Source organism: Salmo salar, chromosome ssa03 (assembly GCF_905237065.1).
Source record: "Salmo salar chromosome ssa03, Ssal_v3.1, whole genome shotgun sequence".
NCBI lineage: Eukaryota > Metazoa > Chordata > Actinopteri > Salmoniformes > Salmonidae > Salmo > Salmo salar.
The window spans coordinates 50,217,261-50,361,439 of NC_059444.1; the positions used below are offsets into that span (position 1 = coordinate 50,217,261).

The 144,179-nt window shown below is 43.1% G+C and overlaps 1 protein-coding gene across 1 annotated transcript; it reads right to left on the bottom strand.

The window, feature by feature from the left end:
* Nucleotides 1-30,940: 30,940 nt before the first annotated feature.
* On the bottom strand, nucleotides 30,941-114,876 carry LOC106600690 (centrosome-associated protein CEP250). The gene is made up of 21 exons (XM_045716044.1): nucleotides 114,584-114,876; nucleotides 113,199-113,286; nucleotides 111,371-111,800; nucleotides 100,301-100,442; nucleotides 99,122-99,269; nucleotides 95,883-96,002; nucleotides 95,578-95,634; nucleotides 95,423-95,491; nucleotides 91,116-91,205; nucleotides 89,135-89,244; nucleotides 82,765-83,542; nucleotides 82,295-82,402; nucleotides 79,045-82,170; nucleotides 77,164-77,311; nucleotides 76,834-76,927; nucleotides 75,647-75,953; nucleotides 55,623-55,724; nucleotides 55,310-55,396; nucleotides 33,610-33,781; nucleotides 33,382-33,467; nucleotides 30,941-31,655 (listed from the first exon to the last, which is right to left on the bottom strand). Exons 1-21 carry the CDS (start codon nucleotides 114,598-114,600, stop codon nucleotides 31,596-31,598), a joined length of 6,339 nt encoding a protein of 2,112 aa, XP_045572000.1. The 5' UTR covers nucleotides 114,601-114,876; the 3' UTR covers nucleotides 30,941-31,595.
* Nucleotides 114,877-144,179: the final 29,303 nt, after the last annotated feature.

Sequence of the window (144,179 nt, forward strand, 5' to 3'; positions counted from 1 at the left end):
GGGCCCTACATTGGTAAGAGCTCAGCCCCCTCCTGTATTCCCTGTTCACCCATGACTGCGTGGCCACGCACACCTCCAACTCAATCACCAAGTTAGCAGACGAAATAACAGTGTTAGGCCTGATTAACAACAATGGCAAGAAAGCCTACATGGAGGAGGTGAGGGCCCTGGCCGAGTGGTGGCAGGAAAGTAATCTCTCCCTCAACGTCAACAAAATGAAGGAGCTAATCGTGGACTTCAGAAGATCGTAGAGAGAGCATGTCCCAATCCACATCGACGGGACAGAGTTCCTCTACGTACACATCACTGACAATCTGAAATTGTCCACCCACACAGACAGTGCGGTGAAGAAGGCGCAACTGCCTCTTCAACTTTAGGAGGCTGAAGAAATTTGGCTTGGCCCCTAAGAGCCTCACAAACCTTCACATATGCACCATTCAGAGCATCCTTTCAGGTTGTATCACCACCTGGTACGGAAACTGGCTCTCCAGAGGGTGATGTGGTCTGCCCAACACATCACCAGGGGCACACTGCCTGCCCTCCACGACAGCACCTGGTTTCACAGGAAGGCCAAGAAGATCATGAAAGACCTCAGCCACCCCGCTATCATCCAAAAGGTCAGTACAGGTGCATCAAAGCTGGGACCAAAAGACTGAAAACAGCTTCTATATCAAGGCCATTAGACGGTTAAAAGCCATCATTAGCCAGCTACCCCCCAGTTACTCAAACCTGCATCTTAGAGGCTGCTGCCCTATGTACATCGACATGGAACACTGGTCACTTTAATAATGGAACACTGGCCACTTCATGTTTACATTATATATACAGTAACAGTCAAAGGTTTTGGACACACCTACTCATTCAAGGGTTTTTCTTTATGTTTAATATTTTCTACATTGTAGAATAATAGTGAAGACATCAAAACTATGAAATAACACACATGGAATCATGTAGTAACCAAAAAAGTGTTAAACAAATCAATATATTTTATATTTTGGATTCTTGAAAGTAGCCACCCTTTGCCTTGATGACAGCTTTACACATGCTTGGCATGCTTGGCATACACAGCTTCCAGGTTTGGAGCGGGTAGTCGCACTTCGCTTCGCTCCACAGGTAATATTACATTTCATTACAACGGTTTGATTTGTTTGATCTGAGCAATTTTTCTTAGCTAGCTACATAGCCGTCTTTGTATCAAAGATAATTGTGTCGTTTAGAGTAATTATCGAGGTTAGCTAGCCAGCCAGCTGTTTTCGTCCTCCTAACTTAGTCAACACTGCTAGCTAGCCAACTAGCCAACTTCTACTGACTAGCAGCACTGTAGAAACTATTACATTACAACGGAATGACTTGATTAGTGTAGTGTTAGCTAGCTACATAGTTGTCTTTGCTGTCTTTGTATCTAAGATAATTGTGTAGTTTAGAGTAATTATCGAGGTTAGCTAGCCAGCCGCGCCGCGATGCCGTTGTCCAGACTCCAGACTTAGTCAACACACCTAGTCATCATCAAACCCACTGCTAGCTAGCCAACCTTTACTGACTAGCAGCACTGTAGAAACTAATACATTACAACGGAACGATTTGACTACTGCAGTGTTAGCTAGCTACATAGTTGTCTTTGTCATAGTTTGATAATCGTGTAGTTTAGAGTAATTATCGAGGTTAGCTAGCCAGCTATTTTCGTCCCCCGCGACGCCATTTTTCCAAACCTAGCCAACTATTACCGACGAGCAGCATTGTAGAAACTAAATACATTACAAAGGAACGTCTTGATTAGTGCTATGTTAGCTAGCTACATAGTTGCTTTTGTATCATGATAAGGTGTAGTACTGAAACTATCGAGGTTACCTAGCCAGCTACACGTTCAAACAAAGTCAACAACGCAGCCACTGCTAGCTAGCCTACTTCACCAGCCAGCTGTACTGTATCATCTTCGTCATTTTAGTCAATAAGATTTTTGCAACGTAAGCTTAACTTTCTGAACATTCGAGACGTGTAATCCACTTGTCATTCCAATCTCCTTTGCATTAGCGTAGCCTCTTCTGTAGCCTGTCAACTATGTGTCTGTCTATCCCTGTTCTATCCCCTCTGCACAGGCCACACAAACGCTTCACACCGCGTGGCCGCTGTCACTCTAACCTGGTGGTCCCAGCGCGCACGACCCACGTGGAGTTCCAGGTCTCTGGCAGCCTCTGGAACTGCCGGTCTGCGGCCAACAAGGCAGAGTTCATCTCAGCCTATGCTACCCTCCAGTCCCTCGACTTCTTGGCACTGACGGAAACATGGATTACCACAGATAACACTGCTACTCCTACTGCTCTCTCCTCGTCTGCCCACGTGTTCTCGCATACCCCGAGAGCAACTGGCCAGCGGGGTGGTGGCACTGGAATCCTCATCTCTCCCAAGTGGACATTCTCCCTTTCTCCCCTGACCCATCTGTCTATCTCCTCATTTGAATTCCATGCTGTCACAGTTACCAGCCCTTTCAAGCTTAACATCCTTATCATTTATCGCCCTCCAGGTTCCCTTGGAGAGTTCATCAATGAGCTTGACGTCTTGATAAGTTCCTTTCCTGAGGATGGCTCACCTCTCACAGTTCTGGGTGACTTTAACCTCCCCACGTCTACCTTTGACTCATTCCTCTCTGCCTCCTTCTTTCCGCTCCTCTCCTCTTTTGACCTCACCCTCTCACCTTCCCCCCCTACTCACAAGGCAGGCAATACGCTTGACCTCATCTTTACTAGATGCTGTTCGTCCATTAATCTCATTGCAACTCCCCTCCAAGTCTCCGACCACTACCTTGTATCCTTTTCCCTCTCGCTCTCATCCAACACTTCTCACTCTGCCCCTACTCGGATGGTTATTGCGCCGTCCCAACCTTCGCTCTCTCTCTCCCACTACTCTCTCCTCTTCCATCCTATCATCTCTTCCCTCTGCTCAAACCTTCTCCAACCTATCCCCTGATTCTGCCTCCTCAACCCTCCTCTCCTCCCTTTCTGCATCCTTTGATTCTCTATGTCCCCTATCCTCCAGGCCGGCTCAGTCCTCCCCTCCTGCTCTGTGGCTCGACGACTCATTGCGAGCTCACAGAACAGGGCTCCGGGCAGCCGAGCGGAAATGGAGGAAAACTCGCCTCCCTGCGGACCTGGCATCCTTTCACTCCCTCCTCTCTACATTTTACTCTTCTGTCTCTGCTGCTAAAGCCACTTTCTACCACTCTAAATTCCAAGCATCTGCCTCTAACCCTAGGAAGCTCTTTGCCACCTTCTCCTCCCTCCTGAATCCTCCTCCCCCTCCCCCCTCCTCCCTCTTTGCGGATGACTTCGTCAACAATTTTGAAAAGAAGGTCGACGACATCCGATCCTCGTTTGCTAAGTCAAACGACACCGCTGGTCCTGCTCACACTGCCCTACCCTGTGCTTTGACCTCTTTCTCCCCTCTCTCTCCAGATGAAATCTCGCGTCTTGTGACGGCCGGCCGCCCAACAACCTGCCCGCTTGACCCTATCCCCTCCTCTCTTCTCCAGACCATTTCCGGAGACCTTCTCCCTTACCTCACCTCGCTCATCAACTCATCCTTGACCGCTGGCTACGTCCCTTCCGTCTTCAAGAGAGCGAGAGTTGCACCCCTTCTGAAAAAACCTACACTCGATCCCTCCGAAGTCAACAACTACAGACCAGTATCCCTTCTTTATTTTCTCTCCAAAACTCTTGAACGTGCCGTCCTTGGCCAGCTCTCCTGCTATCTCTCTCAGAATGACCTTCTTGATCCAAATCAGTCAGGTTTCAAGACTGGTCATTCAACTGAGACTGCTCTTCTCTGTGTCACGGAGGCTCTCCGCACTGCTAAAGCTAACTCTCTCTCCTCTGCTCTCATCCTCCTAGACCTATCTGCTGCCTTTGATACTGTGAACCATCAGATCCTCCTCTCCACCCTCTCTGAGTTGGGCATCTCCGGCGCGGCCCACGCTTGGATTGCGTCCTACCTGACAGGTCGCTCCTACCAGATGGCGTGGCGAGAATCTGTCTCCGCACCACGTGCTTTCACCACTAGTGTCCCCCAGGGCTCTGTTCTAGGACCTCTCCTATTCTCGCTATACACTAAGTCACTTGGCTCTGTCATATCCTCACATGGTCTCTCCTATCATTGCTATGCAGACGACACACAATTAATCTTCTCCTTTCCCCCTTCTGATAACCAGGTGGCGAATCACATCTCTGCATGTCTGGCAGACATATCAGTGTGGATGACGGATCACCACCTCAGGCTGAACCTCGGCAAGACGGAGCTGCTCTTCCTCCCGGGGAAGGACTGCCCGTTCCATGATCTCGCCATCACGGTTGACAACTCCATTGTGTCCTCCTCCCAGAGTGCTAAGAACCTTGGCGTGACCCTGGACAACACCCTGTCGTTCTCCACTAACATCAAGGCGGTGACCCGATCCTGTAGGTTCATGCTCTACAACATTCGCAGAGTACGACCCTGCCTCACACAGGAAGCGGCGCAGGTCCTAATCCAGGCACTTGTCATCTCCCATCTGGATTACTGCAACTCGCTGTTGGCTGGGCTCCCTGCCTGTGCCATTAAACCCTACAACTCATCCAGAACGCCGCAGCCCATCTGGTGTTCAACCTTCCCAAGTTCTCTCACGTCACCCCGCTCCTCCGCTCTCTCCACTGGCTTCCAGTTGAAGCTCGTATCCGCTACAAGACCATGGTGCTTGCCTACGGAGCTGTGAGGGGAATGGCACCTCCGTACCTTCAGGCTCTGATCAGGCCCTACACCCAAACAAGGGCACTGCGTTCATCCACCTCTGGCCTGCTCGCCTCCCTACCTCGGAGGAAGCACAGTTCCCGCTCAGCCCAGTCAAAACTGTTCGCTGCTCTGGCACCCCAATGGTGGAACAAGCTCCCTCACGACACCAGGACAGCGGAGTCAATCACCACCTTCCGGAGACACCTGAAACCCCACCTCTTTAAGGAATACCTAGGATAGGATAAAGTAATCCTTCTAACCCCCCCCCTTAAAAGATTTAGATGCACTATTGTAAAGTGGTTGTTCCACTGGATATCATAAGGTGAATGCACCAATTTGTAAGTCGCTCTGGATAAGAGCGTCTGCTAAATGACTTAGTAAATGTAATTCTCTCAACCAGCTTCACCTGGAATGCTTTTCCAAAAGTCTTTAAGGAGCCTCCCACATATGCTGAGCACTTGTTGGCTGCTTTTCCTTCCCTCTGCAGTCCAACTCATCCCTTACCATCTCAATTGGGTGGAGGTCGGATGAATGTGTCATGCCCTGATCTGTTTCACCTGTCTTGTCTACTCCACCCACCTCCAGGTGTCTCCTGTTTTCCCCATTAGTCTCCGGTGTATTTATCCCTGTGTTTCCTGTCTCTCTGTGCCAGTTCATCTTGTTTTGCCAAGTCAACCAGCGTTTCTCCTAGCTCCTATTCTTCCCAGTCTGTTTTTTACTAGCCCTCCTGGTTTTGACCCTTGCCTGTCCTGACGCCGAATCTGCCTGCCTGACCACTCTGCCTGTTCTGACCTTGAGCCTGCCTATCCCCTTGTACTGCTTGGACTCGGACGTGTTCACTGAACCCCTGCCTGTCCTGACCTCGAGCCTGCCTATCCCTTGGTACTGTTTGGACTCTGACCTGGTTTATGAACTCTCGCCTGTCCCCAACCTGCCTTTTGCCTACCGCTTTTGTAATAAATATCGGAGCTCAACCATCTGCCTCCTGTGTCTGCATTTGGGTCTCGCCTTGTGCCCTTATAGATTGTGGAGTCCCTGTCATCTGATGCAGCACTCCATCACTCTCCTTCTTGGTCAAATAGTCCTTACACAGCCTGGAGGTGTGTTGGGTCATTGTCCTGTTGAAAAACAAATGATAGTCCCACTAAGCACAAACCAGATAGGATGGAGTATCACTGCAGAATGTTGTGGTAGCCATGCCTGTTAAGTTGATGTTGAGATGTGTCTGTTAGTTGAACTCTGTGAAGCATTTATTTGGGCTGCAATCTGAGCTGCAGCTAACTCTAATGAACTTGTCCTCTGCAGCAGAGGTAACTCTGGGTCTTTCTTTCCTGTGGCGGTCCTCATGATCGCCAGTTTCATCATAGTGCTTGATGGTTTTTGCGACTGCACTTTACATTTTCCGGATTGATTGACCTGCATGTCTTAAAGTAATGATGGACTGTCATTCCTCTTTATTTGAGCTGTTCTTACTATAATTTGGACTTGGTCTTTCACCAAATAGGGCTATCTTCTGTATATCACCCCTACCTCGTCACAACACAACTGATTGGCTCAAATGCATTCAAAAGGAAGAAGTTCCACAAATTATCTTTTAAGAAGGCACACCTGTTCATTGAAATGCATTCCAGGTGACTACTTGAAGCTGGTTGAGAGAATGCCAAGAGTGTGCAAAGCTGTCATCAAGGCAAAGGGTGGCTCCTTTGAAGAATCTCAAATATAAATATATTTTGATTTGTTTAACACTTTTTTGGTTACTACATGATTACATATGTTAATTCATAGTTTTGATGTCTTCACTAAAATTCTACAATGTAGAAAATATTAAACATAAAGAAAAACCCTTGAATGAGTTGGTGTGTCCAAACTTTTGACTGGTACTGTATATTTATTTACGTATTTATTTACTTATTCTCCAGACTCCGACATTGCTCATCGTAATATTGCTATATTTCTTAATTCTATTATTTTACTTTTAGATTTGTTAGTATTGTTGTGTGTTGTTAGATATTACTGCACTGTTAGAGCTAGGAACACGAGAATTTCGCTATACCCGCAATAACATCTGCTAAATATGTGTATGTGACCAATAAAATTAGATTTGGATTTATATAGCTCCTGTGAGTTTGTTGTGTGGGTCTTTTGACTCACCTTATTGTTATCCAGAAGGGCTACTGTACTTTGGCTAAACGTTGTTAATATACTAGCTGAGGAACATGAGCATGTTAGAGTGATCGCTAATAAACCAGAGTCCTTTATAAAGAACAAAGTCTCATTCTTCCAACACAACACAGAAGTCCTGGGTTCGAGCCTCGTTGTGAGATGAAGTGGTACTCACTAAGCAAGCAGCGTCACGTCCTTTACACTAGCATTGGTAATCCAAAAGTAGTGATGCCCTCTGACTTTACACACTACTATACACTATGGAAATTCTCTATTAAATTTGCTTTTAGTCCAGGTATAGGCTTAATCTGTGTCTGGGAAATCGTCCCTGTATGTGCTGTCACGATATAGCTAAGCTACTGCTCTCAGCTATTTTAAAGTGGTCCCACCTGAGTCTGTAGCTGACCCGAATTCTGCCTCTCCTCCTGGCCCACTTCCGCTACCCCCCTACTCCCACCCTCTCTGACTCCCACAGCTTGACATTTAAAACACAGAACTCCACAGGTAGGCATTGGAATGTCACGTCCCCTACTCCCCTCTCTGTCTATCTATCCCTCTCTCTCTATCCCTTTCTCAATTTCAATTTAATTTTAAGGGCAGGGTCGTTGACGTGGTAAATATTACCTCCTATTATCAAGGCATTATTATCCTTCCCACTCTCTTTCTCCTCCTCCTTCTCTCTCCTCAGCTTCCATTTCATTTAGTGAGACTTGGATCAAAGAGAGGGAGAGAAGAGCCTTACCTTTCAGGTGGAGGGGGAGAAGGAAGAGGGGTGACAGTAGGAGGTAATTGGTCGTCAGAATCCCACAGGGCTCAATTCAATCACCAGTCACACAATAGTTTCCCTTCTGCCTGGAAGGAAGTATTCCTGAACATGCACACATACTTTCCCCCCCCTCTGGCTCTTGCTCTCTCTCATACACACGCACACACGCACACGCACACACACACACACACACACACACACACACACACACACACACAGACTGGGAGCATGTGAGAAACTGCTGGGGACACTCAGAGCCCATTATCTACGTAATGATGTCTTATTCATGCTGCAGGAATAGAAGTGTAATTATACTGATCTCTCTCCCTGCGTGCATTTCTTTCTCTCTCTTTCAGTCTACTCTACAGAGTGCTGTTGAGGCTACAGTAGACCTTCACTGCAAAACAGTGTGTTTTAATAAATTATTTGGTGACGTGAATATATATTTAGTATAGTTATGTCTACAAATGATAACTTTTTTTTATATTTCACTATTTAAGTTTTTCTGAAATTCACTGAGACTTATCCTCCCCTTCCTCCTCTGAGGAGCCTCCACTGTCACAGAGCTAATGAGCATAGCCAATTTAGTAATACTTTAGAAATTAATTTATGAATGATGAGCATGCACACACATACAACTCTACCGAACAGTGTCACACTACTCTGGTACTGTGGTACTTTGGTCCTGGATCTTGGACCCACCACTTGGGAAGAGACTAGGATTAGTTTGCGTTCTACACATTTAGCACTGATCAGGGTACCAAACGCCCCAGGATCCCGATCGTATAAGGATAGACTCCATTTACACTTGGTATTAAAGACCTGTATCCAGTTAAGAGAACCAGATAACAAAAGCGCATGTGATCTGATTGTGATCATATCTGTCTGACCACATCCGGAGGTGGACAGATTCACATTGTATCTGGATCTCTACTGTATCAGGCTAATGAAAGTGCATACAGAGCTTTCGAAAGGAAAGCACATATTGCACAGCGAAAGGAAATCAGGACACATTCAGGACACGTGAAGGCCTTAATTCCACTTTCCCTCTCTTGGCCATGCGTGGGTCAACCCAGCCAGCCAACAGGTAAACAGAGCTACCATGACACCAGTACCACTGCATTAGTAAAAGTGCTTATAAATGAAATGCCTTATTCATGGGTATACTGAATGTATTCAATATTCATGATAAGCTTACTATTTCAGACACAGGTTAAGCCTAGTCCTGGACTGAAAAACACATTCAATTGAGATTCTCCATTGAGTTTGCTTTTTAATCCAGGACCAGGTTTGATCTGTGCGCAGGAAACCAACCCTGCATGTATTTACACATGTGAGTAAAGCATTTCCATGTTATGCACAACTGCACTTTGATTCAAGTGAGTAGTAAGTCAACTCAGGATCTCTCTATATGGATCATTAAATCAGGCAAGAGGGAATGAAAGGGGTGTGTTTAGAGATTCATGACTTTAATTCTAGGAGACTGGCATGGCTATGCAGGCAATAGATTGAAGAGCTGTCTAGGTTCTCTCTGACCAGTGTGCCCTTTTGCGGTATATTTGCATTATTATGTCTCCGTTCCTATAATAGTTAAAGCATGAGTCAATGGCTGCATCCAAAATGGGTCGTTATTCCCTATCTAGTACACTACTTTTGACCTGGGCCCAAGGGCGAGTGCTGTTATAGAGTGTTATACAGGCCAACTTCAGGGAACTTGTAAACAATTTACAAAGTTCGATTTTTGGTGGCCCATTAAGTGTATAGAGACATAAAAAAATGGGGGGGAAATTACAATGTTACTTGTGCAGGTCTTAGTCTAGCTGCCTGAATATGTAACGGTTGTCGTCGGGAATAGAGGACCAAATCGCAGCAGGAATGTGGATGCTCATCTTGTATTTATTTTTAAATAAAGATAACACCAAAATAACGTACTCACGAACAACAAAACAGTCTTGTCCCGCTCACACAGGCAAAACAAGAAACAATCTCCCACAACACTACACCAAACAATTACCCATATATAGGACTCTCAATCAGAGGCAACGAGAAAGCACCTGCCTCCAATTGAGAGTCCAACCCCCATTAACCTACACATAGAAATACCACAAACCAGAAAGAACATAGAAATACAAAACATAGAACATAGACCAAAACCCGGAAATAATAAATCAAACACCCTACTACATAAATCACCACCCCGAACCACATAAACAAAATACCCTCTGCCACGTCCTGACCAAACTACAATAACAAATAACCCTTATACTGGTCATGACGTGACAGAATATAAATATTTATCTCTCTCCCCTTCAGTATTTCAACTTTCTCTCTCACATTTATTGATGAAATCACAGGAATAACTTTGACCTCTTTCTTCTTTTCAAGATCAAACAAATGAGGCTCAGAAGGTTGATTGATCTGTGTTTAAATTGGAAAATTAAAATTGACCTCTCAACATTATTGTTCTTTAAAAGGTTTTTCCAACAGTATGATAGCACTAATATCGGCATGACTGTCTGCGGGTCAGATATAGAATATTTCCCAGACTTCTGACCGGACCCTGTACAAACACTTGAGAGACTGTCCCGTCAGAATCCATACAGTTACTTAAAGAATATTAAAATAACTCAAACTTGTTCCGGTAGCTCTGTCTCCAAAGTCCCCACACCATTGTGCCTGCACAATATTGTCCAGTTTTGCAAAATCTGAAATCTGTCAACCCTAGTAGGATACTTTATAAGTGACATAATTTGTTATGGGCCAGTGTGCTGACTGTCTGATGGGCAGCTAAGGTGGTGTCTGCAACTTTCTGTCCAGCAGCTCCCTGGCAGTCCAGCCACAGATGAATAACCCCAGCCAGACAGAGGAACTGTGCCCTCAGTCAGGGTGTCAAGTTACGTACCCGATATACATCCTATCTGTGTGTGTGTGGATTAGAGGATTGCATTTTTAGAATACAGATGTAGGATGCTAATTTGATCACTTTTGTTGCTGAAAATTCAAACTTGTAGTGTATTCATGGTTTAAAAAAGGTTTCTAAAGTTTGTAATTTCCACTTTAAAATGCCACTTCATTTGTCCTAACGACAAATGCATCAACCACTACACAATTCATATTTCCTGTTTCTGCAAGTTTTTTTTCCTGCTGTAGCAAATTGGCTCAAATTAAGATCCTACATCTGTATACAGGTAAGTGTATCTGCTAATCTTTGGATCCCAGAACCAAATTTACAATGCACTAGACTAGGTACAGTGGTTCTTCCTTTAAAACTTGTGGCGTACTGCAGCACAGCTTGCGGGGTGCCACAGAATTCTATGGCACGTGTCAGCCATTGTTGCCAGAATGATGCAATTTACCACAATCTGCCACCATCTACCACAGTCGCGGCATAAGCTAAAAACGTTTAAAGGGAAGAACCACTGTAGTTAATTCTAATTACAGGCAGTCTTCAGGCATTTCAACAGAATCAACACCTTGAGAACAATGTTCCCTCAAATTTTTTCGGCACTGAGCAAATTTCAGGTCTGTTGAGCATAAACTTGAATGTTTGTGAAATGATGTGCAACTTCCAGCATGCGTTTACTGTGAACACCGAGGCTGTACCCGCTTTAAGTTACAGTTTAACAGTGGCCATGTAGGCTACTGTGGCTATTTGATCATAATGTATGCCTACCAGGATGGACAACCATCAAAAACAATGGACAAAATGCATCCCATAATATCTTAACATGGAAATAGCTGTTCTATCATTCCACCTACAGCAGCAGCCAATGTGTGGTGTTCAATGTAGGCCATCATTGCATGAGACTTTTGAAAAAACACACAGGGCTTGACATTAACCTGTTTATCCACTTGTCCTTCAGACAAGGAGGTGACTGAACATGTTGTTGTGTTGTTTGACAGAAGAAACCACTACAAAATAAAATGCATTATTATTCCCATACCATTATTACAGAGAATCAGTGTCACGTCCTGACCTTAGAAAGTTGTTATTTTCTATGGTAGAGTAGGTCAGGGCGTGACAGGGGGGTTGTCTAGTTTAGTTTTTCTATGTTGTCAGGTTCTAGTTTTGTATTTCTATGTTGGATTTTGTTTGGGATGATCTCCAATTAGAGGCAGCTGGTCCTCGTTGTCTCTAAATCAGAGATCATACTTAAGTAGGGGTTTTTCCACCTGGGTTTTGTGGGAGATTGTTTTTGAGTATGTGTATGTTAACTCTGTGTCACAGTTTGTCGTTTTTGGTCATTCAGTTTATTTATATGCATTGCATCGTTTCACAGTGTAATTAAATGTGGAACGACACACACGCTGCACTTTGGTCTGCTCCTTCCTACGACAATCAGACAAATTATGCTACCCTCTGCCTATTAGCTACTTAATTTATTCAAGCCTGTCTCAAAATACAATGTTGCCCCTTTAAGACGAAAACAAGCTCTTTATCTGACTTGCTTTTCAAAGATATCTAGAAATGTAAATGTTTTGTGCTCTTATAGGAAGAAATCATTCCCCTATTGCTGACTACAAAGTATCTATAACTGGGCTAATAACTCACTAACTAGCAACAACAAAAATCCACACATTGCTGCATGCAGCTCTTGCTTTGATCTCAAAACAAGGCATCTACTCACAACCACAGCTGTAAACACAGTCCAGTTCAAAGTAAATGGCACAGATCCATATATGACAATGGTCTTTGCGTTTAGGCCTACTGCACCTCTGATTGTGTCACGCCCTGACCATAGAAAGCCCTTGTTTCTCTATGGTGTAGTAGGTCAGGGCGTGACAAGGGGGTGTTCTAGTTTAAAATATCTTTGTTGGTGTTTTGGTTTGGTTCCCAATTAGAAGCAGCTGGTAATCGTTGCCTCTAATTGGGGATCATATTTAAGTAGCTATTTATCCCACATGTGTTTGTGGGATATTGTTTTGTGTTTGTGCACCACGTAGTCACGTTGTTCGTTTATTGATTTATTTTTTTGCTTAAAGTTTCACTTTGTAATAAATATGTGGAACTCAACATCCACTGCGACTTGGTCCCGTTCTTATGACAACCGTGACAGATTGGTTATGCCACACCGGTCTGTGTAGAGCACAGGCTGAGTCATCCATATTAGAATCATACTCTGAGTTATGCCTACAACATCTCTTGCATAGTTTGTTTTGTTTTTCGTTGATTCGATCATAACTGCCACAGTAAAGGGAAATGTTGATAGTGTTTTAACTAACACGGAAAACTCTAGAAAGTTGAGTGAAGTTCAATCTTGTGCTTCTCTCTGTGTGCTTATATTTCTTCTGCGCTCAGCACAGCAGTCCCGGGGAGCTTGATTCAGAAAAACACCGGTTCCAACTCGCCTACAAAGTATCTAATAAGTTACCTGTAAACTTGGTCCAAACATTTCAAACAATGTTCCTAATCCAAATTTATGTATCCTAAAACGTAAATAATCGATCAAATTTAAGACGGGAAATACTGTGCTCAACACCGGACGAAAACAAAGTGAAGCAGGTTGCGTGCATCAAAACATTAGAGTGCACCTGGAGTGACACATGGAAATAACAGGGCTACTTCTTTATTTCTCAAAGGAAAAACATCAACCAATTTCTAAACACTGTTGACATCTAGTGGAAGCCATAGGAACTGCAAGCATATTTCTATTAAAAAGGGATTGCCATAGAAACCTAATGGAAAACAGATTGAGCTCAATTCTTTTTCCCTGGATGGATTGTGCTCGGGGTTTTGCCTGCCAAATCAGTTCTGTTATACTCACAGACATTATTCAAACAGTTTTAGAAACTTCAGAGTGTTTTCTATCAAAATCTACTAATAATATGCATATCCTAGCTTCTGGGCCCGAGTAGCAGGCAGTTTACGTTGGGCACGCTTTTCATCCGGATGTGAAAATACTGCCCCCTAGCACAAAGAGGTTTTAATGCAGACAGAAAAGAGCTCCAACTTCTTAATCATAGCCTCAATTTTGTCTCGCACATTGAATGAAGTTGCGGAGAGTCCCTGTAATCCTAGATTCAGATCATTCAGGCGAGAAAAAACGTCACCCAGATAGGCCAGTCGTGCGAGAAACTCGTCTTCATGCAAATGGTCATGCAACTCGTCATCATGCAAGCAGTAATTGTTTCAAAACATCTCCTGCCATGTCACTGATGCAGACAATAGGTTTCAGACCTTGCCTCCCTCATGTGTCCCTCAGTCTTCTCCTCTTGGCCCTTCGGCACTGAGTAATATGGCGCCTCTTGGTCAACAACAACAAGGCGTGGCTTCTTCTCTTGGCCTTTTGGCCCCAATTTCTCCACAGGATGAAGCCAACCCTCTCCGCCCGCGTGGCGCGGAATACCTTGTCAAACTCGTCAAGAATTTCCCCACCTTTGACCCCGTTCCAGGTCAGCCAAACGATACTGAGACGTTCCTAGCTGACATAGAGGACGCGTTGGATGGCTACCCGAACGCTACGGGTTCTGACAGGGTTTACCTGTTGAAGCGAACGTCGAATAGACACGTGACGAGGTTCATTCGCCTACAACAGCAACACGTGCTAAATGACTACGCTAAACTTGCCACAGCTTTGATATTAGAATTCAGTGGTTCTGCGACTCGCAAACACGATAGCTCACTGGCTAACACCGTCAAACAAGCTCGGAACGAACACCCACAAGCTTACTATCATAGGCTTCGTTCAGCTTACTTTGGCCTACTCACAGAAACAGGAATGGAAGAGCTGTTACCATTCAAACAAATGTTTCTGTCGAACATGTATCCCACCTTCATTACCTACTTGGGCCCTGCCGCCCACGTTGGCTTGCCTATCTTACAACTCAGAGAGCTTGCAAGCACAGCTTTTGAGGCATCAAAAGTTCACAACGCTAAGAGCCCTGACCACTCGGTTTTGAAGTTTAACCAGGAGCACTCACTCCAGTTAGAGGGTGCATTATCAGGTATTGGAGCGTCGAGAGATGACGCACAACAACAGTTTCTACCACGAAACCATGATTCCAATAACCTCCGCGGTCGAAATAACTGTAAAGTACGTAGCCATCAACATGACTACCGCTACAATCGACCCGTTCGCTACGTTCCTGCACCCAACCCACAAACAGTGTCAGAGCACAAGGGTAACAAAGGGTTGAAGGACGATCAAAACGTAGACCAATGTTCTCCAGAAGTCCCACTACGGGAAGAACTTAAGCGAGAACAATTTGAGAAAAGGTCACAAGGACTAGACGGGGAATTACCGGACACCAGGTCCGCAGGAATTAACACCCATAGCATGGACGTTAAAGTTCAAATTTCTCCCGCTCTCATTCAAGACCCTATCCAGGGCCGGCTTGATCAAGAAACAAGCCCCCGGGCTCTGTCTATAGACTCTGATACAAAAGTTGCGAAGATAAAGGTCAAACGCTTTGTTAAAGCCAAGCCCACTCAAAATCGTAAAAGTCAATCTGCTTCCACCTTGAACAGAAATGGCACATCACGTCGTTGCGAACGACCACTCCACTTTGTGGGGAATATGTCCACTAACCACGAATCTAAACGGCCATACCTGGAAACAGTCCTGGAGGACTGCTTAACTTGTCATGCGGATTCGGGTGCGACAATATCACTCATCTCTCAAACATTGTTTGATGATCTCAAAAGGGCTTTGAAGCCAACTAAACGTTGGTTAAAAGTGGAACGATGCGTCACTAAACTTCGAGGGGTCACTCAGACTACCTCGCCTCTCACATTGAGAGTCATGCTGAAACTACACTTCTAGGACGTATCGCTCGTTCACCCTGTGTATGTTACCAGCCTCGAAACTGTAACCCTGCTACTTGGAGCAGACTTGATGGATCGGTTACTCCCATTGATGGATTGGAAAACCAACCAGGTATGGTCACAGGCCACAGTGCCTTCTCCACTGACCACACCGTCTCCCCCTAACGCTAGCTGCAACGCAGTCATTCACGAGGGGTATCTGTCGAAAGCACCCCTTGGGAAAAAGATGTTTAGAAACCTCTTGGTACAGAATCCGATCCACGGAGATAGTACGATATCTCGACACATTCCATCAGCCAACCTGATTGACCATTCTTTTCATGATTTCGAGCCAGCTGTCTCTGTGAATAAGCAACTTCCCTCCTCCTTGCAGTCGTGCAATACGATAGTTGAGATGAACTTCTCTTGCCCTTTGGACACTTCCGCAAGCACTGCGGCCATCACAGCAAGAAAAACATTGAGGCGCAGAGTATACTCTGTTTCCGATAATACACCTTCCGCTTGGTTGGGGACTGTCACCCCTTACAATGACACTAATGGCGTCAGTCCAGCAACTGACCCGATGACTCCCACTGGTGAAACACTTTGCGATATCACAGACCGATATCCTCGTCTCAGTTCGCAGGTAATGAAGAGGTTGCCACACGTGGACGCGGTGGTGACTGACATGCCTCGACAGCCACTGAGCGTTTTGAAGCACAAACACCAGGAGATTTGGTTGAAAGGTTACAGCCACTCTCATAAAACGCGGCCGCTGACAACTCGTACATAGGGTCCGACCTTTTCATTTGCGCATCGGACACCAACACCACCCGCTGGTGGGGGGGTCCCGAGGCACAAAGGGGGGGAATAGTAGCCCAGACCCATGATGAGCCTCATCGAGGCCGGTGGGGGGGTCAAGACTACGGACAACACCGTACGAGGCCGCCAGAGCATAAATCAAATCTAGTTGTAAACTCTCCTATGAGAACAGTGAGGAGCAGACAGGCCCCTAGATGGGGATTATCTTAGAAGACATCTAAGATAGTACTGAGGTGTACCACACTGGTCGTAAAGGAAGTCCAGTGGACTTGTCCACCTCCAAAACAAATGGCATCAATAATCATTCTTTGCCATGTGTAGGTTCAACTACAATACAACTAGTAAAATGCTCCAATCATGTGTTCCGGTAGATAATATTTCAGAATAAATCGGTAGGATAACTGGTCCCCTTGAGTACCAGTACCAATACTAGCAACAGTCAGTCCAGCTACAATCAGTAAGAAGGTTAGAGACTTAACCAATCAAATTACCATTGACAACAGCGACATAGGAGTCACTCAGAGTGCAACACGTGGAGGGGAATCTCCAGTGCACTCTTCCAATGGTTAACACACATGTCACTAATAAATAGGACCCTCCATTCAGGAGGAAAATTATTAGAAGTCATGAACCATGATCACACCACGTATGACTGGTCCAATACTTAAAGAGTACTTCCGTCGTGAGGTTAGCTCCTCCGTGGATAACATAGCTATGAAATAGACTTCATACCTATCGCCACTACAGTAGTGGAAGACACAGTGACTTGTAGAAAAACTACTACAGACTCCCTTGACACCAATTTTGACTGACCTCCAGGCATTGACCTGAAAATTACCTGACTACGTCAGACTCATTCTGAACAAGTTGTAATCTGCCCGGATACTTGGTTTTCTTCCCTTGACATGTGCGCTTGTGTAAGCATAAACGCACATGCACAACGGAACATCCAATTAGGATTTATGCTAGGACCACTTAAGGGCCCAAGCAATATACCAGCCTTAGTAAAGTTGAACATTTACTTCTAGGCCTTTGACTCTACAGCACTCACCAGTTTTCTTCCCAGAAGTCCATAGGTCATCCCTGTAGACTGCCCAAAACTAGTGCATTACAGCTGTAGACTTATCATATAGTTAAACTTAGGATAGCCCCTAAGCAACACACCAAGTAGGAAAAACCCTAGATATGGCATTAGAGACAATGCCATGATAATCATTTTGCCAGAACATTGGACGTATATAGAATACAGTCCAATTAGATTATTTTTTTTGTGTGAGAACTATATTTTGTATATTTTTTTGTTTTGTTTATGCTTTCATTCCTTTTCGGTTCAGTTCCTTTGACACTTAGGAAGTGATAGAGTCATAAACAAAGTCCCCATACAACCATCACTTAGTGCCACAACGCCGCTCATTGGGGAATGAATGTAATTATATATATTTCATGACTGTGTGTGCGTTGTTAACATCTGCCTAAGTTACTGCCCAGATCTTCCAGTCTGGACGACGGGTCCGGAACGGCGACCCCAAATCCGGACACCCACAGCCTATCCTTGTGGCGGCATGCCCGCTGTCAGAGAGCCCACCAAGGTAAACCACCAGAGGGGGGGACCGCAACGGCGATCACCAACCAGGACATCCCCTGGCCCTTCCTGGGGTACTTTGCAGCTTCCAGGGAACCTACCAAGGTACACCACTAGAGGAGACCGCAACGGCGATCACCAACCGGACATCAACTGCCCATCCTTGTGGTGGACTGCTCCGCTTCCAGAGAGCCTATAACAGTTCAACCACCAGAGGGGACTGCAACGATGATCTACCAATGGGACATCACGTGGTCATGATTTTATGTTGATTTGTAACTTGCAGGATAAACAAGATCCAAACCACCAGGGGGGGTATGTCATGACGTTGGCCTCTTTGAGTACAGGGAGGACAGTTGACCCCCTCCCCCCCTCCCCCCTTTGCACCATCCCCCAACCTACCTTCCCCCACCCAGTCCTTGTGTGAAGGAGTGGTAAAATTCCAGGAGAGTCTCTTGCCACATGGCCCATAGAGAGACACAGGAAATTCTTCCAACTCACAGAATTGGGGAGCCAAGCGACATTTGTGTTCTGGAGAAGGTATGGAAGACTGGTGAAGAATCCAGCTACGAACTGGTCCGCTTGGTACAATTTTGTGATACTCAGAAGAGACAATATAGCCATATTACCATAAAACGGTTTATATAATAGCCTCAGAGATGAGACTTGCACCACATGGTTGTATAGAATGTATTAATAATGATAAAGCTATTTGTAATACATTGAGATGCTATGTACTGATGTTAATGTGATATAATTATATTTCTGTACCAAGCTTAACTCAGTCATCGGCACGCCCCCAGGGACACAGACAGGACCAGGCGTCATTTGACAAGCCTGTCCTATGGTCACTATAAAACTATACCCTGATTTACATTTCTCCAGACCAGGCCTCCACTCAATTGATGAGTTGGCCAATAGGTTTGACCATCCAACCCATCTACTGAAAGTGAACCATACCACGTGGTTAACTTTTAGACTATTGATACCGACAGAATAAGAACAAGTCTTTGATATTAATTATTAGTCTGCAGCTAAGTAAATTATAGCATTGAACGCGAAGACCAACGAAACATCCATTCTATGACGACATTAATGAATGTCGCTTTGAAAGATCCATTCTAACCGAGAGAGAGAGAGAGACAAAACTCTCCACAGAACGACGCTCCAACAAGGATCCCGACGACACACTGAGCGTAAATATATATTGATTGCAATTGTTCCCGAATGAGTGAGCGTTCAATTGTCAATTGTTAATATTAATGAACTCTGTGTAACTCCTCAGCTGACCGTTTATGACCCATTGTCTAACAGACCAGCCATGCCTGTTTAGACCACTAGGGCACATTACTCTACCAATTCTTTGTGATGATAATTACTGTTTGTATACTTTGTGAATTACTTAGTTTAGTAAATAAATGATTTTAGGACAATTGATGTATGGATGACTCTTAGTAAAGACTGGGTTCATGCAGATACAACAATTTACGACGTTTGGAATGAGACTGGACGCGAGGTAAAATACACCATTTAAACCAGAAGATAATCGGCCTATACTATACTATAATAGAATATAATATATAATGTTATAATATAGGAAAGTTATATTAGGAAAATTATAACTTTGTAATCTGAATACTTTCCTTGGTGCCCCGATCTCCTAGTTAATTACAATTAAACGATTAATCAGTTTAATCGCGTGATAATAATTACAGGGAGTTAATTGATAAAACATGTCTTCAGTTTAATGGTACCCCAAAGACACCACACTGTCCTAGCCACTCAGTAGCTCACCATATAAGATGCTTCTAGCTCCTTCTTATTAATGGTACAGTTGAAGTCGGAAGTTTACATACACCTTAGCCAAATACATTTAAACTCAGTTTTTCACAATTCCTGATACTTTATCCTAGTAACAATTCCCTGTCTTAGGTCAGTTAGGATCACCACTTTATTTTAAGAATGTGAAATGTCAGACAAATAGTAGAGTGATTTATTTCAGCTTATATTTCTTTCATCACATTCCCAGTGGGTCAGAAGTTTACATACACTCAATTAGTATTTGGTAGCATTGCCTTTAAATTGTTTAACTTGGGTCAAACATTTTGGGTAGCCTTCCACAAGCTTCCCACAATAAGTTGGGTGAATTGTGGTCCATTGCTCCTGACAAAGCTGGTGTAATTGAGTCAGGTTTGTAGGCCTCCTTGTTCGCAGACGCTTTTTCAGTTCTGCCCACAAATTTTCTATGGGATTGAGGTCAGGGCTTTGTGCTGGCCACTTCAATAACTTGACTTTGTTGTCCTTATGCCATTTTGCCACAAATTTGGAAATATGCACAGGATCATTGTCCATTTGGAAGACCCATTTGCGACCAAGCTTTAACTTTCTGACTGATGTCTTGAGATGTTGCTTCAATATATCCACATAATCGTTCTTCCTCATGAAGCCATCTATTGTGTGAAGTGCACCAGTCCTTCCTGCAGCAAAGCACCCCACAACATGATGCTGCCACCCCCGTGCTTCACTGTTGGGATGGTGTTCTTCGGCTTGCAAGCCTCCCCCTTTTTCCTCCAAACATAATGATGGTCATTATGGCCAAACAGTTCTATTTTTGTTTCATCAGACCAGAGGACATTTCTCCAAAAAGTACGATCTTTGTCACCATGTGCAGTTGCAAACCGTAGTTGTCACATTCTGACCATAGAAAGCTTTTATTTTCTATGGTAGAGTAGGTCAGGGTGTGACAGGGGGTTTTGTCTAGTTTATTTATTTCTATGTTGGTTCTAGTTTCTTTTTTCTATGTTGGGTTTTGTCTAGTTTCTGTATTTCTATGTGGGGTTCTAGTTTTTGTATTTCTATGTTGTTGTTTTTTGAGATGATCTCCAATTAGAGGCAGCTGGTCATCGTTGTCTCTAATTGTGGATCATATTTAAGTTGTTGGTTTTCCCACTAGGCTTTGTGGGAGATTATTTTGAGTAAGTGTATGTTGCACCTCTTCATCAAGGTTTGTTATTTTGTTCATTAGTTTAATTATATATTTTGCATAGTTTAACAGTTATAATAAAATGTGGAACGATACACACGCTGCGCTTTGGTCCCATTCTTCAGACAGCCGTGACAGTAGTCTGGCTTTTTTTATGGCGGTTTTGGAGCAGTGGCTTCTTCCTTGCTGAGCGGCCTATTAGGTTATGTCGATGTTGGACTCGTTTTACTGTGGATATAGATACTTTTGTACCTGTTTCGTCCAGCATTTTCACAAGGTCCTTTGCTGTTGTTCTGGGATTTTTGCACCAAAGTACATTCCTCTCTAGGACACAGAACGCATCTCTTCTTGAGCGGTATGACGGCTGCATGATCCCATGGTGTTTATACTTGCGTACTATTGTTTGTACAGATAAACGTGGTACCTTAAGGCATTTGGAAATTGCTCCCGAGGATGAACCAGACTTGTGGAGGTCTACAATTTTTTTCCTGAGGTCTTAGCTGATTTTTTTTTTGATTTTCCCATGATGTCAAGCAAAGTGGCATTGAGTTTGAAGGTAGGCCTTGAAATGCATCCACAGGTACAACTACAATTGACTCAAATGATGTCAATTAGCCTATCAGAAGCTTCTAAAGCCATGACATAATTTTCTGGAATTTTCCAAGCTGTTTTTAAAGGCACAGTCAACTTAGTGTATGTAAACTTCTGACCCACTGGAATTGTGATACAGTGAATTATAAGTGAAATAATCAGTCTGTAAACAATTGTTGGAAAAATTACTTGTGGCATGCACAAAGTAGATGTCCTAACCGACTTGTCAAAACTATAGTTTGTTAACAAGAATTGTGTGGAGTGGTTGAAAAACTAGTGTTAATGACACCAACCTAAGTGTATGTAAACTTCCGACTTCAACTGTATCTGTTGCTTCTATACGTCTTACTACTCAAAAGTCGCCTTTATTGCCACTCAAAAAACTCCTGTGGCTTATTTTCGAATTGTCACGCTTTGTTTCTAAATGTTTGCGCAAGAGTGAAGCTTTCCCGCGAGAGAGTAACTGTTAATGTGATTGAATGTTAATTATTTGACTATGCTACCTGTATTTGACATTGTGTTGTTATTTTGCTGAACACTACATGGTTTATTTTTGGCAGTGAAACAAGATTATTTTGAATTTTTTTTATTTAAATGTGAAACACATTTTTGTCGTACCACCAGTACCCCAGTTTGGGAATACCTGCTCTACAGGAATGATGGAGTCCATCCAAATCATCTTGCTCCTGGACTCTGTCCACACGTTTCAAGGCTGCGTTGAGACAATGACTTATCAATGACCCAAGCTCAGTTAATACCTACCATTGTGTCGCTGACTTGTCATAATGCAGCTTCAAATGTATATTATCCCAGGGGCATTGGCAGACACAATGTAAGTAACTTAATTTATGTCCCCATAACTGCCCTGAATACCTCTGTTGATCCTACAGTTATTGTATGCAGTAATCATGTGCCTATGAACCAGAGATACACTTTTAGCACTGAGTTAGTGTGCCCTAGTAGGAAGTCCACTGTGTGTAGCTCTCCCTGCACTATCATTTCCAATATAAATAACATGAGCAAGTCTACTTCTGATAAGCTTCCCAGTAAAGCATTACAAACAATCAAGCGTTCCAGAAAAGTGCAAAAAACAGCCCATATTAACATATGTTGCCTAAGAAATGGAGTCAATAACTTGCTAGTCAAAATATGAATGTCATTTGTTACTATCTCTAAACCTCACTTAGATAATACCTTTGATGATACAGTGTCCCAGACTCTGATGTTGGTGAGGACACAAATGTACCACACCTGAGGTTATGTCTACCATAAAGACAGAAATACCAATGGGGGCGGTGTTGCAGTCTATATTCAGAAACACATTCCTGTAAAGCTTAGAGAGGATTTCACGTTAAATACTGTCGACGTAATATGGCTACAGGTTAATCTGTATCACATAAAGCCCATTCTTGTGGGATGCTGCTATAGACCACCAAGTGCTGACTGTCAGTATCTGGATAATATGTGTGAAATACTTGATAATGTCTGTGATATCAACAGAGAGGTATATTTTTGGGGTGATTTCAATATTGACTGGCTTTCATCAAGCTGCCCACTCAAGAAAAAGCTTTCAACTGTAACCAGTGCCTGCAACCTGTGTCATGACTGTCCTGTGAGGATCCAAATAGGTCAGATCAGCTTTGCAATAAATAACTTCAACCAGACCCACTCTCACCCGCGGGGGGGGACTGGTGGGGGTTAACACCTCACACCCTGTTGTAAATCAAGGACAGAACATTCCGCATCTCCCTCTCCAATGTTCACAAGAGGAATGTGCCTTCGTATTAAGAAGATTTTTCCTGATGAAATTCTAACACGTTCAAAAGCAACTATTGGAACAAAATGTCCAACATAGAATGTGGGGAATGGGCAGAGGTGACCTAAAAGAACATGATGTCATTAAAAATGTTATAAAGGAAATACTGTAACTTGGAAAGTATACATACTACATGTGCGAAGTTTCCATCCTCTACGTTGTGCATGCAATATGAAAAATTATGAAAGTGTTTTCATAATTGCACCTTTTGAACAAACTGTATAAAATGATAGGTTAAGAATTAACATATCAGAGAGACAGCTCACGTTTAAAGTCATTTAGCAGACGCTCTTATCCAGAGCAACTTACAGTAGTGAATGCATACATTTCATGCATTTTTTTTTGTTGTACTGGCCCCCCGTGGGAATCGAACCCACAACCCTGGCGTTGCACACACCATGCTGGCGTTGCAAACACCATGCTCTACCAACTGAGCCACAGGGAAGATAGAATCTCAACAACAGGTAGGGAAGATAGTCACCTCCTGGACAATCACTGGTACGGCTGATTAGCTGTCCTAAGTAAAGTATCTAGAAAAGTGAATTGAAGTGGAACCATTCTACTACTCTTTTCAAACCATTGTATTCCGTTACTCTCATCACCCCACTGGGAACCATCAACATGACTGGCTAATCTATCTTCAAAGAAGCTTCAGGAGCGAATGGAAGTAGAATAAAATGTAGTTCTGTTCAGGACTACACAACATGTCACCAGATACCGGAGGACTGCAGAGGAGAACAACAGTAGAAGACAGGAAAGGCCCAACCCCTTTCCAAGGCAGCAAGGTTCCGAAAGAGATACACGGCGAACCAAGGCATTTTCATGTAAATATATTCATGATTTCTTACTACAAGCGAACGGCGGTTTGTGTGCAAAGTATAAGTGAGAGTAGTTTCTAAATTTACCAACGTTAAGTGTCTCTGTCCCTCTCTCTATCTTGACCTCTCCTATCCTGTATTACCATTTAGTTAGCTTGTAAATAAATAAACCAATTTGTGTAGAACTGAATCATAAGTAAGGCTCGGGTTTTGCAGATGCAAGGTTATGACTGTTGAGAATGATGATATGATACGAGGTTATGATTAATAAATTGACTGTTTATGGATGTGATAGGTAAAGACCTTTAGAGTTTAATTCTGGAGATGGTAATGCTTTAACCTGTTGGGGCTAGGGGGCAGTATTTGCAAGGCCGGATAAAAAATGTACCCGATTTAAACTGGTTACTACTCTTGCCCAGAAACGAGAATATGCATATAATTAGTAGATTTGGATAGAGAACACTCTAAAGTTTCTAAAAATTTTGAATGGTGTCTGTGAGTATAACAGAACTCATATGGCAGGCCAAAACCTGAGAAGATTCCATACAGGAAGTGCCCTGTCTGACAATTTGTTCTCCTTCTGTGGCATCTCTATCGAAAATACAGCATCTCTGCTGTAACGTGACATTTTCTAAGGCTTCCATTGGCTCTCAGAAGGCACCAGAAAGTGGAATGGGGTGTCTGCAGTCTCTGGGCTAAGTACAGCAGCTCTGTTTGTTACTGGTCAGGCTGAGGACAGTGACACTGGAGATGCGCGTTCATGAGAATTCTCCATGTTTTTCTTTCGGCCTTTGAATGAATACAACGTCGCCCGGTTGGAATATTATCGCTATTTTACGAGAAAAATAGCATAAAAATGGATTTTAAACAGCGTTTGACATGCTTCGAAGTACGGTAACGGAATATTTTGAAATTTTTTGTCACGAAATGCGCTCGCGCGTCACCCTTTGCACGAACAAAATGGTGGTATTTGGATATAACTATGGATTATTTGGAACCAAAACAACATTTGTTGTTGAAGTAGAAGTCCTGGGATTGCATTCTGACGAAGAACAGCAAAGGTAATCCAATTTTTCTTATAGTAAATCTGAGTTTGGTGAGGGCCAAACTTGGTGGGTGTCAAATTAGCTAGCCGTGATGGCCAGGCTATGTACTCAGAATAATGCAAATTGTGCTTTCGCCGAAAAGCTATTTTAAAATCTGACACCGCGATTGCATAAAGGAGTTCTGTATCTATAATTCTTAAAATAATTGTTATGTATTTTGTGAACGTTAATCGTGAGTAATTTAGTAAATTCACCGGAAGTTTGCGGTGGGTATGCTAGTTCTGAACATCACATGCTAATGTACAAAGCTGGTTTTTGATATAAATATGAACTTGATTGAACAAAACATGCATGTATTGTATAACATAATGTCCTAGGAGTGTCATCTGATGAAGATCATCAAAGGTTAGTGCTGCATTTAGCTGTGGTTTTGGTTTTTGTGACATATATGCTTGCTTTGAAAATGGCTGTGTGATTATTTTTGGCAGGGTACTCTCCTGACATAATCTAATGTTTTGCTTTCGCTGTAAAGCCTTTTTGAAATCGGACAATGTGGTTAGATTAACGAGAGTCTTGTCTTTAAAATGGTGTAAAATAGTAATATGTTTGAGAAATTGAAGTTATGGCATTTATGAGGTATTTGTATTTCGCACCACGCGATTCCACTGGCTGTTGATCCTTAATATATATATATATATATATTAAGGATCCGCCACTTTTTCCAATTTTCGCCTGAAATGACATACCCAAATTTAACTGCCTGTAGCTCAGGCCCTGAAGCAAGGATATGCATATTCTTGGTACCATTTGAAAGGAAACACTTTGAAGTTTGTGGAAATGTGAAAGGAATGTTTGCAGACGACACTACAGTGGTAGGCTTGATTACCAACAACGACGAGACGGCCTACAGGGAGGAGGTGAGGGCCCTCGGAGTGTGGTGTCAGGAAAATAACCTCGCACTCAATGTCAACAAAACAAAAGAGATGATCGTGGACTTCAGGAAACAGCAGAGGGGGCAGCCCCCTATCTACATTGACGGGACAGTAGTGGAGAGGGTGGAGAGTTTTAAGTTCCTCGGCGTACACATCACGGACAAACTAAAATGGTCCACCCACACAGACAGCGTGGTGAAGAAGGCGCAGCAGAGCCTCTTCAGCCTCAGGAGGCTGAAGAAATTCGGCTTGTCACCAAAAACACTCACAAACTTTTACAGATGCACAATCGAGAGCATCCTGTCGAGCTGTATCACCGCCTGGTACGGCAGCTGGTCCACACATAACCGTAAGGCTCTCCAGAGGGTAGTGAGGTCTGCACAACACATCACCAGGTGCAAACTACCTGCCCTCCAGGACACCTACACCCCCCGATGTCACAGGAAGGCCAAAAAGATCATCAAGGACAGCAACCACCCGAGCTACTGCCTGTTCACCCCGCTAACATCCAGAAGGCGAGGTCAGTACAGGTGCATCATAGCTGGAACCGAGAGACTGAAAAACAGCTTCTATCTCAAGGCCATCAAACTGTTAAACAGCCATCACTAACATTGTGTGGCTGCTGCCAACATACTGACTCAACTCAAGCCACTTTAATAATGGGAAAATTGATGTAATCAATGTATCACTTGCCACTTTATATTATTTATATTAGATAATGTTTACATAACCTACATTATTCATCTCATATGTATATACTGTACGCCATACCATCTACTGCATCTTGCCATCTTGATGTAATTAGATGTATCACTAGCCACTTTAAAAAATGCCACTTTATACAATGTTTTCATAACCTATATTACTCATCTCATATGTATATACTGTACTCTATACCATCTACTGCATCTTGCTATCCTGATGTAATGTATCACTAGCTACCTTAAACAATGCTGCTTTATATGTTTTCATACCCTACAATACTCATCTCATATGTTTATACTGTACTCCATACCATCTATTACATCTTGCCTATGCCGTTCGGCCATCACTCATTTATATATTTTTATGTACATATTCGTATTCATTCCTTTACACTTGTGTGTACAAGGTAGTTGTTGTGGAATTGGTAGATTACTTGTTAGATATTACTGCATGGTCGGAACTAGAAGCACAAGCATTTCACTACACTTGCATTAACACCTGCTAACCATGTGTATGTGACAACATCTTTATTTTATTTTATTTGACAAGTATTTAAGCTTTTTGCCAATATCAGATATGTCTATGTCCTGGGAAATGTTCTTGTTACTGAGGCTAATGCGATTAACATTAGGTTGTATGTTAGCTCAACCGTCCCGTGGAAGGGACATGGATCCCAAAGAAGTTGAAAGTAAAGTCACGATCAGTCAACCTACCAGGGCGGTTACAGCACAGGAATGATATCCTCAACATGTATTGATCAAATCTTTACTAATGCTGCAGAAATTTGCTTTAAAGCAGTATCCAAATCCATAGGATGTAGTGATCACAATATAGTAGCCATATCTAGGAAAACCAAAGTTTCAAAAGCTGGTCCTAATATAATGTATGAGGTCACACAGTAAGTTTTGTAGTGATTGTTATGTTAATGATTTAAAGAGTATTTACTGGCCTGTAAGGAGGAGCAACCAGACACTGCCCTTCACACATTTATGAAATTGCTTATTCCCGTTACTAATAAGCATGCACCCACTAAGAAAATGACTGTAAAAACGGTTAAATCCCCTTGGGTTGATGAGGAATTGAAAAATGTTATGGTTGAAAGGAATGAGGCAAAAGGTATGGTAAGTAAGTCTGGCAGCACAACCGATTGGCAAACGTGCTGCAAATTGAGAAATCATGTGACTAAATTAAATAAAAAGAAGAAGAAACTATACAATGAAACAAAGATTCTTTATAAAATGTATGACAGTAAAATGACATTTTGGGCAATTTTGGGCCAATTTTGGGAAATTTTGTGCAAAAAGGAAAACTCAGCTCCATCATTCATTGAATTAGATGGCTCATTCATAACAAAACCCACTGATATTGCCAACTACTTTAATGATTTTTTGCATTGCTAATCTTGCCAAATTTAGGAATGACATGCCAGCAACAAACGCTGACACTACACATCCAAGTACATCTGACCAAATTAAGAAAGACAAGCATTTTCATTTTGAATTCTGTAAGGTGAGTGTGGAAGAGGTGAAAAAATGATTGTTGTCTATCAACAATGACAAGCCACCGGGGTCTGACAACTTGGATGGGAAATTACTGAGGATAATAGCAGACGATATTGCCACTCCTATTTGTCATATCTTCAACTTAAGCCTACTAGAAAGTACTTGCCCTCAGGGCTGGAGGGAATCAAAAGTCATTCCGCTACCTAGGAATAGTAAAGACCTCTTTACTGGCTCAAATAGCAGACCAATCAGGCTGTTACCAACCCTTAGTAAACTTTTGAGAAAAATGGTTTGACCAGATATAATGCTATTTTACAGTAAACAAATTGACAACAGACTTTCAGCATGCTTATAGGGAAGGACATTCAACAAGCGCAGCACTTACACAAATGACTGATGATTAGCTGAGAGAAATTGATGGTACAAAGTTTGGGGGGGCTGTTTTGTAAGACTTCAGTGCGGCTTTTGACATTATCGATCATAGTCTGCTGCTCGAAAAAAACATGTGTTATAGCTTTACACCCCATGCTGTATTGTAGATAAAGAGTTACTTTTCTAACACAACACAGAGGGTGTTCTTTAATGGAAGCCTCTCCAACATAATCCAGGTAGAATCAGGAATTCCACAGGACAGCTGTCTAGGCCCCTTTCTTTTTTTCAATCTTTACTAACGACATGCCACTGGCATGAGTTAAGCCAGTGTGTCTATGTATGCGGATGAGTCAACACTATACACGTCAGCTACTACAGCGACTGAAATGACTGCAACACTTAACGAAGAGCTGCAGTTAGTTTCAGAATGGGTGGCAAGGAATAAGTTAGCCCGAAATATTTCAAAACTAAAAGCACTGTATTTGGGACAAATCATTCTCTAAACCCTAAACCTTAACTAAATCTTGTAATGAATAATGTGAAAATTGAGCAATTTCAGGTGACTAAACTGCTTAGAGTACTCCTGGATTGTAAACTGTCGTTGTCAAAACATATTGATACAACAGTAGCTAAGATAGGGAATAATCTGTCCATAATAAAGCCCTGCTCCGCCTTCTTAACAACACTATCAACAAGGAAGGTCCTACAGGCCCTAGTTTTGTCGCACCTGGACTACTGTTCAGTTGTGTGGTCAGGTGCCACAAAGAGGGACTTAGGAAAATTACAATTGGCTCAGAACAGGTCAGCACGGCTGGCCCTTAAAAGTACACGGGGAGCTAACATTAATGATAAGCATGTCAATCTCACATGGCTCAAAGTTGAGGAGAAATTGACTTCATCACTACTTGTTTTTGTAAGAAGTGTTGACAAGCTCAGACAACCATGCATACCCCACAAGAAATGCCACCATAGTCTCTTCACAATCCCCAAATACAGAATAGACTATGGGAGTCACACAGTACTACATGTAATTCTATTCCACATCAAGTAACTGATGCAAGCAGTAGAATCAGATTTTTTTAAATGATCAAATACACCTTATGAAACAGAGGAGACTGTGAAGAGACACACACAAAGGTACAGATACACGCATACGCACACAAGCGCTAGCACACACATTATACATTTTGCATTGTGGATATGTAGCAGCGTAATACAGTTTTATGATGTCCTGTTTTATCTCTTGCTCCAGACTGCCTTTGCACCCCATGTATGGAATAACAAGTTCCTTGCAACTAGTTACATTGGTGACTCTCGGGCAGTTCAAAATATGGATTGAGGACATCTTTGTTGAGGAATGTGATTGTTTTTCTTAAGTGTGTGTTTTTGTATTCTCTTGTATTTTATCAAATGTGTGAAATTGTAAAATGCAGGGCTGCTTTATGAAAGACACCGGTCCTTTGTGTCAGTGGGACTCCCTGTTGAAATAAAAGTAACATCAAATATATTCCAGTAAAAAAAATCACAGTATTTTTAATAAAGTTGTTAGCGGCACATTATTGTGGTCTCAAATCAGTGAGCATAAAGTACATTCTTCAAGAATATGAGCACTCTGGAATTATTTACACAATGAAAGTCCTAATTGCTGCAGTTATTAAAACCATAAGTGCTGTGAATGACACACTTCTTCACCGGGACCAATTTCCTCTTCTCTCTGCATACATCTGAGAATCAGGATGAACCAACATCACCCATGGTGAGTAAAAAAATGTGCCAAATTCATATGATGGGACAGTTACGTTTCAATTTCCATAGCGTCGCTGTAAAGTTTAAAAAAGGACATTTCACATCCACTCTGCCAGCTAGATGCTGGAGTAGAAACAGTGGGGTAGTGGTAAAAAAAAAATTGCTGATCCCAGGTTGCAGTGAAAAAAGCTATGCTATATGTTCAATACATTTTTCTGTAAAAGGTGGATAAACGCTCACTTAAAATGAAGGTGAGTAAATTACGTTTAGGCTACCCTCCACAACACTGTAGAATAGATTATTAATAATGTATGCCTACACAATCTTCCGATGGAAAGATCATACCACTAAACGACACCACCGTTGCATGTTTTCAGTTAGTTTACAGAACTATAGTTTAATAGTGGATCCAAAATCAGTTGTGGGGAAGGGATGCGAGGCCTCATTTTCCCATCGTATTGAGAAAAACAAACACCATAAGGAGAGTGAGTGAGAGAATGCCAATGAATGCTCTGATTGCTGTGAGAGGGAAACCTTGTGGTCAGGTGTTACCATGGCCACTGGGAGAAAGAGGATGGAAACAGAAAAATGGTTTCGACATTACATTTATTTAGACACACTTTGACATTCAAATAAAAAACATTTTATGAATAATATGGAACACTAAAATTCAGGACACAAGTGTATTAAAATACATTGAAAAAATCATAGCCATGCATTTTTACATGACCAGTATTTAGATTTGAGTGTGTTCTTACATAGGGAATTTTGTTTTGCCCTAATTAAACAGTTCACATCACTGTCCGGCTGTGGTGAAGTGGACTAGGAGGAGAGAAACACATTGTGCATTGAGCCCTGTAAGAGCTTTTTATTAGTTAGCACACCTGTGCAATATTTTGGTCTGTGTAATAATACATATATAAATAAATAGTTAATCACAATACTTGCAACCTCACCAAATCAATGCCCTAAAAATCTCCCAATGGTACACTCTACAGATCACAGGCAAGCCAAGCACTCCAGTAGTCTGGGTACCAGTCTCTTTAGCTAATCCACTACCTGTAATCCATGTCATTTACCAAAGATGAAGATTGGCAATGACAAGGAGTGGCAAGGAGTGGAATGTTAGCTAAAGTGACTTGTACTCAGACTAGCACTGTTGCACACAATTGGCAAACACCACACAAACACATACACACACACACACACACACACTGAAGAATGAGCAAAAAAATGTTGATCAGATCTTTTTCTAGTCCATGGGCTCAAACAGCTTCATTCTCTCTTGGACAGAAAGACCCTCTTTCAGACTCTGACAGACAAAGAGACGACACAGATGGATAAAAAGGGAAGAAATTAGGCACAAGATCAGTGTTTTGTTTTAAGTTATTGCAGAGTATTATCAAATTGGGATTGAGTGAAAGTTACAGTGGCTTGTGAAAGTATTCACTCCCTTGGAATTTTTCCTATTTTGTTGCCTTACAACCTGGAATTAAAATGCATTTTTGAGGGGTTTGTATCATTTGATTTACACAACATGCCTACCACTTTGAAGATGGAAAATATTTTGTATAGTGAAACAAACAAGAAATAAGGAAAAAAATGAAAACTTGAGCGTGCATAACTATTCATCCCCTCAAAGTCAATACTTTGTAGAGCCACCTTTTGCAGCATTTACAGCTGCAAGTCTCTTAGGGTATGTCTCTATAATCTAGCCACTGGGATTCTTTAAGGCAAAACTGCTCCAGCTCCTTCAAGTTGGATGGGTTCCACTGGTACACAGCAATCTTTAAGTCATACAACAGATTCTCAATTGGATTGAGGTCTGGGCTTTGACTAGGCCAATCCAACACATTTAAATGTTTCCCCTTAAACCACTCGAGTGTTGCTTTACCAGTATGCTTAGGGTCATTGTCCTGCTGGAAGGTGAACCTCTGTCCCAGTCTCAAATCACTGGAAGACTGAAACAGGTTTCCGTCAAGAATTTCCCTGTATTTAGCGCCATCCATCATTCCTTCAATTCTGACCAGTTTCCCAGTCCCTGCTGATGAAAAACATTCCCACAGCATGATGCTGCCACCACCATGCTTCACTGTGGGGATGGTGTTCTCGGGGTGATGAGAGGTGTTGGGCTTGCGCCAGACATAGCATTTTTCTTGATGGCCAAAAAGCAAAATTTTAGTCTCATCTGACCAGAGTACCTTCTTCCATATGTTTGGGGAGTCTCCCACATGCCTTTTGGCAAACACCAAACGTGTTTGCTTATTTTTTTCGTTAATAAATGGCTTTTGTCTGGCCACTCTTCCGTAAAGCCCAGCTCTGTAGAATGTATGGCTTAAAGTGGTCCTATGGACAGATACTTTGCAGCTCCTTCAGGGTTATCTTTGGTCTCTTTGTTGCCTCTCTGATTAGTGCCCTCCTTGCCTAGTCCGTGAGTTTTGGTGGGCGGCCCTTTCTTGGCAGATTTGTTGTGGTGGCATATTCTTTCCATTTTTGAATAATGGATTTAATGGTGCGCTGTGGGATGTTAAAAGTTACAGATACTATTTTAGAACCCAACTCTGATCTGTACTTCTCCAGAACTTTGTCCCTGACCTGTTTGGAGAGCTCCTTGGTCTTCATGGTGCCGCTTGCTTGGTGGTGCCCCTTGCTTAGTGGTGTTGCAGACTCTGGGGCTTTTCAGAACAGGTGTATGTATACTGAGATCATGTGACACTTAGATTGCACACAGGTGGACTTTATTTAACTACTTATGTGACTTCTGAAGGTAATTGTTTGCACCAGATCTTATTTAGGAGCTTCATAGCAAACGGGGTGAATACATATGCACGCACCACTTTTCAGTTTTTTATTTTTGAGAATTCTTTTAAACAAGTTTTTTTTTCATTTCACCAATTTGGACTATTTTCAGTATGTCCATTACATGAAATCCAAATTAAATCCATTTAAATTACAGGTTGTAATGCAACAAAATAGTAAACATGCCAAGGGGGATGAATACTTTTGCAAGGCACTTTACCTCACCCCTAACCGCTCACCTTTGACCTGACTCCTCTGATTTGCCTGGTGAGTGTCGACCTCTCCTTCTTCAGGAAATCAGGGTTGCTTGTCAACTTCACTATGTCTACAGTGTATGCATAGAGAGAAGTCCTGAGTCACTATACATGCCAGTAGGATTATGCATAAGTATGCATGCAGGTGTGCACATGTGAGTGTGAAGAGGTTGCACTGTGTGGGTTGGGGGTGTTTGTGTGTGCATGTCTTACCGTATGCCTGAGCAGCATTGGAGCCGTCGCCGCCCCTGCCCTCATCCCTGGGAGACCCTGTTGCAGTCTGGAGTTCCTCTCGCAGTTTGGGAATGTCACATTGGACCTTGGACTGGCTGAAGCTCAGCTCAGCATACAGGGCTTTGAGCTTGTCTTTGGCGTACGCCTTATCCTGCATATACATATTGGGAAGATTGAAGTTTTGACAGATTTCCTTTGACGGTCTATTGACAAAAAAATCTGGTGAATTCGAGTGGATACACATGGTTTCAGAACCCCTATGGAACGGGGAGCCAATAATTTATTTTTGACTACTTGAATCTAGAGATGTGCACTGTTATTTGAATATACAAATAGAGTGAATATAAATTTTTGCGCAAAATAAAATTATAGGCCTATTTTAACACTGAAAAGTATTTTTTCTGAATTACATTAAAATATCTATGTGACATTGTTACATACAAGTACATACTATGACATTTGAAATTATTAATTTAATAAAACATTTACTTTTCAATGTAGTTTTGTAGTTTTTGTGACATGCACTGTGCCCCATAACAAAGACTGGGAGCCTTCATGTGTGTAGCGACAAAGAGGCTCAATGTGTAACAAGTGTAGAGAGAGTTCACTAATGCGATGCAAGGTGGAATGAAATCATGGAATTAAAAGCTAAAAGAAATGAGAAGGAGTAGGCTACAACGAGCAACCAACAGGGGAGTTGGGACCACATTTTGCCTATCTAGCTATAGCTGACTAGCTAGGCTATTCCATTCAAGACAGGCACTGTTACAGTGCCTTCGGAAAGCATTCAGACCCCTTGACTTTTTCCACAATTTGTTATGTTACAGACTTATTCTAAAATTGATTAAATCGTTTTTTTCTCTCATCAATCTACACACAATACCGCATAAAAACAAAGCAAAAACAGGTTTTTTGAAATTTCTGCATATTTATAAAAAATCTCAAATATTACATTTACATAAGTATTCAGAACCTTTACCCCACACTTTGTTGAAGCACCTATCGTAGCCTCGAGTCTTCTTGGGTATCACGCTACAAGCTTGGCACACCAGTATTTGGGGAGTTTGTCCCATTCTTCTCTGCAGATCTTCTCAAGCTCTGTCAGGTTATATGGGGAGCGTCGCTCCACAGTTATTTTCAGATGTTCGATCGGGTTCAAGTCCGGGTTCTGGCTGTGCCCCTCAAGGACATTCAGGAACTTGTCCTGAAGCCACTCCTGCGTTGTCTTGACTGTGTGCTTAGGGTCGTTATCCTGTTGGAAGGTGAACCTTCGCCCAGTCTGAAGGTCCTGAGCGCTCTGGAGTAGGTTTTCATCAAGGATCTCTCTGTACTTTGCTCCGTTCATCTTTCACTCAACCCTGACTAGTCTCCCAGTCCCTGCCGCAGAAAAACATCCCCAGAGCATGATGCTGCCACCACCATGCTTCACCGTAGGGATGGTGCAAGGTTTCCTCCAGACATGATGTTTGGCATTCAGGCCAAAGAGTCCAATATTGGTTACATTAGACCAGAGAATCTTGTTTCTCATGGTCTGAGAGTTCTTTAGGTGCCTTTTGGCAAACTCCAAGCCGGCTGTCATGTGCCTTTTAATGAGGAGTGGCTTCCATCTGGCCACTCTACCATAAAGGCCTGATTGGTGGAGTTCTGCAGAGATGGTTGTCCTTCTGGAAGGTTCTCTCATCTCCACAGAGGAATTCTGGAGCTCTGTCAGAGTGACGATCGGGTTCTTGGTCACCAGCCTGACCAAGGCCCTTCTCCTCCGATTGCTCAGTTTGGCTGGGCTGCCAGCTCTAGGAAGAGTCTTGGTGGTTCCAAACTTTTTCCATTTAAGAATGATAGAGGCCACTGTGTTCTTGGGGCCCTTCAATGCTGCAGAAATGTTTTGGTTCCCTTTCCCAGATATGTCCCTAGACACAATCCCATCTCGGTGCTCTACGGACAATTCCTTCGACCTCATGCCTTGATTTTTGCTCTGACTTGCACTGTCAACTGTGGGATCTTATACAGACAGGTGTTTGCCTTTCCAAATAATGTCCAATCAATTGAATTTACCACAGGTGGACTCCAATAAAGTTGTAGAAACATCTTAAAACCTCTATGGGCAAGGCGGGACGAATTCGTCCCACCTACGTAACAGCCACCTGAATTCAGTGGCGCGATTTTTGAATCGTTTGAAATACTATTACTTCAATTTCTCAAACATATGACTATTTTACAGCTATTTAAAGACAAGACTCTCCTTAATCTAACCACACTGTCCCATTTCAAAAAGGCTTTACAACGAAAGCAAAACATTAGATTATGTCAGGAGAGTGCCCAGCCAGAAATAATCAGACACCCATTTTTCAAGCTAGCATATAATGTCACAAAAACCCAAACCACAGCTAAATGCAGCACTAACCTTTTATGATCTTCATCAGATGACACACCTAGGACATTATGTTATACAATACATGCATGTCTGTTCAATCAAGTTCATATTTATATCAAAAAACAGCTTTTTACATTAGCATGTGACGTTCAGAAAAAGCATACCCCCCGCAAACTTCCGGGGAATTTACTAACAGTTTGCTAAATTACTCACGATAAACGTTCACAAAAAGCATAACAATTATTTTAAGAATTAAAGATACATTACTCCTCTATGCACTCGATATGTCCGATTTTAAAATAGCTTTTCGGATGAAGCACATTTAGCAATATTCTAAGTACATAGCCCAGCCATCACGGCTAGCTATTTAGACACCCGGCAAGATTAGCCTTCACCAAAATCCTATTTCCTATAAGAAAAATGTTCTTACCTTTCCTGTTCTTCGTCAGAATGCACTCCCAGGACTTCTACTTCAATAACAAATGTAGGTTTGGTCCCAAATAATCCATCGTTATATCCAAATATCCTCTGTTTTGTTCGTGCGTTCTAGACACTATACGAATGGTAAATAACGGTCGTGCGCATGGCGCATGGCGTGACAAAAAATGTCTAAATATTCCATTACCGTACTTCGAAGCATGTCAACCGCTGTTTAAAACCAATTTTTATGCCATTTATCTCGTAGAAAAGCGATAATATTCCGACCGGGAATCTGCAATAAGCTAAACAGCCGAATGAAATTTCTCCACGGGGCGAATCGTGCACGCGCCTCATTCAATGGTCCTCTGATCGGCCACTTGGATAAGGCGATAATCTGTTTCAGCCAGAGGCTGCCTCGTCATCGTTCAGGTTTTTCCCGGGTTCTGAGAGCCTATTGGAGCCCTGGGAATTGTCACGTTACAGCTAAGATCCTTACTCTTCAATAAACAGATGCAAGACGCACGACTCCTTGTCAGACAGGCCACTTCCTGCATGAAACCTTGTCAGGTTTTTGCCTGCCATAGGAGTTCTGTTATACTCACAGACACCATTCAAACAGTTTTAGAAACTTTAGGGTGTTTTCTATCCAAACCTGAACAATAATATGCATATTCTAGCTTCTGAGTTGGTGTAGGAGGCAGTTAAAAATGGGCACATATTTTTTCCAAAATTCTCAATACTGCCCCCTAGCCCAAACAGGTTAAGGATGATCAATGGAAACAGGATGCACCTGAGCTCAATTTCAAGTCTCATAGCAAAGTGTCTAAATACTTATGTAAATAAGGTATTTCTGTTATTTGTTTTTTATAAATTTTCAAAATGTTTCACTAATCTTTTTTCACTTTGTCATTATGAGGTATTGTGTGTAGATTAATGAGAATTTGTATTTATTTAATACATTTTAGAATAAGGCTGTAAGGGGTCCGAATGCACTGTATTTGGAATGATAAATAACATTGTGGCTGCTACAAGGTAGGCAGTCTTGGGTGTAGCCAAGTAGTGTCTCGCTCTCACCTGCACAGCTAGAGCAATAGAGCGCCAGCCCCTCCCTCGCACAGCAGTGCTCAGGTTAGAAACGTATGTGATATAGTACATGTCATATTTTTGCGGCCAGCAAATCTTTTTGTCATATTGAGTGGGTCTGAGCGATTTGTCGTTAGCGTGCAGTTTAGGCCCAGTCAATTTGAGTATGTGGTAGACTGAACCGAAAAATGTGAATTTGATTGATCCCTGTCGAGGGAGGAGCAGATTTTTTTGTATACAACTGTAAAACATTCTTATAATAACTATAAAAGTTGTTGACACTTTCAATTCTTGCACATTTTATCATAAAAAGTAGATTTCAACACTATCTGCTCAGGCAAATTTGACGAACTTCTAAAGTTGGAATCAATCAGAACTCCCGTACATACCCATCGTGATGAAGGCAGCAATGGCCTGTTTCTATCTACAATGTAAACACAGTCTCTTGTGAAAACGCGAGCGGCTGTCTGATGTAGGAATGAACGACTCCAGGATTTTTGGAGTCGCCTCCAACTCCTGTGTCTGGAGTCGTAGTCGACTTTTGCTCGACTCCCAAAACACAATGAAACTGAGTCCTACTAACAAATGTTGCGTTTTAGAGGACTGGCATGAGCATGATACTCATCAACAGCTTATAAAAGGCTTATCTTGATCTTGTTTGAATATATACAGGTATGGAAGGTGATGTGTAAGAACAAGAATATTTCAGTGGTATTTCTACTATGCCCAGCCTTGACAGATCCCTTGGGATGATGCAATGCACTCTACGCTAATAACCAGATGACCATTGTGCGCATGTTGATTTTGTTTGATTCTGCCAGTGGTTTGCGGTTATCAAGAATGATGCTTGACCAAAAATTAACTGTGATTTTCAGGCTGAACTGATGGAGAATCCATTTTTACAACAGCTGAGAAGTGATGCGATACCATCGATTTTTTTCTCACAACAAAAAAGAAGATTAGAGGTAATCTAATGTTAGCTAGCTTGCTACTGTAGCCTAGCTGGACTATCTGGGTAAGTTAGCTAGCTAGCATTACAGTCCTGTATTGAACTCTGAAATCTTTGACGGATGTCAAAAACGTAAGCTAGCTAATGTTAACAAATAAGAGCATCTCAATTTGGTAGCATCTATTCCACTCTTGTCTGGAAAACACTCCGTTTCAAAAATTGAATTGTATGTATAAATCGTACATGGTTGGTTAGTTGGTTCTCAGGCAGTCTCAGCTCGATAGCAGTCTTGCTGCCATTGTAGTGATGCTAGCTAACTAACAGCAAGCTGACTATTGAAACGTCCATGGTAAGTACGCTTAGCTAAATTGTGTATTGTTGTGTATTTTGTTGTAAGTGGTACATAATCTGATTTCACCAACATGCGCTTCCAACCCCTAGCTCTGCACAAGGTGAAGGAAAGTTGACCTAAATATTTATAAGCTGATGGCTAAGATTGCTCATTTTACAGTAAGCATGGTTTAAACATGAATTGGGTAGTGTTTGTATGGTTTGTGTTTGTGTTTGTGTTATGGGGTTACAAGTGGTTAGAGGTAGCCTGAGGACCACACCCAGCTAGCAATGAGGAATCGGCCCAGAAGAGGCCCTCTTCTGGGGGGCCGAAACTGATTGAATCGGCCCGGAATCGGGTGTCGGCCCGGAATCAAAATGAATGACTGACCAGAATCGGCCCAAGTACATCAGGCCATTTCCGTCTACAGGAATTCAGCCAACTTTGCCGGCATCTTACCAGAATCCCCCCAGAAGCAGCCCGATACAAATTTAAATAAATGTATACAAAATTACCCGATTTAGTCATTTTAAATATTACTATTATACATTTTATATATACAAATTATACCCATCCACAAAAAAAAAACATTTTGTGTTGGAGGAAACACCATACACCTGGTGACCGTGCATGCGCCTGGCCCGCCACGGGAGTTGCTACAGCGTGATGGGACAAGGACATCCTGGCCGGCCAAACCCTCCCCTAAATCGGACGCGCTGGGACAATTGTGCGTTGCCTCGTGGGTCTCCCAGTCGCGGCCGGCACAGCTCTCGAACCTGCATCTGTAGCAATGCAGTTTGCACTGCGATGCAGTGTCTTAGACCGCTGCGCCACCCAGGAGGCTCCATCCACAAAGTTTTTAATGCTTATCAATTGCCTTGCACAAAGTATCAAAATACTAAAATACTACACAGGACTCTTAAAGATTTTTATTTAAATGTTAATTGTATTTTATCATCACAGAAACAATGAGAAAATATGGAACAATAAATAATGAAATGTTAATTATATAAAGCAGCCCGTGTAATCATCTGCCATAGAGTAGCCCCAATCGGCCCAAGCCCCAAGTAATACATTTGGGCCAGATAACTCACACCGGAATCGGCCCAAGCCCCAAGTAATATATACACTTGGGCCAGATAACTCTCACCGAAATTGTCCCGAGCCCCAAGTAATACATTTGGGCCAGATAACTCTCAGCGGAATCAGCCCGAGCCCCAAGTAATATATACATTTGGGACAGATAACTCTCACCGGAATCGGCCCAAGCCCCAAGTAATACATTTCGGCAAGATAACTCACACCGGAATCGGCCCGAACTCCATCCCCACATCCTAGCCATAGGTAATACTGCCGAAGGCGGCCGAGAATCGGACCACATGACGTTGGCCGAGTCTGACTCTCAGCCGAGTGTCATTTTGGGTGCACAAGCATGAGGGAGTGGACACACCTTGCAGTTATGGAGCGTAACAAGATTGTGAGACAGAAACCCACAAGGGACACTGAAAGGTACAGTAAGGGAAAAAAGTATTTGATCCCCTGCTGATTTTGTACGTTTGCCCACTGACAAAGAAAGGATCAGTCTATAATTTTAATGGTAGGTTTATTTGAACAGTGAGAGACAGAATAACAACAAAAATATCCAGAAAAACACATGTCAAAAATGTTATAAATTGATTTGCATTTTAATGAGGGAAATAAGTATTTGACCCCCTCTCAATCAGAAAGATTTCTGGCTCCCAGGTGTCTTTTATACAGGTAACGAGCTGAGATTAGGAGCACACTCTTAAAGGGAGTGCTCCTAATCTCAGTTTGTTACCTGTATAAAAGACACCTGTCCACAGAAGCAATCAATCAGATTCCAAACTCTCCACCATGGCCAAGACCAAAGAGCTCTCCTAGGATGTCAGGGACAAGATTGTAGACCTACAATGGGCTACAAGACCATCGCCAAGCAGCTTGGTGAGAAGGTGACAACATTTGGTGTGATTATTCGCAAATGGAAGAAAAACACAAAATAACTGTCTCTATCTCCCTCGGCCTGGGGCTCCATGCAAGATCTCACCTTGTGGAGTTGCAATGATCATGAGAACGGTGAGGAATCAGCCCAGAACTACACGGGAGGATCTTGTCAATGATCTCAAGGCAGCTGGGACCATAGTCACCAAGAAAACAATTGGTAACACACTACGCCGTGAAGGACTGAAATCCTGCAGCACCCGCAAGGTCCCCCTGCTCAAGAAAGCACATATACATGACCGTCTGAAGTTTTCCAATGAACATCTGAATGATTCAGAGTACAACTGGGTGAAAGTGTTGGGGTCAGATGAGACCAAAATGGAGCTCTTTGGCATTAACTCAACTCGCCGTGTTTGGAGGAGGAGGAATGCTGCCTATGACCCCAAGAACACCATACGCACCGTCAAACATGGAGGTGGAAACATTATGCTTTGGGGGTGTTTTTCTGCTAAGGGGACAGGACAACTTCACCGCATCAAAGGGACGATGGACGGGGCCATGTACCGTCAAATCTTGGGTGAGAACCTCCTTCCCTCAGCCAGGGCATTGAAAATGAGTCATGGATGGGTATTCCAGCATGACAGTGACCCAAAACACACGGCCAAGGCAACAAAGGAGTGGCTCAAGAAGAAGTACATTAAGGTCCTGGAGTGGCCTAGCCAGTCTCCAGACCTTAATCCCATAGAAAATCTGTGGAGGGAGCTGAAGGTTCGAGTTGCCAAACGTCAGCCTCAAAACCTTAATGACTTGGTGAAGATCTGCAAAGAGGAGTGGGACAAAATCCCTCCTGAGATGTGTGCAAACCTGGTGGCCAGCTACAAGAAACGTCTGACCTCTGTGATTGCCAACAAGAGTTTTGCCACCAAGTACTAAGTCATGTTTTGCAGAGGGATCAAATACTTATTTCCCTCATTAAAATGCAAATCAATTTATAACATTTATGACATGCGTCTTTCTGGATTTTTTTGTTGTTATTCTGTCTCTCACTGTTCAAATAAACCTACCATTAAAATTATAGACTGATCATTTCTTTGTCAGTGGGCAAACGTACAAAATCAGCAGGGGATCAAATACTTTTTCCCCTCACTGTATAACATCAAGACTACAACAGTAATGACACAACCACCTCATTCTTTTCTCTGCAGATTCTCAATACACAATACAAAATTCCCCTGCAAAGGACTACTATTGGAGGTTTACAGATAGTACTTTGAGATGAGATAGGGAGTTTTGATTCTGCAGGGTTGTGCTTAGACAGTAAATGTATTGTTGCTTTCTGAGAGCGATTGAGGTGCCATGCCTCCTCAATCTCCCATACAAACCAACTCATACGGTGTAAGAACTGCCTTCCAAAGACTTTTCACACCTTCTTTAGCCCCCCAGCCCATTCACTTTGTTGACTGATCTTTCGTCTCAAAAGCAGCTCTCAATGTCCCCTCATTGTCCCTAAAGAATACTCTAGAAGGTCCCATTCGGTTGATACATTTACCAACAAAGGTGTGTTGCCATCTGTCCCTTCCACAAAAAGTGTAAAATGCTTACACCACAACCATGTCTTCCAATAGACATGCAGTACCAGCAAATCTTCTGCAGGAGGACCAAAAATGTGGCGGTTAAGAAGCAATTGTTTCCAGGAAACAGGATACCCCATTATAGTCAATGGGAGAATGGAGATCTTCGTGGTCAATATTTTTTGTAACACAATCAGGTATGAATATTTGCTTCTATTTAACCAATTACTTTAAAATCCCACACTGAAAAAGTTATGAGGATAATTTTTTTGCTACCAGCAGCTAGTTTTGACTTCACAATCCTGTGTAGAGAAGAAGAGCTAGAACTTATATGGTCATTGCATTCCGTGGGAAAGATGTTTCAGTCTCCTCCTTGCTGATAGTTTTTATATCAGATCTATTTTTATGATCGCACCACTTCGGGTATGGGATACAGTTTTGATAGAAAGGGCAAACATGGCTTGTTCAGGATTTAACTGCACTAATTTCTATTCCAAGGAGGACCATTTGTTTGGTAAATCTGGTAAGATTTAGTCCCGTGTGGCTCAGTTGGTAAAGCATGGTGTTTGCAATGCCAGGGTTGTGGGTTTGATTCCCACGGGGGACCAGTATGGAGAAAAAATGTATGAAATGTATGCTTTCACTACAGTAAATCACTCTGGATAAGAGCATCTGCTAAATGACTAAAATGTACATTTTCACTTTCATATTTTCATGTCAACTAGGGCTAGGCTTAGGATAGTAGAGGGATAGCTAACAGATAGCCTAGCTCCTAATGCTAGCTTTAGCATGAATGTTCCAATTTTATGCTAAATAATGAACGACATGAGAAGCATTGTAGAGAGCATTTGCTTGTTTGCTAGTGGCAAGTATGTTCATGAGTCATGAATACAGGTTTGTGACAGAGGTCTCATTTAAAAAAAATGTTTAACCATTATTTAACTAGGCAAGTCATTAGCTAGATAACGTTAGCTAGCTAGCTGGCTGATGTCTTGAGATATTGCTTCAACATATCAACATAATTTTCCTGCCTCATGATGCCATCTATTTTGTGAAGTGCACCAGTCCCTCCTGTATCAAAGCACCCCCACAACATGATGCTGCCACCCCCGTGCTTCACGGTTGGGATGGTGTTCGTCGGCTTGCAAGCCTCCCCCTATTTCCTCCAAACATAACGATGGTCATTATGGCCAAACAGTTCTATTTTTGTTTCATCAGACCAGAGGACATTTCTCAAAAAGTACAATCTTTGTCCCCATGTGCAGTTGCAAACCGAAGTCTGGCTTTTTTATGGCGGTTTTGGAGCAGTGTCTTCTTCCTTGCTGAGCAGCCTTTCAGGTTATGTCGATATAGGACTTGTTTTACTGTGGATATAGATATTTTTGTACCCGTTTCCTCCAGCGTCTTCAAAAGGTCCTTTGGTGTTGTTCTGGGATTGATTTGCACTTTTTGCACCAAAGTACGTTCATCTCTAGGAGACAGAACGAGTCTCCTTCCTGAGCGGTATGACGGCTGTGTGTTCCCATGGGGATTATACTTGCGTACTATTGTTTGTACAGATGAACGTGGTACCTTCAGGCATTTGGAAATTGCTCCCAAGGATGAACCAGACTTGGGGAGGTCTACAATTCCTTTCTGAGGTCTTGGCTGATTTCATTTGATTTTCCCATGATGCCAAGCAAGAGGCACTGAGTTTAAAGGTAGGCCTTGAAATACATCCACAAGTACACCTCCAATTGACTCAAATGATGTCAATTAGCCTATCAGAAGCTTCTAAAGCCATGACATCATTTTCTGGACTTTACCAAGCTGTTTAAAGGCAGAGTCAACTTAGTCTATGTAAACTTCTGACCCACTGGAATTGTGATACAGTGAATTATAAGTGAAATAATCTGTCTGTAAACAATTGTTGGACAAATTACTTGTGTCATGTACAAAGTAGATGTCCTAACCGACTTGCCAAAACTATAGTTTGTTAACAATAAATTTGTGGAGTGGTTGAAAAACGAGTTTTAATGACTCCAACCTAAGTGTATGTAAACTTCCGACTTCAACTGTAGATATGTTTAACGTGACTATGCATATATGATAAACAGAGAGTAGCAGCAGTGTAAAAGATGTAAAACATGTTGGTATTACAGACTCAATCAGGGACATGTTGAAAATGTCAGTGAAGACACCTGCCAGTTGGTCAGCACATGCCTGGAGCACACGTCCTGGTAATCTGTCTGGCCCCGCAGCCTTGTGAATGTTGACCTGTTTAAAGGTATTACTCACGTCGGCTATGGAGAGCGTGATCACACAGTCGTCCGGAATAGTTGATGCTCTCATGCATGCCTCAGTGTTGCTTGCCTTGTAGCGAGCATAGAAGTGATTTAGCTCATCTGGTAGGCTCATGTCACTGGGCAGCTCGCGGCTGTGCTTCCCTTTGTAGTCTGTAAAAGTTTGCAAGCCCTGCCACATAAGACGAGCATCGGAGCCGGTGTAGTATGATTCAATCTTAGCCCTGTATTGACGCTTTGCCTGTTTGATGGTTCGTCGGAGGGCATAGCAGGATTTCTTATAAGCTTCCGGATTAGAGTCCTGCACCATGAAAGTGGCAGCTCTACCCTTTAGCTCAGTGCGAATGTTGCCTGTAATCCATGGCTTCTGGTTGGGGTATGTACGTACAGTCACTGTGGGGACGACGTCCTCAATGAGCTTATTGATAAAGCCAGTGACTGATGTGACGTACTCCTCAATGCCATCGGAAGAATCCCGGAATGTTCCAGCCAAAACAATGCAGGAGTGGCTTCGGCACAAGTCTCTGAATGTCTTTGAGTGGCTACCCAGAGCACGGACTTGAACCCGATCGAACATCTATGGAGAGACCTGAAAATAGCTGTGCAGCAACGCTCCCCATCCAACTTGACAGAGCTTGACAGGATCTGCCGAGAGGAATGGGAGAAACTCCCCAACATTTTTTACAGTACCAGTCAAAAGTTTGTGATGCATGGAGGAGGAGATGTGATGGTGTGGGGGTGCTTTGCTGGATTCAAGGTTTATTTTGAATTCTAGGTACACCATAGCATTCTGCAGCGATACGCCATCCCATCTATCATTTGATTTTCAACAGGACAATGACCCAACACACCTACTCACTGCTAGTCACTGCGGTGGTAACGATCCACTCCAGTAACTCACGCAGCTGAACAATTTGTTTGTTTGTTAAACTCTGTCTGTAAACACGCTGGATGATTCAGAATCCATTGAAGAGCTTGAACGATTCATTGACGAGAGATACTTACGAACTCTTAGAAACATGTCGCTAGATTCGGAGGACTCAAGCATTGTTAAGGACAACCAACCCAATCAACAAAACAAACCAAAATCAGGTTGGACAATTGGTATCAATGATGGAACCAAACCATCCCCTAGTAAGAGGGCGCGTGTGGCGAGTGGGGAGAGGTTTACAGATATGGATGTTGACTTGTTAAAATCCATCAATGAAAGGCTTGCCAAACTTGATATCTTGGATATATTACGAGAGGACATCAATGCATTATGTGCTAGTCTAGAATTTAGCCAACGTCAGATTGATGATCTAAGGAAAGAGAACACGGAGCTGAAAGGTACTGTAGACTGTATTCATAGCAAGGTGGAGGTGGTACAAAGGGAGAACAAACAACTTAAAGAAACCTTGCTTGATGTACAGTGTCGATCAATGCGGGACAATCTCATATTTTCAGGGATACCGGAGAATGACAACAGCAGAGGCTGTGAGGACACAGTCCGAGATTTTATGTCAACTCAACTAAAACTGCCCACTGATGTTGTGCGTGATGTCACTTTCTCCAGAGTCCATAGAATAGATAAGGCCTCTGGAAATAGGCCACGGGCTATTATTGCATGTTTTGACAAAATTAAGCAAAAGGAAATGACGAAGAACATGGGCAGAGAACTCAGAAACACAGATTTTGGAATGAATAATCACTTCCCCACCGAGATCAATGAAAGGAGAAAAAAACTATATCCCATCATGAAGGAAAAACGTTGTCTGAATCAACGAGTCTCCATGGTGATGGATAAACTTTATATCAACGGGCAATTGTATCGGGACTCTAGAGTAACTCCCTGGCTATTTTAATTTAATGTTCAAATTTGAGTTTGTATGTTGTAGTGTATCATGACAACTTCAACTATAACGAATACATGCTCTATTGATCTTCACTTGACAAGGAAAGGGTTCCATATAGCTCAGGGTAATGTATGTAGCCTTCCTAACAAAATACATTAGGTTTTTAACTTGGTCAAGATAAATAATATTCATATTTTGGCCTTGACCGAAACGCATTTAGATGCATCTGTAAATGATGGGCAAATTAACATTCATGGATATAGTCTACTTAGAAGGGACAGGAATAGGAATGGTGGGGGTGTAGCACTGTATATTCAGAATCAGATTCCTTTTAAGAGGAGGGATGACCTTAATGTATGTCAAGTAGAGGCACTATGGGCTCAAGTACATCTGCCTCACCAGGCAGCCATATTGGTAGGATGTGTGTATAGACCTCCTAGCTCTAAGGTGTCCTATTTGGATGACTTATGTACTGGGTTTGACAAGGCCACAGATAGCAACAGAGATGTATTTATCTTGGGTGATTTTAATATAAATTGGAAGGATCACAATAATTTGAATAGAACAAAATTGATGAGATATGCGGAGAACTGTGGTTTGAAACAAATGGTTAATGATACTACTAGATCATCAATTAAGTTGGGTCATCGTTCAGACACATCCATTGATCTGATTTTCTGTAATATACCATCGCAATGCTTAAAAGCCAGATCAATGCCAGTGGGCTGGACAGACCATAATATTGTGACCATAACCATGAACACCAAGGTTCCAAAGAAACCCCCTAGGATTGTGGTCAAGAGAAATTGTAAAACATTTAATTATGAGCTATTTCTAAATGATTTGGCTGCTGTACCCTGGGAGCTGATTTATCTAGAGGATGATTTAAATCACGCTACTGAATGTTTTATTGATTTGCTCACTGAGGTTATGGACCATCATGCCCCTATAAGAAAGAGTACAGTTGGTGCTCGTCCATCTCCATGGATTGATGATGAACTGGGTGAGGCTTTTTCTCAAAGAAATATGTTAAAAGTCTTAGCAGCCAAATCAAAATCAGAAATTGATGAACAGAATTATAGAACATTGCGTAATTATGCAGTTAAATTGAATCGAAGGAAAAATAAGTTATTTTTCAACAATGCTTTTAATGATTGTAAAAATGATTCTAAAAAGGTATGGAATACAGTTAAGGGTTTACTTGGTACATCTATCTCATCATGCCCATCTAGTGTGGAGGTTGACGGGAGAATAATAACAAAACCAGTTGATATTGCCAATCATTTTGCAGATTTTTTCACAAAGAAAATTAATTTACTGAGCAACAATGTAAACATACATTCTTCCAAACAAGCTATTGTCCAATGGATTGATGATCACATTATGAGCAACAAGATCTGCTCTTTTAGTCTGCAAACGGTGTCAGTGGAGGAGGTGTTAAACCTTTTGAAGTCATTACCGGATGGGAAATCTACAGGTTATGATCTTATGGACAATTTTTTGCTTCGCTGTGCTGCTCCCCAGATTGCAGTTCCACTGAGATACATATTTAATTGGTCACTGGAAAAGGGGATGTTTGCAAATGTATGGAAGCATGCTAAACTTTGTCCTATTCCAAAAGACTGCAAAGAACCCGCTACTCCTGCCAATAGTCGACCAATTAGTCTACTCCCTACACTCAGTAAGATATTGGAGGGTATTGTGAGTAGACAAATATGGGAGTACATGGAAAATAATGATTTGATTACAGCCAATCAGCATGCTTATCGCAAAAATCATTCCACTACCACTGCATTGGTTGACATGACTGACCAGTGGCTCAATGCTATGGATAATGGCAAGTTTGTGGGGGTACTATTTTTAGATTTCAGTGCAGCATTTGATTTAGTGGATCATGAGATAATTTTGACAAAATTAATGCATTATGGTTTTAAGGAGGTAGCATTGAATTGGGTACAGTCATATCTAACTGACAGGAAACAGTCCACCTATATCAATGGTTCATTTTCTTCCCCTCATGCTTTAAACTGTGGAATACCGCAGGGCAGCTGCCTTGGGCCACTTCTTTATTTAATATATACCAACGACCTGTCCTATGCCCTAGCTGAAACTCAAGCTACTATATTTGCAGATGATACTACAATTTATGCAGCAGGACAATCGGTTCAACAGGTACAGCAAGCTTTACAAGGAGATTTGGAGAATATTAGGGAGTGAGTTTGCCAGAATAAACTTGTTTTAAACACCAAGAAAACCAAAGTTATGTTGGTCTGTTCCACTAGGAAAAGGCCAACACAGCATGGGATACAATTAAGTATGGGAGGAGTACAAATTGAAGAAGTGGCAGAAACCAAACTATTAGGAGTGCAGCTAGACAACTGTTTATCATGGTCGTCTCAAATAACTAATCTATGTAAAAAAAAAAAAATTATTAAAACAGCATGCATAATCAGAAGGATAGCTAAATATTTACCAGGAAAAATCTTAAGCAAATAACACAAGCTTTAATTGAGAGTCAAGTGAACTACTGTTCTGTGGTCTGGGGAAATGCATCATCAAGTGAAGTTAGGAGGCTGCAGATTGCACAGAACAAAGCAGCAAGGATTGTTTTACGGTGGAGATATGGTTTTTCTGTTGCAGTCATACGCAATGTTCTTGGTTGGTCATCAATCGACAAGATAATTGAAAAAAACATGCTTATTTTATTTCATAATATACATCATTTAAAACGGCCAAGTTCTATTCACAACGGTAATCAGTTGGTAAGAGACAGACATTCCGTAAATACTAGGAATAGATTGTCCACCATCTATGCGTTACCCAGACAGAAAAGAGAAATGGGCAAAAGAACATTTCGATTTAGAGCAATAAAGAAATGGAATAAATTAACTGAGCAAATCAGAAACCTTTCAATATATACATTTAAATATTATTTTAAAACAATTTAAATATAATACACAGAAATGTTATGGAATTACAGTAGATGAAGAATTCATATTTTTTAGATTGATTACTTATTGGTTTATTACGTTAGTATATTATGTATGTTTGTAATAGTGTGTTATATGTGAAATTGTGTTCGTATATAAATTGTATTTTAATATTTAAGGACTCTTGGAAGATTAGTCCAAATGGGGACTAAAAGAGATCCAAATAAAATCAAAAAACCTCCAGGCTGTGTAAGGGCTATTTGACCAAGGAGAGTGATGGAATGCTGCATCAGATGACCTGGCCTACACAATCACCTGACCTCAACCCAATTAAGATGGTTTGGGATGAGTTGTATCACAGAGTGAAGGAAAAGAGGAATGGGGGATACCTAGTCAGTTGTACAACTGAATGCATTCAACTGAAATGTGTTATTTCATAGTTTTGATGTCTTCACTATTATTCTACAAAGAAAAACCCTTGAATACATTTCATTTCATGCATTTTTTTGTACTGGCCCCCCGTGGGAATCAAACCCACAACCCTGGCATTGCACACACCATGCTGGCATTGCAAACACCATGCTCTACCAACTGAGCCACAGGGAAGGCCATTACTGTGTAAAGGGTCTGAATACTTATGTAAATGTCATATTTGAGTTTTTTTTTTAAATATACATTTGCAAAAATTTGTAAAAGCATTATTTTTGCTTTGTCATTATGGGGTATTGTGTGTAGATTGATGAGAATGATTATGTTTTTATCCGTTTTAGAATAAGGCTGTAACGTAAAAAATGTGGAAAAGGTCAAGAGATCTGAATACTTTCCGAATTCACACTTGATCTCACATGCCCAAATAGAAGAGGAGAGGTAGGCTACTGAAGATGAAGCAGCGAATTCTGAGTGTGTGTGAATAGTGCGACAAATATGTTTTTAATCGGTAGGCCTAGGCATACAAAGCAGAAAGATGACAATTTTCAATTAATCTGCAAGACAACATAAACATTTTAATTACAAAATCATCAGATTCAAAAATCATGTTAACAAAATTATTGCACACCGAGTGACTCTATGCAACTTATTATGTGACTTGTTAAGCACATTTCTACTCCTGAACTTATTTAGGCTTGCCATAACAAAAGTTTGGAATACTTATTGACTCAAGACATTTCAGCTTTTCATTTTTTATTAGTTGGTAAAAATGTCTAATGACATAATTCCACTTTGACATTATAGGGGTATTGTGTATAAGCCAGTGACACAAATCGCAATTTAATCCATTTTAAATTAAGGCTGTAACACAACAAACTTAGGAAAAAGTCAAGGGGTGTAAATACTTTCTGAAGGCACTATACATTTCGAACAAAGAACACCATCACAAATAGTGTGTCCCCATTTATTGAGTACGGAGACAAATAGCAAAGGTGTCTGGGGCTGTATTTGAAGTATCTAAATATAGTGTAACCTACCAATCAATGTATATTAAGTGCCGTGAAGGGCACAATCTTACAATGTTGCAGTCCAGAAATGAAAGCTTTATCATATATGCCAAAAGCCTGGGCCTCTGATGGAGACTGTAGAACTGTCATCAACGCATGCTTCACTATTCCCCCTTTTCTCTAGGATCATTTGTGTGCCCAGGCCCCATAGGCATATCGAAAGGATCCCACCCTGGTCACCAATGTAGCTGACCGATGTAGAGAGAAGTGCCTTAACAGAATGCAATTTAAAGCTTGTGTGGTCCAAAGACGGGAACTCTAACACCTATGGCAAAAGCCTGGGCTCCTGACGGAGACAATATAATTCTCCCCGCTGCATGTTACAATAGTAGCAATAGTCACCTGTTAAACTGATTCTACATTGAATTTAGTCTTTAAAATGAGTTGGTGTTCTTCAACCCAAAAGGCACTCGACTGTGTAAAACAAAATCCACAAAGGAAATACAACAGGCAAATGCATATGTGGTCCCAATGTCTAATTAGTGACGGCAGGGCTATTTCAAACTGCAGCAGGATGGTTCTCCTCACAGGTGAGTAAATCAGCCCAGGCTTGGTGAATAGCACTTGGTTGATCTCTGGGAGCAGGACACTGGAGAGCTGAATAGAGACAAAAGTGAGAGACAAGAATGAATCAAATAATTCATCACAGCTAAGGAATGTAGTTTATGATTTTAAAGGTTTTTGTAGTCTTGAATTATTACTTGGAATAAACTAGGGCTGACCCCATTTGGTCGACTGGCCAATTGTTTGGTCGATAGGCTGTTGATCGACCAAGATTATTTTAGTCGAGCAGCTGCAAATAGATTTTTCTTTTTAATGGCACACGCCTTTCTGATTCAGTCTGTCTCAGTGGACTAATCCATTGCGGAAGCCGCAGGGATGTCACGGTCCAAGAAGAAGGGGAGTGTGGATAAAATGCACAAGGCATGTCTCTCTCCAGAATGCGCTCTCGCCCGCCATTTTGAACGCATTCATTGTTTCATAACTTCATTGTGTGAATTGTTTGACATTTGATTGTTAGATTCTATCAATTCCCCATTACATACACTGAGTATATAAAACATTTAGAACACCTGCTCTTTCAAAGACATAGACTGTCCAGGTGAATCCAAATGAAAGCTATGATCACTTGTTAAATCCACTTCAATCAGTGTAGATGAAGGGGAGGAGACAGGCTTCGGGATCGGTGTCCCTTCCACGGGACGGTTGAGCTAACGTAGGCTAATGCGATTAGCATGAGGTTGTAAGTAATAATTCAATTTCCCATAGACATATCTGATATTGGCAGAAAGCTTAAATTCGTGTTAATCTAACTGCACTGTCCAATTTATAGTATCTATTACAGTGAAAGAATACCATGCCATTGTTTGAGGAGAGTGCACAGTTTTGAACATGAAAAGTTATTAATAAACAAATTAGGCACATTTGGGCAGTCTTGATACAACAGTTTGAACAGAAATGCAATGGTTCATTGGATCAGTCTAAAACTTTGCAAATACACTGCTGCCATCTAGTGGCCAAAATCTAATTTGCAGCTGGGCTGGAATAATACATTATGGCCTTTCTCTGGCATTTCGAAGATGATGGTACAAAAACATACAAAAGAACGGTTGTTTTTTTCTTTGTATTATCTTTTACCAGATCTATTGTATTATATTCTCCTACATTCCTTTCACATTTCCACAAACTTCAAAGTGTTTCCTTTCAAATGGTACCAAGAATATGCATATACTTGCTTCAGGGCCTGAGTTACAGGCAGTTAGATTTGGGTATGTTATTTTATGTGAAAATTGAGAAAAAGGGGTGGATCCTTTTAAAGAAGGATTTTTAAGCCTTGAGACAATTGAGGCATGGATTGTGTATGTGTGCCATTCAGAGGGTGAATGGGCAAGAAAAAAGATTTAAGTGCATTTCAAAGGGGTATGGTAGTAGGTGCCAGGCGTACCGGTTTGTGTCAAGAATTGCAACGCTGCTGGGTTTTTCACAATCAACAGTTTCCTGTGTGTATCAAGAATGGTCCAACACTCAAAGGACATCCAGCCAACTTTACAATTGTGGGAAGTATTGGAGTGGGCCAGCATCCCAGTGGGATGCTTTCGACACCTTGCTCCGACAAATTGAGGCTGTTCTGAGGGCAAAGCGGTATATACTGTGTATATGGAAAAATACAAGGTTTAACATTTCGACCAATCGATTGGTCGAAAGAACAGACTACTCTCAGTCGACCAAGATACTTTTTTGTCGGGGACAGCCCTAGAATAAACTGATAGCTAAAACGCTCCTTGTCACAGAATAACATGCTAGCTAGTGATAAAGCTATCTGCTCCTGCTAGCTAGCAACATATCTACTTGTTGTAACTGGCTAACTAGCAAGCTAGCTACATTACCAAGGTTGCTGCATTCTAAGTTGGGACTCTTTTTACAGCTTGCATTGATGATATCACATTTCTATAACTAGTTAGATTACAGATAAATAAAAAAGACTTTACCTGATAGCAGCTTGTCGGACAGAACTCACCAGCTGTCTACTACCTTAGATGCGGATAATGTGATTGGCAGACATGATCAGCAGAGTTAGTACCATGGATAAGACACAAGTTTTGATTGGTTTACAGATTAGTACCCGGTGGTGCCAGCTAGCAAACATAAAAGTATTTAGAAGAATACTTGATTTTTTTGACACTGCCAACAAACGGAAATGTGTTCAGAAGAATATAAATATATAATATATAAAAATCAGCTCCTCTCTGGACAAGATCGATCATCTCAAAAACCAAAGCAGATAGCTTTCTACGGTCCACCACCTAGAGTGGCTCTAGTCAATTTGAGTGGCTCCGTGCGCTAACTGATTGTGCCACAGACAAATCGTTAGTGTGCGGCTCAGGCCCAGTCAATGCGACAACAAGAGACTTCTCTTTGTTGACCAATAAGTAGGCTGAACCATTAGAATGCAATTTTGTGTGGGCCCAATTGAAAATTTCCAAGGGAAAACTATTGTGAAACACTATCATTTCACTACTACTTTAGATATATTGAAGACATTTTCTGAAATTACAATGCAAAACTATTACACGTTGCTCCTATTTCAAATATCTGGATGTCCGACAAAGATGTATGATACTATATGAACAGGGAAAATATTTCAAATCCCATCCCTCCTTGAAACACATATACATTGGCCGTATCTGAATACCCATACTAGCCTACTACATACTTAAACTGCATACTAATTTCAGCGTTTGATCTAGAATAATTCACTCAGCTTTTCCGACTCAGCTGTTTGACAACACCTGCTAATCAGATAAATTGATGGTCTGTACCAAAATGAACGAATGGTGGGAATCAACGCAATCACGCATTAGATTATGCATTCGGGGGACTATTTTCGAAATTTCACATACTATAAAACTACTATTTAGTACGCTCTTATGGGTATTCGGACATGGTCATTGTTTATTTTCCATTGAAAAAAATGTATAAAGCATCTGCTAGAGGGCATTGATGTAGAGGGCAGATCATTGGGGGGTGGTCAGCATTTACCTCTCCTCTCCTATTTGGGCGTGTGAGATCAAGTGCCCAGGCCTAGTATATGTGCATTCTCAATGAAATTGAGTAGGCTGCCTATGGAAGTTATCTTTCAAAGGAAACCACATATGATTTGACTGTAGTTTACTACAGTGTCTGTAAATTTATGTTGTTAATGGAAAGAAGTGGAGGGCGCTCAACCAACATGAGTCGAGGTACAATCAAAAGATTGGATCATTGAAAAGGTGCAACACACGCATATGCTACCATGGTTTATAGCCTTTTCATTTTCAATAAATATTGATTACCCATTTATTTGTGTCTGCCTGCAAATTGTCATCCTAAAAGTTAGGTAATATCCTATATGCAAAACATAGCTCAAGAGAAAGTGCTAGTTCAGTAGCCATACAAGCGAGATCAGGTGCGCGTGAGGTCTCAATTAAGTAGAATAGGCTATAGAGAAGCACGGGGCAGTTATCTTTACAAGGACATGTACTTCATAAATATGATTACGCTATAATTTACTACATCGCTTAGAAATAAATATTGAACACCCATATTTGTATCCAGGGCTGGCTCTAGCCTTTAGGGAGCCCTAAGCGAGATTTAGTTGAGGGGCCCCCCACCTCATGGCAAAACATTTTAGTGCCCCCCTCTTGGCACATATGCTAAAATAACATTGTGGGACTGCGGGTGGATTCAGGACCAGTTCTTCTGGTAGCGGGTGGAAGTCAGACAGAAAGCCAGGGTGTGTGGGCAGTGCAGTATGAAAAGCTGCAAGAGCGGGATAAATAAATCAGTCCTGCACAGACTTCTATATTGATGCACTGCAGCACAAGTGTTATACAATGAGGAAAGTGATGAAGTGTCTGTGGTAAATGGTTTTCTCTGAGTGTTTTCTAAATGCTAGGAGGTGCATGCATGTACCCTGTGAACAGCTTTCAGTTCCTCCTTCAGAGAGTTGGTCTCCTGTTTGAGGCACTGCAGCTCTGTGTCCCTGACCCGTAGGATCACCTGCAGCACAACACAACAAATTGAGGTTAAAAAAAGACATGAGTGTTAAGATAATTTGTCAATGGAGGTTTAATAATAATAATAATAATGAAATGTACCCTTTGGAGTGCCGTCCATATCATTTTTTATGGATACAATTTAGGAGGATCCAGCACGTATCTACTTTTGAATAATCATATTTTGACTGAGCGAATGTGTAGTATGAATTCTGCTGTAATGTGAGTACCTCCAGTTCGTAGAGGTCTTTTCCCTGTAAGGCAGTGGCCGGTTCCTCGCTGAGAAGGGAGTGCTTGCAAGAGATCTCCTCGGTCAGCCTCTGAGTCAGCTCCTGAGGAGAGGTGGATGAGTGTCAGACACCAACATCAAAGAAGCTTCCCTTTTGCCAACCATCCATGTTGAGTCTATGAAAACTTTGGTGTCCTACTACATGAAAACAAACATTTTTTTATTTTCAATCATTTCCCTCGAGATCATTTAATTTAAAAAAATGTATTAGCCTTTATTTAAACAGAGGAAACAAGCTGAGACAGAGTATATTTTACAGTTGTGCCCTGTGATACAACAATAAAAACAACACAGCAATTAATACGAATTTAAAACCAAACAAAATTATAACATATAAAAAGTACAAGATGGAGGTTAAAAAGATTAAAATAAATAAACTTCTATAAGAAAAACACACATTGCAAAAAGCGATCACAATTTATAATGAAATGTTAATGTAATGTGCATTTAAACTGTTTTACAAGCGCCAAAACATCTAACTGGAGTTCTCTCTGCAATCCATTCAATGAGTGTGGAGCATGATATTCAAATGCCGTTTTGCTTAACTCAGAGTGAATACTGTATCTTTCAGATTTTGTGCACTTTATTTAATATTTTAGACAAATGTAATTTCAATTTAGCGACATCTCCTCCCAGGGTTTGCTGTGTGTCAATCACTGAGGTAAATAATTAACAGGAGACAGCATTAGAAGATGGCTAATCTCGTTACCAGACACTTTCTGACAAATCTGCAGAAGTTCTGGTGGACCATTATATTAAACATGGCCTGAAAGTTAAACTAAATAATTAGGATTTCCATCATCCTAATCGAGGTGTAGATTACATCTGACATTCCAGTGTTCAAACTTGTAAACAAGGCTCCATGGGATTTCTCTTAATGCGACTCCATGCAGCGAATGGCAATGTCTGCTGTGTCTGTGGGTATAATGCGAGTAGCCACTTGTGGATTTGACAGCTCTAACACAGTTCCACCACTGACATGGCCAAAACGGATGTCGGTTAGAGCGTATCTGATTGAATAGAGTCCTTAAAGGGGAACAACGGCAAATTTCGGGAAATTTCTAAAAGTACCTAAACCTCTCTGACTCAATGTTGGACTGTCTGTCACAGTGCACACCTCTCTCACACAGGGAGAGCGAGGTAGAGCTAGGTCACAGGGTTATGCGCCCCTCCCCCTCACTGCAGCGCTACTATGCGCTAGATATAACTTTGGGGAATAACACGGGTCACGGGTTCACAATTGTACCTTTTCTAAAGTCTCTGCCAAGCAGGGAAAAAAAACTGCCTGTGGGCTTACAGCACATGCAACAATACACACACAAGGGAACTCCTCATAAACACTACACCTGTCTGTAACCAGCAGTTTTCAAAATGCAGACATCACCCCTTTTACTATATTGTCAGAAGCATCAGGATAACATGTCTACAGGGGGAACAGCAACAAGTTTCTTCCCTGCCCACTAATTTTGGTAATGCATGAAATAGCCTAGTATATCATATTCTGGCCCAAAATGATCAGACTACACCAAGTTTAACCAACAAAACCAAAAGAGATACAGTAAGTATAATATTTCATCAAGTCAACCTAAAATATCATTGTTATTGAGTCCGTTATACAATTGCCATTATCTAATGCAACATTACTAATGTAAAGAAAACAGAGAGCATGTAAAAAAATAAATGTATATATATATATACAAAAAATAAAGGGAACACTTAAACAACACAATGTAACTCCAAGTCAATCACACTTCTGTGAAATCAAACTGTCCACTTAGGAAGCAACACTGATTGACAATACATCTCACATGCTGTTGTGCAAATGGAATAGACAACAGGTGGAAATTATAGGCAATAAGCAAGACACCCACAATAAAGGAGTGGTTCAGCAGGTTGTACCACAGACCACTTCTCAGTTCCTATGCTTCCTGGCTGATGTTTTGGTCACTTTTGAATGCTGGCGGTGCTTTCACTCTAGTGGTAGCATGAGACGGAGTCTACAACCCACACAAGTGGCTCAGGTAGTGCAGCTCATCCAGGATGGCACATCAATGCGAGCTGTGGCAAGAAGGTTTGCTGTGTCTGTCAGCGTAGTGTCCAGAGCATGGAGGCGCTACCAGGAGACAGGCCAGTACATCAGGAGAAGTGGAGGAGGCCGTAGGAGGGCAACAACCCAGCAGCAGGACCGCTACCTCTGCCTTTGTGCAAGGAGGAGCAGGAGGAGCACTGCCAGAGCCCTGCAAAATGACCTCCAGCAGGCCACAAATGTGCATGTGTCTGCTCAAACGGTCAGAAACAGACTCCATGAGGGTGGTATGAGGGCCCGACGTCCACAGGTGGGGGTTGTGCTTACAGCCCAACACCGTGCAGGACGTTTGGCATTTGCCAGAGAACACCAAGATTGGCAAATTCGCCACTGGCGCCCTGTGCTCTTCACAGATGAAAGCAGGTTCACACTGAGCACGTGACAGATGTGACAGAGTCTGGAGACGCCGTGGAGAACGTTCTGCTGCCTGCAACATCCTCCAGCATGACCGGTTTGGCGGTGGGTCAGTCATGGTGTGGGGTGGCATTTCTTTGGGGGGCCGCACAGCCCTCCATGTGCTCGCCAGAGGTAGCCTGACTGCCATTAGGTACCGAGATGAGATCCTCAGACCCCTTGTGAGACCATATGCTGGTGCGGTTGTCCCTGGGTTCCTCCTAATGCAAGACAATGCTAGACCTCATGTGGCTGGAGTGTGTCAGCAGTTCCTGCAAGAGGAAGGCATTGATGCTATGGACTGGCCCGCCCGTTCCCCAGACCTGAATCCAATTGAGCACATCTGGGACATCATGTCTCGCTCCATCCACCAACGCCACGTTGCACCACAGACTGTCCGGGAGTTGGCAGATGCTTTAGTCCAGGTCTGGGAGGAGATCCCTCAGGAGACCATCCGCCACCTCATCAGGAGCATGCCCAGGCGTTGTAGGGAGGTCATACAGGCACGTGGAGGCCACACACACTACTGAGCCTCATTTTGACTTGTTTTAAGGACATTACATCAAAGTTGGATCAGCCTGTAGTGTGGTTTTCCACTTTAATTTTGAGTGTGACTCCAAATCCAGACCTCCATGGGTTGATAAATTGGATTTCCATTGATTATTTTTGTGTGATTTTGTTGTCAGCACATTCAACTATGTAAAGAAAAAAGTATTTCATAAGATTATTTCTTTCATTCAGATCTAGGATGTGTTGTTTAAGTTGTTTATTTTTTTGAGCAGTGTATATAACAGGACGTGTACTCAAAGCATGCGCTGACCAACAGTCAAGTGTCTTCATGGACATTTTCAACCTCTCCCTGACTGAGTCTGTAATACCTACATGTTTCAAGCAGACCACCATAGACCCTGTGCCCAAGGAAGTGAAGGTAACCTGCCTAAATGATCACCGCCCCGTGGCACTCACGTCGGTAGCCATGAAGTGGTTTGAAAGGCTGGTCATGGCTCACATCAACAGCATCCTCCCGGTTACCCATGACCCACTCCAATTCGCATACAGCCCCAACAGATCCACAGATGACGCAATCTCAATCGCACTCCACACTGCCCTTTCCCACCTGGACAAAAGGAACACCTATGTCAGAATGCTATTCATTGACAGCTCAGTGTTCAACACCATAGTGCCCTCAAAGCTCATCACTAAGCTAAGGACCCTGGGACTAAACACCTCCCTCTCTAACTGGATCCTGGATTTCCTGACAGGCCGCCCCCCAGGTGGTAAGGGTAGGTAACAACACATCCACAACATTGATCCACAACACGGGGGCCCCTCAGGGGTGCGTGCTCTGTCCCCTCCTGTACTCCCTGTTCACTCATGACTTTACGGCCAGGCATGACTCCAACACCATCATTAAGTTTGCCGATGACACAACAGTGGTAGGCCTGATCAACAACAAGACTGACCTTCTCCCTATAGGCTGAAACCTGGCCGTGTGGTGCCAGGACAACAACCTCTCTCTCAGCATGATCAAGACAAAGGAGATGATTGTGAACTACTGGAAAAGGAGGACCGAGCACGCCCCCATTCTCATCGACGGGCTGTAGAGGAGCACGTTGAGAGCTTCAAGTTCCTTGGTGTCCGACAAACTAACATGGTCCAAGCACACCAAGACAGTCGTGAGGATGGCACGACAAAATCTATTCCCCCTCAGGAGACTGAAAATATTTGGCATGGGTCCTCAGATCCTCAAAAGGTTCTACAGATGCACCATCGACAGCATCCTGACTAGTTGCATCACTGTCTGGTATGGCTACTGCTCGGCCTCCGACCGTAAGACACTACAGAGTGTAGTGCGTACGGCCCAGTACATCAGTGGGACCAAGCTTCCTGCCATCCAGGACCTCTATACCAGGCGGTGTCAGAGGAAGGCCCTAAAAATTGTCAAAGGCTCCAGCCACCCTAGTCATAGACTGTTCTCTCTGCTACCGCATGACAAGTGGTACCGGAGCGCCAAGTCTAGGTCCAAGAGGCTTCTAAACAGATTCTACCCCAAGCCATAAGACTCCTGAACATCTAATCAAATGGCTACCCAGACTATTTGCATTGTCCCCCCCCTCTTTTACACTGCTGCTACAGTACTCTCTGTTATTATCTATGCATAGCCACTTTAATAACTCTATCTACATGTTAATATTACCTCAATTATCTCGTCTAACCGGTGAGCCCGCACATTGACTCTGTACCGGTACCCCCTGTATAAAGCCTCGCAATTGTTATTTTACTGCTGCTCGTTAATTATTTGTTACTTTTATTTCCTATTCTTATTTTTTAAACTGCATTGTTGGTTAGGGCTTGTAAGTAAGCATTTCACTGTAAAGTGAAATTATAATACCTGTTATATTCAGCGCATGTGACAAATACATTTTTATTTGATGTGATTTCATGCATGTCCATTGAATCAGAACGACAGCTGGCTAGCTAGCTAGCTAGCTTCATGTATATCAGATATTATCTTGCAAAGCAGTTAATTTAGCAAGCCAATCAAAAAATTGTGCATTGAAATACACCAAGGTCTCACCTCACCATATCTCTGCAGCAGCTTGCTCTCATGTCATCTTGACACAACACAGACAGATGTACACATACAATCTTGCATATTTCCATAACCCTATAACTAGCTACAGTAAATATAACACAAGGTTAATAGCTTGGCTAGCTAGCTAGCTAAATACACTACATGAACAAAGGGATGTGTACACCTTCTCATTGAACATCTCATTCCATATTCATGGGCATTAATATGGAGTTGGTCCCCCCTTTGCTGCTAAAACAGCCTCCACTCTTCTGGGAAGGCTTTCCACTAGATGCTGCAACATTGCTGCTGGGACTTGCTTCCATTCAGCCACAAGAGCATTAGTGAGGTTTTGCACTGATGTTGGGAGTTTAGGCCTGACTCGCAGTTAGCTTTCCAATTCATCCCAAAGGTGTTCGATGGGGTTGGGGTCAGGGCTATGTGCAGGCCAGTCAAGTTCTTCCACACCGATCTCGACAAATTATTTCTGTATGGACCTCGCTTTGTGCATGAGGGCATTGTCATGCTGAAACAGGAAAGGGCCTTCCCCAATCTGTTGCCACAAAGTTGGAAGCACAGAATCGTCTACAATGTAATTGTATGCTGTAATACTAATTCGCTAGCTAGCTAATGAACCGATTTTAGCTGTCTGGCGGCTAACATGTTCTTGATGTGTTCAATAACTTTAGCTAAATAGTAATTACATATTAATACCTAACATCAAATTTTGATAACATGCACCAAGTGTAGAACAACTTTGCGACAGACGAGTAGGTAGCTAGTTTCCTGTGTCACATGATTTGGGTGGACTGACTAATCGGATTGCAGAAGTGCTGACAAAAGTGGGCATGCTAGGATCTATTGTCCATCCGATCAGAGACACTGTGCTCCCAACCTCTATCTCCTAAATAGCGTCGCTGGTGGGTTTTCTTTCAAATCTTTGAACATATTGCGCAATATATGTTGTTTTTAGCAGGCGCGACTCATCAGACTATAACAACAATGTAGCCAACTTTCACCAACCTTTTAGATAAGAAAATATCTGCTTACCATTCTGTCATGTCAACCATTCATCCAAATAAAATCATTCCATGTGTCCTCCTTTTGTCTTTATATGTGTCTTCACACATAGCTTATTCCATGATATGGGGGTAATCCCGGCCCGGTTCCCTAATGGGAATTGAAATTTGTGCCCCTTCAGTTTTAGTTTTATGTCCCTATATAAAAATTGCAAAAAAGTTCAAATGATTGAGTGACAGGTTAGTGCAAAATATGTTTATCTGCTGCGCTGTGTCAGCACAATGGACAGAGCATGCAGCGATGTGTTTAAGGGGGCTATGGAAGCCACTGAGGCGGTTATATATGACTCCTTTGGGTTGCCATAAAAAGCTAAAAAGAATAGGCTAAGTGAACAACGTGATACGCCTCCACCTGTAATATTTGCCACTGCCACGATGGATATCAGAAATTGTCTTCGCCAAAGTATCCAAACAAAGCCAAAGTAACGGGAGACAACTGGCTACTGTGTCAGTGGTTGTTAAATGTTATGACAGCATTGTGACGTTCCTCTCTGACATCTAATGCATGCAATCGTGCAAAACAGAAGTAAGACTCAAGGCTACAGGGGTACTGAAGGCGGTGACTGACCCCGGCTTTAAGTTTACAGTCACCATAGTGCACAGAATCCTCAGTCTTCTCGATTCTGTAAACAAATTACTCCAGGCAAAAACAGATCTTTACACTGGAGTCAAAGTGGTCCACAGCGTCACGACTTCGGCCGAAGTCGGTCCCACTCCTTGTTCGGGCGGCATTTGGCGGTCGACATCACCGGCCTTCTAGCCATCGCCGATCCACTTTTCATTTTCCATTTGTTTTGTCCTTGTCTTACACTCCTGGTTTCATTCCCCCAATTACTTGTTCATTATTTAACCCTCTGTTCCCCCATGTTTGTTTGTGACTGATTGTTTGTTTGTAATACGGTCCGTTATTGTGGGCTCGCATATTTGCATTGTATTTGTGAATATTTGAGTAAATTTCCGTTTATTACTCACATCTGCTGTCTTGCGCCTGACTCCTCTACACCAGCTACACACAGGCAATATTACACAGTGCGTTGAGAAGCTGAGGTGTGACAACGAGTTCAAAGTAATTTGGCCAATGTTTAATGCAAGTGAACCACCACCAGCTCCAAACAAATGATGACATCATGTCAGTACAAATCTCTAGCAATACGTGGTGGACAGTACAGTAGGCCAGCAAGACAGAGGAGAAGAGACTGAGTGTAAAAGACTATTCTTGGATGCTGTCATTGGTGAAAAGTCAGAACAATTCCGCTAACGCAAACAGCCAACTGGTGGAGACCCTGTGTGCCCTTGATCCAGAGACCCATGACTTTCTAGATGTGAAAATTGTGAAACATTTGGTGGTGGTGGGTTCTAAGAATATGAAATGTTACTTATTCATGTCACTGATGGAGGGCTAAGGTTGACGGTCTACACCAGTAGTTAAGGGTTATAGGAGGAAGGTATATAGTGGGTGCAACTAAGCTTGGAATGTGTTGAGTGCAGGGAACCTATTACATGTGGCAGGCATTGATAAGGGGAGACGGGTGGATATCTTATAAACTAACAAATGTCACTGAGGGAGAGAGGGTAATGTATAACGCTTACATTATGTCAGGATATGTTATTGTTAGCCATCAGGGATCCTCTGGGAGGAGAAGAGACAGTCTGGTATCAATAACCATGACAGACTTGAGTTGGGGAGGAGTGAGCACCTTGGGGTAGAAGTCAGGTCAGATGTGAGGAAGTGAGGAAGAACATATATCCTAAGGTTTTGTCTAGCAACAGGGATGCATTGGCTGTTCAGTTGTGGAGGAGGAGACTCAGCCTAGGAGAAAGGGTTAAATATCAGTGCTTCTGTGAAATGTTTTTTTGTCTGAATTACAGCTGTAACGACCCTTTGGGAAGAATTAAACTTGGTTAAGCTTCTCTAGTGTCCGTGAGTTATTCAATCAGAAAAATAAGAACCTAACAGTGGAAACTGAGTTTAGTTTTTTGCCCACTGAAATCGCCCACTCTGGGTCAAATGAGGACAAGTGGACCCCACTTGATATCCTGAAACGATTCTCTGGGCCGACCGTGCTTAAAGCACTCAAAGATTGACCTTTGGGGAGTCCACAACTACATGCGAGAACTCATTTTACACTTTGACAAACGTGTTCAGTCAGAACAGAAGAAGCATGCTATACCCAAGGAAAGCTAATCTAATCAAACTGGCATTTGAGGGGGATCTTACAAGAATATTTCGGGGAGAATGGAATAATCAATGTTTCATGAGCTGAAATAAAAGATCCTAGAATGTTGTGCACAAATTTTGTTTACATCCCTGTTAGTATTTCTCATTTACCAAGATAATCCATCCACCTGACAGAATGATCATTACGCAGGTGAACCTTATGCTGGGGACAATAAAAGGCCAATCTAAAATGTGCAGTTATGTCACACAACACAAGGCTCAAATTTTGAGGGAGCATGCAACTGGAATGCTGACTGCAGGAATGTCCACCAGAGCTGTTGCCAGAGAATTTAATGTTAATTTATCAACCATAAGCCGCCGCCAATGTCATTTTAGTGAATTTGGCAGTACGTCCAACCGGCCTCACAACCACAGACCACGTGTAACCATGCCAGCCCGGGACCTCCACTTCCGGCTTCTTCACCTGTGGGATCGTCTGAGACCAGCCACCCAGACATGAAGCCCCTTTGTGGGAAAAACGTATTTTGATTGGCTAGGCCTGGCTCTCCAGTGAGTTGGCCCTCAAGTGGGTGGACCTATGCCCTCCCAGGCCCACCCATGGCTGCGCACCTGCCCAGTCATGTGAAATCCATAGATTAGGGCCTAATTTATTTATTTCAATTGACTGATTTCCTTATATGAACTGTAACTCAATAAAATCATTAATTGTTGCATGTTACGTTTATATTTTTGTTCAGTATAGAACCATGGAGAGTTACCGCAAGTCACAAAGAAAACAGGAGCTGCCTCCACTATTCCAGCACCATTTCAACTTCAACATTTCAACATAATCAAATCACCTATGCTTAGTCTAATACAGTGACAACTAAAAGATACCAAAAACGATTTAGTCCAATCAAGTTAAGCTAAATATGTGGCTGTCCATTGTACTGATTTCTGTGTGTGTGTGTGTGTGTGTGTGTGTGTGTGTGTGTGTGTGTGTGTGTGTGTGTGTGTGTGTGTGTGTGTGTGTGTGTGTGTGTGTGTGTGTGTGTGTGTGTGTGTGTGTGTGTGTGTGTGTGTACTTGCAAGTAGAAAAATACATGTTGACTTACCCTACTTGTAGAAAAACACCAATGCAATCCTCCTCTTTCATGTTGCCTATATGGTCCATAACTCTGTCAAATAGTACACGCTTTTAGTTTTTGTTGTCCTAGGCTACCTGGCTAAAATGCTTGCTTGCTAGCCTAACTTCCTTTCATGGGCAACGATGAGCCAGGCCACCTAGTTAACATTAGCATACTACAAATAGCTACATTTTGAACTTCCATCCTCTCAGGCCAGGGGCACAATGTATGAATTTATAGTTGGATCAGAATCTCTGTAATAATCATTGGTTAGTACGGAGAATTAAGTAAAACCACAAGTTCAAATCCCTATCTCCATCCATGGCTAATATAGGAAAGAGGCAATTTTAGGTAGATAGCTAGCCACAGGACAAGGACACAACGAGATGTAACAATTCATGTTTTTTTTCGGACAATGACGTTTGGCTTCTGATGTGATTGGTCTGAAGCCAAATCCAAACTGGCTTTCGTTGACACCTTTTTGTGGTGCGCCAGGACGATTCACGACTGACCTCACTCAGTTTAGCAAGAATGCTGATTGGCTATTATTTAAACAAATAGAGATACATTCAGCCTTTGAGAATCGAAGGAAATGTATGAATCACAGAGACGAAAGATACGCTATTTGATATGGTTTTTTTCTTCATTTTTTCTTGGTCAATTTTTTGGGAATACAACATGAATACCCGCCACTGGCATCAAGGAGGCTGAAACTCTTCTGAAAAGGTGGAGAAACAGTCTAGCTGGTTGGTTGGCAAAATAGCCAGTGGTGCCATTTCAGCAAAAACCTAGGGTATGGAATGGCAAAATGACTTCCTTAGCCACCAGCCTAGATTTCCAACGGCCTTGCTTTAGTGTGTAGGGCGCTGTCCATGTTTCTGGAGATTTTGCGCCAACCTGTCACTTCTTGATCAAAAGCACTCAATGGTCTCAATGGTCTCACTCAATGACACCCCTGGGTAAAGCTAGTTTCATCATAGAAATAGATGCATTCTATTATGGTTTTCTTGGTAGCCTATTGGTTTCCGTGGTTGTAAATGGAACTGTACGTATTGGAAACGTATTTATGGCAGGCTGGTATTGCTAAATTGATTATGTGGGTCAAATTTGATCCACAGAAGTGGATTGTGCCATATCACAATGTGTTGCTGTACTCGTGAGCGCCATTATTTTCCAGGTTTGAAGCGGGCCTATATGCCTATTTATTACTACTACTTTCAGCATTTAGTTTTCATTATTTTGTTAAGACAGGTGTGTGTATGGCTGCATTCACAAAGGCTGTTTGTTATAGGTGAATTCACCTATCTTCTTTACCAAAATGGCCTTGCTTTACTGTGTAGGGCGCTGTTTATTGTGCTGATACAGTGCAGCGGATATAGGCTACAGATTTCGCCCAACCTGTCCCTTCAAAAGCACTCAATCAATGGTCTCTGAGTCTCTGCATTGGAACTTTATGCTTATTGTGGTATAGCATGATAGTATAGCGTGAAATAAGCAGAATTCAATACACAGTGCCTTTGGAAAGTATTCAGATCCCTTGACTTTTTCCACATTTTGGTAGGTTACAGCCTTATTCTAAAATTGAACTAAATATGACATTTACATAAGTATTCAGAACATTTACTCAGTACTTTGTTGAACCACCTTTGGCAGCGATTACAGCCTTGAGTCTTCTTGGGTATGACGCTAAAAGCTTGGCACACCTGTATTTGGGGAGTTTCTTCCATTCTACTCCGCAGATCTTCTCAAGCTCTGTTAGTATGGATGGGGAGCGTTGCTGTACAGCTATTTTCAGGTCTCCTCAGAGATGTTTGATCTGGTTCAAGTCTGGGCTCTGGTTGGGCCACTCAAGGACATTCATAAACTTGTCCCGAAGCCACTCCTGCGTTGTCTTGGCTGTGTGCTTAGGGTCGCTGTCATGTTGGAAGGTAAACCTTTGCCCAGGCTGAGGTCCTGATCGCTCTGGAGCAGGTTTTCATAAAGGATCACTCTGTACTTTGCTCCGTTTATCTTTTCCTGACTAGTCTCCCAGCCCCTGCAGCTGAAAAACATCCCCACAGCATGATACTGCTGCCGCCACCATTCTCATCTGTAGGGATGGTGCCAGGTTTCCTCCAGATGTGAGACTTGGCATTCAGGCCAAAGAGTTCAAACTTGGTTTCATCAGACCAGAGAATCTTGTTTCTCATGGTCTGAGCGTCTTTAGGTGCCTTTTGGCAAACTCCAAGTGGGCTTTCATGTGCCTTTTACTGAGGATTGGCTTCCTTCTGGCTACTCTACCATAAAGGTCTGATTGGTGTAGTGCTGCAGAGTTGGTTGTCCTTCTGGAAGGAAGGTTCTTCCATCTCCACAGAGGAACTCTAGAGCTTGGTCATAGTGGCCATTGGGTTCTTGGTCACCTCCCTGACCAAGGCCCTTCTTCCCCGACTACTCAGTTTGGCTGGGCAGCCAGCGCTAGGAAGAGTCTTGGTGGTACCAAAGTTCTTCCATTTAATAATTATGTAGGCCACTGTGTTATTGGGGACCTTCAATGCTGCAGAAATGTTTTGGTTACCATTCCCCAGATCTGTGCCTCAACACAATCCTGTCTCGGAGCTTTACAGACAATTTCTTAGACCTCATGGCTTGGTTTTTGCTCTGACATGCACTGTCAACTGTGGGACCTTTTATAGACAGGTCGTATTGCCTTTCCAAATCATGTCCAATCAATTGAATTTACAACAGGTGGACTCCAATCTAGTTGTAGAAACAGCTCAAGGATGATCAATGGAAAAAGGATGCACCTGAGCTCAATTTCGAGTTTCATAGCAAAGTGTCTGAAAACTTATGGAAATAAGGTATTTCTGTTTTTTATTTCTAATACATTTGCAAAAAATTCTAAAAACCTGTTTTCGGTTTGTTATTATGGGGTATTGTGAGTAGATTGCTGAGTTTAAAAAAAAATACATTTTACAATAAAGCTGTAACAAAATGTTGAACAAGTCAAGGGGTCTGAATACTTTCCGAAGTCACTGTACAGTGGGGGAAAAAAGTATTTGATCCCCTGCTGATTTTGTACGTTTGCCCACTTACAAAGAAATGATCAGTCTATAAATTTAATGGTAGGTTTATTTGAACAGTGAGAGACAAAATAACAACAAACAAATCCAGAAAAACGCATGTCAAAAATGTTAGAAAATGATTTGCATTTTAATAAGGGAAATAAGTATTTGACCCCTCTGCAAAACATGACTTAGTACTTGGTGGCAAAACCCTTGTTGGCAATCACAGAGGTCAGACGTTTCTTGTAGTTAGCCACCAGGTTTGCACACATTTCAGGAGGGATTTTGTCCCACTCCTCTTTGCAGATATTCTCCAAGTCATTAAGGTTTCGAGGCTGACGTTTGGCAACTCGAACCTTCAGCTCCCTCCACAGATTTTCTATGGGATTAAGGTCTGGAGACTGGCTAGGCCACTCCAGGACCTTAATGTGCTTCTTCTTGAGCCACTCCTTTGTTGCCTTGGCCGTGTGTTTTGGGTCATTGTCATGCTGGAATACCCATCCACGACCCATTTTCAATGAGCCTGGCTGAGGGAAGGATGTTCTCACCCAGGATTTGACGGTACATGGCCCCGTCCATCGTCCCTTTGATGCAGTGAAGTTGTCCTGTCCCCTTAGCAGAAAAACACCCCCAAAGCATAATGTTTCCACCTCCATGTTTGACGGTGGAGATGGTGTTCTTGGGGTCATAGGCAGCATTCCTCCTCCTCCAAACACGGCGAGTTGAGTTGATGCGAAAGAGCTCAATTTTGGTCTCATCTGACCACAACACTTTCACCAGTTGTCCTCTGAATCATTCAGATGTTCATTGGCAAACTTCAGACGGGCATGTATATGTATTCTTGAGTGGGGGGACCTTGCGGGCGCTGCAGGATTTCAGTGTGTTACCAATTGTTTTCTTGGTGACTATGGTCCCAGCTGCCTTGAGATCATTGACAAGATCCTCCCATGTAGTTCTGGGCTGATTCCTCACCATTCTCATGATCATTGCAACCCCACGAGTTGAGATCTTGCATGGAGCCCCAGGATTAGGGATATTGCCAGTTATTTTGTGTTTCTTCCATTTGCGAATAATCACACCAAATGTTGTCACCTTCTCACCAAGCTGCTTGGCGATGGTCTTGTAGCCCATTCCAGCCTTGTGTAGGTCTACAATCTTGTCCCTGACATCCTTGGAGAGCTCTTTGGTCTTGGCCATGGTGGAGAGTTTGGAATCTGATTGATTGATTGCTTCTGTGGACAGATGTCTTTTTTACAGTTAACAAGCTGCGGTTAGGAGCACTCCCTTTAACAGTGTGCTCCTAATCTCAGCTCGTTACCTGTATAAAAGACACCTGGGAGCCAGAAATCTTTCTGATTGAGAGGGGGTCAAATACTTATTTCCCTCATTAAAATGCAAATGAATTTATAACATTTTAGACATGCGTTTTTCTGGATTTTATTGTTGTTATTCTGTCTCTCACTGTTCAAATAAACCTACCATTAAAATTATAGACTGATCCTTTCTTTATCAGTGGGCAAACATACAAAATCAGCAGGGGATCAAATACTTTTTTCCCCCACTGTATATGCCATATCTCACAATCGATTGGGGTTACCCGAAAAAAAAACATGTTCACTGTGATAGTATGTGTATTTTTTCATAAATCTGTGTTATTCCACAAAGTTATATCTAGAGCATAGTAGCGCTGCAGTGAGGCGGAGGGGCGCAGCTGGGATGTTGCTCTACTTAGCTCTCATAGAGTGAGAGAGCTGTGCACCGTGACAGCCAGTCCAACACTGAGTCAGAGGTTTAGGTACTTTGACAAATCTCAGAAATGGGCTGTTCCCCTTTAATCTACCAATGAATCATCTCCCGCAGCACCTTCCCCCACTTGTCTTGTGCACCTCTGTTGTATCGGTCTGACGTTTTGGCAATAAGGAGATTGTGTTTGTAAGTCTTATTGGGATAGTTTTCCCCGCAAGTGCGACACACATCGACAATTGATTTGAAGGTTGTAGTCTTTCTTCTTCTCGGTGAAGCCATTAGCTAGCTATATATGGCCAGCTAACTGTGTCCTTTGCTAGTTAGCTAGCTGGAAGGTAGGGCAGATATATTTTTTTCTATTTGAGGCCAGTGGGAATTGGTGAATCCGAAACCACTCAATCGCCCCTACCAACTCACTCAGAGGGTCTTCCGTTGTCACGTATTGCTGACCAAACTCAAAGGGTGTCATAGTCCGTGTATGTAGGTGGCAGGGAAGTCAGGCGCAGGAGAAAACAGAGTGGTTTAAAAAATGGAATATTTATTCCCAAAACCAACGTAGAAAAGAATCCGGGTAAAACAATAACCCGTCGCACACCGATATAGAAACAACACGTACATCACAAACAAACAATCACCGACAGAGAAATGAGGGGAATCAGAGGGTTAAATACACAACATATAATTACTGGGATATGAAACAGGTGTGTAAAGAGACCAGACAAAACCAATGGAAAATGAAAAACTGATCAATGGTGGCTAGAAGGCCGGTGACGTCGACCGCCGAACACCACCCAAACAAGGAGGGGCATTAACTTCAGTAGAAGTCGTGACAGTACCCCCCCCCGACGCGCGGCTCCAGCAGTTCGTCGACACCGGCCTCGGGGACGACCCGGAGGGCGAGGCGCCGGGCGATCCGGATGGAGACGATGGAACTCGCTCAGCATGGAAGGATCTAACACGTCCTCCACCAGAACCCAGCATCTCTCCTCCGGACCGTACCCCTCCCAGTCCACGAGGTACTGAAGACCCCTCGCCCGACGTCTCGAATCCAGGATGGATCGAACGGAGTACGCCGGGGCCCCCTCAATGTCCAGAGGGGGCGGAGGAACCTCCCGCACCTCGGCCTCCTGGAGCGGGCCAGCCACCACCGGCCTGAGGAGAGACACATGGAACGAGGGGTTAATGCGGTAATTGGGGGGAAGCTTTAACCTATAACATACCTCGTTCAATCTCTTCAGGACTTTAAACGGCCCCACAAACCGCGGACTCAGCTTCCGGCAGGGCAGGCGGAGGGGCAGGTTTTGGGTTGAGAGCCAGACCCTGTCCCCCGGTGCAAACACCGGGGCCTCACTGCGGCGACGGTCTGCACCAGCTTTTTGACATTGTACGGCGCGCTGAAGGCGGACGTGAGCTGCGTCCCAGGTCTCCTCCGCGCGCCGGAACCAGTGGTTCACCGCAGGAGCCTCGGTCTGGCTCTGATTCCAAGGGGCCAGAACCGGCTGATAACCTAACACACACTGAAACGGAGTGAGGTTAGTGGAGGAGTGGCGGAGCGAATTCTGAGCCATCTCTGCCCAGGGCACAAACTCCGCCCACTCCCCCAGCCGATCCTGGCAATAAGACCTCAGAAACCTACCCACATCCTGATTAACTCTCTCCACCGGCCCGTTACTTTCGGGGTGAAAACCCGAGGTAAGGCTAACCGAGACCCCCAGACGTTCCATGAACGCCTTCCAAACCCTTGACGTGAACTGGGGCCCACGATCAGACACTATATCCTCAGGCACCCCGTAGTGCCGAAAGACGTGTGTAAACAGAGCCTCCGCCGTCTGTAGGGCCGTAGGGAGACCGGGCAAAGGGAGGAGACGACAGGACTTAGAAAAGTGATCCACAACAACCAGGATCGTGGTGTTACCTTGTGATGGTGGAAGATCGGTTATAAAATCCACCGACAAGTGCGACCACGGCCGCTGTGGAACGGGTAAGGGTTGTAACTTACCCCTGGGTAGGTGTCTAGGAGCCTTGCACTGGGCGCACACCGAGCAGGAGGAAACATAAACCCTCACGTCCTTAGCTAAGGTGAGCCACCAGTATTTCCCACTAAGACAGCGCATTGTCCGACCAATCCCAGGATGACCAGAGGAGGGTGACGTGTGAGCCCAGTAGATCAATCGGTCGCGGACAGCGGACGGAACGTACAGACGCCCAGCTGGACACTGAGGGGGAACGGGCTCTGCACGTGACGCCCGCTCAATGTCCGCGTCCAGCTCCCAGACCACTGGTGCCAGCAAACAAGAGGCTGGGATGATGGGAGTGGGATCCATGGACCGCTCCTCTGTGTCATACAGCCGGGACAGTGCGTCTGCCTTGACGTTCTGGGAACCTGGTCTATAAGAGAGGGTAAACACAAAACGGGTGAAAAACATGGCCCACCTTGCCTGGCGAGGATTCAGTCTCCTCGCCTTCCGGATGTACTCCAGATTGCGGTGGTCAGTCCAGATGAGAAAAGGGTGTTTAGCCCCCTCAAGCCAGTGTCTCTACACCGTCAGAGCCCTGACGACAGCCAACAGCTCCCTGTCCCCCACATCATAGTTTTGCTCCGCCGGGCTGAGCTTCTTCGAGAAGAAGGCACAGGGGCGGAGCTTAGGTGGCGTACCCGAACGCTGAGAGAGCACAGCTCCTATCCCAGCCTCAGATGCGTCCACCTCCACTATGAATTGCAGAGAGGGATCCGGATGAGCCAACACAGGAGCCGAGGTAAACAGAGCCTTCAGTTTCCTAAACGCCCTATCCGCCCCAGCTGACCACTGCAAGCGCACCGGACCCCCCTTCAGCAGTGAGGTAATAGGAGCAGCTATCTGACCAAAACCCCGGATAAATCTCCGGTAGTAATTGGCAAACCCTAAAAATCGCTGCACCTCCTTTACCGTGGTGGGAGTCGGCCAATTACGCACGGCTGTAATACGGTCACTCTCCATCTCCACTCCTGACGTAGATAGGCGATATCCTAAGAAAGAGACGGACTGTTTAAAGAACAAGCATTTCTCAGCCTTGACATACAGGTCATGCTCCAACAGGCGACCAAGCACTTTGCGCACCAGGGACACATGCTCGGCGCGTGTAGCGGAGTAAATCAGAATGTCATCGATATACACCACTACACCCTGCCCGTGCAGGTCCCTGAAAATCTCATCGACAAAAGATTGGAAGACTGATGGAGCATTTTTTAACCCATACGGCATGACAAGGTACTCATAATGCCCTGAGGTAGTACTAAATGCTGTCTTCCACTCATCTCCATCTCGGATACGCACCAGGTTATACGCACTCCTGAGATCCAGTTTTGTGAAGAAGCGCGCGCCGTGCATTAATTCAATCACCGGGGCGATCAGAGGTAGTGGGTAACTGTACCCCACTGTAATTTTATTAAGACCTCGATAATCAATGCACGGTCGCAGACCCCCATCCTTCTTCTTCACAAAAAAGAAACTTGAGGAGACGGGTGAGATGGAGGGCCTAATGTATCCCTGACGCAGGGATTCGGAAACATATGTCTCCATAGCCACCGTCTCCGCTTGCGACAGGGGATACACGTGACTCTTGGGAAGTGCAGCGTCTGCCATGAGATTTATCGCACAATCCCCCTGTCAATGAGGTGGTAATTGAGTCGCCTTCTTTTTACAGAAGGCGAGAGCCAAATCGGCATATTCAGGGGGAATGTGCACGGTGGAGACCTGGTCTGGACTTTCCACCGTAGTAGCACCAACGGAAACCCCTACACACCTACCTGAGCGCTCTCGCGACCACCCCGTAAGAGCCCTCTGTGGCCAAGAAAAAGTGGGGTTATGACTAGTTAACCAGGGAAGACCCAGCACCACCGGATACGCAGGAGTGTCGATAAGGAAAATACTAATTTTCTCCTTGTGACCCCCCTGCGTAACCATAGTCAATGGAGCCGTGGCCTCCCTAATCAACCCTGACCCTAATGGTCGACTATCTAAGGTGTGAATGGGAAAAGGTATTTTCACCGGTACAATAGGGATCCCTAAACTATGAGCCAACGTTTGATCAATAAAGTTCCCAGCCGCGCCTGAATCTACTAGTGCCTTATGCTGGGAATGAGGGGAAAAAATCAGGAAAAGTGACAGACACAAATATATGAGCAACAGAGGGCTCTGGATGAGAATGGTGCCTACTCACCTGTGGTGGTGCCAGAGCGCCCTGCCTGTTACCTCGATTCCCAGAAGAACCTGCCCGGCACCGACCAGCAGTGTGTCCTCTGCGGTCACTGACGGCACGCGAGCGGGAACTCCCTCCGGTCTCCCTGTGCACCCTCTCTCCTGGCTCCATGGTTATAGGAGAGGGGGTGCAGGAGGATGAAACCACCAGACCCTGATCTGGACGTCCACGAGCAGCCAGCCCATTGTCCAACTGGATGGACAGATCCACCAGCTGGTCGAAGGTTAGGGTGGTGTCTCTACAGGCCAGCTCCCGACGGACGTCCTCCCGCAGACTGCAGCGATAATGATCTATCAGGGCCCCGTGATTCCATCCTGCACCGACTGCCAGGGTCCTGAACTCCATTGCGAAATCCTGGGCGCTCCTCGTCTCCTGCCTCAGATGGTAGAGGCGCTCACCCGCCGCTCTGCCCTCAGGTGGATGGTCGAAGACTGCCCGGAAACGGCGGATGAACTCTTCATATCGGTCCAACGCCGTATCTCCTCCCTCAACCATAGCGCTGGCCCATTACAGGGCTCTTCCGGTGAGGCACGAGACGAGGGCGAAAATCTTCTCTCGGTCTGATGGGACTGGGTGGACCGTGGCCAGAGAAAGTTCTAATTGGAGCAGGAAACCCCGGCAGTTGGCAGTACTTCCGTCGTAACCCCGAGGCATGGCTAGACGGATACCACCCGGTTCAGGTTGACAAGGGGTGTTTTGGATCGACTGGGCTGGTGGAGGCGCTGGCTGAATCTCCCGTCTCTCTAAGCGGTCCATCAGCTGAACAGCGCGATCCATAGCAGCGCATAGATGTAATAGTCTTTCTGCATTCTTCTGGATGCGCTCCTCCACCTCCCTGTCCGGGATCTCTTCTCCTGCTGACTTCAAAAATTTGGTCGGTGATTCTGTCATAGTCCGTGTATGTAGGTGGCAGAGAAGTCAGGCGCAGGAGAAAACAGAGTGGTTTAAAAAGTGGAATATTTATTCCCAAAACCAACGTAGAAAAGAATCCGGGTAAAACAATAACCCATCGCACACCGATATAGAAACAACACGTACATCACAAACAAACAATCACCGACAGAGAAATGAGGGGAATCAGAGGGTTAAATACACAACATATAATTACTGGGATATGAAACAGGTGTGTAAAGAGACCAGACAAAACCAATGGAAAATGAAAAACTGATCAATGGTGGCATTAACTTCAGTAGAAGTCGTGACAAAGGGTGACTTCCAGAGGGTGGTGAGAGGACCAATAAACCCATCAACTTCAGGATCTTCCACTTTTAAATAGTAAAACAAGCATGAAAATCGAATTATCGAGTTGAATTACTACATCCATTGAATTACTCAAATAATTGTAGATGTTCACAAAGATGATGATTAGGAATTGTTGTATGTTCCTTCCCTATTGGAATTGTCTTTTTGGGCCAGACTTAAGTTAAACTGCAACACCAAAGCTGGCCTGTAGGTACAGTTGAAAGCGTGCTTCGAGACCGGAACCCTGGGGCCAATGGGCCTCCTGTTGCCAGCTCACTTCACGGCAGATTTTTTCCTGTCGGACCCGGTATTCGAACTCAACCCAGGTCTGCCGAATAAACGCAACCCAGGTCTGGTGGTCATTGATCTAAACTGGCACACTTGGTGAGTACATGCAGTGTACTGTATGGGTGTCTGGTGGTGTCTTGCCTGCTTGTGGATGCTGAGCACCTGGTTCTCCCTCTGGCACTGTAGCAGGGCCTGTCTCTCGGCCTCCAGGGCCTGATTCATCTGGGCGCACTCCAGACACTTCTGGGAGTACTGGCCCGACAACACCTCCAGCTCCCTGTGCAGAGACCGCAGCTCAACTCTGGACGATGGGGCAAAGGGGAAAGTCAGCAGTTATACAAAGGTGCATGTACTTTGCATTGAAACATACATGTAACACACACACACACACACACACACACACACACACACACACACACACACACACACACACACACACACAGTGCATGCATGCACACACACACTTTAAAAAAGCCAGGTGCATGAATACAAATAACACCCAGATAAGAAAGAGATATACAGTCTCAATCAAATGTTTGGACACATCTACTCATTCCAGGGTTTTTCTTTATTTTTACTATTTTCTACATTGTAGAATAATAGTGAAGACATCAAAACTATTAAATAACACATATGGAATCATGTAGTAACCAAAAAAGTGTTAAACAAATCAAAATGTAATTTATATTTGAGATTCTTCAAAGTATTCACCCTTTGCCTTGATGACAGCTTTGCACACACTCATATACACTGTGGCAGTGTCCGAATAACCATACTTGCATTCTAAATAGTAGGCATTTTGGGTATGCAAAAAAAGAAAGTTTTATTGTATGTTAAATTTGGAAAATGTAGTGCTTTAAATGCCAGGATGTCATACTCATTTCAGGTTCTCATCTAGTAGAATTCACTGTACACTAAGAAAGAGAATCGTCTTTAGAAACGTGTGTTTGACAACAGCTGATAATCAGCTGAGGAGACACGCTGTACCAAAATGAATGAATGAATGAATGGTGGGAATCAACGCAATTGTGCATTAGATGATGGATTTTCAGTAGGATGAGCCTAGTATGATGATATTTGTTGCTTACTGCATTTGTTTTTAGTAAACATTACATTCTAGTATGCAGTTTAAGTAAGTAGTAGGCAAGCCAGATTTATTTTTCACACACATAGTCACTCACTCATACTGGGAGTGAAGGTCCGTGATGTCAGAGCTCCCTCCACTCTGACTCCTCTCCAGCTCCTCCCGATGAGCATTCCTGATTGCCTCGATCGCTACACACAGGCCACAAACACAGGAAGTGAACAGACATGTTCCTACATGCCCCCTCCCCCCCCCCCCATCCCACTTCTAGGGGCATGTTCAGCAGGACACAACGTTGTGAAACATTCAGATGGAAATATGCTAAGTGGAACAAACATGCCACTCTAAGGAATCATGTTGGCTCTATTCATTTGAGTCAGCAACTTTTGACCATGTTTGGCTACAGAACATGGGCCAGATGTTTTACCTGCGACAGTGGCGGCTGTCTCCTCCTCCAGTAGGCAGTCTCTCTCCTGCAGGAGCGTGGCCACCTCCCTCTGGTGCTGCCGTTGCAGATCCCCCACCAGCTTCTGGTGTACCTCCTCAATGGCAATGAAGCCACGCTCACAGGAAACCTGCAGGGTATGAATTTCACACTTATATGTGTATACTTTTAACGCCTACTTTTATGGAGTATTTGGAATTATGTTGGTACTGATGTATATCAAAGCATTAGCATTTACAGTGCCTTCAGAAAGTATTCAGACCCCTTGAATTTAACCAGATTGTGTTACATTACAGCCTTATTCTAAAAGTGATTCAATATAAAACATTTCTCCGCCAACTACACACAACACCCCATAATGACAAAGGGAAAACAGGTTTGTAGAAATTATTGCTCATTTATTAGAAATAAAAAACAGAAATACCTTGATTACATAAGTTTTCAGACCCTTTGCTATGAGACTCGAAATTGAGCTCAGGTGCATCCTGTTTCCATAGATCATCCTTGAGATGTTTCTACAACTTGATTAGAGTCCACCTGTGGTAAATTCAATTGGTTGGACATTATTTGGAAAGGCAATACGACCTGTCTATATAAGATCCCACAGTTGACAGTGCATGTCAGAGCAAAAAGCAAGCCATGAGGTAAAAGGAATTGTCCGTAGAGCTCAGAGACAGGATTGTGTTGAAGGACATATCTGGGGAAGGGTATCAAAAAATGTCTGTAGCATTGAAGGTCCCCAAGAACACAGTGGCCTCCATCATTCTTAAATAGAAGAAGTTTGGAACCACCAAGACTCTTTCTAGAGCTGGCTGCCCAGCCAAACTGAGCAATCGGGGGAGAAGGGCCTTGGTCAAGGAGGTGACCAAGAACCCGACTGTCACTCTGGAGCTCTGTCAGAGTTTCTCTGTGGAGATGGGAGAACCTTCCAGAAGGACAACCATCTCTGCAGCATGCCACCAATCAGGCCATTATGGTAGAGTGGCCAGACGGAAGCCACTTTTCAGTAAAAGACAAAGGTACATAAAGGCTCTCAGACCATGAGGAACAAGATTCTCTGGTCTGATGAAACCAAGATTGAACCCTTTGGCCTGAATGCCAAGCATCACGTCTGGAAGAAAGCTGGCACCATCCCTACGGTGAAGCATTGTGGTGGCAGCATCATGCTGTGGGGATGTTTTTCAGCAGCAGGGACTGGGAGACTAGTCAGGATTGAGGGAAGGATGAACAGAGCAAAGTACAGAGATCCTTGATGAAAACCTGCTCCAGAGTGCTCAGGACCTCAGACTGGGGTGGACGTTCACCTTCCAATAGGACAACTACCCTAAGCACACAGCCAAGACAATGCAGGAGTGGCTTCGGGACAAGTCTCTGAATGTCCTTGAGTGGCCCAGCAAGAGCCTGGACTTGAACCTGATTGAACATCTCTGGAGAGATGTGAAAATAGCTGTGCAGTAACACTACCCATCCAACCTGACAGAGTTTGAGAGGATCTGCAAAGAAAAATGGAAGAAACTCCCCAAATACAGGTGTGCCAAGCTTGTAGCGTCATACCCAAGAAGACTCAATGCTGAAATCACTGCCAAAGTACTTCAACAAAGTACTCAGTAAAGGGTCTGAATACTTATGTTAATGTCATATTTCAGTTTACATTTTTTATAAATTAGCAAAGATTCTAAAAAACAGTTTTTGATTTGTGATGGGGTATTGTGTGCAGATTGATGATAGGGAAAAAACTATTTAATACATTTTAGAATAATGCTGTAATGTAACACAATGTGGAAAAGTCATGGGTCTGAATACTTTCCAAAGTCAATGTGTTTGTGTAAATGTATTGGGTATTTGAGTGGGGCTGTGTTGTACCTTGATGTTTTCAAGGTCTCTCTGATAAGCTTCCTTCATGGCAACTTCATCCCCTTCCAGATTCCGTCTCCCCGCCTCATCTTTCATGGTGTTTACCTGCGTCTCAAGCACATGGATTCGCTTCTTCATTGTTTCCATAGACACCATGTCTATTTTGCAGGCTCCATCCAGATTAAATTTCTCTGCCTGCAGGGTGGAATCCAAGGTGAAGTCTGGGTAGAAGGTGGCTTTTTCGGGAGGAGTGTTAGGGGTGGTCTGTGATGAGCGGGACTCGTGTTGTGCATCTGTTGCAACACAGGCAGACTGAGCATGGTGGCTGTGCAGACGTATCATTTCCTCCTCGTGGATCTTCTGGAGCTCCTGCATCTTCCCTTGGAATTCCTCTTCCAGCTTCTGCACCTGCTCCTCGTGGCGATCCTCGATGCTCTCGATATCAGCTAGGAGTACACCCACCTTACGTCGGGTCTCGCTCTCTGCTGCGGCCCTCCCTTGCTCCACCTGCTCCAGCTTCTCCTTGAGGACCTGGCTGTCCTCCTGCAGTCGTGACAGGGCATGGCTAAAAGTGCGGCGGTCTTTGCTGAGCATGGCCTCTTGCTCCTGACACAGCGCCCCTAGGCTGTCGAATGCCCCCTTGCACTGCTGCAGTTCCTGTTCGTGATCCAGCTGCAGGCGGCATGCCACGTAGGTCACCTGTGACTGGACCAGCACCTCCGGCCAGTACAGGGTCAAGTCCTTTGAGCCACTGCTGCTGGGGATCTCCTGACTGAGTTGGTGCAAGACCTTGGCCCTTTTCCTCAGCTGGACTGCAAGTCTTTCGGTCCAGTCGTGTTGTTTCTCTGCCTTGTCCCCACTCCAGACTGATTGGATCCTCTCCAGCAGGTTGTCTGTGAGGCCTCTGGACTTCAACTGGACCTGTTCCTCATAAGGAGCCAGCTCTGGAGGACTGACATCAGCCAGACCCCTGGCCTGACCAGAGCTCAGATTGTTATCCCCAGCGCCGCCACACTGTTCCTCTGGCTGAGAGCTCCGCCACAGCTGCTCCCTGGTCGGGTTGTCAGAGTGCAGTTCTTCTTGTATCGGCTCTCCCTGGTAGCGATGCTGTAAGGTTAGAGAGATGTAAGCTAACTCCGCTCTGGCACAGAGCCTGCCAATGACGCTCTCCTCCGACTCAGTGTCGCCACCTACTGGTTCCCCACAATCCGTTCCGAGGGCCATCCTTTTCAAAAGCACGTCGGCATACATGTGTGCGGAGTCACCTTCGTCTCCACCAAGGAGGGCTTCATTCTGGCAATTTTTTTTATCTTGGCTCTGCATTGCCAACGCCATCTTCTCTAACGTAGACGCTTCCAGGGCTAAAGCTCTACCCAATGTTTCCATTCCAGCTTCCTCTCCTTCTGGGCATGACTTTGTGGCATACGTGCCTGTGCCCATTTGCTCAACCTTGTCCTCTGATAGTGTCTTGTCATCAATCAAGTCTTCCTCCTCCCTCTGAGCTCGGTGGCACTCGTGCCATTGCTCATCGGCAATTATTCCTCCTTGCCTGAGGCAGGCGGCAGCAGTGACCAGCTGCATCTCCAGGGCACAGAGCTCGGCTTCTAGGTCAGCGTTGTTACCTTCCCCAGGGTTCCTCCTCAGCAGGGCTTGGATCCTCTCTCTGCAGGCCTGCACACTGGCCAGGGCCACCTGACACTGCCCACCCAGCACCCTGGTTCGGCCCTCCGTTTCCAGGGCGAAGCGCCTGCTCTGCTTGGCCTGGTTGTGAAGAAAGAGGCTAAGCCGCTGGGTAGCGGCCCGGCTCTGGGTGAGCTGGGAGAGGACGTGGGGGTCGGCGGCTGCACTGCTGCACCACTGACCTTGTGGCTCCTCCAGCCTCTGGGTGATGTCTCTCAATTTCTCCTCGGTCACATACAGCTTGGTCTCCAGGACCTGGATCACTGACATGAACCTGTCCGGATCATCTCCAGCCGTAACGATGTACTGGTAGGCCGGGTCGACAGAACATGAGCCAGGTCCAGAGTGGCTTATGGCAGGGACGCTGCTGCCGTTTGTCTGTCCTCCGTCTATATTGTAGGAGTGGTGGATGGTCTGGGTTTCCCGTGAATTCAGACCGCTGGATTTGATATTCAGTCTGTTGTCAGTCACTTTGAAGAGAGGAAGAGAGGAACAGCAGGTACATGCTTCCTTCACCTCATTCAGTTTCAGCTCCGTCTCTTCCAGGCTGCTCCCAAGGGCGGCCATCTTAACCAAGGCTTCACTCAGCTCCCGCTCCTTCCTGTCCAGCAGCCTCTTGTAGTCCTCCCTGGCTTCGCTGGCTGCCGCCTCCCTCTCCTGCGCCTGTCCCAGGGCCCGCTGTAGCTCCTCTGAAACACTCTCGTAGGAGTGCTCCAGGTTGTAGAAGTCAGTCTCCTCCGTCTGTAGGCGTCTCTGCAGCTGAACCACCTCCCCGTCCGCCTCGGCCAGCTGGTTCTGCAGCTCTTGGCAGCGTCTCTCCAGCTGCTCCCCCTCCCCCTGTAGCCTCCCTATAGCCGCCAATGTGCGGGCCAACTCCTCCTGCAGCTGCTGCTGAGCCTCCGCCACCTCTCCTTCCCTGGCCCACGGCTGACCCTGCCCCTTCCACAATGTCTTCGCTTGCTGCTCAGCCTTTTGCAGCTGCTCCTGCAGGTCCTGGGTCCGGCGCTCCGCCTGGGCCAGGTTGGCCCCTAGGCTTCTGCGTTCCCTGTCCTGGCTCTCCTGCAGGAGGCCCAGGTGCTTCTGCAGGCGCACCTCCTTCTCGGCCTGTGCCTCCTCTGTTGCTTTCATCTGGGCTGACACCTCTTGTAGTCGCTGGCGCAAACACTCCAACTCCTGTCGGTGGTTGTGCTCCCCCTCCTCCCGCTGCTTCCGAGCGCTCTGACGCTCCTGCTGCAGCTCAGAGCGTGCCAAGGCTGCAGCCTCCCCTGCGCTTAATGCCCGCGCCTGCAAGGCGATGAACTCAGCCCTCCGCTGCAGTTCAGCCTCACGCGCCTCCTCCTGGCTCCTCCTCTGGGCCTCCAGCTCGAAGCGCAGGTCCTGGTTCAGCTTCTGAAGACGCTGCCACGAGCACGCCTGTGCGGAGGAGGACGGGTTGAAAGATGTGGGTAGGCCATTCTAAAAGAGATTGATGGGAGATTTGGTTCTATTGTTATGGGGAAGCTAAACCAAGCGTACCTTAAGTATTATAAAGTATTTGACTTATGTATTTGACCCAATTCAGCTACAGGTATGGTCTGACCTGTAGTAGGCGGCTCACCCTGGAACGTTCCCTCTCCTGCTGCAGCTGTTGCTGCAGACTGATGTTCACCTGCTGGAGTCTGGACAACTCTCTCTGGGTCTGCTCCAGCTGAGGGCACACACACAGAAACATGCTCAAACACACACACACACACACACACACACACACACACACACACACACACACACACACACACACACACACACACACTCAAATGCATCCTCAAACACACACATACGTACACTCACAAACAAGAGTTGCTCAAACACACACACACACACACACACACACACACACACACACACACACACACACACACACACACACACACACACACACACACACACACACACACACACACACACACTCAAATGCATCCTCAAACACACACATACGTACACTCACAAACAAGCCACAGTAACTTAAATCACACTCCTAACACACCGTTACACACACATACTCTAGCTCACCTCTTCAGTCTGCTGTTCATAGGACTGCTGCTCCGTCTCTTCTGTGGTTTCGTCAGAGTTACTGATGGGAATCCACCTCTCCTCTCTCAGCGGTGTGGAAGCCACTTGCTGCTCTATCACCACCTCCACCCGTACATCGGCAGTGCCATCACTAAGGGCAATGCTAGGGACATCACTATGGGTGTGGCCAGTGACATTGTCATCGCCACAACCAATGGGCAGCTCTGGTGTAGAAGAGGTGGAGCTGTTGTCCACCTCAGAAATTGTCCTTTTTTCAAAAACCTTATTTTGAGCATGAACTAGTGTTGTGGATGTTGTGAGTGTTTTGGTCCCAGCAACACTTCTTTCCTCTAGGGGTGTGGCCGTGAATGGAGCCTGGGGTAGCATGGTTGGACCTACCCCCCTTTCTAGCACCTCTGCCTCTTGCGAAGCTACAGTGTCCCTGAGGCACTGAGAAGAGGACGAGGAGGAGCAGGAGTTAGAGGCAACCAGAGAGGAGGCAGAGACAGAGGAGGAGGAGACTGGTGATGGGCTGCCGCCGTCAGCGGTGTCCCATCCTACCACAGGACGCGGCTGTCCACTGGGCTCCGCCTCCTTCTCTACTCCCTGGTGGTGCTGTTGGCGGCTATAATCAGCCCAGTCAAAGGTTTTGTAGCGTCCCTCCCGGCGACGCTCGCGGACACTACGGTTCTTCCTCTGATCTGGATCCACATCTTCCTCTGCAGAGCGTGTCTCCATAGGGGCTAGCGCTGGTGGCTTCTTCTGCTCTGGAAGAGAACTGGAGGACAAAAGAGAAGGCAAAAGCATGGTCAACTGTTGTCAAATAACAACATAACAGTTTATGCAAGCTTTCTCATCACCTAGCCACGATAAAGGGACCAAGTCAACTGTTACAATCTACATAGGGTACGCCAGAACTACTTTACATTTACATTTTAGTCATTTAGCAGACGCTCTTAACCCTAATTTCTCCTGTAAATTGCTCTGGATAATTGCCTTGCTCAACGGCACAGACAGATTTTTCACCTAGTCGGCTCGGGGATTCAAACCAATGCTCTTAACCGCTAGGCTATCTGCCACCCAAAATACTTTCAAATACTTGAACTGTGGGTTGATTTAATTTTCTAAGCACAATGGAAACAATGGAATGTCCAAAAGTGCAAACTCCAAACTAAGTCAAGTGCACATCAAACTCTACATATTTTACGTAATGTATTTGACCCAGGTCTTCTGGTGTGTGTACACAGATACAGAAATACAGGTAACACTTTACTTGACACCCAGCGTCATAACATGTTATGACACAGTCATAACCATGTCATATGTTATTACAAATTACATAACTTGTCATAACCTGTTATAATATGGTCATAAAACTGTCATGACACATATATTTAGACCTGTCGTGACATATATTGTGTTATTTTATGGCTGGTTATGACACCTACATAAGAGTGTCAAAACCCACAAAACCACCACACAAGGCAAAGCCTTCCATTACACCATAGCCTACATGTCAACAGTATATTTATGATGTATAATTTTTTTTTAAATAGACCATATTAAATTATCATTGTAATTTCGCACACATTGATGTCAGACATGTACCTACCCCAATGCACTGTTACATTACTTATATGATTATGATGGTCATAAATCTGCTTGACAGTGTCATAAAGTGTCTTTTCTTAGTCCAAGTAAAGTGACACAGGATGGTCATAATGCTTCATGACAGTGTCATTTTATTTCAAATATGATGAAAAAAATATGCCGGGGTATCCTGGAATGACATTGACCTCATCCCGTCAGTAGAGGATGCCTGGTTATTCTTTAAAAGTGCCTTCCTCACCATCTTAAATAAGCATGCTCCATTAAAAAAATGAAGAACTAGGAATAGATATAGCTCTTGGTTCACTCCAGACCTGTCTGCCCTTGACCAGCACAAAAACATCCTGTGGCGTTCTCCATTAGCATCGAAAAGCCCCCGTGGTATGCAACTTTTCAGGGAAGTTAGGAACCAATATACACAGGCAGTTAGGAAAGCTAAGGCTAGCTTTTTCAAACAGAAATTTGAATCCTGTAGTACAAACTCAAAAAAGTTCTGGGACACTGTAAAGTCCATGGAGAATAAGAGCACCTCCTCCCAGCTGCCCACTGCACTGAGGCTAGGAAACACTGTCACTACCGATAAATCCACAATAATTGAGGATTTCAATAAGCATTTTTCTACGGCTGGCCATGCTTTCCACCTGGCTACCCCTAACCCGGTCAACAGCCCTGTGCTCCCCACAGAAACTCTCCCAAATCTCCCCCACTTCTCCTTCACCCAAATCCAGATAGCTGATGTTCTGAAAGAGCTGCAAAATCTGGACCCCTACAAATCAGACAATCTGGACCCTCTGCTAGACAATCTGGACCCTCTCTTTCTAAAATTATCTTCCAAAATTATTGCAACCCCTATTACTAGCCTGTTCAACCTTTCTTTCGTATCGTCTGAGATTCCCATAGATTGGAAAGCTGCCGCGGTCATCCCCCTCTTCAAAGGGGGAGACACTCTAGACCCAAACTGCTACAGACCTATATCTATTCTACCCTGCCTTTCTAAGGTCTTTGAAAGCCAAGTTAACAAACAGATTACCGACCATTTCGAATCTCACCGTACCTTCTCCACTATGCAATCTGGTTTCCGAGCTGGTCACGGGTGCACCTCAGCCACGCTCATGGTCCTAAACGATATCATAACCGCCATCGATAAGAGACATTACTGTGCAGCCGTATTCATCGACCTGGCTTATGCTTTCGACTCTGTCAATCACAACATTCTTATTGGCAGACTCAACAGCCTTGGTTTCTCAAATGATTGCCTCGCTTGGTTCACCAACTACTTCTCCGATAGAGTTCAGTATGTCAAATCGGAGGGCCTGTTGTCCGGACCTCTGGCAGTCTCTATGGGGGTGGCACAGGGTTCAATTCTCGTGCCGACTCTCTTCTCTGTATAGATCAATGATGTCGCTCTCGCTGCTGGTGATTCTTTAATCCACCTCTACGCAGACGACACCATTCTGTATACCTCTGGCCCTTCGTTGGACACTGTGTTAACCTCTCTGGGCCAGTGGGACGTTTGCATCCCACCCTAGTCAACAGCCAGTGGAATCGCGTGGCGCGAAATACAAATACCTCAAAAATGCTATAACTTCAATTTCTCAAACATATGACTATTTTACACCATTTTAAAGATAAGACTCTCGTTAATCTAACCACGTTGTCCGATTTCAAAAAGGCTTTACAGCGAAAGCAAAATATTAGATTATGTCAGGAGAGTACCCTGCCAAAAATAATCACACAGCCATTTTCAAAGCAAGCATATATGTCACAAAAACCAAACCACAGCTAAAAAAAAACACAGCTAAATGCAGCACTAACATTTGATGATCTTTATCAGATGACACTCCTAGGACATTATGTTATACAATACATGCATGTTTTGTTCAATCAAGTTCATATTTATATCAAAAAACAGCTTTTTACATTAGCATGTGATGTTCAGAACTAGCATACCCACCGAAAACTTCCGGTGAATTTACTAAATTACTCATGATAAACGTTGACAAAATACATAACAATTATTTTAAGAATTATAGATACAGAACTCCTTTATGCAAACGCTATGTCAGATTTTAAAATAGCTTTTCGGCAAAAGCACATTTTGCAATATTCTAAGTAAATAGCTCGGCCATCACAGGCTAGCTAATTTGACACCCACCAAGTTTGGGGCAACCTAAACTCTGAATTACTATTAGAAAAATTGGATTACCTTTGCTGTTCTTCGTCAGAATGCACTCCCAGGACTTCTACTTCAACAACAAATGTTGTTTTGGTTCCAAATAATCCATAGTTATATCCAAATACCTCCGTTTTGTTCGTGCGTTCAGGTCACTATCCGAAGGGTAACGCGCGAGCGCATTTCATGACAAAAAATGTCAAACTATTCCATTACTATTCCATTATGTCAAACGCTGTTAAAAATCAATTTTTATGCAATTTTTCTCGTAAAATAGCAATAATATTCCAACCGGACAACGTTGTATTCATTCAAAGACTGAAAGAAAAAAATTGAGAAGTCTCGTGAATGCGCATCTCAGTCTCACTTTCCCCAGGCAGGTCACTTACAAACTCTGCTGCTGTACTTTGCCCAGAGACAGGAGACACGTCATTCCGCTTTCTGAACGCTTTAGAGAGCCAATGGAAGCCTTAGAAAGTGTCATGTAACAGCACAGATGCTGTATTTTCGATAGAGATGCAACAGAAGGACAACAAATTGTCAGACAGGGCACTTCCTGCATGGAATCTTCTCAGGTTTTGGCCTGCCATATGAGTTCTGTTATACTCACAGACACCATTCAAACAGTTTTAGAAACTTTAGAGTGTTTTCTATCCAAATCTACTAATTATATGCATATTCTCGTTTCTGGGCAAGAGTAGTAACCAGTTTAAATCCAGTTTTTTATCCGGCCGTGAAAATACTGCCCCCTAGCCCCAACAGGTTAACTAACCTCCAGATGAGCTTCAATGCCATACAACTCTCCTTCCGTGGCCTCCAACTGCTCTTAAATGCAAGTAAAACTAAATGCATGCTCTTCAACCGATCACTGCCCGCACCTGCCCGCCCGTCCAGCATCACTACTCTGGACGATTCTGACTTATGTGGACTTATGTGGACAACTACAAATACCTAGGTGTCTGGTTAGACTGTAAACTCTCCTTCCAGACTCACATTAAACATCTCCAATCCAAAATTAAATCTAGAATCGGCTTCCTATTTCGCAACAAAGCATCCTTCACTCATGCTGCCAAACATACCCTCGTAAAACTGACCATCCTATTGATCCTCGACGTCGGCGATGTCATTTACAAAATAGCCTCCAACACTCTACTCAACAAATTGGATGCAGTCTATCACAGTGCCATCCGTTTTGTCACCAAAGCCCCATATACCACCCACCACTGCGACCTGTATGCTCTCGTTGGCTGGCCCTCGCTTCATACTCGTTGCCAAACCCACTGGCTCCAGGTCATCTACCAGTCTCTGCTAGGTAAAGCCCCGCCTTATCTCAGCTCACTGGTCACCATAGCAGCACCCACCTGTAGCACGCGCTCCAGCAGGTATATCTCACTGGTCACCCCCAAAGCCAATTCTTCCTTTGGCCGCCTCTCCTTCCAGTTCTCTGCTGTCAATGACTGGAACGAACTGCAAAAATCTCTGGCTGGAGACTCTTACCTCGCTCACTAGCTTTAAGCACCAGCTGTCAGAGCAGCTCACAGATCACTGCACCTGTACATAGCTCATCTGTAAATAGCCCATCCAATCTACCTCATCCCCATACTGTATTTATTTATTTATTTATCTTGCTCCTTTGCACCCCAGTATCTCAACTTGCACATTCATCTTCTGCACATCCTACCATTCCAGTGTTTAATTGCTATATTGTAATTACTTTGCCACCATGGCCTATTTATTGCCTTACCTCTCTTATCCTACCTCATTTGCACATGCTGTATATAGATTTTTGTACTGTATTATTGATTGTATTCTCTGTTTATTCCATGTGTTGTTTTATGTGTCAAACTGCTTTGCTTTATCTTGGCCAGGTCGCAGTTGCAAATGAGAACTTGTTCTCAACAAGCTTACCTGGTTAAATAAAGGTAAAATAAAATAACAATAAAAAATACAACAACAACAAGGATTTAATAATGTTTGAGGAGGAAAAAATGTGGGTTTTGACACTCTTATGTAGGTGTCATAATCAGCCATAAAATAACACAATATACGTCACAACAGTAGTAAATATGTGGGTCATGACAGTGTTATGACCATATTATGACAGGTTATGACAGGATTAGTCAGCTGTTATCACATTATGACATGGTTTTGACAGTGTTATAATGTGTTATGACACTGGGTGTCAAGTAAAGTGTTACCCAAATACATCTAAAGGTCAAGGGTCACGAGGCCCAAGGATTCAACCTGGCTCTGAGAGTGGACAGTTTCAGCAGCTGCAGGTTTTTCCTAAAGAGTAGCATGGAAGACATAGGACAAAGCAGGAAAGGAGAGCCATCAGACTTTGTGTATCATAACAAGCACATATCAGGAGATTGAGGTGTTCAGTGCTGGATGCCATTTTGATTTGTTCATTTTTACTCTTTGATTTATAAACTTGCAGTTTGCACGTTATTGTAAACTGAAGCAAATTGTGTAATGTTCTGTTTAGAGCATTGATGTTGTCTTTTTGTCTTGTCGGTCTTGTTTTGTGATTGAAAATCAATCGATAAATCATAAATAGTTTGTCTCAACCAGAGAAGACTCCTTTACCTTGAGACGACCAGGGCCACTTTGGGCCTCACGTTCTTCATCACTGCCTGGACCCAGTTCCTCCGGATCCCAGAAGTCATGGCACACAGGGTGAATGCTCCCTCTGCAGTCTTGGTGAGGAGGGGGGAAGACTCAATCACTGTGATTTCAGTGTGCTTTTTGTCATTAACTATCCTACCCTGTCCTGTCCTACCCTTGAATAATTCATTTCATAGAATATTTTCACCCTGAACATGCACTACTCACAGAAGACAAAAAAAAGAGCTGATCTAAGATATACCCCAATGAACCATTTATTATTAACTTTTAATACCATCCCACACACCCCTTGACAGCCCTACTACATGGAACAGGTAAACTGTTGGGCTATAACAAATCATCTCAACTGACTGAGGATTAACCAATCAAAGACTCCAAATGTGACTCGTTTCAGGTAACTAGGCGTGTGTCGTAAGTCACGACTTCACACGAGAGGCATTTGAACGTTTATTTAATTTTTTTTATCAAAATGCGTTTTTCAGCAGAAATGCCTTCTCGAACATTTGAACTTTCCTTTGCCTTAATAACAAACTTGTATTCCATCTGTAAATATGAATAAAGTTGTTAAATTATGAGCCTAGTTGTTTTAGCCACAGAAAAAGTCAGGAACCTTCCCACTAGCCATAATTGGCTGAGATAATGAATGGGCTGGACATGCTGAGAGATGACTTTCAGATTGTTCTGCCATGTAGCATCTTCTGTCTATAAAATGAGCTGCTCCTTATGTGTGGATAATCCTTCCTACTGCAGTTTTTTTTAAAGATATAACATTAGCTATGGAGAACTGAAAATGTGTTGCTAATGCTCAGGCACTATCGACAACGGTCAGTGGGAAAAAATTGTGATGGACTAATTTCAGGAGGACGATCGTACCATGCTGACTCTAACAGGAAATCCCTGATTTAGGTAAAAACATTTTAATTGAAGAAGACATTGTAAAGTCTTCTGATGACAGTGATTGGGAAGAAACATCAATCGACAGTGTTGTTGTCACGGAAGAAGTTTACTGAGTTTTGAAATCTGTACAAATAAAACGGAAATTACACAGGACGTCGTGTTTAATGAAAGGGGTTGCAGTCTGCTATGAAGCGTTCATCCATGCGTAAGAATCTAGCTACAGTTTCAGATATTATACGTTTCTAATTCTGTCAGAAAGTTGTTTTCATTGCAAGTTAAAGCGTACTGTTAGATAGCTATCTGACGTTAGATGCCTGGCTCGCTAGCTAACATTACGTGTATGATCTGTGTAGTAATATTATCTCAGCAAGCCATTAGCTAATTAGCTAACATTGAACTTATTTGGTTAACTTTAGCTAGCTATGACCCTCGGTTTGTATTGCTAGTACTCTATGGATTGGGATTATGGTTCATTGTTTAGCTAGCTACATGTCTAAACAAAAGACCCCAAGATAAAGCGTACTGTTAGCTTTCTAGCTGAGGTTAGATGACTGGCTTGGTAGCTAACATTACGTGTATGATCTGTGTAGAAAATATTATCTCAACAATACATTTGCATTGTTAGTTATAGCCTAATGTTAGTTAGCTAACTAGCTAATATCGAACCTATTTGGTTAACTTTAGCTAGCTATGGCAATTAGTTTGTATTGCTAGTACTCTATGGATTGGGATTATGGCTCATTGTTTAGCTAGCTAGCTAAACAAAAGACTCCACTTCGCCAGATGATTACATGACCCATCAAGTTAGCCAGGTGTGTTTGACAGTGATTACTGCTATCTATTGTATAATAGTGCTAAAATATTTGTGTCTGGAATTTATCTTTAAGCATCAGTAGAACAAGCCTGGCTCTCCTCCACCAGTCATACAAGGAAAATGGTCTGGATATACCATTTTGTAGCTCTGTCTCTACTTTTATCCAATGTAAAAAACACAATTTCAAATTATGCTGACCTGCAAAGCGGTCGGTCACAAATGTCAACTCACGTGTATCTGGAAGCCGTAGTTCCTCTGAACTGGGTAGTCTGTGATGTCATAACAAGTAGACAGGTTAATCTCGCCATCCAAATCAGCAGCCTGAAATTAAATATGATAGAGAAAGACAGTCGAAGTTAAGAGGATGCTGTGATGCCCGCCCGCCCACACACACACACACACACACACACACACACACACACACACACACACACACACACACACACACACACACACACACACACACACTCTTGCTCTTTCTCTTTCTCTCTTTCTCTCTCACACATAAAATAATACAAGTGTAGTGTATTCTCAAACAACATTTAAAATAAGGCTGTGGCAGTGGATCTGACGTTTTTGGGATCGTTAGACCACAGACTAAAAGATCTGGAGCTTCCCGAAGATTCTGGAATTGTGACCAGGAGAAAAATGGGGGAGGGCCCTGCTTTTTCAATTTCAGACAGTGGGAGGGTTTAGTCATTTTTTAAATCTAGTCCAGGGGACGGTCATGTATTTTATAATAGATTAAATGTCAATATTGCTTAGTGTTTAAGAATTAGTTGCTTATTGATGTGTGCCCGATGCTGCCCCTCATCCCTGATTCTTTGCTGGGCGCACAATATTAAGTGTGCCAATATTTAGTGTGGTCTCAATCAAATGATCCATAGCCTATACTGTAGGCTATAGGCCTAGGCTACTGTATACGAAGTGAATGCTCTGAGAAAGGAAATAGAATGGTATTTGTCACATGCTCTGAATACAGCAGGTGTAGACTTTACTGTGAAATGCTTACTTACGAGCCCTTTCCCAACAATGCAGAGTTAAAAAGTAATACAAAAAATACAAATAAGGGAAAAAAGGAAATAGTAACAATAAAATAACAATAACGAGGCTATATACAAAGAGTACTAGTACCGAGTCAATCAGTGGAGGGTGCTGAGGGGAGGACGGCTCATAATAATGGCTGGAATGGAGCAAATGGAATGGCATCAAACACATGGAAGCCATGATGTATTTGATACCATTCAAATGATTCCGCTTCAGCCATTACCACAAGCCCGTCCTCCCCAATTAAGGTGCCACCGACCTCTGTGGAGTTAATGCGCAAGGGTATGAGGTAATTAAGGTAATATGTACATTTAGGTAGGGGTAAAAGTGACTTGGCAATCAGGATAGATAATAAACAGAGTAGCAGCAGCATATGTGAAGTGTGTGTGTGTGTGTGTGTGTGTGTGTGTGTGTGTGTGTGTGTGTGTGTGTGTGTGTGTGTGTGTGTGTGTGTGTGTGTGTGTGTGTGTGTGTGTGTGTGTGGTGTCAGTATGCATCCGTGTGTGTGTGTGTGTGTGTGTGTGTGTGTGTGTGTGTGTGTGTGTGTGTGTGTGTGTGTGTGTGTGTGTGTGTGTGTGTGTGTGTGTGTGTGTGTGTGTGTGTAGTATGTGTGTGTGTTGGAGTGTCAGTGTAGTATGTGTGAGTGTGTGGGTAGAGTCCAGGTAGTGTGCATTGAACCAGTACAACAAAGGGGGTCAATGCAAATAGTCCGGGTAGATATTTGATTAACTTTTCAGCAGTCTTATGGCTTGGGGGTAGAAGCTGTTCAGGAGCCTTTTGGTCCCAGTCTTGGTACTCCGGTACCGCTTGCCGTGCGGCAGCAGGGAGAACAGTCTGTGACTTGGGTGGCTGTAGTCTGATTATTGGGGCCTTCCTCTGACACCGCCTGCTATAGAGGTCCTGGATGGCAGGGAGCTAAGCCCCAGTGATGTACTGGGCCATACGCATTGCCCTCTGTAGGATCTTGCGATGGGATGCCAAGCAGCTGCCATACCAAGCGGTGATGCAGCAAGTAAAGATGCTCTCAATGGTGCAGCTGTAGACCTTTTTGAGGATCTGAGGGCCAATGCCAAATAATTTCAGCTTCCTGAGGGGAGGCATGCCCTCTTCACGACTGTGTTGGTGTGTTTGGACCATGATAGGTCCTTAGTGATGTGGACACAGAGGAATTTGAAGCTCTTGACTCGCCCACTACAGCCCTTTGGATGCAAATGGGGGCGTGCTCAGTCTTCCGTTTCCTGTAGTTCATGATCAGCTCCTTTGTCTTGCTGACATTGAGGGAGAGGTTGTTGTCCCGGCACCACACTGCCAGGTCTCTGACCTCCTCCCTGTAGGCTGTCTCATCGTCGTCAGAAAATCAGGCCAACCACCGTTGTGTCATCGGCAAATGTAATGATGGTGTTGGAGTTGTGCGTGGCCATGCAGTCGTGGGTGAACAGGGAGTACAGGAGGGGACTAAGCACACACCCCTGAGGGGCTCCCGTGTTGAGGGTCAGCGAGGCGGATGTGTTTTTGCCTACACTCACCATCTGGGGGCGGCCCATCAGGAAGTCTAGGATCCAGTTGCAGAGGGAAGTGTTTAAACTCAGGGTCCTTAGCTTATTAATGAGCTTGGAGTGCACAGGGCAGTTATAGGTCTAAGAAAATATACTTCCTTCATGATTTTTTTGTGCTGGTGGGATGTTGTAAAACTAGGCTACACTACAGCTGCAATGGTATCCCAATCATGAGCCCTGGCCTGCCCTGCTCTTGCAGATGTAAACCTTTGTGTGCCGTCTAAACAATGGGGGCACTTCAGGAGGCGAGTATAAGGCTTCTTCCAAAAATCATTTTTGATTAGTCCCAAAAATTCATTAGGCCTATCTGTACGTGCAGGCTACTGATTTCCTGTTCAGTTTGAAAGGGAGAGCATGCGAAAGATGTGAAGGAGGACCGGAGCTACATTTTATTAGCTTGCTACTGCTATAATTGATTTGAATAAAAACAATATGTTTCGTTGCCAATGATGAAGCTTTATCAGAGTTATTGACCTCACAATAAGCCATATTCAAGTAACTTACATAACTTAGGATACGTGCTAAAAGTAGGCTAATTCGAGAAGGCCTAATTCATTTAAACAGCCAGTCTTTGGTTTGATGCTCATGTGGTGAGCTATAGTTTGTTAGTCGATTTAGACTCTGGTGCAGCTGTAGAACTTTTTGAGGATCTGGGGACCCATGCCAAATATTTTCAGTCTCCTGAGGGGGAAAAGGTGTTGTCGTGCCCTCTTCACAACTGTCTTGGTGTGTTTGGACCATGACAGTTTGTTGGTGATGTGGACACCAAGGAACTTGAAATTCTCGACTCGCTCCACTGTCTGCGTTGCCAAGCGTTAAAATAGAAGTCAGTTCTATTTGTGACGCTGAACGCGGTGTAAGTCCTGCCTCTCCCATCTCCTCATTGGTTTATAGAAGCAGATACCCACGTGCCATCTCCTCATTGGTTATACCCACGTGGGTGATTGAAAGATGAACTAAGGTTGGTTGGTCATAATAATACACCTTATTATGAAAGTTAGATGCCAATCGCCATATAAAGTCCAAAGATTGTCATAAATGTTTAATGCTTTTTGACCTGTCCCCAAATTAATATAATTTGATCAGAGTTTGTTTTGATATTTAAACCTGCGTGTTCGTGATCGCGTGGTGTGGGGGGACAAAAAAAAATCAATTGGCGCACGATGGTGCACGTTCGTGTCCGGTTTGTGCATGGTGTAAGGCTCAGGTCTGAGGCTCTGGTCTGTCTTAGACATGCTCTCTGCTATCCAATTTGTTTTAATTATTATTTTGTGTATAGCGGAGGGTCATTTATTTATAGAGGAGGGTCACTTTTCTTCCAGATGAAAATGTAAGGGAGGGCTATCCATTTTCATTTCGGAGAGGTCCGATTTTCTCCAGCTATCCCTCATTATAAATAACGTACAGTCCCTAATTCTTCAAGTCTTACCCATAGTAACCAACCATTTGATCTCAATAAGTTTCATGGGGATATGCATTTAGACATTGAGTTATACAGTGTTGTCGCACAGTGTTGTTTTGAATGATGTACAGTGAGCAAATTTTTGAGCAGATGCTGTTAAACTGTAGCATAGCCTACATGTGCATTATGCCTAGTGGCGCGCTCTGTTGTATTTTGGCCACATGAGCGAAACATGCGGTGGTGTTTCTGTCTTACGGTAATGTTATACTATGCTATTATATTTGGTTCTGTTATGTAGAATACTGTGATCATTATGTGATCTTGCAGACATTGATTCAGCTTTGTCTAACTTTGATCTAACTTTGCCTGAGTAGCCTGTTCTCTACGCGTATACTTATGCGCAGAACGTGATCCACACAAATGCTGGCAGAAGCTTCAGGAAGCTCCAGATCTTTTATTCAGAGGACTAAAGATCCCAAAAAAGTCGGATCCATAGGCACAACATTAAAATTAAAATAACTGTCCATCCATACCTCCTCAGCAACAGCATCTCTGTAGAACCTCAGGGTTTGGTCAGTCAGGACGAACCAGTGCTTCTTCCACTGCAAGATAGATAACGAATCAACAATTAAAGAATTGCAATTCACATGCACAAACACATACAGATACAAAGTTTATAAACACTAACCTGCCCTTTGTCAGTCAGTCTGGTCATCCAGCCCTTTTTGAAGTTGAGGAGGTCAGGCTGGGAAGGGGAAAATATTTATCATTTTTATTTAAAAATGTTTATAATAATGTACACCAGTTTAGCTAAATCAAGCTTATCCTATATTTGTAATATTAGGCCAGTTTCCCAGACACAAATTAGATTTAGTCCTAGACTAAAAGGCGTACTCAATTGATAATCTCTTTGTCTGGGAAACCGGCCCATTATGTATTGGACACACCCAGGTCTAGTTTAAGAATGTAGAGTTCCCATCTGGAGAGATTTACCGTTGCTGTGGTGGCCGTAGCTTCTGCTGCTCTCCGGTCCAAGGACTTGGAGCGGCGGTAGCAGGGCAAGTTTGGTCTGGAGACATCCGGGGCCGAACGCTTCAGAGCAGATTCCAGGGCCTGCTCCAACCACAGGCAGAGAGGAGAGAACTACAGTTGAGCACATATCTACTTTTAGAAAAAAAAATACATTTTCTTTTTTCAAGCAAACTTCCATTGTGTAATCAGGAGTTGCTTAATGTAGGGTGTGTGAAAACTCACTTTGGTGATGACATTTAATCTAGTAAGATGTCGCCGACAGGCAGCTCTGCTTCTAGCTCCTAAGCAACTTTGATGGTAACAAGTTCTACCAACACGCTACCGAAGTTCTACCAACACATTGACAATAGTACTCGTGCTGGGAAAACACTCCACCACTTCAATTCTCTCTTCCAGGATGCCTACAAGGCCCTACCCCACCCTCCCTTCGGCAAATCAGATAACGGCTTCATTTTGCTTCTCCCTTCCTATAGGCAGAAACTCATACAGGAAGTACCCGTGCTAAGGTCTATTCAACGCTGGTCTGACCAATAAGAGTCCATGCTTCAAGATTGTTTTGATCACGCGGACTGGGATATGTTTCGGGTAGCCTCGGATAATAACATTGATGAGTTCATCAGGAAGTGCATAGGGGACGTTGCTCCTACTGTGACTATTAAAACCTACCCAAACCAGAAACTGTAGATAGATGGCAGCATTCGCCCTTAACTGAAAGCGCAAACCACCGCATTTAACCATGGCAAGGTGACTGGGAATATGTTCGAACACAAACAGTGTAGTTATTCCCTCCGTAAGGCAATCAAACAGGCAAAACGTCAGTACAGAGACAAAGTGTAGTCGCAATTCAATGGCACGGACACGAGACGTATGTGGCAGGGTCTACAGACAATCAAGGATTACAAAGGGAAAACCAGCCACATCGCAGACAAGCTAAACAGCCACAAGCACAGACAAGCTAAACACCTTCTTCACCCGCTTTGAGGACAATACAGTGCCATCGATGAGGCCCTCTCCCAAGGACTATGGGCTCTCCTTCTTTGGCCGACATGAGTAAGACATTTGAGCGTGTTAACCCTCGTAAGGCTGCCGGCCCAGACAGCATCCCTAGCCGTATCCTCCGAGCATGCGCAGACCAGCTGGCTGGAGTGTTTACGGACATTCAATCTCTCCCTATCCCAGTCTGCTGTCTCCATTTGCTTCAAGGTGTCCACAATTGTTCCTGTACCCAAGAAAGCAAAGGCAACTGAACTAAATGACTATCGTTTGTAGCACTCACTTCTGTCATCATGAAGTGCTTTGAGAGGGTAGTTAAGGACTATATCACCTCTACCTTACCTGACACCCTAGACCCACTTCAATTTCCTTACCGCCTCAATAGATCCACAGACGATGCCATCACCATTGCACTGTACACTGCCCTATCCCACCTGGACAAGAGGAATATCTATGTAAGAATGCTGGTCACTGACTACAGCTCAGCCTTCAAAACCATGGTACCCTCCAAGCTCATCATCAAGCTCGGGGCCCTGGTCTGAACTCCGCTATGTGCAACTGGGTCCTGGACTTCCTGACAGGCCTTTACTGATCCTCAACACAGGGGCCCCACAAGGGTGCATACTCAGCCCCCTCCTGTACTCCCTGTTCACCCATGACTGCGTGGCCACACACGCCTCCAACTCAATCATCAAGTTTGCAGACGACACAACCATAGTAGGCCTGATTACCAACAATAATGAGACAGCCTACAGGGAGGAGGTGAGGGTCCTGGCGGAGTGGTGCCAGGAAAATAACCTCTCCCTCAACGTCAACAAAACGAAGGAGCTGATCGTGGACTTCAGGAAAAAGCAGAGGGAGCACGCCCCTATCCCCATTGATGGGACCACAGTGGAGAAGGTGGAACATACTGCTTTACTAATTTCATATGTATACACTGTATTCTATTCTATTGTATTTTAGTCAATGCCACTCTGACATTGCACGTCCTGTTATTTATACAGTTCTTAATTCCATTATTTAACTTTCAGATTTGTGTGTATTGTTAGATATTACTGCACTGTTGGAGCTAGGAACACAAGCAATAACATAAGCAATAACATCTGCTGAATATGTGTATGTGACCAATACAATTTGATTTTATTTGATTTCACTTCCTTAAATTTGATTCTAAATATTCTGAATCATTCAGTGGGGTCTTTCTCTAACATATCATTAACATAATATCCAAACATTTAGATTTCGTAACCTAATACATCTGATAATAAGCACCGAGCTCTGTTGACAGAGCGGTGCAGCTTTCTCGCTGATGCTTTTTAGGATTTAACATTTTATGGTCGTCCCCTTCCAAGTTGTTTCCGCAAATATCAAATTAGCCTGACACGAGCTGAATTAAATGTAAACGGCTTTGAAGATAAAAAGCTTGCAGGAATGCTCAGTGCTCCGTTGACATTTCAAAGAGATCCGCTTTTTTTGTGACGTCTTCGAAAAGAGTAGGAACTTCGCATTATGAAAAGTGTATACTAAAATATGAAAATGCTACCTGTCATATCTCAAAATAGATATCTATCTTACCTCTATATTGTTTTATGTCCTCCGGATTTGAGAAGCAAGATGACGAGTTCAATGGTAAAACTGTCAGGCATCCTTAATTCTCGCACATCCTTTGTGACGGATGTTATTTTTTGACAACTTTTTTTTCCTGGCCATTGATTTATTCGCCCTAATTTTGACCATCCTACAAGTGTTAAAAGTCAAATAAGTTTTGAACGGATTATGATAGAGACAAGAGGTTTGCGACATTGGTTTTCTTAGAGGAGTATCTACACAATTAACATTATTTTACCCTTTGGCCAAAAATATGCAGTTGTGATTGTCTTCCCTGTGGCTCAGTTGGTAGAGCATGGTGTTTGCAACGCCAGCATGGTGTGTGCAACACCAGGGTTGTGGGTTTGATTCCCACGGGGGGCCAGTACAAAAAACATGCATGAAATGTATGCATTCACTACTGTAAGTCGCTCTGGATAAGAGTGTCTGTTAAATGACTAAAATGTGAAATGATTGTACACTCTACTTAATGTCTCTACAGTTTCTATCTCCACATATCTCACAATTCAGGCACTTGGTAGTCCAAAGCTAAATGAATGTGATCAATATACTGGTAGTTTATTGTGCTATAATCCGTTTTCCAAAAATGGTCATTGTACCTGTTTTTTGCTTATCTGCAGTCTGCTGTGTCGGGTCTGGCTTGTGGTGTTGGAGAATGATGAGGAAGAGGAAGTCGGCTCAGATGAAGAGCTGGTGTCCATGTTGTCAACGTGATCACCCTCTAACTGGTCTATGACCTGCGACCTCCTGATCCCAACAAACAAACACACAGAGTACACTTATCAATGCTTAACTCAGTTGACTTACAAAATGCAAAAGTACCCAAACACATTCCCTTAAAATACACAAAGAGAACAACACATATCAATGCTGAACTTAAACGACTTACATAACGCAAAAGTACACAAACAGATTACTTAAAAAATGTACACTTTACATGTTTAGTACTGTAATTTCAGCATGGTAATAATAAGGAATGCAGAGGCAAAATAATAGGTAGAGACAACTTGTGATGATAGGAATGGATTTGGTAATGTAGGGGTGATGGCTGGAGCCCCATGTTGTGGTTGGTGGATGGTTTGGAAAGAGGCCAGCAGGCAGGAACGGGCAGTCCCAGCAGGGCTGAGTGACATGGTTGGTGGGGCTCCAGAGACCTAGAAGGACAGGGAAAACAACAAAGGAGTATGATTTGTGTTTAGAACGTATGAACATAAAAACAGAAGATACAAGTTTTGAGATGGTGAACACCACAGCTCATGTGGCAAAAAGAGACATGAGAGCATCAATTCTGCTCAGTCAGTCTGCTCTGTCAGTGATCAGCGACTTGAGAAGAATTTATGCTCTCAAACACCGCTGTGACTAAGAAGTCTGACCTGCGTTCCAAGACAAATAGCCTGTTGAGCTGGTCCCTGCCAGGGCTGTCTGCTCTACCCTGCACCAGACTCCCTGCCTGGGCCCCGAAGGCCCCCATCGTCTCCTTGTCATCCAGCCGTCTGGTCCTGTGCACATCAGCCAACCACACATACTTTGGTCTCCCCACACTGGGACCCCGGGGGTCGTCACCCTGGTCCTCAGCCCGGCCCTTGTCCACCTTCACCATGCCCCTGGTAGACTCACCCCTTAGCCAGCCGAAGGACGTGCTGGTGGCAGAGCATCTTGAGCCCATTGGGGACCTGCCAATCAGGACCTGAGGACAAGGGGAGGAGGAGGAAGAGCAACCAGAAGAGGAGGAAGAGACGGGAGAGGCCAAGGGACCGTTGATGGGGAGGAAGACAAACCTCAGGGGGTCCCTGGGAGAAACACTGGACAGAGACAAAGATGGCTGCCAGGAGTCTGTAGCTGGTATGTTCTTCTCTGGGGAGGAGCAACCACTCTCCGCCCGAGACTTGGGTCCGGAAAATAGAAGGAATTGTTGGGCATCTGGGGAGGGAGTTCCAAGGAGAGGGAACGGGAGAAGAGGAAGGAAAAGGTTAATCTGCAATACAGATAAATCAATGGGAATAACCAGTAAATTGTAGGTAGATTTGTGCATAAAGTGGGCCACCAACAGGAACGTGCGTGTGTGTATGTGTGTGTCTGTGTCTAGGTGTGTGAGTGTATAAACGCTGGTTTCACTCCGTCAGGAACAATCTGGCCCGAGCTGGGGCTTTGTGGCAACTCCAGTGCCTTCAGAAAGTATTCACACCCCTTGACTTTTTCCACAGTTTTGTTGTGTTACAGCCTTAATTTAAAATAGATTAAATTCATATTTTTTGTCATTGCTCCTTGTGGTGGGCCGGGAGCCTGTAAGCTAACTTCGGTTGTCAGTTGGATGGTGTTTCCTCCGACACATTGGTGCAGCTGGCTTTCGGGTTAAACAAGCAGTGTGTCAAGAAGCAGTGCGTCTTGGAGGGTCATGTTTCGGGGGATGCATGGCTCTTGACTTTTGCCTCTCCTGAGTCAATTGTGGAGTTGCAGCGATGAGACAAGATCGTAATTACCAAACGGATATCATGAAATTGGGGAGAAAAAGGAAGTAAAAATATAAAAAACAATTATAAATAATATATATACAGTACCAGTCAAAAGTTTGGACACATGGGTTTTTCTTTATTTTTACAATTTTCTACATTGTAGAATAATAGTGAAGACATCAAACTATGAAATAACACATATGGAATCATGTAGTAACCAAAAAAGTGTTATAAAATATATTTTACATTTGAGATTCTTCAAAATAGCCACCCTTGCCTTGATGACAGCTTTGCACACTCTTGGCATTCTCTCAACCAGGTTCACTTGGAATGCTTTTCCAACAGTCTTGAAGGAGGTCCCACGTATGCTGAGCACTTGTTGGCTGCTTTTCCTTCACTCTGCGGTACAACTCATCTCAAACAATCGCAATTGGGTTGAGGTCAGGTGATTGTATAGGCCAGGTCATCTGATGCAGCACTCCGTCACTCTCCTTCTTGGTCAAATAGCACTTACACATCCTGGAGGTGTGTTGGGTCATTGTACTGTTGAAAAACAAATGATAGTCTCACTAAGCGCAAACCAGATGGGATGGCGTATCGCTGAAGAATGCAGTGGTAGCCATGCTGGTGCGCCTTGAATTCTAAATAAATCACAGACAGTGTCACCAACAAAGCACCCCAACACCATCACATCTCGTCCTCCATGCTTCACGGTGGGAACCACACATGCAGAGATCATCCGTTCACCTACTCTGTCTCACACAAAGACACAACGGTTGGAATCTAAAATCTCACATTTGGACTCATCAGGCCAAAAGACAGATTTCCACCGGTCTACTGTCCATTGCTCATGTTTTTGGCCTAAGCTAGTCTCTTCTTCTTATTGGTGTCCTTTAGTAGTGGTTTCTTTGCAGCAATTCGACCATGAAGGCGTGATTCATGCAGTCTTCTCTGAACATGTTTGAGATGTGTCTGTTACTTGAACTCCATGAAGCATTTATTTGGGCTGCAATCTGAGGTGCAGCTAACTCTAATGAACTTACCCTCTGCAGCAGAGGTAACTCTGAGTCTTCCTTTCCTGTGGCAGTCCTCATGAGAGCTAGTTTCATCATAGCCCTGATGGTTTTTGCGACTACACTTGAAGAAACTTTCAAAATTCTTGAAATGTTCTGTATTGACTGACCTTCATGTCTTAAAGTAATGTTGGACTGTCGTTTCGCTTTGCTTATTTGAGCTGTTCTTGCCATAATATGGACTTGTTTTTTTACCAAATAGGGCTATCTTCTGTATACCACCCCTATCTTGTCACAACACAACTGATTGGCTCAAACGCATTAAGAGGGAAAGAAATTCCACAAATGAACGTTTAACAAGTCATACAGTGCCTTGCAAAAGTATTCATTCCCTTTGGAGTTTTTCCTATTTTGTTGCATCACAACCTGTAATTTAAGTGGATTTGAATTTGTATTTCATGTAATGGACACACACAAAATAGTCCAGATTGGTGAAGTGAAATGAAAAGAATGACTTATTTCAAAAAATTCGAAAAAATAAAATTCGTAAAAGTGGTGCGTGCATATGTATTCACCCCTTCGCTATGAAGCTCCTAAATAAGATCTGGTGCAACCAATTACCTTCAGAAGTCACATAATTAGATAAAGTCCACCTGTGAGCAATCTAAGTGTCACATGATCTGTCACATGATCTCAGTATGTAAACACCTGTTCTGAAAGGTCCCAGTCTGCAACACCACTAAGCAAGGGCCACCACCAAGCAAGCGGCACCATGAAGACCAAGGAGCTCTCCAAACAGGTCAGGGACAAAGTTGTGGAGAAGAACAGATCAGGGTTGGGTTATAAAAAATATCTGAAACTTTTAACATCCCAAGGATCCCACCGTTAGATCCATTATTATTCAAAAATTTAAAGAATACCACAACAAACCTGCCAAAAGAGGGCCGCCCAGCAAAACTCAAGGACCAGGCAAGGAGGGCATTAATCAGAGAGGCAACAAAGAGACCAAAGATAACCCTGAAGGTGCTGCAAAGCTCCACAGCGGAGATTGGAGTATCTGTCCATAGGACCACTTTAAGCCATACACTCCACAGAGCTGGGCTTTACGGAAGAGTGGCCATTGCTTAAAGAAAAAGGAAAAAAGAAAACACATTTGGCATTCGCCAAAAGGCATGTGGGAGACTCCCCAAACATATGGAAGAAGGTACTCTGGCTTTTTGGCCATCAAGGAAAATGCTATGTCTGGCACAAACCCAACACCTCTCATCCCCCCGAGAACACCATCCCCACAGTGAGCATGGTGGTGGCAGCATCATGCTGTGGGGATGTTTTTCATCGGCAGGGACTGGGAAACTGGCTAAAACTGAAGGAATAATAGATGGTGCTAAATACAGGGAAATTCGTGAGGGAAACCTGTTTCAGTTTTCCCGAGATTTGAGACTGGGACGGAGGTTCACCTTCCAACAGGACAATGACCCTAGCATACTGCTAAAGCAACACTCGAGTGGTTTAAGGGGAAACATTTAAATGTCTTGGAATGGGCTAGTCAAAGCCCAGACCTCAATCCAATTGAGAATCTGTGGTATGACTTAGAGATTGCTGTACACCGGCAAAACCAACTTGAAGGAGCTGGAGCAGTATTGCCTTGAATAATGGGCAAAAACCCAGTGGCTAGATGTGCCAAACTTATAGAGACATACCCCAAGAGACTTGCAGCTGTAATTGCTGCAAAAGCTGGCTCTACAAAGTATTGACTTTCCGGGGGTGAATACTTATGCACGCTCAAGTTTTCCGTTTTTTTGTCTTATTTCTTGTTTGTTTCACAAGAAAAAATATTTTGCATCTTCAAAGTGGTAGGCATATTGTGTAAATCAAATGATAGAAGAAAAAAATATATATTTTAATTCCAGGTTGTAAGACAACAAAATAGAAAAAATTCCAAGGGGGGTGAATACTTTCGCAAGCCACTGTACCTGTTAATTGAAATGCATTGTAAGTGACTACCTCAAGAAGCTGGTTGTGAGAATGCCAAGAGTGTACAAAGCTGTTTAACCCTTTTTTTGGTTTCTACATGATTCCATGTGTTATTTCATAGTTTTGATGTCTTCACAAATATTCTACAATGTAGAAAATAGTAAAAATAAAGAAAAACCCTGAGTGAGTAGGTGTGTCTAAACTTTTGACTGGCAGAGTATATATATATATATCTAATATATTTTTTTGCTGGCCTACACACAATACCCCATAATGTCAAAGTGGAATTGTGTATTTAGAAATTTGTATGAATTAATTAAAAAGGAAAAGCTGAAATGTTTTGAATCAATAAGTAGAGTACAGTCGTGGCCAAACGTTTTGAGAATGACACAAATATTAATTTTCACAAAGTTTGCTGCTTCAGTGTCTGTAGATATTTTTGTCAGATGTTACTATGGAATACTGAAGTATAATTACAAGCATTTCATAAGTGTCAAAGGCTTTTATTGACAATTACATGAAGTTGATGCAAAGAGTCAATATTTGCAGTGTTGACCCTTCTTTTTCAAGACCACTGCAATCCGCCCTGGCATGCTGTCAATTAACTTCTGGGCCACATCCTGACTGATGGCAACCCATTCTTGCATAATCAATGCTTGGAGTTTGTCAGAATTTGTGGGTTTTTGTTTGTCCACCCGCCTCTTGAGGATTGATCACACGTTCTCAATGGGATTAAGGTCTGGGGAGTTTCCTGGCCATGGACCCAAAATATCAATGTTTTGTTCCCCGAGCCACTAAGTTCTCACTTTTGCCTTATGGTAAGGTGCTCCATCATGCTGGAAAAGGCATTGTTCGTCACCAAACTGTTCCTGGATGGTTGGTAGAAGTTGCTTTCGGAGAATGTTTTGATACCATTCTTTGCTCATGGCTGTGTTCTTAGGCAAAATTGTGAGTGAGCCCACTCCCTTGGCTGAGAAGCAACCCCACACATGAAGGGTCTCAGGATGCTTTACTGTTGGCATGACACAGGACTGATGGTAGCGCTCACCTTGTCTTCTCCGGACAAGCTTTTTTCCGGATGCCCCAAACAATCGTGATTCATCAGAGAAAATGACTTTACCCCAGTCCTCAGCAGTCCAATCCCTGTACCTTTTGCAGAATATCAGTCTGTCCCTGATGTTTCTCCAAGAGAGAAGTGGCTTCTTTGCTGCCCTTCTTGATACCAGTCCATCCTCCAAAAGTCTTTGCCTCACTGTGCGTGCAGATGCACTCACACCTGCTTGCTGCCATTCCTGAGCAAGCTCTGTACTGGTGGTGCCCCGATCCCGCAGCTGAATCAACTTTAGGAGATGGTCCTGGCGCTTGCTGGACTTTCTTGGGCGCCCTGAAGCCTTCTTCACAACAACTGAACCGCGCTCCATGAAGTTCTTGATTATCTGATAAATGGTTGATTTAGGTGCAATCTTACTGGCAGCAATATCCTTGCCTGTGAACCCCTTTTTGTGCAAAGCAATGATGACGGCACGTGTTTCCTTGCAGGTAACCATGATTGACTGAGGAAGAACAATGATTCCAAGCACCACCCTCCTTTTGAAGCTTCCAGTCTGTTATTCGAACTCAATTAGCATGACAGAGTTATCTCCAGCCTTGTCCTCGTCAACACTCCCACCTGTGTTAACGAGAGAATCACTGACATGATGTCAGCTGGTCCTTTTGTGGCAGGGCTGAAATGCAGTGGAAATGTTTTTTGGGGATTCAGTTCATTTGCATGCCAAAGAGGGACTTTGCAATTAATTGCAATTCATCTGATAACTCTTCATAACATTCTGGAGTATATGCAAATTGCCATCATACAAACTGAGGCAGCAGACTTTGTGAAAATTAATATTGTGTCATTCTCAAAACTTTTGGCCACGACTGTAGAGTATTACTTTATTAATCCCAATTTGGGAAATAGTTTTATCACAGCATGCATCAATGACTTACAATGACAGAACACGCAACAATGACCAACATGATAAAAAGAAGAAAAAATACACTAAGACAAAGGCACATACACCAACCGTAGTATCCCTATAAGAATAGTCTGATTCAAGTGCTGATTTTATATCCTACTCTGGGGAAAACAGGCAACAACATTTTCCAATAGAAAGACCCCATAAAACAGTTAATCAATTACACTCATTAAAAAGCCTCATGGCTGTGGGTAGAAATGACTGTCTAAACCTCTATTTGGAAATTCTGGGCAGGATGAATCTGATACGAAAGCTGTTCCTGTGTTGCATTAGAGTGCTGTGGATAGGGTGTGTGTCATTGTCCATGATCATGTGTGTTTTTACATACAGCCTTTTTATGAACATGTCCTGCATTGATTCCAGGCTGCAACCAATTGTAACACTGGCTTTGTTAATGATATTGTCAAGCTTGATTAAGTCTTCCTTAGCTAAATTCCCTTTCCAGCACACAATGGCATAGGTCACTACACTCGCCATGACACTGCTATAGAACATACAAAGCATTTTGTCACATACATTAAAAGATCTGCTGCCTGGATTGGGCTTTTTGTAGATACTGTGAGAATGATCCTTCCAGTTCAGTTTGCTGTCCACTATTACACACAAGTATTTATAAGAGACAACAGTGTCAATCTCTTCACAATTAATAGAAATCTACCACTAGCTCCTTGGTCTTCTGTACATTCAGGTCCAAGTAATTGGCTTCACACTCTGTTATATCCCTGTGATGAGCATCGTCTCCTCTCATGACACAGCTTACTATAGTCATCAGAGAATTTCTGTAAGTGGCTCAGTTCATTGTTGTGTGTGAAGTCATTTGTGTAAAGGGTATTCAACCCCTTTGTTATGGCAAGATTAAATACACTACATGACCAAAAGTTTGTGGACACCTGCTCGTCAAACATCTCATTCCAATATCATGGGCATTAATATGGAGTTGGTCCCCCCTTTGCTGCTATAACAGCCTCCACTCTTCTGGGAAGGCTTTCCACTAGATGTTGGAACATTGCTGAGGGGACTTGCTTCCATTCATCCACAAGAGCATTAGTGAGGTCGGGCACTGATGTTGGGCGATTAGGCCAGGCTCGCAGTCGGCATTCCAATTCATCCCAAAGGTGTTCGATGGAGTTGAGGTCAGGGCTTTGTGCAGGCCAGTCAAGTTCTTCCACACTGATCTAGACAAACCATTTCTGTGTGGACTTCGCTTTGTGCATGGGGGCATTGTCATGCTGAAACAGGAAAAGGCCTTCCCCAAACTGTTGCCACAAAGTTGGAAGCACAGAATGTCAATATATTATGTAAGATTTCCCTTCACTGTAACTAAAGGGCCTAGCCCGTATCATGAAAAACAGCCCCAGACCATTATTCCTCTCCCACCAAACTTTACAGTTGGCACTATGAATTCGGGCAGGTAGCATTCTCCTGGCATCCGCCAAATCCAGATCCGTCTGTCGGACTGCCAGATGGTGAAGGGTGATTCATCACTCCAGAGAACATGTTTCCACTGCTCCAGAGTCTAATGGTAGCATGCAATACACCACTCCAGCTGACTATTGGCATTGCGCATGGTGATCTTCGGTTTGTGTGCGGCTGCTCGGCCATGAAAACACATTTCATGAAGCTCCAGACAAACAGTTCTTGTGCTGATGTTCCTTGCAGAGGCAGTTTGGAACTCGGTAGTGAGTGTTGCAACCAGGCGAGGACAGACAATTTTTACACGCTTTAGCACTCGGTGCTGTGAATTTCAAACACAGATTCAACCACTAAGACCAGGGAGGTTTTTCAATGCCTTGCAAAGAAGGGCACCTATTGGTAGGTGTAGAAATAAAAAAAAGCAGACATTGAATATAACTTTGAGCATGGTGAAGATATTAATTACACTTTGGATGGTGTATCAATAGATCCAGTCACTACGGAGATACAGGGGTGTCTACAAAGTGTTGACTCAGTTGTGTGAATAGTTATGTAAATTAGATATTTCTGTATCACATTTTCCAAAATTGCTAGAATTTTTTAAAACATGTTTTCACTTTGTCATTATGGGATATTGTGTGTAGATGGGTGAGAATTTGTTTTTATTTAATCCATTTGGAATTAAGGCTGCAACAACAAAATGTGTAAGGCACTGTAACTGCCCAGTGAAAATCTTACTTTTAAAAGTTTATATTCTGTTAACTCATACCCAATTAACGTTGTTGATTCGTTCTATACTTCTATGTGACCAAAACATAAATTGGAGAGAGAAAAAACACAAAAAACCCGACCGTTTCAGAAATGCTTGATATTTCCTCATAGAGTATGATGTAATACTCCTCAGGAGGATGAGCCAATTGGCGGTCTAGAGGAGGACGAGATGGCCAATCAGCACTCTACTTGCATGAATATTTTTAATGACCGTATATGCTCACACCATTCCAACACAACGCAGATTTTTAACATAGGTCATGAACAGTCAAAATCAAAAATTATATTTGGATGAAACCAGATCAAAGTATGAAAAATTACTTGCTTAGACATTGATAAAGTTTGATCATTTAGTTATTAGTCCCCTCCCACATGTCAAACACTTGTATTTAGGAGGAGGGATTATTAAGGGGATACGGTAACCTAGTTTAAAAAGTACCCTCTTGTAACCAACATCGGAGAAGGCTTGTTTGCAGAGGGATGTGGTTTATATAGTTACTCTACTTGTGCCAAAATTTGAATGTAGGGTGTCAGCAAATATAATTCAAAGTTTACACTATCATCTATGGCACAGATATGTATTTCTCCCCTGTTATCTTTGTCTGGTGTTCAGGTCTTCAGCCAGCATGGAACAAAATGGGAGGAAGGGTCATTCAAAACATGTCAACATGTTGCTGTGACCCGCATAACAAGAGACATGCCAAACAGGAGATGTATTAAAAAAATTGACATCATTGATGCAATTTCAATACTGTTTGAGTTGCTTTGTGTACCACCAAATTTGCTTGCATAGATAGTCTGGTTTTCCTCAAAGCCAGTGGAAATTAATTAGTAAAGATTGAAAAAGTAATGGGCCTAGACAGCTGTCTTGGGGAATTCCTCATTCTACCTGGATTGTGTTGGAGAGGCTTCCATTAAAGAACCCCCTCTATGTTCTGCTAGACAGGTAACTCTTTATCCCGAATATAGCAGGGGGTGTAAAGCCATAACACATCAGTTTTGCCAGCAGCAGACTATGATCAATAATGACAAAAGCCGCACTGAAGTCTAACAAAACAGCCCCCACAATCTTTTTATCATCAATTTCTCTCAGCCAATTATCAGTCATTTATGTAAGTGCTGTGCTTGTTGAATGTCCTTCTCTATAAGCATGCTGAAAGTTTGTCAATTTGTTTACTGCAAAATAGCATTGTATCTGGTCAAACATAATTTTTTCCAAAAGTTTACTAAGGGTTAGTAACAGGCTGATTGGTTGGCTATTTGAGCCAGTAAAGGGGCCTTTACTATTCTTAGGTAGCGAAATGACTTTTGCTTCCCTTCAGGCCGGGGAGCACACACATTCTAGAAACTTAAATTGAAAATATGACAAATATGAGTGGCAATATCGTCCGCTATTATCCTCAGTAATTTTCCATCCAAGTTGTCAGACCCCGGTGGCTTGTCATTGTTGATAGACAACAACAAAAAAATTCACCTCTTCCACACTAACTTCATGGAATTTAAAATTACAATGCTTGTCTTTCATAATTTGGTCAAATATACTTGGATGTATAATGTCAGCATTTGTTGCTGGCATGTCATGCCTAAATTTGCTAATCTTGCCGATTAAAATAATCATTAAAGTAGTTGGCAATATCAGTTGGTTTTCTGATTAATGAGCCATCTGATTCAATGAATGATGGAGCTGAGTTTGCCTTTTTTCCCAGAATTTAATTTAAGGTGTTCCAAAGCTTACAGTCATTTTCTTAATGGGTGCATGCTTATTAGCAACTGGAATGAGCAATTTCATAAATGTGTCAAGTGCAGTGTCTGTTTTCTCCTCATTACACACCACTGACCAACAGATAGTCTTTACATCAATAACATAGGAATCACTACAAAACTTATTGTATGACACTATATTATACACTATATTAGGCCCAGCCTTTGGAACTTTGGTTTTCCTAGATATGGCTACTATTTTGTAAATTGGCTTCCCTGTGGCTCAGTTGGTAGAGCATGGTGTTTGCAATGCCAGCATGGTGTGTGCAATGCCAGGGTTGTGGGTTTGATTCCCACGGGGGTCCAGTACAAAAAAAAAATGCATGAAATGAATTGAAATGTATGTATTCACTACTGTAAGTCGCTCTGGATAAGAGCGTCTGCTAAATGACTTAAATGTAAATATTGTGATCACTACATCCGATGGATCTGGATACTGCCTTCAAGCTCATTTCTGCAGCATTAGTAAAGATGTGATCAATACTGATTGATTATTTAATTCCTGTGCTATTTGTAGCTACCCTGGTAGGTTGACTGATAACCTGAACCAGTTTGTAGGCACTGGTTACAGTTTGAAGCATTTTCTTGAGTCGGCAGCATAAAGGCGTGTCCCTTACATATGTTAGATGTAGTTTTTCTTTTTAGAATCGAATGAGCTGGTATTGAGGCAAAAGAGTTGGGGCTGCCTTGGCGGGCGGACTAGTTACATTTTTCTTTGTTATGTGTTTATATGTTTGTCCTATTTTGTCACCCCTTCTCCAGAGACCTTCAGGGCTGGCTCCCTTTTGGAGGGGCTCTTTTGGTTATAGAGTAGCAGTCTTATGAATTCACGCGTGTGCTTTTGTATTCTAATTATCACAAAGTGTGTTATCATCTTTCAGAGTGTTTCATCTCCAGTGTGCCATCTTACAACAAGTGTGAATATACTTTATAAAAATGTGCATAATGTTCTCCTAGAAGAGTTTTACATGCGAGGCTTGAGTCTTGGAAACTTGGTGTTTATTTCTTGCCCTGCTGCTAATTCATTGTGTGTGCCCTCTAAGCTGTAGTTCCAGACAGTTAGTCTGTTCAAGTTGTGGTGACCTGTCTTATGAATTGTATGTATTGCCTCTTATCTGTAATAAATCTTTCCACTTTGGTTAACTCTGTCGATTATTTGACATACCTGTGTATAACATGTCCCAAGAACATCCTCTCTTAACAAAAAGGTGGCATAGCACAGTTTACATAAAGTTAACACAATACCATAAAGTAACAAAAATCACCTCACACACAACTCTCTCACATAAAACAGATGCACAAACAAAAACACTCACAGCACTCCATTGCATAGACAAACAAGTATGAACACACATTAAAGCCACAAAAACCATAGAAGTTCGTCATTATTTATATGATCAGAGTGGGCCACCAATAAAACAAACAATGGACCATGTGTTTGCTCTTACCTTCTCTGGAGATGGTTTGACTGAGCTGGTCGAGGGAAGCGCTGCCACTCATGGAGGGAGACAAAGAGCAGAGAGAGGAGGAGGTGCTGATGGATGGAGAACTGCGGCTGCTGGGGAGGGTTCTTCTCCCGCCTCCTATCCTCTGCTGTTGTTCCTCCCGGCACCGCCAGGACCGACCTGTCGGTGTCTTCTCCACCATGGCTTTGCAAGCACTGCCGTGTCGGCTAGTGCTACCGCTAACACTGTCGCTACTTTTGCTGCTAGCGCTTTTGCTGATGCTACAGCTAGGGCAACTGCTGTAGCTACCATTAGCGCCTACAGCACTGCCGCTAGTAGCACTGCTGTTACTTTTAATGCTAACAGTATTTTTCCTGCTGATGCCCGGCTGGTCAACTCCACTGGTCACAGCCACCCTAGCTGGCCCGGGTTCCTGGAAGGAAGAGTGAGAGAGAAAAAGAAATAAAGAAGTAAGAGAAGGAGAGAGAGAGAGATTGAAAGAATGAAAGGCAGACAGAGATTGAGTCAGAGCGAGAGAGAGAGATAATGTGAGCCACTCAGAAACAGACAAATAAGAGGGAGAAAAGGACGAGGAATGATGAGGATGCAGAAGTACATTTCAATAAAATCTGTGGAGACTCCAACTGCTACCACTGGACCACCAATGTAAACTGTTTCCCATCTGCCTTGACCACGTCCCTCGTCTCTTCCAATCACACACCTAATCCCCTATGTAGTCCAGTTAGCTCCTCTCCCTCATCTAGTTTAATGTCCCACGGAGCAGCACCACATCCCCTGCGTGCGTCCCAAATGGCAACGTATGGACCCAGGTCAAAATTATTTCACTATAAAGGGAATGGGGTGCCGTTTGGGACACGGCTGCTCCTCCGCCTCTCAATCCCATAAACCTGGGAGGGGAGTGTCCTTTAATCCTGATCAGATCGCTGCAGCTAATTCTGTTAATGTGGCCATCTGACTGGGCCTTTAATCACACTTGTACACACAGCCGGCTGACCAACAATGCTAAAAGTCCCTCCCCACATACACACACACACACACACACACACACACACACACACACACACACACACACACACACACACACACACACACACACACACACACACACATACACACACACACACACACACACACACAAGTGTAAATCACATACTGTATACACACACAAGTCTGACTAAAGCTTAATTACACTAGAGCACAGGATGCCGTCAGACAGACGTTCTAGGAAGACGGAATGCCATTGGGAGATGTGCAAATCTTGAGAGCTGCAACCTCACCAAGTACACACACACACACACACACACACACACACACACACACACACACACACACACACACACACACACACACACACACACACACACACACACACACACACACACACACACACACACACACACACACACACACACACAATAATCAATCAGTAGGGCCCATCTATCTGTGGCTGCACCATTTATAAAGCAGGGTGAAATCAATTGGCTCCAGCCTGCTGCCAGGAAAGTCCTGACTCTGCTACTGATGCAGTCATAAACAAACTCTTTAGTTCACTCCAAATGTTTTTCCAACCTTTTCAGACCTCAAGTAGTCTGTCAAGATGAGTCTACATCCCACAACATCCGTTGTGTAGTTTCAGCTATATACACAAGCTGTATTGTGTATATAGAATTCCTCCCAGCATTGGACATACTGTACTAGACATCATCTCACCATGTTGTTGACAAAGCTATAGAGGTAGAACAATGAGGAAAAGAAGGCGGGTTTACAGTGTCTGTGGTTGTGTCATGATGAGTCGGAAGACAGGGTCTACCTGGGATGTGGGTGTGTCCACTTTCCTCTTCTTCTTCTGTGTCAGTTTGTGGGTCTTGGGGTATACAACGAGGGCCTCCTGCCACCTGCTTGAGAAAAACACATAGTTATAAACATACACACACAAACAACATGGTATCAATTCAAATATATACACACAAAAACTACACACAAAACAGACAGCACACACAACCAGCTGCATACAACAAGCCGGAATGTTGAGCATGGCTGATCTCCAACTGTTTGTTTCTGTGTATAGGCTAGTGCGTTTTCAGAGTCTAACAGTGAATTATATATATTATATAACAATGTGTAGTCAAGTTTATAGAGGTCAGCTTCAGTAGCTAACCAGTGGATTAGGCAGCAGCCTTTGGCAGGAGTGTAGTGTTGACTACCTTGGATTAAACTCTTGAGATCTAGATTGCTGACATAAACGCATAGGCTGTGTTTACACAGGCAGCACAATTCTGATCTTTTAACCAATTATTGGCATAAAAGCTGATCTGATTGGTAAAAAAAAACAATTAGTGAATAAAAATATCAGAATTGGGCTGCCAGTGTAAATGCAGATGTAGACTGGAGAGGAAACAGTTAGACATTACTGTTTCATGTGTAATGCTTTCAAATGTATTATTGTATACTTGAGGTGCACTTGATTCAGATTAAGCTTTATCGTGTGCAGATTGGGTGGAGTTTGCAATTTTGGGACTATTCCAATGGTTTGGGTCAGGATTGGAACAAACCCTTCAGCAACAGTCAGTTCTGATGTAAATCGATTCCATGGTAATGATAAAGAATTAAAAGGCCACTGAGGTCAAGAAGGCATTGCCGTCCTTACAAAATGGCTGCCATCCAGACTGGAATAGTATTACGTATAGAACTAAATTAGCCCTAAAGAGGATTAAGGCTTTAAATGAACATTTCATTAGTGGTAAAGAGGTTCACATCACATCAAACAACTTTTAGTCATATGTAGACGTTATTGTGAGAATTGTGTTTACTGTGAATTCCTTTCATGTGTTTGTTTTCTAAATAGATTATAGTTACTTAGAGTGATATGCCAGACATACTCCAGACAAGCAAACCTTAAGGTTTGAGTCACAGACTTTCAGAAGCTGCCGTCAAATAGTCTTTAGATAGACATAGTTTCAATGACATCCAGACTGTCCTGCTGATCACAATAAGAAAGTATCGCACCTACAGTTACAAAGTGTCCCATGGACATTTAACATTCAGAAATAAAAAGCATTATGTTGGACTATTATCATGACAAGAACTCTAAAGCTTTCAAACTAATTTAACTCATATCTACACAAATAGAGTCCAATTCCCTTTTCTAACCCTACAATATTCCCATGTCTACATTGAAATATTCAGATGTCTTACTTCTGTTTCCTGGACATTGCCTGGTCTCAGAAAAGTGGTTATTCCAGAAGAGATGTCCACAATAATCCACACCAGGCACAATAGATCTCGATCTCAAATGAGGAATGACCAAGACCGAACAATCCTTAAATATCGGTAATGTCGAACAAAGAAATCCGAATTGAGATTACAAGAATTCACAAGCATGCCATTCAGTCAGTGTTTGGGATACAGAGCCACACACAAAAAGTCAGGTACTCAAGTAGACACACCAATCATGCTGCACACAGACACACACCTTGTTGCACACGCATACATACACACACAAACACATTAACACCCCCACTTTAATCCTGTTCAGACAGAGTTGACACACTACATTACAGTCTTACTGGATTAAGCATAGATTCCTTCAGATTTACAGCCTAATGACGCTTAAAATACAAGGAAACAAGGATGAGCGAGGAACAGGGAGACAGTGAGTGAGTGATGGAGATGGGGAGCGAGAAAGAGAGATAGAGAGACTCAGGAAGAACAGACAAGAGGGGGAGAGGAAGGGTAAGAGGAACAGGGAGACAAAAGGGGTTGGTTATATTTCCATTAAATATCTGTGTTAAAGGCTATAACCCTTGCTAAACACTATAATCCAGAAAGCCCATCAGCATTGAACTTGAACTGAGGGGACCTGTATCTAGTCTAAGTCAGAGAGGCTTACTCACCGATGTGGCTAAAATTGGTAGAGCATAGCGCTTGCAACTCTTCAGTCAGGATAGTGGATTAGATTCCCGCTGGCGCCACACATACGAAAATGTATACAAGCACTAATGTAAAATGCTTGGAATAAAGTGTCTGCTAAATTGGATATATAATATTGACTGGGTAAATGAGGAGTGAGAGGCACAGGAGGAACATTACAATTAGGATCTAAATCAAAACCCTTTTCCCCAAAAGCCACCACACTTGGCCACAGTTTCAAAGGCTCATTTGGGTAGCTGCAGTTTAAGACTTATTACACTAGAGGGAGCCATCAGCAGTGTGTGTGTATTTCCCTCTAATCCAATGATTGCCTACTTGGTGTCAACACAGATAAGGTGATATGTGGCATAATACTGTGTCTGTGTTGTTTTTTCACCCTGCTCTGCTCTCACCAGGACATCCAAGGCGTAGCGAAGAGAGAAAAGAGAGGAGCTGGATGGAGGAAGTGAGAACAGAGGGCAGATTAATTTCATATGCCAATAAATAAGTGATTAACATTCACTAAAAAGTTATTTCATGTTATTTTCTTCTCCCAATCTTTATTTTAAAATTGTGTTATTATTCCGGTACCAAAAAGGGAAAGAAAACATTTACTAAAGGAGCAGTGTGTGAGGTGGAAAGGTCATAAACTCAGCAACAACAAAAAAACGTCCTCTGACTGTCAACTGCGTTTATTTTCAGTAAACTTAACATGTGTAAATATTGTATGAACATAACAAGATTCAACAACTGAGACATAAACTGAACAAGTTCCACAGACATGTGACTAACAGAAATGGAATAATGTGTCCCTGAACAAAGGGGGGGTCAAAATCAAAAGTAACAGTCAGTATCTGGTGTGGCCACCAGCTGCATTAAGTACTGCAGTGCATTTCCTCCTCATGGACTGCACCAGATTTGCCAGTTCTTACTGTGAGATGTTGCCCCACTCTTCCACAAAGGCACCTACAAGTTCCCGGACATTTCTGGGGGGAATGGCCCTAGCCCTCACCCTCCAATCCAACAGGTCCCAGACATACTCAATGGGATTGAGATCCGGGCTCTTCGCTGCCCATGGCAGAACACTGACATTCCTGTCTGGCAGGAAATCACTCACAGAACGAGCAGTATGGCTGGTGGCATTTTCATGCTGGAGGGTCATGTCAGGGTGAGTCTGCAGGAAGGGTACCACATGAGGGAGGAGGATGTCTTCCCTGTAACACACAGCATTGAGATTTCCTGTAATGACAACAAGCTCAGTCCGATGATGCTGTGACACACCGCCCCAGACCATGACGGACCCTCCACCTCCAAATCGATCCCGCTCCAGAGTACAGGCCTCGGTGTAACGCTCATTCCTTCGACCATAAACGCGAATCCGACCCTCACCCCTGGTGAGACAAAACCGCAACTTGTTGGTGAAGAGCACTTTTTGCCAGTTCTGTCTGCTCCAGCGACGGTGGGTTTGTGACCATAGGCGACGTTGTTGCCGGTGATGTCTGGTGAGGTCCTTCCAAGCACAACCCCACTCACATTGACAGGGCTGTAGTGGAGCGGTTCAAAAACTTGTGTCCATATCACTAAGGATCTATCACGGTCCAAACACACCAACACAGTTGTGAAGAGGGCACAACAACACATCTTCCCCCTCAGGAGGCTGAAAATATTTGGCTTGGGCCCTTAGACGCTCCAAACGTTCTACAGCTGCACTATTGAGAGCATCTTGACTGGCTGCATCAACTGCTTGGCATCTAACCACAAGGCACTACAGAGGGTAGTTCGGACTTCCCAGTACATCACTGGGGCCAAGCTCCCTGCCACCCAGAGCCTCTATACCAGGCGGCGTCAGAGAAAGGTCCTAGAAATTATCAGACTCCAGCCACCCAAGTCATAGACTTCTCTCTGATATCGCACAGTAAGCAGTACCAATGCACCAAGTCTGAGACCAACAGGACCCTAAACAGCTTCTACCCCAAGCCATAAGACTGCGGAATAGTTAGTGAACTAGATAACCACATAGCAACCCAGACAATCTGCATTGACCCTCTTTGCACTCACTTTTTTGACTCATCACATTCGCTACCACTACTGTTTACTATATGTCACTTTATTCCTAGTTATAGGTACAGTGCATTCGGAAAGTATTCAGACCCTTGATTTTTTCCCAAAAAATGTACGTTACAGCCTTATTCTCAAATGGATTAAATTGTTTTTTTCCCTCATCAATCTACAGACAATACCCCATAATGACAAAGCAAAAACTGTTTTTTAATATTTTTTTCAGGTCTCTCCAGAGATGCTCAATCGGGTTCAAGTCCAGGCTCTGGCTGGGCCACTCAAGGACATTCCGAAGCCACTCCTGTGTTGTCTTGACTGTATGATTAGGGTTGTTGTCCTGTTGGAAGGTGAACCTTCGGCCCATTTTTGGGTCCTGAGCACTCTGGAGCAGGTTTTCATCAAGGGTCTCTCTGTCCTTCACTCTGTTCATCTTTCCCTCGATCCTGACTAGTCTCCCAGTCCCTGCCTCTGAAAAACATCCCCACAACATGATGCTGCCACCACCGTGCTTCACTGTAGGGATGGTGCCAGGTTTCCTCGAGACGTGACACTTGGCATTCAGGACAAAGAGTTCAATCTTGGTTTCATCAGACCAGAGAATCTTGTTTTTCATGTTCTGAGAGTCCTTTAGGTGCCTTTTGACAAACTCCAAGTGGGGCTGTCATGTGCCTTTTAATGAGGAGTGGCTTCTGTCTGGCCACTGTACCATAAAGGCCTGATTGGTGGAGTCCTGCAGAGATGGTTGTCCTTCTGGAAGGTTCTTCCATCTCCACAGATGAACTCTGGAGCTCTGTACTTCGACCTCATGGCTTGGTTTTTGCTATGACATGCATTGTCAAATGTGGGACCTTATATAGACAGGTGTGTGCCTTTCCAAATCATGTCCAATCAATTGAACTTAACACAGGTGAACTCCAATCAAGTTGTAGAAACATATCAAGGATAACCAATGGAAACAGGATGCACCTGAGCTCAATTTCGAGTCTCATAGCAAAGGTTCTGAATAAATATGGTTATTCAGTTTTTTTTTGCAAAAATTTCTAAAAACCTGTTTTTGCTTTGTCATTATGGGGTATTGTGTGTAGATTGTTGAGGGGAAAAAAGTAATTTAATCCATTTTAAAATAAGGCTGTAACGTAACAAAATGTGGATAAAGGGAAGGGGTCTGAATACTTTCCGAATGCACTGTACATATCTACCTCAATTAACTTGTACCGCTGGTGCGGCACGTAGCCTAGTGGTTAGAGCATTGGGCCAGTAACCGAAAGGTTCCTGGATCACATCTCTGAGCTGACAAGGTAAAAATCTGTCGTTCTGCCCCTGAACAAGGCAATTAACCCACTGTTCCTAGGCTGTCATTGTAAATAAGAATTTGTTCTTAACTGATTTAGCTAGTTAAATAAAGGCTAAATTAAAAAAAAGAAAAACATCGGCGTGGTACCGGTACACCTTGTATATAGTCAAGTCATCATTACTCATTGTGTATCTGTTATTACTTTTATTATTATGTGTTTCACTTTTCTATTATTTCTCTTTTCTTTCTCTCTGCATTGTTGTGAAGGGCCCGTAAGTGACCTGTAGTTTACGAAGTATGTGACGAATAAAATGGTATAAGTAATAAACAACAAAATGGTATACCACTAAATCAATAAATATGCATCTGAATGTGTTACACCTTGATCGGTTTCACCTGTCTTTGTGCTTGTCTCCACCCCCCTCCAGGTGTCACCTATCTTCCCCATTATCCCTTGTGTCTTTATACCTGTGTTCTCTGTTTGTCTGCCAGTTCGTCTTGTCTTGTCAGGTCTTACCAGCGTGCTTTCCCATCTTCCTTCTTTCTCAAGTTTCTGTTTCCTAGTTTCCCTGGTTCTGACCATTCTGCCAGCCTTGGTCGTGAGCCTGCCTGCCGTTCTGTACTTGCCTGACTCTGACCCGATTCCGAACTTCTGCCTGCCCTGACCCCTAGCCTGCCTGCTGTTCTGTACCTTATTGACTCTGCCCTGGATTACGGACCTTTGCCTGCCCTTGACCTGTCTTGTGCCTGCCCCCTGTTTGGGTCAATAAACATCTGTGATTCTAGCTGTCTGCATCTGGGTCTTATCCTGAGTTATGATAGAATGTCTTTAGAGATGGAGAGTGTCATTTGCATAGTTTGAGAGCTCTTGCCAAGAAGGATGTCTGGGGTTTGTTTTGTAGCTCTCCAAAACCCTTCTCCATATGCAAGGTTTTCAGCGGTTACATTCGCTCACATTTGGCTCCATATGAACCAAAATTCTGACGCTGTGTTTTAATGTTTAGAAAAGTCAATAATCATCGCTTTCAAACTGGTTTCCGAAACATATGCCCCTTATCTTTCAAATAAAAAATATACACTTATTGTAGCTCTTGATCATTACTCTCAGTTCCATTACATTACACAAGTGTCATTGGACGAAAGGCATCTTCTGGACGGGGGAATATTGTTAAAAGCCCTGGGGCTCGGTCTGAACATTAACACGCATGGCTTGAGGTACGGTTTTGGAAGTAAAAGGACATTATCTTCAAAAACAAAAGGTTAAATTGATACACACCTTTATAAGGTTATGGTTAGTGTTCCCACATGGCAATATCTCCATGTTACTGCACGTGTTTACGGAAGACAGAGGGACCACCTGCGTTTATTAGCTATCTAGCATGCTCTGAACGTCTGTGTGTAATGGAAGAAGGCTGCCAGAAACATGTTGTAACTGAAAAATACTGTTGGCTGCAACTGTGATATATGTATATGTGTGTTACAAGTGTATATTTTGCATTTGTGAAATTGTTTTGATGTGATATGAAAGTAAATGGCTTTATGTAGGTAGCCTTGTGGTTAGAGCGTTGGGCCAATAACCGAAAGATTGCTGATCGAATCCCCGAGCTGACGAGGTAAAAATCTGTTGTTCTGCTCCTGAACAAGGCTGTTGACCCATGTCTATATGGCTGCCTATCGAATGGATGATAGGCTTTCTGTGGTGTCAGGGCATGTAGCCTATAGCTTTGCTTTAGCTAATGGATACATGTTCATTGGTAGGCCTATTTGGTTGTCATTTTCTCATGTTAATTAGGGCTAGGATCCTTTTTTCTCAATTTCCTCCTGACTGTAAACTGCCTGTTGCTCAGGCCCTGAAGCCAAGATATGCATATTATTGGTACCATTGGAAAGAAAACACTTTGACGTTTGTAGAAATGTTAAAATAATGTAGGAGACTATAACACAATAGATATGGTAGGAGAAAATCCAAAGAAAAACCAACCAGAATTTTTTGTTGTTGAGAGACCATGCTCTTACAATGGAAAGTATAAGGGCATTCTGATTTCTAGCTCCCAGGATGCAATTCCTATGGCTTCCATGGGGTGTCAGCAGTCTATGTTCAAGGTTTCAGGCTTGAAAACGAATAAGAATAAGGAGTTTTAGTAACGGGACACAGTCTTGGAAATTCGTGATTGAGCGAGCGATGAAGACAAGACGCACCGGCTAAAATCGGTTTCCTATTGAACATACTTCTTTCCATAAGAAATATTATAGATTGATTACATTTTAGGGTATCTGAGGAGTCAATAGAAACGTATTTGGACTTTTAACTTCATTAGCATACTGGTTATTGTTCTGAATTTTGGATGACTGATGTGCCCAAAGTAAACTGCCTGTTACTCTGGCCCAGAAGCTAGGATATGCATATACTTAGTAGCATTGGATAGAAAACACTCTGATTTTTAAAAAACTGTTAACATAATGTCTGTGAGTATAACAGAACTGATATGGCAGGCAAAAACCTGAGGAAAATACATCCAGATTTTATTTTGGGGTCACAGGCCATTTCAATGCTAACCTATGGGAAATACAAATAGATAGGACCCATATTGCAGTCCCTGTAGCTTCCACTAGATGTCAACAGTCTTTAGAAAGGGTTTCAGGCTTGTTTTTGAAAAATTAGCAAGTAGTTGTAGTTTTTCCAAGGTGTCTCTCATTAGAAATGTAGTCTTGTTGGCGCGTCAGTGAGGTGCCCGCTCTTTGTTATTTATCTTCCATATTGAACATACTATTCTCCGTCTAAAATATTATTGTTTATTTAGATATAAGAATACCTGAGGATTAATTAGAAACACTGTTTGACTTGTTTTGACGAACTTTACTGGTAACATTTTTGGGATATAAAGAAGGACTTTATCGAACAAAACGACTATTCATTGTGTAGCTGGGACCCTTGGGACTGCAAACAGAGGAAGATCTTCAAAGGTAAGTGATTTATTTAAATCACTATTTGGGATTTTTTTTTATGCCTGTGCTGGTTGAAAAAGTATTTTGATATGGGGCGCTGTCCTCAGATAATCGCAAGGTATGCTTGCGCCGTAAAGCCTTTTTGAAATCTGACAACGCGGTTGGTTGGATTAACAAGAAGTTAAGCTTTTAAATGATGTATGACACTTGTATTTTCATGAATGTTTAATATTACGATTTTTATATTTTGAACTTCTCCTTGAAGTTGTCGTTGGTGTCCCGCTAGCAGTTCATGCGCTTTAACAAAGTTTAGCGGTAGATTTTCGGATTCCTTTCTCTGCATGTTGAACGAGTGGATCACTCAAATCAATGGTACCAACTAAACTAGCTTTTTGGGATATAAGGAAGGATTTTATCTAACAAAACGACACTACATGTTATAACTGGGACCCTTTGGATGACAAATCAGAGGAAGATTTTCAAAAGTAAGTGAATATTTAATTGCTCATTGTGAATTTATGAAACCTGTGCCAGTGGAAAAATATTTTGATATGGGGCGCCGTCCTCAAACAATCGCATGGCATGCTTTCGCTGTAATGGCTACTGTAAATCGGACAGTGCAGTCAGATTAACAAGAAATTAAGCTTTCAACCGATATAAGACACTTGTATGTACCTAAATGTTTAATATCCATAATTTTAATGATTATTTATTTGAATTGCGTGCCCTCCAGTTTCACCGGAAGTTGTCCCGCTAGCGGGATGCCTAGCCCTATTAATTACATTACTGCCGTCAACCAGCAGTCTACATGTCAGCATTGTGAGTCCATGTATAGCTGCCTGAAATGTTAGGCTTAAAAGTTGCTTACACCGCGTCACGGCTTCATTGCTCCAGACCACCACAGGGGGGAGTTAGAGCACTCATTATGCATTTGGGTCCCAAGGTATTTATATGACCAATCATATTGAGTGGTTCCAGTGACGAATTTGACGTGAGCCACCCGTCCCTGGTGACTTTCTTCAATGAAGAAGGCTGACAAAATACTATGGGGGAAGCAGATCAAGTTAAAAATGTACAATTGAGAGGAATATGTTAGTTAATGTAGAGACAAACGATTGTGCATATTTTTTTGTCATAAAGTTCATTTACGAAAATCGCGATTTAGCAAGTTAGCTGACTATCTAACATTAGCCAGCTAGCTAGCTGGTGTTATGACATGAGTACAGTATGACATTGTAATTCGTGTTGTTTAATGTTTTAGGGGCTCCTGAGAAAACCAGCAAACCAGGCTGTCGTCTTGGGAAACAGTGAATGTAAAGAATCTAGCTAGCTAAAGCATATACTGCAAATTGAATGTACAATTGTGTAAGCTTGCTTTGCTGTGCAATGCAGCTGAAGTAACATAGCTACTGTTAGCTATTTACTTGCTTATTGTGTAGTGGAGGATAAAAATAACTATGCCTATGGATGTGTAGCTAGCTACAGTATGTAGCCGATCTGTGTATGGTCCCCAAAATGTTAGGTTCTGAACAAATTTTCATACCAATCCATGAACCTCAGCTATCATAGTTGTTGTATCAACTTCAAGTCTGAATGGCATTAATGAAGCCTATGGATTGAGTAGAATATAATAACTTTAGTTATTACCACGCATGAGATCCCCCACATTGTAGCCTGTACATTGAATATATTCACTGATCATGTACTCTTCCTTGGCAAATAAAGGTCAGGTATGAATCTCTGAGACATTCTTTTTCAGTCATATCCAATACCAGGTGTATCAAACTCCATTCGTTGAATGATGCTGTGTCTTCTGCATGTATGTATTACAATTGTACACTTCAACAGTGTTTACCACTCCTGCTCCTGAGACATCAATGATTGCACATTGTAACTATGCAATAGACTAGAATCATTATTTAAGTAAAAGGGTGATTTGTAATTCATGTATACAGAAATAAAAAAAACGATGCATATTTAACTCCCTTCATCTGCATTAATCTGAGGACACAGGATAGTATTTCAATGAATTATAAATACATAATACATGTATTATAAATATGATCATTGTAATATATTTTAAATACAAGTTCAATCTGTACTTCAATGCACATATGGTGTGCATTATAAAACGAGGAAGAAAGTCGAGGTGGGGAGAGACAGGTGTAGAAGACAGAAGGGGAAAGAGGTAAGAACAGAGGCAGACAGCAAATGATTAATGAATTAGTGCTACCCTAATATTCTCTCAGTTCATCACAATTACAGTGTCTCTAGCGGTGTCTCCTAACAAGCCTTGGGCCCCCAGTTGGCCCAAAGGTTATCTTAAGAGCGGGTGAGGTGGCGATGACGGGACTGGCTTCCTCTCTCACATCAAAACATACCTGCAGACGAGAGACAGATGGATAGACAGAAAGCATGATTAAGCCTTGTTTTTTTTATTCTAACATGGTCAGTCATCATAATCATCAGGAGGTGAAAAGCAAAACTGACCTTGGATCATTAACTCTGGGACTACTACATCTCTGTTTTTCAATGTAAAGCATCTCTTTAATAATACTTCCTGTTGACCCAACCTCTCACCTGTGATCATGCTGTGCCCTCTGTGTCAGCCAGATCAAATGCAGGAGGGGTTCACCGACACAGCTGGTATAACCTAGAGGATTTAGGGAGAAGGGGAAGGAGGGATGAAGTGATGGAGAGAGACTGTTATTGTGTGTGTGTGGTCTCACCTGGTGTCCACACTAAGTGGCCAAAGAGTACTTTATGCTGAAAAACAGACACATGAGGACAAACAATAGAAGATAATGTCATTATTAGACATAAATACCACTTGAAGCTTGATGATCATTTGAATCAGCTGTGTAGTGCTAAGGCAAGAACAAAAATGTGCACAGGTGTTTGGAGCATTCCGATATGCCACAGTTGGTGAGGTGTCAGGTTCGCCTCTGTACTTAAAGGGTGATTATTCCAACTCTCTGTGACAGGAACACATATCCCACACAGAAGAGGTAGATAGAATTCGACAGGTCACGGTATCCTTCTTCCTCCAAACTGTGCATGTGAGACAGGTTCCATGTACAACAAGACAGGCAGAGAGGAAGAGAGAAAGAGAACACAGAACAGTTTAATTACCTCTGGTTATGGACACTTCTGCCAGAAATTAAGCTTCCACGGCCTGTTCCTCAGACAGTGAACATCTGGCAATATCTACATTTTTTAATTTTGGGGGGATGATTTAAAAAAAAAAATTGAATCCTTTATTTAACTAGGCAAGTCAGTTAAAGAACACATTCTTATTTTCAATGACGGCCTAGGAAAGGTGGGTTAACTGCCTTGTTCAGGGGCAGAACGACAGATTTTTACCTTGTCAGCTTGGGGATGCAACCTTACGTTAACTAGCCCAACGCTCTAACCACCTGCTTTACGTTGCCAAGGTAAGTTGCTAGCTAGCATTAAACTTAGCTTATAAAAAAACAATCAATCAATCATAAACACTAGTTAACTACACATGGTTGATGATATTACTAGTTTATCTAGCCTGTCCTGCTTTGCATATAATCGATGTGGTGCGCATTCGCGAAAAAGGACTGTCTTTGCTCCGACGTGTACCTAAATATAAACATCAATGTCTTTCTTAAAATCAATACACAAGTATATATTTTTAAACCTGCATATTTAGTTAATATTGCCTGCTAACATGAATTTCTTTTAACTAGGGAAAATGTGTCACTTCTCTTGCAAACAGAGTCAGGGTATATGCAGCAGTTTGGGCCGCCTGGCTTGTTGCAAACTGTGAAGACTATTTCTTCCTAACAAAGACAGCAGACTTCGCCAAACGGGGATGATTTAACAAAAGCGCATTTGCGAAAAAAAGCACAATCGTTGCACGACTGTACCTAACCATAAACATCAATGCCTTTCTTAAAATCAATACACAGAAGTATATATTTTTAAACCTGCATATTTAGCTAAAAGAAATCCAGGTTAGCAGGCAATATTAACCAGGTGAAATTGTGTCGGTACATATTTTATAAAAAAATCATAATAATAATCGGCCGATTAATCGGTATCAGCTTTTTTGGGCCGCCAATAATCGGTATGCGTATCGGCGTTGAAAAATCATAATCGGTTGACCTCTAGTCAATACAGCACAGAAAGCTTAACACCAGACTGATATTGTGGTTGTTCATTAGGTGATGGGAAATATGCAATATGTATACAAAATAATATACTTACCTGTTGTATCTTGAAAAAAAGCATTGGAATTAAAAGTGAAATGTTTAACATATTAACCTGCTTCATTATTTCTGTATTACCAGTTGATGAAGAACAACTCCAATTTCATACATCATTGATAATTTGTATAGGAACAAGTAAGAATAAAAAAGTTAAAATAACTTCTGAGATTTGATGGAGACATTATACATCTTAGTACCTTATCAATTTATGATTTGTATCAATGTGGACGAGAGACAGGGGTGGAGGAACAGAGTATTTTTTGCCGAGCAATGCAACGCAGCTGGATCATTCTGGCAATGATACCTTCACCATCTACACGCTGCAAAGACTCTTCGCCATTGTACACGATGGCCCATTGCTCTGAGACTTCCTTTGACCATTCTAAAGCCCGCATGGGGCATCCTTGCCTTAATGGCGCTGACTTTCTGGTCTAACTCTTCATCTGGCATATCAGAATAGCATTCCCTAACAGACATATTGTGCTCTTTCATCCTTCTGTAAACAAAGTTAACCGTTACACTGTCATGAAATACGTTTATATATCGACTATGAAACAAATACGACATGGCCTGCTTATGAGATGCCATGAAAGAAAGTTAGATTAATTCAACTGAAAATGCCGAGAACAGGCGTTCGTTGCTAAATGCTTTTGGTTAGCATGAGAATAATAATTGCATGATTTATCATTCTACGGTATGTATCAAGGTAATATATAATGTAATGTTATGATCAGACACTGAATCGTAGGAGCTAACTACTAGCTATGTAAAAGTTGGATGGAAGAATGCCCAGTGCTGCTTACCTAAGATGCCATCATCACACAGTCCTTCTTCATAGGTGTCCGCTATGACTTCCTTTGTGTCGGAAAGAAAGGCTGAACATTATTGGTTGTAGCCAAACTGACACTCAAAAAATTGCCAAAATGGAGGGTGGTTGTTAGCGAAATTAAATTGGAGTTTTGTTTTCCAAATATTTTTGGGGAATAAAATGCATAAAGTTTTGCGCTCTATTACAAAATATTTTATTGCAAAAAAATGTTTTTTACTTTGGAGCCTCGTTTTGGCTTTCAGAACAATTATTTTGGATTGAAAATAAAAAAGTTGCTTTCAGAAAGATTATTTTTTACTTTTGCTCTCGACAAAAAGATATCCATTTGTTGCAAGTTGGGGAGGGGGGCTAATAGTTGAACAATAGACCATTCAACCTTTACTAAAGTATAGTCTAATAGCCGAGCAGGTGTGAAAAACCCCTTTCTTACAGACCAGATTTGCCTTAACGACCAAAGGTGGAGTTAGAGCACTGATTATGCTTTTGGGTTCCAATGCACTACTGTCTCTAACTGACAATGAATGGGCAATATAAACCAAATAATAAACTGATAATTGTGCAGGACTTCAAATGAAACAAGCAGGTAGCAGGTTTCGAACTCTCAATCTTCTTGCCCGAAGTCCAGCACGTTATCGACAGTGCGCCAAAAGCATGCTCAAGCCGCAGAGTCGATAGAGCGCGTCCTCGCGGTACCTTGCTACTCAATGTAATAAATTAATGACTTTTCAAATAACCTTACACTTTATGTTGGCTGACAATTTGGTAGCTGCGCTGTCCTTACGAACCACATAGCATATCATTACAGCAGTATGTACCGGTATGTTAGCTATCTACCTAACGTTAATAGTTATACATCAAACTTGACAGTATATTAACTATAGGCTATCTAACTACCCAACGTTTATTGACTTGATTATTCCCGTCATTCTTAGCTTAGCTAAATGGTATAGTCGGAGTGCGTTCTCAATGGACATTCGGGTGCTTTCGTAAATTCGCTCTAGCTATCTACTCCGATTTCAGAGCACTCTCGTCTGAGTGTACCAGAGCGCAGAATAATGAATTTACGAGCGCTCAACACCCATTGAATATGGCCGTGTCAGTAAACGTCGTCAAAAAAAGCGTAATTAAATTGTTTCCCGCAGCACAGTTACAGTCACCAACGCTCTGGTTAACACGAAAACTGCATAACCAGCTCTACTAGGGTGAGTAAAACGGTCAGAGTGGTCTCATTTGTGTCTGGACGTAGCTAGCAAGCTAGCCAACGTTAGCTTGGGTGCTTGACTGCCTCGGCCCGAACGTCCAGTGTACGCTCTGAGAGTGAACCGGTCTGAATTTACCCAGAGGGTTTTGCGTTTTTCTTGGAATAGAAACACCATAATATTAATCTAATTAATTAAGCAAGTACCAGTCAAAAGTTTGGACACACCTACTCATTCCAGAATGTTTCTGGTGGTCAAACTAGCAATAACTTGCAGTAACAGAAAAAATGGCTGAGAATTAAATGATGTGCCACAAAATTCTGAGGCAGCACGCAAGGTGTGCCGCAGTATGACACAACTTTTAAAGGAGGAACCACTGTATACAGTATTTTAAGCTGCTATTTAGCTGGTATTTATAAACTTTTTATAAAAATTGCACATAAAATAGCCTAACAATTCTCCTGAAGTATTCCTCGCTGCATCTCTGTGTCTGTCTCTTGTTCTCTTTCTTTCTCTTAGAAAAACCTTAATGTGTCTGTGCTTAAGAGTTTAGTGTCTTTCAACATGGCTCCGTCATAGGATACCACCTATCCAACAAGTCAGTTTGTCAAATTTCTGCCCTGCTAGAGCTGCCCTGGTCAACTGTAAGTGTTGTTATTATGAAGTGGAAACGACTAGGCGTAACAACAGCTCAGCAGGAAGCGGTAGGCCACACAAGCTCACAGTACAGGACCTCCAATTGCTGAAGCATGTAGTGCGTAAAAACTGGAGGTCCTTGGTTGCAACACTCACTCCCGAGTTCCAAACTGGATCTGCAAGCAACGTCAGCACAAGAACTGTTTGTTGGGAGCTTCATGAAATGGGTTTCAATGTCCGAGCAGCCGCACACAAGCCTAAGATCACCATGTGCAATGCCAAGCATCGGCTAGAGTGGTGTAAAGCTCACCATCATTGGACTCTGGAGCAGTGGAAACGCATTCTCTGGAGTGATGAATCACGCTTCACCATCTGGCAATCCGACAGATGAATCTGGGTTTAGTGGATGCCAGGAGGACGCTACCTGCCTGACTGCGAGCCAGGCCTATTCACCCAACATCAGTGCCCGACCTGCTCTTGTGGCTGAATGGAAGCAAGTCCCCGCAGCAATGTTCCAACATTAGTGGAAAGCCTTCCCAGAAGAGTGGAGGCTGTTATAGCAGCAAAGAGGGGACCGGCTCCATATTAATGCCCATGATTTTGGAATGAGATGTTCGACAAGCAGGTGTCCACATCATTTTGGTCATGTAGTGTATGTCTATTGCACTGCACACAATTTAAACTTAGTCTTGAATGATGCATGCCAAGATATAGCCTACCAGAGATAAGGGACTTGTTGATGAAAGTTACTTGAGAAGGAGACCAAGTCAAGACGCTGGACCAGGTGGATTCAGTATATAGTAAGGCTGTTTATTATGAGACAAAGATATTTGGGTGAGCGTGCACGGGCTCGTTCGTTTAGCTCTTAGGGAACTAGCAGAAGAGAGAGCCCCGAAACATGTTGTGCATTCATTTTATACATTGTATCTGTAATGTGATGATGTAGGTTGAGTCTGGTAGATTCGTTCTCCTGACTGGTCGTTGAGCAGTGGGCTGGTCCGGTCCTTGGGTGGTGTCGACTCCTCATTAGTCTTTGACAGTGTTCTTTGTTCTTGTCACCCAGCCCTCAGGGATGGGTGCTTGTGTGTGTGTGTATGTGTGTTTCTGCTGACCCATGTCTGTGTGTCTGTAGTCACAAGATGTTATGCGAAACTGGCCGTCAGGTCATGGTCAGGGCATTTCCTGTTTTGTCAGTGCTGTGTGAAGCATGTTGTGCAAATGCCCTCCTTATATATCATTAGGTAAAACGTTAGATTATCTTTATTACAGACTGTTGATATTGCAACCACACAACTCAAACACCGGTTCACCAGTATGACCGAAATTGTTTTTGTTTTAACTCTCAAGAACTGTTGTCCACTAAAGATGATAATCTATTTGCATCTGCCAATTTATTGGCTGTCCAGTATCCAGACGACCTGTCCCTAGACCTAGACCCTATACAGTTAATCTCTTTCCGTAACGTGTTGAGGCTGGCTAGTAAGAAGAATGAGCAACTCAATTAAAGATGTAGAACTGCTTATTTGAAGCACCACTCCCCTCTGCCCAACTTCCCTGATGTTGGTATGGCAATCAAGCTGTTTAAGCTTCCGTGTAACTGTCCCTTCTGCAGAGAGTTTGTTTTCTAAACCAAAACTAATAAAGAACTACCTAAGAAGCATAGACTCTCGGTCTGATATGCGCTTTTGAACACCTGAGTAAGATCCACAAATGATTTTATTTTAAAAATGTTTTAAAACTTTATTTAACTTGGCAAGTCAGTTAAGAACAAATTCTTATTTACAATGACGGCCTGCACCGGCCAAACCCGGACGACGCTGGGCCAATCAGACTCTCAATCACGGCCGGTTGTGATACAGCCTGGATTCTAACCAGGGTGTCTGTAGTGACGTCTCTTGCACTGAGATACAGTGCCTGAGACCGCTGCTCCACTCGGGAGCCCTCATTGCACTAGCACCATCGTAGCCTTGACCGCGGCATTTGATCACTGATATCCCCTTATTTTCAATCAGTTCAATTATTTATTTTTCAAGGCCTGAGGCACTTTGATCAGTCACATTCTTGAAGCCCAAGAAACAAACACTTACAGTGCCTTCCGAAAGTATTCATACCCCTTGACTTATTCCACATACTGTGTTGTGTTATGGATTACATTTTTTTTATCTCACCATCTACACACAATACCCCCATAATGACAAAGTGAAAACATGCTTTTATACATCTTAGCAAATTCTAATTTTTATATCTTTTCACCCCTGAGTCAATATTTTGTAGAAGAACCTTTGGCAGTGATTACAGCTGTGAGTCTCTCAGAGCTTTCCATACCTGGATTGTGCCACATTTGCCAATTTTTCTATCCAGATTTCTTCAAGCTCTGTGAATTTGGTTGTTGATAATTGCTAGACAACCATGCTGAACAATAGACTATTCAACCTTTACTAAAGAATAGTCTAATAGGGATGCTGGCCTTCTAGGCGGAGTTGCAAAGAAAAATACATATCTCAGACTGGCCAATAAAAACAAATAATTAAGATGGCAAAAAGAACACAGACACTGGACAAAGGAACTCCGCCTAAAAGGCCAGCATACCGGAGTCGCCTCTTTTTTGGACCTTCCTTTGACACCGCCTAGTATATATGTCCTGGATGTCAGGAAGCTTGGCCACAGTGATGTACTGGGCTGTACACACTACCCTCTGTAGCGCCATATGGTCAGATGTCGAGCAGTTGCCATACCAGGCGGCGATGCAGCTGGTCAGGATGCTCTCGGTGGTGCAGCTGTATAACTTTTTGACGATCTGGGGACCCATGACAAATCTTTTCAGTCTCCTGAGGGGGAAAAGGTGCTGTCGTGCCCTTTTCACAACTGTGTTGGTGTGTTTGGAACATGACAGTTTGTTGATGATATGGACACCAAGGAACTTGAAACTCTTGACTCACTCCACTTCAGCCCTGTCCATGTTAATGGGGGCCAGTTGGGCCCTCCTTTTCCTATAGTCCACGATCAGCTCCTTTGTCTTGTTCACATTGAGGGAGAGGTTGTTGTCCTGGCACCACACTGCCAGGTCCCTGACCTCCCTATAGGCTATCTCATCATTGTCGGTGATCAGGCCTACCACGGTTGTGTCGTCAGCAAACTTAATGATGGTGTTGGAGTTGTGCTTGGCCACGCAGTCGTGGGTGAACAGGGAGTACAGGAGGGGACTAAGCACACACCCCTGAGGGGACCCAGTGTTGAGGATCAGCGTGGCAGATGTGTTGTTGCCAACCCTTACCACCTGGGGTTGGCCCGTCAGGAAGTCCAGGATCCAGTTGCAGAGGGAGGTGTTTAGTCCCAGGGTCCTTAGCTTAGTGATGAGCTTTTTGGGCCCTATGGTGTTGAACGCTGAGCTGTAGTCAATTAACAGCATTCTCACATAGGTGTTCCTTTTGTCCAGGTGGGACAGGGCAGTATGGAGTGCGATTGAGATTGTGTCATCTGTGGATCTCTCGTGGCAGTATGCGAATTGAAGTGGGTCTAGGCTTTTCAAAGCACTTCATGGCTACCGATGTGAGTGCTACGGGGCGGTAATCATTTAGGCAGGTTACCTTCACTTTCTTGGGCACAGGGACTAAGGTTGTCTGTTTGAAACATTTAGGTATTACAGACTCGGTCAGGGAGAGGTTGTAAATGTCAGTGAAGACACTTGCCAGTTGGTCCTCGCATGCTTTGAGTACACGTCCTGGTAATGTTGACCTGTTTAAAGGTCTTGCTCACATTGGCTATGGAGAGCGTAATCACACAGTCGTCCGGAACAGCTGGTGCTCTCATGCATGCTTCAGTGTTGCTTGCTTCGAAGAGAGCATAAAAGGCATTTAGCTCATCTGGTAGGCTCGCGTCACTGGGCAGCTTGCGGCTGGGTTTCCCTTAGTAGTCAGTAATATTTTTCAAGCCCTGCCACATCCGACGACCGTTAGAGTAGTAGAATTTAAATCTTTGTCCTGTATTAACTCTTTTCCTATTTGGTGGTTCGTCTGAAAACATAGCTGGATTTCTCATAAGCGTCCAGATTAGTGTCCCCCTCCTTGAAATTGCCAGCTCTAGCTTTTATCTTAGTGCAGATGTTGCCTGTAATCCATGGCTTCTGGTTGGGAAATGTACGTACGGTCACTGTGGGGAGGACGTCGTCAATGCACTTATTGCTGAAGCCGGTGACCAAGTGTCAGTAGGAATCAGGAGGATAGAATTATGGTCATTTGCCAAATGGAGGGTGAGGGAGAGCTTTGTTTGCGTCTCTGTGTGAAGTAAAGGTGGTCTAGAGTTTTTTTCCCCTCTGGTTGCACATGTGACATGCTGGTAGAAATGAGTTAAAACAGGTTTAAGTTTGCCTGCAATAAAGTCCCCTGCCATGAGGAGCACCGCTTCTGAATGAGCATTTTCTTGTTTGCTTATGGCATTACACAGCTCGTTGAGTGCGGTCTTTGTGCCAGCATTGGTTTGTGGTGGTCAATAGACGACTACGAACAATATAGATGAAAACTCTCTTGGTAGATGGTGTGGTCTACAGCTTATCATGAGGTATTCTACCTCAGGCGAACAATACCTCAAAACTTCTGTCATGACTCTCCTGGTAGAGGATCCAAGGCCTCAGGTCAGCTTGGCAAATGACTGACAAATAGCCAGACCCCCCTCTCTCCCACAGGAGAGGAGAGGGGGGCAGGGCCGGTTTATGACACCTCACCGCAATCATAAATCTTATGCAGCGGAGAACCCTCTCTTGCTCTTTAGTACAGTGAGGGAAAAAACGTATTTGATCCCCTGCTGATTTTGTATGTTTGCCCACTGACAAAGAAATTATCAGTCTATAATTTTAATGGTAGGTTTATTTGAACAGTGAGAGACAGAATAACAACAAAATAATCCAGAAAAACACATGTCACAAATGTTATAAAATGATTTGCATTTTAATGAGGGAAATAATAACATCCGTTATTCTGTCTCTCACTGTTCAAATAAACCTACCACTAAAATTATAGACTGATCATTTCTTTGTCAGTGGGCAAACGTACAAAATCAGCAGGGGATCAAATACTTTTTTCCCTCACTGTAATCTTGATGGTAGTACAGTCATCTCAAATAAAACTGTGAAGGACCTCAGCGTTTCTCTGGACCCTGATCTCTCTTTTGACGAACATATCAAGACTGTTTCAAGGACAGCTTTTTTCCATCTATGTAACATAAAAAAATTTAAAAAAAATTCTGTCCAAAAATTATCCAGAAATATGTATCCATGTTTTTGTCACTTCTAGATTAGACTACTGCAATGCTCTACTTTCCGGCTACCCGGATAAAGCACTAAATAGACTTCAGTTAGTGCTAAACACGGCTGCAAAAATCTTGAATAGAACCTAAAAAATGTATCATATTACTACAGCGCTAGCATCTCTACACTGGCTTCCTGTTAAGGCTAGGGCTGATTTAAAGGTTTTACTGCTAACCTACAAAGCATTACATGGGCTTGCTCCTACCAATTTTTCCAATTTGGTCCTGCCGTACATACCTACACTTACGCTACGGTCACAAGACTCAGGCCTCCTTATTGTCCCTAGAATTGTGAAGGTGAATGGAAAAACACTGGAGCGACGAACCGCCCTTGCTGTCTCTGCCTGGCCGGTTCCCCTCTCTCCACTGGGATTCTCTGCCTCTAACCCTATTACGGGGGCTGAGTCACTGGCTTACTGGTGCATTTCCATGCCGTCCCTAGGAGGGGTGCATCACTTGCGTGGATTGAGTCACTGACGTGATCTTCCTGTCCGGGTTGGCGCCCCCGACTGGATCGTGCCATGGAGGAGATCTTCATGGGCTATACTCAGCCTTGTCTCAGGGTAGTAGGTTGGTGGTTTCAAGATATCCCTCTAGTGGTGTGGGGGCTGTGCTTTGGCAAAGTGGGTGGGGTTATATCCTGCCTGGTTGGCCCTTTCCATGGGTATTGTCGGACAGGCCCACAGTGTCTCCCGACCTCTCCTGTCTCAGCCTCCAGTATTTATGCTGCAACAGTTTATGTCAGTCTGTTATATCTGGAGTATTTCAGATATCCGGTGTCCTGTGTGAATTTAAGTATGCTCCCTCTAATTCTCTCTTTTTTTCTCTCTTCTCTCTGAGGTCCTGAGCCCTAAGACCATGCCTCAGGACTACCTGGCCTGATGACTCCTTGCTGTCCACAGTCCACCTGGTCGTGCTGCTGCTCCAGTTTCAACTGTTCTGGAACCCTGATCAGTTCACCGGACGTGCTACCTTGTCCCGGACCTGCTGTTTTCGACTCTCTCTCTCTACCGCACCTGCTGTCTCTAACTCTGAAGGATCGGCTATGAAAAGCCAACTGACAGTTACTCCTGAGGTGCTGACCTGTTGCACCCTCTACAACCACTGTGATTATTATTATTTGACCCTGCTGGTCATCTATGAACGTTTGAACATCTTGGCCATGTACTGTTATAATCTTCAGCAGGCACAGCCAGAAGAGGACTGGCCACCCATCAGAGCCTGGTCCTCTCTAGGTTTCTTCCTAGGTTCCTGCCTTTCTAGGGAGTTTTTCCTAGCCACCATGCTTCTACATCATTGAGTCTTCTTGGGTATGACCTTACAAGCTTGGCACCCCTGTATTTGGGGAATTTCTCCCATTCTTCTCTGCAGATCCTCTCAAGCTCTGTCAGGTTGGATGGGGGACGTTGCTGCACAGCTATTTTCAGGTCTCTCCAGAGATGTTTGATCGGGTACAAGTCCAGGCTCTGACTGGGCCACTCAAGGACATTCAGAGACCTGTCCCGAAGCCACTGCTGCCTTGTCTTGGCTGCGTGCTTAGGGTCGTTGTCCTATTGGAAGGTGAACCTTCGCCCCAGTCTGAGGTCTTGAGCGCTCTGGAGCAGGTTTTCATCAAGGATCTCTCTGTAATTTGCTCCGTTCATCTTTCCCTCAATCCTGACAAGTTTCCCAGTCCCTGCCGTTGAAAAACATCCCCACTATGCTTCACTCTAGGGATGCTTCCAGACGTGACACTTGGCATTCAGGCCAAAGAGTTCAATCTTGGATTCCTCATACCAGAGAATCTTGTTTCTCATGGTCTGAGAGTCCTTTAGGTGCCTTTTGGTTACTCCAAGTGGGCTGTCATGTGCCAGGCCCTGGCAGGCCCTTCCCGCCCTTTTTCTCAGTTTGGCTGGGCGGCCAGCTCTAGGAGGAGTCTTTGTGGTTCCAAATCAATCAAATGTATTTATAAAGCCCTTTTTACATCAGCCGATGTCACAAAGTGCTATACAGAAACCCAGCCTAAAACCCCAAACAGCAAGCAATGCAGAGCACCTTGTGTTGGGGACTATAAAAGGCCACTCTAAAATTTTCAGTTTTGTCACAACACAATGCCACAGATGTCTCAAGTTTAGCGGGAGTGTGCAATTTGCATGCTGACTGCTGGAATGTCCACCAGAACTGTTGCCAGAGAACTGAATGTTCATTTCTCTACCATAAGCCGTCTCCAACGTCAATTTGAAAATTTGGCATTACGTCCAACTGGCCTCACAACCGTAGACCATGTGTAACCACGCCAGCCCAGGACCTCCACATCCGGCTTCTTCACCTGCGGGATCTTCTGAGACAAGCCATCTGGACGGGAGATGAAACTGAGGAGTTTTTCTCTCTGTAATAAAGCCCTTTTGAGGGGAAAAACTCATTCTGATTGGCTGGGCCTAGCTCCCAAGTGGGTGGGCCTATGCCTTCCCAGGCCCACCCATGGCTGCGTCCCTGCTCAGTCATGTGAAATCCATAGATTAGGGCCTAATGAATTTATTTCAATTGACTGATTACCTTTTATGAACTGTAACTAAGTAAAACCATTAATTGTTGGATGTTGAGTTTATATTTTTGTTCAGTGTAAATCTGCACAGTTGGAAAGCTGGGATTCCTCTCTATTAAACAGTAGCCATGTAATTGCGACAACACAAAAAAAATATTCTAAGAATAGCCTAAATGACAAATACAGTGCATACGGTAAGTATTCAGACCCCTTGACTTTTCTCGAATTTTGTTACGTTACAGCCTTATTCTAAAATGGATTCAATTGTTTTTTTCCCTTGACAATCTACACACAATACCCCATAATGGGAAAAAAATGAACTATCACATTTACATAAGTATTCGGACCCTTTACTCAGTACTTTGTTGAAGCACCTTTGGCGGCGATTACAGCCTTGAGTCTTCTTGGGTATGACGCTATAAGCTTGGCACACCTGTATTTGGGGAATTTCTCCCATTCTTCTCTGCAGATCCTCTCAAGCTCTGTCAGGTTGGATGGTGAGCGTCACTGTACAGCTATTTTCAGGTCTGCAGAGTTGTTCGATCGGGTTCAAGTCCGGGCTCTGACTGGGCAACTCAAGGACATTCAGAGACTTGTCTAGTCTCCCAGTCCCTGCATATGAAAAACATCCCCACAGCATGATGCTGCCACCACCATGCTTCACCGTAGGGATGGTGCCAGGTTTCCTCCAGACATGATGCTTGGCATTCAGGCCAAAGAGTTCAAACTTGGTTTCATCAGTCCTGAGAATCTTGTTTCTCATGGTCTGAGTCCTTTAGTTGCCTTTTGTCAAACTCCAAGCGGGCTGTCGTGTGCTTTTACTGAGGAGTGGCTTCCGTCTGGCCACTCTACCATAAAGGCCTGATTAGTGGAGTGCTGCAGAGATGGTTGTCCTTCTGGAATGTTCTCCCATCTCCACAGAGGAACTCTTGAGCTCTGTCAGGGTGACCATTGGGTTCTTGGTCACCTCCCTGACCAAGGCCCTTCTCCCCCCATTGCTCAATTTGGCCAGGCGGCCAGCTCTAAGGAAGCGTTTTGGTGGTTCCAAACTTCTTAAATTTAAGAATGATGGAGGCCACTGTGTTCTTGGAGACCGTCAATGCTGCAGACATGTTTTGGTACCCTTTCCCAGATCTGTGACTCGACACAATCCTTTCTTGGATCTCTAAGGACAATTCCTTTGACCTCATGGCTTGGGTTTTGCTCTGACATGCACTGTCAACTGTGGGACCTTATTTAGACAGGTGGGTGCCTTTCCTAATTATGAATTTACCACAGGTGGTCTCCAATCAAGATGTAGAAACATCTCAAGGATGATCAATGGAAACAGCATTCACCTGAGCTCAATTTCGAGTCTCATAGCAAAGGGACTGAATACTTATGTAAGTAAGGTAATTATTTTCTTTTTTTTATACATTTGCGTTTCTAAAAAACGGTTTTCGCTTTGTCATTATGGGGTATTATGTATAGATTGATTTTTTTTATTTTATCCATTTTATAATAAGACTATAACATAACAAAATGTGGAAAAAGTCAAGGGGTCTGAATACTTTCCGAATGCACTGTAACTTGCTGTTTATAGATCTCCCATGAAACATTCATATTTGAGCATTAAATATAAACATGTCTAGCTACAGACCTTGCTTTGAAGTAGCCTACCTTATCCATTTGATCCCCTAATTCATTGAATGAGGGAATCATTTTATAGAGACAAAAGTATTTAGTTGTAATTTTGCAATATGTTATATCAAGGGTGGCAACCATCCTCCAGGATAGCTAATGCATGGATTTGCAGGTCTAACCATATCGTAGCCTAAACATCAGCTGCTCAACAGGACCTTGATTCGCAGATTTGGTTGTGTCAGGGCTGGATCAAAAGCAAGCCTGCACACCCAGGAACTCTCCAGATGGAGGGTTGACTACATGTTAACAACATGTGACTGACAGTACAGTTCTACTTTGTGGGGAGTCAAGTGCCTTGATCAAGGGCACAACAGCAAGAGATGGTAGGTCTACATGGGATCAGACAGCATCCTTCCTATGTCAATAATGCTTACTTTTTCATGTAGGCTATAATAATAAAAATAATAAAATGTGTATATAACCCTTAACAGTGAATAATCAGAGATCACTATAGCATAATGTAATTTGTGAATTTCCATAGGAAAAGCCATAGGAAAAGCAACGGTCCAGATTTTATAAAGCGATCTAGGCTATAACAATGATAAACTCCACGATTATTTCCGCAGTCTATTAGCCTATCAAAGGTCTTGCGCAGCCTAAACGTCACAGGAAAATGTGGTTGGTTTATTAAATGCTCTGCAATGTAGAGCTATGACTAATGCAAAATACCAAAGAGTTAGAATCGGTATGGGTCTATGCATCGATCAAACAGTTTAACAGATAAAAACATGTATTATTCAGGAGAATTCCATAGAATCCGGCTATTCATTTCGGTGCAGTTGCGTTCTTACGCATATCCTTAGACTAAACGGAAACGAAAACACCCCAGGCTGTTTTGATCACAGATCATGACGAAGCCTGAACATTTAAGTTTTTTGTCATTTATTTAGCCCACAATTGCCTCGATTTGATACACATGAAGACCTATATTTAATCTGGAATTGACAAACAAAAGCCTAACTAGGATCCCGACTTGCCCCCACGTCATATTTATTACCAATTAGGCTAAATGTATTCCTATTAATTTGCATAGGCTAACCATTGCAATTGTTATTTCCCATCTGCTTTTTATGAATAAACAGGCATCAGGGTAAACGTAATATCGTTTCAATGCCCCCCACACACACATTAATGTTATTTACCTTACAGATCACCAAGTGAGCTAATTTCCACTCCATTCATATGCAAATACATTTTATTCATACACTGGCTTGTCTGGCTGGCATGTTTTCATTTTAAAACAGGCCTTCCCTTGTCTATACTGAAATAACTTTAGTTATTTAGTTATAATCTCAATTATGATTTAAAAAAATCATAGCTCATTAGTACACCCTTGTGGTTGAATATTTATGTCTTATGATACAATTAATAATGTTGAACTAACAAATACCATCAAGGGATATGTTACAATTTACAATAACGAACACCTTATGAAATAGCTGTGAAAACCAATCTAGCAATATTTTTGACTTAAATACATAAAGATTGATATTTTTTTGGTACATGTGTGTCAATTTACTTTCATATTTTTTTGTACACTCACATGGCAATCATAGACTGAAATACAGAATTCTGGTGTGTGGAATAGAGAGGAGGTGGGTATTGTATGGATGGGAGGTTCTGCCTGGCACTTGTTTTTCAACAGGTAGTGGACTCGAAGAGGGAAACTGCAAAGTCCAGGCACTGCTGCCCTCTTTGTTCTGAGTGTTTGCAGTGTTAGTGTTTTTAGTTAATCTGTGCAGCTCACATTATGTGCCCAGTATGATAGTTTTCTTGCTCTTTTTAGCAGATAATGACAACTTGACAATAACAGTAGCTGATGTATTGAAAGGTTGGAGGGTGGTTAGTAAGAGGACATCAGGTGGATCCATGTCTGGGTGTTAGGCAGAACCCCTAGGTCCTGGAAAACAGGAGCAGAGTAAAGGGAACAGGGTAGGAGACAAGCAAACACACAGGTAATATGATTATCGGGTATGTAAAAATACAGTTATTGAATGATTTAATTAAAAATGTTTGATTAGACATGCAATAATGTTAATGGTCTGACAGAAAAGAAAGGATAACTGTCTAATTTTTGATGTCCTTGGGGTTGGTAAGGGATGGTCCCTGGAAAAGATAGAGATGAGTTGTGAGAGAAACTCCAGGATGGTGTCATGACCACTGGAGTCATACACCTTAACAGTCTCTACCTGGAAGTGGCAGTTACTTAACGTGACCCAGTGGTTAGCCTTGAGATTGACTATTTGGAGAAACCCCTGGGCCAGTGTTGGTACTGCTGACAGCATGGCGATGCCGCCCACCACGAGGCAGCAAATGCAAATAGTTATCATCTGAGATTTTTATATTCACCTTAACGGATGTTGACCCCAGCTAGGAGCGAAAGAGCACCAAGCTTTCCCGGGTCTCACCTTCATTTCGTCCTTCTTCCAAGCCAAGTCATTCGCCCAGATGTCGAAGCACTTGGTCCCCTTGATTCTTCTCAGGTGGCTCTCCTTTTTCTCATGTGCCCTGTCCATGTTCAGTCTCACCTTGATTGATACCGTAAATTCCGGACTATAAGCCGCAACTTTTTTCCCACGCTTTGAACATCGCGGCTTAAACAATGATGCGGCTAATATATGGATTTTTCCCGCTTTCAAAAAATGTTTCTCCAAAAAAACACATTCTGTGACGTGCTCAGTTTTTTGGCGGCATAAAGCCTTCATTACACCAATGAAATTGCCGAACGGGTTAAGGTCAAACAACTTTTTTGTTTACTGTTTAGATTAAAGCGCTCTCAAACTTCCCATCATTCTGATTAAGGTAGTCATTTTGTCACCCTCATCATGGCAAAGACACGGAGAAATGCATATGATGCAGCTTTCAAGTTGAAGGCGATTGATCTGGCTGTTGGAAAAGGAAATAGAGCTGCTGCACGGGAGCTTGGTCTTAATGAGTCGATGATAAGACGTTGGAAACAGCAGCGTGAGGAATTGACTCAGTGCAAAAAGACAACTAAAGCTTACTGCTCATTTTTTATTTTTTGTTACAAGCCGTGTTTCTATAAAGCCTATATATTTTTGTTACAAGCCGTGTTTCGTTAAATAGTATTTATTTTTGTTACAAGCCGTGTTTCGTTAAAGCCTGTGTAAAGTTCATTTGTTTCAATGTACCGGTAGGCACCTGCGGCTTATAGACATGTGCGGCTTATTTATGTTCAAAAAATATATATATATTTAATTCAGTGGTTGCGGCTTATATTCAGGTGCGCTTAATAGTCCGGAAATTACGGTAATATAAATAAATGCAAATATATTTCATATTATTACAAATACATCTATTACATGTAAAAATCATAATGACTTCACAGATCTTCATTGTCAAGGGTTTAAACACTGTTTCCCGTGCTTTTTCAATTAACCATAAACAATTAATGAACATGCACCTGTGGAACGGTCGTTAAGACACTAACAGCTTACAGACGGTAGGCAATTAAGGTCACAGTTATGAAAACTTAGGACACTAAAGAGGCCTTTCTACTGACTCTGAAAAACACCAAAAGAAAGATGCCCAGGGTCCCTGCTCATCTGCATGAACGTGCCTTAGGCATGCTGCAAGGAGGCATGAGGACTGCAGATGTGGCCAGGGCAATAAATTGCAATATCCGAACTGTGAGACGCCTAAGACAGTTCAACAGGGAGACAGGACGGACAGCTGATCATCCTCGTAGTGGCAGACCACGTGTAACAACACCTGCACAGGATCGGTACATCCGAACATCACACCTGCGGGACAGGTACAGGATGGCAACAACAACTGCCCGAGTTACACCAGGAACGCACAATCCCTGGATCAGTGCTCAGACTGTCCACAATAGGCTGAGAGGCTGGACTGAGGGCTTGTAGGCCTGTTGAAAGGCAGGATGGTGAGGACCAGACATCACCGGCAACAACGTCGCCTATGGGCACAAACCCACTGTCGCTGGACCAGACAGGACTGGCAAAAACCGCTTTTCACTGACGAGTCGTGGTTTAGTCTCACCAGGGGTGATGGTCGGATTCGCGTTTATCGTCGAAGGAATGAGCGTTACACCGAGGCCTGTACTCTGGAGCGGGATCAATTTGGAGGTGGAGGGTCCGTCATGGTCTGGGGCGGTGTGTCACAGCATCATCGGACTGAGCTTGTTGTCATTGCAGGCAATCTCAACGCTGTGCGTTACAGGGACGACATCCTCCTCCCTCATGTGGTACCCTTCCTGTAGGCTCATCCTGACATGACAATGCCACCAGCCATACTGCTCGTTCTGTGAGGTGATTTCCTGCAAGACAGGAATGTCAGTGTTCTGCCATGGCCAGCGAAGAGCCCGGATCTCAATCCCATTGAGCACGTCTGGGACCTGTTGGATCGGAGGGTAAGGGCTAGGGCCATTCCCACAGAAATGTCCGGGAACTTGCCTTGGTGGAAGAGTGGGGTAACATCTCACAGCAAGAACTGGCAAATCTGGTGCAGCCCATGAGGAGGAAATGCACTGAAGTACTTAATGCAGCTGGTGGCCACACCAGATACTGAATGTTACTTTTGATTTTGACCCCTCCTTTGTTCAGGGACACATTATTCAATTTCTGTTAGTCACATGTCTGTGGAATGTGTTCAGTTTATGTCTCAGTTGTTGAATCTTATGTTCATACAAATATTTACATATGTTAAGTTTGCTAAAAATAAATGCATTTGACAGTGAGAGGACGTTTCTTTTTTTGCTGAGTTTATGTTTCAGTTATCACATCCAAGTCTCAACACTTTAGTTCTTACTCAGATCCAAATAGAAGATCTTATCAGTTTCTTAAAAGTTTCCTCACCCATTTATGATGGTGCAATTTCGAAAATATGTCCGTTATCACATTCAAGTCTAACACCGCTTAATTTTAATCTTAATCTTATTTTGATTATTTGTTTAATAAATCCAAGATCTGAAAATGTTCTTAAATCTTATTTTGCATCAATGTAAAGTTTTGAATCATATTTACTATATAAGGCAAAGTGGTGGTCATTCGCTCAGCTAGAATATAATTTAAACAATTTCTTAAATCTTTAAAAAAAAGTATGATTTAAATAACAGCACAATTAACTACACATCCAATGTACAGTATAACGATGTTGTGACAATGGAGGGTATGGGTTGCTGCATCCCCAGAACCTCCCTGTGGAGTATCAGTCAGTACAGTACGTTAATGAAACTACTGAAATAGAAAACAAAATATCCTAGACATTAAGAAATCAAGCCATATGTTTACAAAGCATTAATAACAAACAAAGAGAACAATGATGAATGACAAAGTAGTGTGCCGCCTTACACAGAACCCAAACCGGCTGCACGCGTGCGCCTCGTGCGCCATCGTGTATACATTTATTTTGTCCCCCCACACCAAACGCGATCACAATACGCAGGTTAAAATATCAAAAACTCTGAACCAATTACATTAATTTGGAGACAGGTCGAAAAGCATTAAACATGTATGGCAATTTAGCTAGCTAGCTTGCACATGCTAGCTAATTTGTCCTATTTAGCTAGCTTGCTGTTGCTAGCTAATTTGTCCTGGGATATAAACATTGAGTTGTTATTATACCTGAAATGCACAAGGTCCTCTACTCCGACAATTAATCCACACATAAAACAGTCAACCGAATCGTTTCTAGTCATCTCTCCTCCTTCCAGGCTTTTTCATCTTTGAACTTATATGGTGATTGACATCTAAACTTTCATAGTATTACCAAGACGACCAGCAAAACAGTTCGTCTTTCAATCACCCACGTGGGTATAACCAATGAGGAGAGGGATGATGGGTACCTGCTTCTATAAACCAATGAGGAGTTGGGAGAGGCAGGACTTGCAGTGCAATCTGTGTCAGAAATAGGAATGACTTCTATTTTAGCACTTGGCAACGCTAGACACTGGTTGGCGCGCGCGAGCAGTGTGGGTGCAATAATTGAATAACATGGATTTCTACATTTATTTTGCAAAGCTCGCGCATGTGACGTGTCCGTTCTGGTGAGCATGTTAGGCAGAACTGGCAGTGCTGTTTTAATGACTTTAAAGCTTTTTAAATATTTTCTAAGTTCTTAAAGTAGTTTGTGCTAATCTTTCTCCAGAGTATTGGGGAAATGCCCCACAAAAACAAGGCCAGGCAATGAGGATAG

Coding starts and splice junctions, on each gene's coding strand:
- LOC106600690 (XM_045716044.1), bottom strand. Junction 33,782..55,309: donor AACTGAAAGCTGTTCACAGG/GTACATGCATGC, acceptor ATGTATATGCAG/GATAAGGCGTACGCCAAAGA. Junction 31,656..33,381: donor TCAGAGGAGTCAGGTCAAAG/GTGAGCGGTTAG, acceptor TTTGTCTGTCAG/AGTCTGAAAGAGGGTCTTTC.